Here is a 144,179-nt window from a genome sequence, read left to right as displayed (position 1 = left end):
ATTTTATTCAAATATCCATTTTGTGTTTTATATTTTATATTTTTTTGAAGATAAAAAAAACTCCAATTTTTCGTGAATTTGAGCTCCCGTTTTTGGAAAAATATATTGTTGGAGATAAAAAATTAACAATTGGGCATTTTCAATTCATGATAAAAATTCAACAACAAAAAAAGCGATGACTAATTGTTTTAAAATCATTTAAGTAAATATTATGTTTAGAGTTTAAGTACGAATGAGATACTTTTCTTGTTTATCCATTGATGTCGCAGAGAACACAAACCACATTTTGAAATAATAATTTGTTGGGTTTGAACGGAACAAAACAAAAGAAGTATCCTTGGTATTTTACGTGGAATATCCAATATCTCTTTTTCTCTAACTTGGTTTGCAAAATTCTAAACGTCTTCTCAGCTCTATTATCCATAACCAAAATAGTGGTCAAATGTCTCAAATTAGGAAATTGAAGTGAATTGTCACGAAAATATCAACAAAAAAACGTTTTGACCTTATCCTCCAAAAACACCACCAATTAATGTGAACCATATCTTGGTGCAAATTCAAGTTTACAAAATAACAATTTCTTTTTCTTTTTTTCAGGAATTTGTATCTTCTGGAACTGATGCACAACCTCCCATGTTGAATTATTGTTTCAACATCTTTTCAAACCTTCTTATCCCCACATTTCTCTAGGCTATAATAAAGGTGTGAGATATTTATTGATTTTTCTTTATTATATAAATTGGAAAAAAAATGTTGAAAAGAATAGCGTTTACTTTTAGAGTTTTTTCATTAGTCTCCAATTATTGGTTAAGGTTATATATACATATAATTAATCACATATTACAATTTTGTTAGCATCTTGGTGCGACATACGACATGCAACAAGAACACAAACACAAATAAAGAGTAATTAATTGGGAAAATATGATGTGTAGTGTGATTGAGATTCGACATATTGTGATTAACTAAGTAATTGCTTCGTTTTCACTAATAAAGTTATTGATACAATACTGAACCAATGTAATCCACACAAGTGTCAATTATTTAAGCGTAAAAGTTCATTAATGACATAAGACCAAATGTGATGAAATTGAAGTTGAAGTTGAAGTTCAACCACACAATATTACTAATGGCTTATCTATCTCATAATTTTATAATAAACATGAATAGAGTTATATTGTAATGTTCAAAGTCATTGTCCAAAGAAAGGGAAAACTCTAATCTAATCGAAGTTCTTACAATGTTTTTGTGTCGATGTGAGTGGTTTTGCACACGCAACTGCATCGTGTCGCCGCACGCTAGTGGAATTATTGACCCATGTGAGAGAGATCGTTTTGGAGTTTGTCAAACCAACCAATTTCTTTTTTTTAATTTTAGTTTTATTGAAAGTGGATTTGTGTAAAGACACCCCTTGTGATGATCACACTAAAAAAGACAAAATAAAATAATAGATGTGACAAAAGAGGGAAAATATTAAAGGTGAAAAAGAAAAAAAAAAGATTTCGTTTTCAATGACTTAATTTTTTTTAATTTGAAAATTGATGTAATTGTCAATGGTGAAGGAATGCAACTTCTTACGCAACATATGGTTTATATGTTTGGTTTTATATGATCTAACCTATTATTAGAATTCCCAAATTATTTCACCCACTACCCGAAATGCATTAGTAAACAAATTCACTCATTTAATTGCGTCAAGACGAAACTGCGTCACAAAAAAAACTTGTAGAATTTTCTTTTTGGAATTAAAAGGAGATATTTAAAGTATTCGTTGTTCGGTCTCTTCAAGCAATGTACGTGGTGAGATAGTTGTTTTATGTTATTTTTGACATTCAAACAAAATTTTACAGTTATTTTATATTTATTAATGTTTTTTATTTTATGAAAATATAAAGAGTAATAAATTCTACATATAAATATACATCCTAATATCTTAAATAATTAAAAGCGGGAGCGTATTTGAAAATAATATATAAATTTAAATTTCTGGTCTTTTTTCTGATAGAAAATAAAGAAAAGAATAGAATAATAGATAATGTGCTCTAAGATGAGACCATAACCCCTTATGTAACCTCTGACGATTACTTTTCTTAAAAATAATATTTTCTAATTTGTCTCCGTCATCAAATTAAAATACCATGAATATTTACACAATTAATATTTTCATAATATAATTATAAGCTCTTAATCATATATATATATATAATTAATCAGACCACTTTATTAAATTAACTAATAAAATATAACGATCCTAGCAAATTTAATTATATATAATTTTTTTAGATAACTATTTTACCTTTGAAAATGAATTGTCAAGTGACTATTATGATATTAAAAATATATTTAAAAATGAATAAACAAATTTTAGTTATACATCTATATGACGTGGATGATAAACTATTTTAAAATGTTATAATCGCTTAAAGAACTTTCATTTTTTTTTCTAAAAAACAAAACTTCATATATATATATATATATATATATATATATATTTAATTGGTATCAGTGTTAGTCGTGTAATTTCCATAAAAAAAACTCGAGTTAGCATGATTAAACATTATACTTTTGTCACATCACGTAAGAATAGGATTTTCATAGTTTTTAGAAAAATAGCTTGAATGGTGAATCTTAAACTTTTAAATTTATAAGTTTTAAGTTGGCAAATTACACAAATAATTATTTTATTCTTTGTCTTATAAACTTATTACCATTTTAGGATTAATTTCTCAAAGTGTTTTTTTTTCTTTTTCTAAATTTATGAGAACAAAGTACGCGATCTTTGTGGAGTTTAAAAGTATGCACTATATGTGGATATTAAATATATGCATTTGATGCTTCATATATTCTTTAATCCTTATGAAAATAGATATACATTTATATTGAATCTTAATTTCATTAAAAATATATTGAATATAATTATATGATTATTTAAATTAACTTGTTTTGCGTTAACTATTGTGATTTATATAAAAGATAAACAAGGTTGTAAACAATTAACTGTCCAAGACCAACTTAAAACCGATGAACATCTTATTTTATTTTATTTTTAAAAACTCTTAATATTATATATATATATATATATATATATATATATATATATATATATATATATATATATATATATATATATATATATCACCTTGAAAATGGGGAGAGTCTCTTGTTGTGATAAACAGTTTAAAGTAAAGAGAAGTTGATGTGCTCCATTATTGGGGGTTTGGCATAGAATCTTTGATTCCAATGAGAAAGTTGGAAAGTTAAAACTTTATCGTGTTCATACAAATCACTTTCTTCTTTACTATTTGTTTATATTAACTAGTTTCATCATTGACACAATCCTATTAGGAGGTATATAAAGAAGAGAATAGAAAATGTCAAGATTGACAAGTTCTTCTTGGCATAATACAAAAAATTCCACACATTGTTTTCAATTAAACTTTGCAAGTTGGGTTCCCCCATTTTCTACCATCTCATTAATTTCCACTAATCAAATACCGTCTTTCATGGCTTTATTCTAAGAACAATGCCACACTTGATGCTTCAAAAATTACACCTTTAATTTGTCAACATTAACATGCAAAACATATCCTCGTAGGTGAAGGATGTTAGATTATGTACCCAAGCAGATCAGTAACAATGAACAATAAATCCTGAGTAATTGTCAATATCCTATAAAGCTATATTCAGTTTTTCTTTTTCTGTTTTGACGGAAATGAAGATAAAGAAAAAAAGAAATAATTAATAAACCCTTCTAGTTATAGTGTCAGTTATCTTGAACCTCAAGAAATATGGATTATACAGATGAGAAATTTGACACCAGTTTAACCCAAAATTTTAAAGGCAGATAATTTATAAGTATTTCATCTTATATAGTGTTTAATTTTGTAAATTCTACTAATATGAGACTTTGACTTATACTTAAATTATTTCTAACACTTAGTTATAAATATAATTAATTAGATCATTTTAAAATTTTAGCTAATAATATAATGATTCTAAGATATTTAATTTTATATATATATATATATATATATATATATATATATATATATATATATATTATGAAATTGTCTTATCTCAATTCATTTGGAATTTTCAACACATCTCCTCACCTTGATGTATATACATCTTGTGCGTGAGACTATATATTAATGGATGGTCCGATAGCGGCTCGATAAAGGATGAAACTATATGTTTAACAAACACAATTCTTGCTAGAATATACTTTAAACAATGACTCAAATAGCATATTAAATAATAAATTTTAAGTCTAGTCCAACCTCACAAAACTGACTTGTAAGATAAGATTTACATCTATTTATATATTATGAAATTATCTTATCTTAGTTGATGTGAGACTTCCAACAATTTTCACTTGAAGTAAAATTTTTCATTTCACAATTTTCTTACACGTGCTTTTTACATTACACCTTCATTCATGATTCATGACTTACAAATTCAATAATTCTTCTAGAATGGCAAAAAGTTGCAAAGACATGAAGGATAATAAGTTAAAAAAATAATTGAGGTATAAGCATATGTAGTTGTGGGTTATTGGGATATGATTGTTTATTTATCTTGCCATGCTTTGGCTGTTCTTGCAAAAGCAATTATGTATATGCATGTGTTATTCATTAATTGCTCAACCATGCTACTTTTCACTCCCTTCAGACACACACGTTGTTTCAAGCTTTGTTCTAAGAAAGCAACAAAATATGTCCCCTCCACAAACCACTTCATGTCATTGTTAGCTGTCAAATGGCTCCACGTGATATCATTTTAACTTATCATCTAATAATTTCTCTTCCTTTACATTTTAAATAAGTTTAACTCCTTCTTTTCACTCAATTAAATAAATAAATATTAAATAAAAATCTTACAAACAATTAAATATAATTATATATATATATATATATATATATATATATATATATATATATATATATATATATATATATATATATATAATTACAGCATCTAAATGTGGTGTCCCATCGCCCTATCTAAATGTACTGCATGTCCTTCTTGAGGACAACAAATTGATAAGATCAGGTAGATAAAGAAATTTCCTCACTATTGTAGGGCGCATAAGTTAAACACATAAATATTAGATTATAATTATTGTGTTTTTTTTTTTCATTTAGAAAATGTTTGAGTGATATTGATTGAAACCTTTTTTCACTCCTATTTGATAACAACTAATTTTAATATTTTTTTTCATTAAATTATTTAATTTATATTTTAACTAAATATTTTATTATTAAAAACAGTTCTAATGTGAGTATTGCTTTCAATGAGGAATTCAAAATACTTTTTTTTTTCAAAAGAATTTAGATGAGTTGGCCGTGGGAATTAAGGTTGAGAAAAAAAACATTAAACAGTGTTCATATATTTTATTTATTCATTAACAACGTTGTCATTAGTCCTAATCGAATTTTCCTTAAATGATTTTTTTAGTGACTAAATTTTTATTGATAATTTTTTAAATAAAATAAAAGGGATAAATTGAATAATTATTCAATATTATTAAAAGACCATACGATATTATCGAATTGTAAGTCCATTTTTCTGTTTTAAAGAGGGTTGGACTAGTTTGGTAAAATATCCAAAAGCAGCCCACTTTTACTTCTTGACTCCCTTTCCAGTCACTAACTCTCATTTTTGTGTCCTTTTACAAAAGTAGTTCTCTCTTTTCTCCCCCTACTAAAGCAAAAACTCTGGTAGGACTTGAGTCATATTCTTCTCTGAGCTAGTTGAGCTCATTTTCTTTCACGTAAGTTGAACCCCAACTTCTACTTTCTCTTTTCCAAGCTCTTTTGCTCTGGTTCAATCTTGGGTTCTTCCTAGAACCTCACTTTCGTCTAGTATTTGTGTTTTTCAGCTCTGGTTTGTCCTTGGTGCTGTTATGCTCGTTCGTGGGAGCGTGTTTTGTTCGACTAGTATCTGTCCAAGTAAGGGAAGCTAGAGTTCTCACGTTTCTTGAAGTATCTTGTATGTTTTGGTTCTATTTTATGTTCAAGATGCATGTTTGATGTTTGTGATTGTATAAGAATGAGCCTGGATGTGATTTGTGTTGGTTTTCTAGTTTGCATGCATGAGCAGGAGAGAATCCTACTGTTTTCGTCCAAGCAAGTCACCATCACCTGAGCGAATATAGCAGAAACACACCCCTGGTTCTGTTGGAGTTGTTGCTCAGGCGACGAGCTTCTGTATTGAGCGACAAGTAATTTCATTTAGGCGAGAAGATCTCGCTTAAGCGAGAACTCGTAAAAACTTGCAGTGCTCCTTGTTTGCAATCTCACCTAGGTAAGAGCTTTTAGCTTGAGTGACAGATTTTTGTCGCTTGAGCGAGAGCTCTTTAGCTTAAGTGAGATTGACAGTAGAATTATTGAATGTTTGTGTGTTTTCATGATTGATTGGTTTACTTTTATTTAAAGCATGGAGTATGTGAATATGCTTAATTATGGATTTTATGAACTGAAATTAGTGTGCTTGGCATGAGATGAATCACAAATTGGCTGGTTGGTTGAGTATTGGTATGGGATTATGATGTTTCAAGACAACATGTAGTTTTGGTGTGAGAAACATGAATGTGGTATGAGTTAGATGTAATTCCATCAGACTCTCAGTGAGATCTCATGGTGGTGTTGTAGTGTATATAATCAGGTAAGGATTCAAGCAAGGTTGCATCCCGAAACTCTAAAAAATCAATTAGTCTCACATAAAATAGACTGATTCAAATGGTTTTAGATGATCATGGACTAACCTTGTGTGTGGTAGGATGAAACTCATTGGCAATGACTCTGCAGAGCAGTAGAGGCCACCACAAGTATAAACATCAAGTGAATCTGATCTCATTATATGTATCTATATAATTGAGTCATAGAGCCATGTTGTTTGCTATCACATGTTTTGGGTGCTTACTGTTTTTGTTGTCTATTTTGCTTGTTTATATATATGTATGATGAAAATTTTCTTTTATCTCTAACTTACCCTTTCCGTTTGGTTGACTGTTTTCTTGTTTAGCTTTCCTTTTTGCAATGATCACCAAATTTTTTGGTGTGACAGGTGTGAAAATCCTTGGCAATCGCAATGAAGATGGAAATGCTGCAGTCTAGTTGCCCACGTTGGTTTAGGCTCATTGTTGAGCCCTTTTGAAGTATTGTTTTTATTGTAATTCTTTGCTCTCTGTAAGCAAGTCTTTTGGACAACTACCAAATGTTTTGATTCTATTATGTTATTGACATAGTTTTGTGCCTTAACTTTCCTACCGGTATTTATGGATGATTGTAATGGTTGATACCTATAAACTTCTTTTCGTGTGCTCTATTTGTATTATAAATGTGATGCTTCATTTATTAGAAATATTCTATTAAAAATGATTATATTTATACTAAATAATTTGTGAGCATTTATTTAGTGATAAGTAATATTTGAGGGTGTGGAGTTCATTTTTATTGAAAAATTCAAGCGTAAGTCTAAGTCTCATATCAAATAAAAATGAGAAAATTAAGTATTATATAAGAATGAAAATTCATAAACTCCTCGATTTAAGATTTTGGGTTATAGGTGATATCAATCCTTTTATATATGGATTAAGCTCATATTAGTGTTGAATTTCTCCGGTAATCCCTTCGAAAAAGACCAGACAATTTCTAAATTATATTTTAGGTTAAATTACCCTTTTGGTCCCTCTATTTGTCATGAAATTTCATTTTGGTCCTCGTGTTTTTCGTTGTCTCAATTTGGTCCTCATTTTCTTAAAAATGACTCAATTTGGTCCTCACCGTTAACTTTGACCAGACAGTGTTAAAGTCAATGCCACGTGTCAATTTCTGGTTTTTTTGAATTTTTTTAATATTTTTTGAATTTTTTTTTTTGAATTTTATTTTATTTTTGACACATGTCATTTCACCGTTGTGCCACGTGTCAACGTGACTCAATTTGGTCCCTATATTTGTTTTTAGTTTCAATTTAGTCCCAATTTTTGTAAAAATGAAGCAATATTGTCCCTCCTTAGATTGAGACTCAATTTAATCTTTGTATACAACTTATGATGATATTCTTAATAAAATTGACATTTTTATTAAATATTTATAGAAATATTTTTAAATAATTTTTTTTTTAGTTTTATTATTAAACAAAGTTAAACCCCAAACTTAATTTCAAAAATTAACAATTTTGTCATCATATATAAAGGCATCAAGTGTATCATATTATACAAACTTGGTAAAGATTAAAAATCAAATAACTTGTCACACATAAATTTAGGAACTAAATTTCAAGTTCAAAACAAAATCAAAGTCTAATGTTTTGTGTAGAATTTAAAGTTAATTTAAAATATTTATAGAAATATTTAATAAAAACGTTAATTTTAATAAGAATATCACCATAAGATTTATAAAAAAGTAAATTTAGTGTCAATTTGAGAAAGGACAATATTGCTTCATTTTTACAAAAATTGGGACTAAATTGAAACTAAAAATAAATATAAGGACCAAATTGAGTCACTTTGACACGTGGCACGACTGTGAAGTGACACGTGTCAAAAAGAAAAAAAATTAAAAAAAAATAAAAAAAATTAAAAAATTAAAAAATTAAAAAAAAAATATTAAAAAAATCAAAAAGACCAGAAATTGACATGTGGCGTTGACTTTAACACTGTCTGGTCAAAGTTAACGGTGGGGACCAAATTGAGTCATTTTTAAGAAAATGAGGACCAAATTGAGACAACAAAAAAAACACGATGACCAAAATAAAATTTCATGACAAATAGAGAGACCAAAAGGATAATTTAACCTATATTTTACTTTTCCAATTTAAAGTTGTATTGTGGCACCTGATAGATGATTATTTTTCTTTCAAGTGTACAACAATTTAAACGTAGGTAACTGACTTGAGAGAGTAAGACAAGGGTGGGTGGCAGGAAGCATTATTGAAGAGTGAGTAAGGGATTTGTATGGAATAAATGCAAAGCAAAAGTACATGTTTTTGTCATTTGTGTGGAAAATGGTGTGAGGGAGAGTTCATGACTTGAGTATATCCATTGGCAAGGATCAGGATAAAATGTTTTCCCTTCTCAGCTAAATACACCTGTCAAATCTTAAATATCTTCCACTTCATCTCATCTACTGTTTTAATAACTTAGGTAACACACAACATTCAATTTTTTAGTTCAATGGTTCATCAATGGAATTAAAGAAAAACTTAACTATCTATTTTGGGATGAAAGAAAGTAAAAATAAAAAATTTCAAATATTTATATCTATATATATACAATTTGTATTATTATATAAAAAATCATTTGTATTCATAATAAAATTATAAAAAATATTTATATATATTTTTATAAGTATAATTTTATTATTTTCTATTATCAAGAAAAATAATAACACAATACTTTTTACGAGTTATTTATATGTTTTATATATAAAGAGGATATATCTTTTTTGGTGTCCATAGTTTTTTATTTGTTTTACTTTTTAAACTAAAATCTATATATAAAGTAGATATTGTTTTTTGTGTCCATATTTTTATATTTGTTTATATTTTAAATAAAAGTTTTTAAATTTGTTTTAATAATTTTACCATTCCAATGTTTTTTTAAAATTTGATAAATTTTCTCATTTAACATTTTTTTGAACTTAATAATTTTTTAATTAAAAAATTATCTACACAAATAATTATAATTATTAATTTTATAGTTATAGTAATAAAGTACTATTATTAATTTTTATATTTTTCACTATCATAAAAAAAATAGATACACATACGTTACGTGTGTTTTAACTATTTCATAGTAAGAAAATACTTTTACTACTTATTCATAATAAAAATAGATGACGATTTTTCTTATATTTATTTTAATTATTTTTAATAAAATAAGGAAATTTTAATTCTTTTTGCATATTCGTTTGACTTTTTATTTTTAAAATGAATTACAGTTTAACCTTTTAATAAAAAAAAATATTTGTTTTTAAAGTAATTGATTGATTATTTAAATTTTATTTTTAAATGTAGTAAAATGTAAATAAAAATTGGAACAATTTTCAATATTGTTATTATTATTTACTAATATGAATTAAGTGTTAAGAATGTACCTATTATGCATCCATTGTAACCATTGCAAAATGATTTTTTAGGCTCTAATAGGAAATAGAAAATTATATCTTTTTATAGAATATTTTAATATTATTCAATAGATTTTGAAAAAAATTAATAAAAGCAATTTTCTTATGTTAAAAACTGATAAAATACTTAAAATTTAAATTCGTTTAAGATTCAATTAATATATATATATATATATATATATATATATATATTTATTTATTTATTATTAAATTATATCTTTTTATAGAATATTTCAATCTTATTAAATAGGTTTTGAAAAAATTAATAAAAGAAATTTTCTTATGTTAAAAACTGATAAATTACTTAAAATTTAAATTCGTTTAAGATTCAACTAATATATATATATATATATATATATATATATATATATATATATATATTAGGTACAATGAAATAAATAATTAAAATAAAAATTAATAATTAGTAATCAATTATTTTATTTCTTTGTACATTAAAACAATTTTACTTTTCATTTTTATTTTCTCAACCCAATTCAATGAAAACAAAAACAGGTGTTGCGATTTGTCTATTTAATTTGCTTTTTAGCATATATCTTTCCATGATAAGTTAAATTAAAATAAGAATTTGATGTCGTTTTAACTATTTATTTTTATTAATACTATATTAATTTTTAATTTAAAAATAAAGACTAATTTAGAATTAATAATAGTAAGTCATTAAAATCTTAAAAAGTAAGGTTAGAAACTAATTTAAACTTTAATTTACAAATAAATTATAATTTTTATACAGTTTTAAATATCAGTAATTTTTAATTTATAAAATAATGTCTAATTTAGTTAATATAATAATTAATATTTTTTATATTTATATGTAATTGTCATCTAATGGTTTTTTTAGTGATTATTTTGCATGTCCATTTATTTTTCATGCAGATTTTTTAGAAGCCAAGGATCATTTATCTGAAAAACAAAAAGTTGTTATAACTTCATAGGAATAATAAAAATGTTTTATATCAACTACTAAAATATTATCGTTGACATGACTTTTAACAAATATATGATATAAGATAAATTGTGATTAAAAGGACAATGAGTTTTAAATCTCTTTTCTGACACACACTCTTGACTTCTTTTATACAATTAATTGAAGTATATAATGAGATTGATCTAGGAGATAAATATATGATTACAATCTTAATTTCATTTGCAGAATTCAAATTTAAATGAATGTAACTACAATATTGTCTTAATATTTTAAATATTTTTTTAATATATTTTAAAATATTAAAATTAGTGATAATAAATATATTATAAAAATATAATAGAGGAACAATATAAAAAAATTCAGCAAAAAATCTAAATTCTTTCTGTATCTATTTATTATATTCTGCTCTAAGATATTAATTTTACAAATTAATATTGATAAAAAAATAAATAAAAGAAAGGGAAAAAAATCACCTAGTGAGGAACATACATGTTTCCCATGATGTGTGCTGATTCTTTGAGCTTCTATTGTTGGAGGTTTGGCCAACAAAGCCGTCGTTGGTATCTTTTGCTTCTGCTTCTGTTTCTGTGCTTACATAATTAGTTTTAATTATAAATTATATAACATTAAACAAAAAATATTATACTAATTATCTATGAGTATTCAAAAAGTAGTTGTTAACTATGAACTCATTATATGTTGTGCTAGCTTCTTTTATTGACCATATCGCGATTATGTAGTACTTTATTTAGGCGAAGATTACGCGATTCGTTTAAAATAATTAATTCCTCTTAATTGGCAAACATTGCCTTGTCTCATTAGCTTCAATAATTAGTAGGACCCTCCCATATTAAATAATTTACGTGTCCTACCATAAGTTTCTCAGATATATATTATCCATTTATCGTTAGAATCTAATCGTATATTCAATAATATAGTCACGTACGTTTAGAAGTAACAATAATTGTAACATTATATCTTCTATGAGTCTTATATTAGGGTTATAGTTTACTTCTTTTTGAGTTTGAGATAAAAGAATTGTGTAGTATTGTAGTAATTATATCAATCTATGTGTAGTTTAATAAAAATTACAGTGATCTTAGTTATGATTGTGTACCGAAACAAGTTTTTCAGTCGACGATATCAGACAACACAACAATATCGTTATCGTTAGTAACAACAATTATATTTTTGAGTTATTGTTTGTTTTGGAGTATGGATCTTTGTCACACTTTTGTTTTTAAAAGTTATCTTAGAAAAGAATGGAGAAAGAAAGAAATATTTAAATTTTGTATAATCTCAATTTCTAAACTACGTGAGACGGAGACTTGTTATTGGTATACGAGAACGGTTATAAAATTTAATGCAGTAATATTATATTAAAAAGTGAGGATGAATGAAATTTGTAAAGTTACGTGGATTAGGAAGCAGCGAAAAACAAAAACAAAAATGGAAGCACGTCCTAACGGAGATACCAAAAGTCCTAAAGCACTTATTGTGACTAAGAACAAAAAAAGAACTCTTTGTAACCTCTAAAAGTCAGTAAGATTTGGATGCAAAATAACGACCTCGATTGTTTCCACTCTTCGTAGATGACTTCTATGGACAATGACATGAGCTTTAGTTTTTCATTTTTTTTTCTTCAATAAGTACTTTTTTTCTATCTTATTGAATTTGATGTGATATGAGAGCACTGAAATTGAAAAAAGAAGAAGAGCAATTTATGTGCTTTTTTAAAATTTTTATAACTTAGTTTTTTGTAAAAACTTTTAAGAAAAAATAGTGAAAAAATAATCTCTCCGTTATTTAAAATTAATTTGTGTATAGAAATGATTTTGCATCCTTTTTTCTAAAATTATATTATTAACGCGTATATAGATTAATTTTAATTTATGTAAAATTTAGTTTCATTTTTCTCATTTTCTTTTCTTTTATAAGCTTTTATGGAGAAAATTTTCATTATTAACTTTTGTGTTTGTATGATTATTTACTGTCACTACAAGAAAATTTATAATAGTGATTAATAATTATTAGCATCTATAATAACAAATTTAAATATTAATTTATGAAACTAAAAGTTATTGGTTACTAAAATAGTCACTATTATGAATAAAAAATTATAATTAGTCAACAAATTTGGTCTTTAAAATGAGTTACCATAGTTTTAGCTACCAAATTGGTTATTAAAAATTAGCTACCTAGGTTTTGATTACCAAAATAAATTAGTTTTTAAATTAATATCTAATTAATTAATGATGAATTATAATTTTTTTATTTATAATAGTGACTATATTAGTAACCAATAATTTTTAATTTTGTAGATTGATATCTAAATTGGTTAATATAAAACTAACTATTTTTTGTTTCTAAATTTAGTTTCTAATTGAGAATTTTTTTATATCGTGTTATTTTAGTTCTTTAACTTAATCTCTTATTTAATTTCGAGTAACCAAAATATTAATAGGTGTTAATTACAGAAAAAAAAAATCATACTTTAACTTCAATGTTATGGTTGGTTGAATTTTCTTTAATTAGATAATAATTTATATTTGTGGATAATTTAAATACTTTATAATGAAACATGGCCTTGAGACAGAAAGTTTTTAAAAAGTACAAATATATTAAAAAAATGCAAATATTTTAATTATTTAGAATTTCATAAATTAGTAGGAATTTAAATTTATTTACACTCTCTTATTATTCACATATCTCTCTCTACACACAGAGAACATAAAAAAAATAATAATAATACTTCCTGACTAAGTTATAAACATTTTCAAAGACTTTTAACTAGACCAGCCATTTTCAAAGATTTTGAGCTAGAGCAGCCATGGAAACAAAATACCAAGTTATATGTGAATCAATCATGGCCCCTAAATTAATCAAGAGTCACCTTAAACAAGTATCACATATATTTAGAGTAACCATGCATGAACCCTAATAGAGGTCTAAAAGCCACCGTCTAAAATTAAATTAAATTGGTCTTAATTAAAGTTTTTTTTTTCTTCATTTTATTATTATTATTACTGATGCATGTAAACGTATCTTTATCTTCCTTCTTTTGGTTTTTAGTGTGACATGTGTGTTTGTTTCTTTTGTGATACTGACTGAAAGAAAAAGATACATTAATTTCTTGATAAGTAGAACTACTTCAGCTTATACATAATAGCATGAAATAACTTTGGTTTGTATATAGATAATATAATATAACGTGTTTAAAGAAATAAATTTATAACAAGTTCTGCATTTAAAATTCAAATACAAGGCCTGAAATCTTAATCCCTGGTTAAATGACGAGTGCAAAGTTGATTTTTCTTCAAAATTTTGTCACGAAACTATAGATGGAAAGTTTCCATACATAATATAACTCTTGCTTGATTATATACTTCATCTCATTCTATCATTAAAATAAGAAAAATAAAACAAAAATGGGTTTTCTATGAAATAAGTCAAATCAAAATTTTCGATAAGTTAAATCATTCTACTTTATCTAAAAATATAATATTTCAACTTATGAACAATAAAATTTTAGAAATTTTCACGACCATGGAGCTATAGTATGTAAAATTCTTATAAAAAGTATTATAAATAAACCTTTAATTCATTTCAAAACACTACTAAAAAAAATTCATATTTCCTGCCAATTTTGTTTTAAATTTTTTTTTTGTAGAAAATACTTATAAATTTTGTTATGAAAAAAAAAATTGCAAGAAATTGCTGCCAATTTTTTTGTAAAATATTTTGTATAAAATACTTTTCGCAAAAAAATTTGTAAAAAATATTTGTAAATTTTATAATTTCGTAGGAAATAATTATCCACGAAAGAATTACTTGTCAATTAAAATTTTTAGAAAAAATAGTAAGAAAATTCCCATGTAATATAAGAATTTGTAGTAGAAAAAGTTGATTTACACAAATTTAAATTTATGAACCAACTTGTTAAACCAACTTCTTATATTTAAGCACTCACCTAAATATTTTGATGTAAAAGGAATGTTTTTGTGATGTTATCTACCTACTTCCACTACTCATCAAGTAGCAATAATTAATTAATATAAGATGATTAAGTGAAATCCATTAGGTTAGGCACTAACTGTGATCCCCGATTGAAATACATTTAAGTTCACAATAAAAGAAAGAAAGAAAAATAAAACACGTCCGCGTGTACGTATGCAAAATATTAAAAGAATAAATATTCTTATAGGAAAGTGAAACCGATAACAGAAAATGCATAACAAATATAAAAATTGACTAAACTTGCGAAAACCTTGATGTTACGTAGTGAATTTTAAATTTAATTTAACTTTATTAAATTGGTTTATAAAATAAATTTCGTATTTATTTATATATTATAAAATTATTTTATTTATAATCAATGTAATATTTTTAGTACATTTTTCTCATGAGATATATATATATATATATATATATATATATATATATATATATATATATATATATATATATATATATATTATACGTGTGATATAACAGCGGATCAAATTATATATTAAAAATACAAATTTCATTAGGATAAATTTTAATTATGACTCTAGTATCATGTTATGAAGTGGACTTTAAATTTAATTTAATTTTAAATTTAAAAAATTGACTTATAAAATTAAGTTTATATCCAATTATATATTAAGAACCGTAAAATATTAAAGTAATAAATATTCTGATAGAAAAGTGAAACCGAGAAGGAAAAATGCATAACAAATATAAAAATTGACTAACTTCGATAGCGGAAAACTTGATATCAGCATGCGATTCTATAAGCAATTTCTATCTTTTAGAATGTTATTTATTAACTTCAAGGATAACAAATACTTATTTCTGAATTTAAAGGAACGAAAATCAATAATTGTAAAGGTATCTCAATAATTTAGTTTTTAATTATAATGTTCAAAGTTATATATATATATATATATATATATATATATATATATATATATATATATATATATATATATGAATCAGAGTGGGTTAAAAACATGTAAACAAATATAAATTGAAAGAATGAAAGCAAAGAAATGAAGGAATAAGAGATAATAAAGAAACAGAAGAGATAATAAGAAGGAGAAAGGTACATATTTTGTTGTTATAAAGATTCTGCCAATGAGTAATCGGTCTGGTTCGACTCGACCTATCACAGATTGATCACTTAGTGAGTCAATCGAATCCGGATCACTTATTAGTGAACCAAATCCGACTCAGTACAAGTTGGTGAGTTAAACGGATTGATTCATGGACTCACTTAATTAAAAAAAAAAATAATTTATTTTATTTTTTCAATCAAAACTAAATAATGATTCAAAATCTTAATAAACTTCAATACAATCTAAATACAAATCAAAATCGTAAAAGTACAAATGATTTATGTATTGGCTAAAAAAAATAATCTAATCTGACCCAAATACAAAACCTAACTTAACAAAAAACACTTGTGCGACCTTTTATTTGCGAGTTGTCTCACCATCCTAGATCAGCATGGTGTGGTGAGCTGGGTTAAAGATCAACCCATATTAAAATTTGTGAAAAATTTTCAATCCAACCCGACCCAAATATGTGATGGGTTGGGTTGACTCACGAATTTCAACATATTTTAACAGTTTTAGAACATTTTTATCATCTGATCTTTTTTAGTTATTTATTATATTTTATTCATATATTTACACTCAAGTAGTTGTTTCTAGTCTCAATTATTTATTTATTTACTTATATTTATTTTTAGTTACACAATATTATATTATATTTATTTATATTTATTTTCAGATACACACCGGTCTATTTATTTATATTTACGCATCACTTCTAATTATTTATTCATTTGTATTTATTTTTAGTTACCCACTAGTACAATTTTTGTATCTATTAATATTTATTTTCAGTTACTTATTATATTGTTCATATAATATTCATTTTTGTTGAAATAAAACAACTGGTCATATTTATTAAATATTATTATTATTATATAATAAATAATAATCAATGATAATAATAATTAATGATAATAATAAATAATAATATTACTAATTAATAATAATAATAAATAATATAATTTTATTATAAAAAAGATAATAATTTTATATTTTAATCTATTTTTCTTATTTATCATATCAATCAAATTCTCATAAACTCTCATAAATTTCATTTTCAAATTTATTTTCAGATCCATCGAGATTTATTCTTGAATCTCTCTCAAAATTCAAAATTTATCTTTACAAGTAAACATGCTTTACTGGATAAACCTTATACGGTAATAATTCAATACCAATTGGGATGTATCGTTTAATAATTCAAAATTAAATGACTTAGTAGAACATTACTTCTCCATTATAAGGAAAAATCATTAATTATTTTTATTTTATTTCTTATCTTAAAATAATTGAATTTTAAACTCAGTATTTTTTATTAATTATATTTTCGTATTTTTACTTTTACTGAACTTTTTAATTTTTCCTCCCTATTTAAAAAAAATAGAAGATTTAAAAACATAATATTTCAATGGATTTATTTAAATTACATTTTTATAAAGAAAAGTATTATTTTAAATGAAAATGAAATGTGAAACTTGTTGAAAAAGTGGATAATTAATTATTTTAGAATTTGGCATCTACATTTTCTCTTTTTTCACGGCATCTCCAACTCGAACGCCCCCACAAACCACCGAGAACGACTTTTGCGGCAAAAGTAGATAAATCATACATCTTAATTTGAAAAAAAAAAAATATACAAAATAATTTTGAAACTTAAACCATTTCACCAGAATTAGAGGTTGTACGATATTGTAAGATTAAAAAAAAAACTAATTTCATATATTATGGATTTGAGAATTAAGTTTTTAAAATTGAACTAAATTAAATCCAGCTGATTAAAAAAATTGTGTAGAGTTGACAGTGGATTGACATGTAATCCATTAACATGATTTTTTTATAATTTTATTATTTTTCATACTTTTTATTTTAATTATTTACCTTTTTTCTGAATATGTAGATAATTTGATACTTTTAGATATTATATTCTTGTTTAATAATGTTTTAATAATTTGATTATTTAATTTATTCGTCTGTTTAAATATATTGGTAAATATTATACTTTTAACTATAATTTTATAATAATATTTAATAAAATAATTATATTTTATAAGTATATAAGTCGAATTGATTCATTTCATTATACCATAATAAATACATAAGCAAACAAGACATCTTAAATAAATTAATTCTCTTAGTTTACAAATTTATGATAAATTAAATTGAGTTACAAAATCTATAGCTTATATAAAATAAGAGTTAAAATAACTCCTTTTTATCCTAACTCATAATAAATTTAAAAAGATCCAGTTTTTAGATCTCTAATTAGAGTAAATTTAGTCCTCAATAAAACGAATAATTCTTTTATATGCAATTAATAAAATAAGTAAAATTATATAAAAGTTATTCCTTTGATAGTGTTGGGTGAAGTTGTAATCCATTTGGACACGTGGAAACGCGGAAAATACACATTGAATGGACAAAAAGTTTATTAAATGAGATGTGTTGGAAAGAAGACAAAATGGAATCATCATCATATCCATCCATATAAAATTTAATATCACAACGTATCAAATTAAAGATACCATTCATAACTAACCCTCAACATAACAATCTTATAAGATATGCCATATAAACACAACACATTTACTATGTCTTTTCATATTTAATAGAATATTCTGTTTACTTTATTAAAATAAAGTTAGATATATTATTCACTGGAAAAATATTTAACTCTGTTTAATAGGTCTCGTTTAAAACAATGAAAACTTTTAAAAATGTGATGACAATTTAAAAAATATTTGTATAATTACTGCATTCTTCTTTTCTGTTGCTGCAATTTCACTTTTTCTTCCATTTTAACTTTTGTTGATGTTTTTATCTTTCTCGTTTATCATTTATCTTTTCTTATTGTTATTGTTTTTATGTTCTTTATCCTAATATTTGTATTTAGATTTTACTCTCGTTTTTAATAAGTTTTCTTTTTCTTTTTTTCTGTTCATATTTTCTACTTATCTTCCCTTTTTTTTTGATGTTTTTATTGTTCTATCTTTTTTTTTTGTCTTTTCAAAATTCTCTCGAATACTAGAATACCTTCTATTGAAGAATTATTTGTAAATATAACTATTAACAGGATAATTTACTAGTTTTAGGTGTTAATGCACAAACTTTATATTTAAAAACAAAATTAGAAAAATTCAACCTTTTTAAATGAATCATAATAGGTCATTTTTAAATAAAATTTGTTCATTTACGATAAATAGATATTCTAATTACGAGATTATGATTCTTACACCTTTGGTTATATATTATAATGATTCTTACTGTAAACTTCATTCCTTTTCAATTTTATAAGTGTTTGGGTTTGGCCTTTTCGTAGGTCCAAGACTAGTCCATCAAGCCTGACACCCTTGTCCAGTCCCTAACCCATGCATTTTGTCTCATTTGCAGAAATCAGACTTTCCCTCCCCTTTTCTTTTCTCCAGCTAGAGCTTTGCTAGGTTACCAGCTTTTGCTCCCTGAGCTAGTGAGTCATCCATGTTCGGAGCTGTCTGAGCTCATATCTCCGAGTAAGTAGACCTCAACCCTTTTTCTCATTTGTGTGGTGATGGCTTTGCCTAGGGTTCACACTTGTAACTCTTTTTTTATTCTGGTGTCGGAATTTTACAGCTCCTTAATCTGTTCCTGGAGTTGTGGTGTTCTTCCTTGAAGTTTGGTTTCGTTTAGCTAAGTCCCATTAAGGTAAGGGAAGCTAGGGTTTATGTTTTTAAGTTATTTTTTATTATTCCTGATCTAGTTTTAAGTTTCTGGTGCTTGATTAATGTTGATAGTTGTATGAATATGTATGGTGTGTGTGTGTGTGCATGGTTGAACATGGAGCTACAGCTGCGAACAGGTGGGAAACCTGCCAACCTCGCCTAAGTGGGTGACCCTCGCCTAAGGGAGAGTAGCAGGAACTCACCCCTGGTTCCAACACGGGTTGTCGCTTAGGCGACTAGTGGTGTTTTTTAGCGAGAAGCAGTCTCGCTTAGGTGAGACGCTATCGCCTGAGTGAGAACTCGCTGGAACCTTGCAGTAACTACTGTCGAGCTCTCGCTTGAGCGAAAGGGACCCTTTCGCCTGGGCGGGGACCTTTTGCTTGAGCGAAAGTTCCTGGCAGAAGTTGTTGTGTTGACTAATATGGCTCCATGCTTGTGTTAATTATTTTCCTTGCTCATATTATGTGGCCATGCTTGATATGTATGCTTGAATGGGACTGAAATGAATGTGTCATTATGTAATGAGTCATGACTTTGTTGGATTGAATATTGTTATGCATGCGAAAAGTATGAGATGGAATGAAAATTTTGTTATGTTGAGCATAAAATGGGAAACATGATCTGTTTGGTTGGTGCTGGATTTACATGAGATTTGGGTGATTGATGAGGCATGTGGAATGTGTTGGTAAAGGAGTTTCATGGGAAAATCTTGGTGATATATGTGGCTAGTGTATACCTTGATATAGGAGATGTCTAGATAAAGGAAGGTATCTTGAACTCTAAAAATTATTCATGCTCACATAAAGTAGAATAATTTATGTGGTGAGAGTGGCAGGAGGTCCTAGTATTGGGACATATTGGGCCCAAGACATTAGAGGATTAACCCTGTGTGTGGTTGGGTGATAACCCCTTGTGTCTAGACTCTACAGAGTTTAGAAGCCAGCACAGACGCATACTTCCTTTAGAATTCTATATTAAGAGTATGATCCGAATATTGAGTTGTAGCGTCCTGCATTTGCTTGTTTCGCATGATTTGGGTGCCTACTGCTCTAATTGTTGATAGCCTGCTTTATCTTTTGCTTGCCCAATAACATGTTAAAAACGGTTTTTCTCTAGCATACCCTTTCTTTTGGTGTACGTTCCTTTGCTTGGTTTTTCCCTTTTGCAATGATCACCAATGCTATTGGTGTGAGCAGATGTGGAAACCCTGAAGATTCTCAAGGTGGTGACGATGCTACGGTGTAGGGTGGTTTCCATGATCTGGGTTGTGACCCACTATCTAGTCCCTTTTGAAGAACTAAGCGTTTAGTTTTAAATTTCTTGCTTTAGGAGCATTTCTTTTGTACTACAATAGTACTCTTAATTTATGGTTCTATGACATTATTGGCGTGCATAAGCTTTTATTCCCAAGTGTACTCGGGATATCTTTAATAGTTAGAATTTGTATGCTTCATGTCATGCGTTCTTTTATATTATAACTGTGTGATGTTTAATTTTAGTAGATTTATTATATTTAAAATAGGATGTCACAGTTACACCTTTTGTTATATATTATAATTTGATACAAACATTGAAAATGAATCATTAAGTATCATTTAATTTTTGTGGTGTGTATGGGCGTGTATGATATTCATGAAATGTAACAAGTTACACCACTATATTTTAACACAATATTCATAAAAATTTGCACTACTAAATTTTTTTATATTTCATGATTTTTAATTTTACAAATTTATTATAAAACTTTGTAAGAAAATAATGTTTTTTTTGTCATTTCCTCTGATAATTTTAATTGAAAAATAATTTTTTCCATAAATAAATAATTTATAAAATTATAAAATCAATGAATATTTTTTACAAAATATTTTTGTAAAATAATTAATAGTAACTTTTTAAAATATTTTTTATAACAAAATTTGTAAGTATTTTAAAAAATTTAAAAATAAAATTAACTAAAATTATTTTAATTATATTAAATTAAGTATATATAATTAAATGTGTATTTAAAGGTTATAATAAAAAAAAATTGTAAACTCAAATCATTTTTTTTTATTATGAAGATTTGGATTACTAACTTACCTTATTGTTTTTTATGTATATAATTTATGTTATGATATGAGATCCATTGGATTGGATGATAAATAATTTTTAATTTATTTAATTTAAAAGTTGTCGTTAGTAGTGATAGAAAGGTTGAAGTGACATTTAGTTTAGGTTATGACGGCTTTATACTCTTAGGAATGTAATCAGGTAAATATTATAAAGTTATTTTTTATGCATGTCTATAAATATATTTAGTTATTTTTCTACAGTTAACCAAACAAATTTCAAAATTTATAAAATGAAAGCTATAATAGAATCTAAAAATATTTCTTTCTATCAAAGTATAGCTTACCCACCTCTTAGTACAAGAATAAAATCAGTATAATTAACAATATGTAAAATATAAAATACTCTTTTTTTTTATAATTATTTAATAAATATATGAATAAATTAATATATTTTATATTTTCAAGAAGTATACAAAATTATGCAAATTAAATTTTTTTTAGTTAAATTATTCTTTTGATCCCTCTATTTGTCATGAAATTTCAAGTTTTTCGTTGTCTCGATTTGGTCCTCATTTTTTTTAAAAATGACTCAATTTGTTCCTCACCGTTAACTTTGACCAGACAATGTTAAAGTCAATGTCACGTGTCAATTTATGGTTTTTTAAAATTTTTGATTTTTTTTTTGAATTCTTTATTTATTTTTATTTTTTACACGTGTCACTTCATAGTTGTGCCACGTGGCGTTAACTTTAACATTGTCTGGTCAAAGTTAACAGTGAGGACCAAATTGAGTCATTTTTAAAAAAAATGAGGACCAAATTGAGACAACGAAAAATTTAAGGACCAAACTGAAATTTCATGATAAATAGAGAGACCAAAAGAGTAATTTAACCAATTTTCTTTAATTATTATTATTTAAAAATTGAAAACATGACTGGTAATATACTCTTATATCTAGGGATGTCAACGGGATGGATAGGGTACGGGTAGTAGCTCCCCCGTACCCTACCTGCTGGAAAAATATTCACCCCATACCCGTACTCATATCCGTCGGGTATCTGTTATGCGAGTACCCGTCTATTTTTTCATATCCGTGGGTATCCACGGATACCCGCGGATATTTACAAAATTATTTAAAAAATAAATATTTAATCATAAATTCAAATAAAATAAAATAAAATACATCACTGTCATAAATTTTAAATAAAGTTCAAACAAACTCAAGTCCATACAAGTCCAAATAATTATAAAAATAAATATAAAATGACATTCAACACAATGGAAATTCTTTAATTAGTGTTTTGATCAATAAATCCACTTTCTCCGATTGATTCCTAAAAAATAATCAAATAATAATCTCCAACTGCCACGTGCCAAGTATTCTTATTTTGATTCCATCATTTGACAACAAGCATACTATAAACGTCAGTGTCTATATAGGGTTTGATGTATATGCCCAATTTCAAAGAAGGAAAAGAGAAGAATGTTAAGGAGTGTACTTGGAAGAAGACAATGTACCAATACTTAAAGTTGGAAGAATGAAGACAGAAGAAGATAAGATGTGCAACTTAGAAAATATTAGATCAAAATGTTTTTTACTAATATATATATATATATATATATATATATATATATATATAAGGGTATTTTGAGAATTAAAGTTTAGCGGGTACGGATATCCATGAGTACGGATACTATGATATCTGTACCCGTCCCGTTAACATGCGGGTATCAAAAATATCCGTACCTACAGATAGCGGGTATCCATTTTTAATATTCATTTCCTATCCATTGTGAGTATTTTGTAGATATAAATATTTTTGACATCCCTACTTATATTCTTTGTGTCTGAAAGATGCATATTTGACCACTAATTTTCACAAAGTCAAAAAGTAAGTGCAGTTAATTTTTCATGTAAAGTTTGTTGACATAAATTAAATTTATTTTTGTTGCATGCTACTTGTCATATTATACTGATTTGGTTATAAAATTATTAAAAATATAATTAACTTTGGTAATTAAATATCACTTTTGATGTGATAGACAATTTTTTATCAGTAGTCGACATACAAATAAAGTTTAACTAATGTGAAAAAATATATTACCAATCAAATCATTATGAATTTTAAAGATAACATAATGTATAGTTCATAGATAACATATAAAGAAATTGCATGATGTGTGCATAGGCTTGTTAGACAATATAAAATAATTTACACTATTTATATATATTTTTATTATATATATGATTTTTTTCCTTATAAGAGTTGATGTTCTTATTGTTCTTATAAAATTTCTTCATAAGAGTTGATGTTCTTATAAAATTTCTTCCACTGCTACACCATTTGGTTGAGATGTTGGATTTCTATAATATATTTTTCCGTCTTCTTTATATTGAGATGTGAGAGTAAAATAACTACAAAGTACTTTGACGCAAGTTACTAAAAGGTATGAAACACAATAAATATAATATAAAAATTAATGAACAATTTGTATCTCGTAAATAATATTTTAATATGTTAGATATAGGTAAGGTCTAAGTTAATTGAGTGTAGAGTGTTCTAATATTTAATTAGGCATAATTTATGTTACCTTAAGTCGATTATTTTTATAGATTGTCCTCTCTTATATAATATTGACACAACCTCCTATAAATATATATATATATATATATATATATATATATATATATATATATATATATATATATATAATGTTGACATTTATGTATTTTTCAATTAACAAAACCAACATCAAATCTACACCACCTTCATTTATAATGATGGAACCAAGTATACAATTACAACTTAGTCTATCAGTTTCATTCAAAATCATTAGGAATTTTGAAGAATTGTAATTTAACCCTGATTAAACTAATGTTGGAAGACATTTTTTCATGTATCCAACAAGTATGTATGCAAAAGCTTACACAAACTTTTAACGAATATTTAGAAATTAATAAATTTGAAGATTGACTTTGATACTTATTACTTGTTATATATAAATTAAATCAATCTCCTTTGAATTGGACTAGTTTGACGAATTTTAAATCAGGGATTTCTTTGAATCATGGATTTCTCTGAATTAGGACTCGTTGGGCAAAAATCATTGTTGGGCAATTTATTGATGGATTTTTTTTCTGGACTCTTAGTGAATTACTCATTGGACAAAATCACCTAGTTGCTAGTCGAAAATGTCTTTTCGCCTAGCGAAATGATGAGTTCGTTGGGCGAATGGATAATTTTCTTAACAGATATCAATTAATTGAATTTAGAGTTTATATTCCTGATTTGTAATGATAATTTAATTGCACATATATCATATGTGAGCATAGAATGTGATGTAATGATAAGAATTTCAAGGAGAAATTCTATGTGAGGTTTTAGTTCGACATAAGAATTCATTATTTGATTGATATCTTTTCTCTAATAACTACTAACGCTCAAGTAGAGCATAGTAGATTATGTGGTGAAGATATGAAAGAAATCCTGGCCATATGACTCAATTAAGTCCTAGGCGTGAAGGGAATTTACCTTGTTGATGGTTGTGTGATAATCCCTTAAAGTCAAACTCTGCAGAGTTTGGAAACCATCCGTAGGTGTAGGCTACTAGGAAATTCGATGTCAGATGCATATATTTGGATAATTGAGTTTAATGTCAATTGTCTGTGCAATTATAGATCAAAGATATATTTTATAACATTTTTGTAAGTATTTGGCCTGATTTAAATATATATATATATATATATATATATATATATATATATATATATATATTGTGTACATTAGCTTACCCTTCTTCAGTGTTTCTATCTTATGTTGTTTGTCTTTCTTTTACGATGATCACTTATTTGATAGAAATACATGTGTTGCAGTTCAGATACACCTCTAAATAAAAGTTGTTATAAATAGTTAATCTATGTTTATAGCTCGAATTGTTAGTTTTTAGTTAACTTACTGAGAAGTTGCATTTTATATGCAAATTTGGATTTGCTATTTTAACCATAGTTAATTAATAAATGAATTGTAAATATGAAAAATTTCTCATCATCTTATCAGGTATTTTAATTTTTTTAATATAATTTTCTTTAAATAATTTATGTAAACCCTTGTTATGCATGAAACGTAATAAAAGTTAGTAACATATACTTCAATTAAAACGGGTGTTACAATTTACAACTTGAATTTTGTTGTCTTGAATCCAAATTGAAATACTATCAACAATTTATTTAATTAATTAAAATGTAAAAAGTTAAATAAATGAAAACAAATACAAAATTCAGGATTAACGAAAATTTCGAATTTCTTTTATAATCCGGAGACTAAAATCACAAAATAACGTGGATCAAAATCACAACTTAAAACTAAAACGGAATCCATAATTATAATTTTGGTTTTTTATACAAAATTTGCCCTGCATAAGGAATTTTTAGTGGAATAAAATTGTGATTCTTCAATTTGTGGAACTGATTTTTAAAGCATTCATACCATATTAGTGTTTATGGTATTGACTAAGACAAGCTTGCATAACTCTGATATTATTGATCAACACACCGTGAAAAAACAAAGAAGAGTCTTTTATAAGACAAAAAGAGTATGCTTAACGGAATAACAAACGAGTATAACAGAAAACAGTAAATGTAACTGTAATACCCCCCCTCAAGTTGGGTGATATATGTTGAGTAAGCCCAACTTGGAAATGTTCTCATTAAAAGGTGTTGGATAGAGGGATTTAGTGAAGGCATCTGCTAGCTGATGTCTGGAAGGAATGTGGGAAAGGATTATAAGGCCATCAGTGATTTTTGAACGAATGAAATGACAATCCACCTCAATGTGTTTAGTTCGTTCATGAAATGAGGGATTTTTTGCTAGCTGGATGGTGGACTGATTATCACAGAAGGTAGAAATGGGCAAAGGAAGGCTGAGGGAGAGATCATCAACTATGTATTTCAGCCATTGGAGTTCACAAGCAACCGTGGCTAGAGCCCTGTACTCAGCTTCAGTAGAACTTCGGGAGACAGTATTTTGCTTTTTGGACTTCCATGAGATTAAACAATCACCATAGAAAATGCAGTAACCAGTGATAGAACGACGGGTAGTGCTGCAAGTTGCCCAATCAGAATCAGAAAAGGCTTGTAGACGATTGCGATTGTGAACTGGGTAAAAAAGGCCAGTACCAGGTGCATTTTTCAGATAGCGTAGAATGCGAAATGCAGCATGTAAATGGGAGACGCGAGGAGATGCCATAAACTGACTAATTTGTTGTACAGCAAAGCTTATATCAGGACGGGTATGAGTAAGGTATAACAGCTTGCCAACCAAACGTCTGTAATGAGTGGGATCAGGTAGAAGGTTTCCTTCGGTTTCATTAATTTTTCCAGAAGAATTAGTTGGAGTGGGAGCTGGTTTGCATCCTGTTAAGCCAAACTCAGAGAGGATGTCAAGACAATATTTACGCTGATGCAGAACCAATCCGCGACGTGAACGGGCAACCTCAAACCCCAAAAAATATTTCAGGTTGCCTAAGTCTTTAATGTGAAACTGAGAATGAAGATATGCCTTTATGTGATTGATGGTGGTGAGATTATTACCAGTGAGAACAATGTCGTCTACATAGACAAGGAGAACGGTAAACGAATCGTCGGTCTTTTGCACAAATAGAGAATAATCAGCCATGCTTTGAGTAAAGCCGTAGTTGATTAAGGCAGCAGTGAGCTTGGCATTCCATTGACGGCTAGACTGGCGCAACCCGTAGAGGGATTTATGAAGTTTGCAGACCAGTTTGGGAGAAGGAAGGCGCATACCAGGAGGAGGCTTCATAAAAACTTCTTCATCAAGCTCACCATGTAGGAAGGCGTTATCAACGTCTAGCTGATATAGAAACCATCCAGACGAGACAGCAAGAGATAGAATAAACCGAACTGTAGTAAGCTTGACCACTGGTGAAAAGGTTTCGAAGAAGTCAACGCCCTCTGTTTGGGTAAAACCTTTGGCTACAAGACGTGCCTTGTGTCGTTGAATGGTACCATCTGCATTGAATTTGGTTCTGTAGACCCATCTACAACCCACTGCTTTCTTGTCTGGTGGAAGAGGTACAAGCGACCAAGTCTTGTTTTTGTCAAGAGCTTCTAACTCAGCAAGCATAGCGTTCTGCCAACATTCAAGTTGATTGGCTTCCTTAAAAGATGTGGGATCAATTGTACCAGATATAGACAAAGAAAAAGCAGTATGAGGGTTAGAGCAGTTGGCATATGACATATATGAAATCAAAGGGTAAGGGGTTGTATGAGTAGTATTAGATAAAGCTATAGTCGGACAATGGTAGTCAGCAAGATATGCAGGTGGCTTTTTAGACCTTGTAGATTGGCGATGAAAACAATCAGTGGCTTGTTGTGAATCCTGTGAAACATTTTCAACATTTTGTGTAGGCAAGGCATGTTGTGGAAAAGAATTATTCTCAGTGCCATAATCGTCAGAGTTTTCAAAAGGAATGAGAGAGGAAAAACGATCCATATCAGAAATGGTGCTGATAGGAAAGTTATTTATATGAGCATGTTGTGTATCAGTGTTTTTGTGGTTATAAGGGAAAGAGTTTTCATAAAAAATGACATTGCGTGATATGAAAGTAGATTTGGTGACAATGTCATATAGGATAAAGCCTTTAGTGCCAGGTTTGACACCTAGAAAAACAGTTTTGACTGCTCTTTTATCAAATTTAGTTCTGCCAGCAAAAAGAGTAGTAGCAAAAGCCAAACACCCAAAAACCCGTAAGTGAGTTAAGTCAGGGAGGTTTCCATGAATTAATTCATAAGGAGATTTAAAATGTAAAAGAGGGCTTGGGAGTCTATTAATGAGATGAGTGGCATGTTTTACTGCAAAAGACCAAAAAGGAGTTGGAAGATGGGCTTGAAATAATAGGGCACGACTGACATTTAGCAAATGTTGATGTTTTCTTTCAACAATACTATTTTGTTGGGGTGTTTCAACACACGATGTTTCATGAAAAATTCCTTTATTGTTGAAAAAATCAGTTAAGTAAAATTCTTTGCCATTGTCAGATCGTATGCGTTTTAATTTTACAGTGAATTGAGTTTCTATTAATTGAATGAAGGATGGCAAAATGGTTTTAACATCAGATTTGTATTTTAAAAGATGGATCCATGTAAATCTTCTAAAATCATCTACCACCGTTAAGAAATATTTAAAACCATCGATAGAAGAAATAGCAACGGGCCCCCAAACATCCATATGAATTAATTCAAAGAAAGAAGAGCTTTTTCTATTACTATGAGGGAAAGGCGGCTTTTTTTGCTTTGCAAAATGACATGTGTCACAAGGTTGAGAACAATGAAAATCAATGTCACTATACTTGGTAGACAAGTGTTTGAGAATACGATCAGAAGTATGGCCTAAGCGGTGATGCCATAATGTTGGCAGAGCACTAGAACCTACAATATTATGTGAAAAAGAATGACAGGACTGGACACCACTAGGGGGTTGAAGGTAAAAAAGGCCATTGCAATACCTAGCTGCACCAATCATCTGAAATTGACATTTCTGCAGAATCAAGCATTTAGTATCAAAAAACACAACCATGCAATTAGAATGTGATAAAAGTTTAGGAATGGAAATGAGATAGGTAACAAAATCTGGTACATAAAGAACATTAAGAAGAGTTAAGTTGCCAAGAATTATATTGCCAGAAAATTTGGCAGTAACAGTAGTGTTATTAGGCAACTTAATATGTATAGGAAAAATGGGTTTTAAGGATTGAAAAAGGGTTTTAGAGGGACACATGTGGTCAGTGGCACCACTGTCCAGAATCCAGGGAGTAAAGGGAGGAAGATCACCTGCGGAATTGGCAGAATGATTTGGTGGAGAATGAGTGGAAGCCGTATTAACTTGAGACTGTTGGAGAAGAGCTAGGAGAGCTGTGTATTGTTCTTTTGAAAAACTGAATTGGTCAGGAGTAGCCTCTTCAACCAGTTGGGATTGCGGTGGAGAAGTATCAGTTTCTGCTTCTACCAAGCTCGCAGAGGAAGCACCAGAGGATTGACGAGACGTTTTTCTATATCCAGTAGGGAATCCAATGCGCCAATAACAAGTTTCAATTGTGTGATTCGTCTTTTTACATTTCTCACAAAACTTGTTATTTCTATTTGATTTACCAAGATTGGCATTCTTGACAGATCCAGTGGGAGGGTTATTGTTAGGCTTGTGGGGTTCTTTAGATTGGACAGAAAAAGCAACTAATTCTTGAGTCGAGGAAGATGTGCTTACAAATTCTCGTTCATGTTGTAAGATCATAGAGAAGGTTTTGATAATGGAAGGCATTGGGTCCATCATCATGACCTGAGAACGAACCTGCGAGTAATCATCATTCAAGCCGCGTAAGAATCTGATAACGCAATCATCTTCCCTTTCTTTCTGTAATCTTGGAAGAAGACCACACGAACATGACGTGGAGCAAGTACAAACCAGAACGCACCGGTACAATTCTATCTCTTTCCACAAGATCTTTAATCTTGTATAATACTCAGATACACTGGATTCACCTTGTTTACAATGTGTAATTTGATCTTGAAGATCAGCCACCCGAAATTTATCTGAATGCGAAAACCGTTCTTTGAGGTCGTTCCAAATCTCAACCGCAGTATCCATCCACATCACAGACTGCTTGATGGAAGGTGTCATCGAACGTATCATCCAAGACATAACCATTCGGTTGGAGCGTCGCCAAGCATCATGAAGGGGATCGTTGATAGGAGGGCAATGAAGACTTCCATTGACGAATCTTTCCTTGTTCTTGGTTTCTAGGGCTACCAACATTTCGCGTTGCCATTGATGGAAATTGGTCTCTGTTAGAGGAGGTGAGACAAGAACAACGGCTGGATTTTCACCGGGATGAAGATAGAAGGGGTTGGCTGGATTTACGAGATGATCGGGTGGTGTGGTGTTTTGGCTGGGTTGGGCCATGGTTGATCAGAAGTAGCAAAAGAATGCGGAAGCAAGGAGAGAAATGCCTAATCTGATACCATATTAGTGTTTATGGTATTGACTAAGACAAGCTTGCATAACTCTGATATTATTGATCAACACACCGTGAAAAAACAAAGAAGAGTCTTTTATAAGACAAAAAGAATATGCTTAACGGAATAACAAACGAGTATAACAGAAAACAGTAAATGTAACTGTAATATACCAAAATTTAACATTCTAAAAAATTAATATTTTTAGAAAAATAATAAAAAAAATATAAAACAACCTCAAAATGTAACTTTTAAATCTAAATTAAACTGGATCATCCTCTGACTTTTGTATTTGCTAAAATTGATAATTTAAAATTGATAAGATGCACATGAATTCTCAAACTTTGATGACATGAAATGGAAGTTGAATCGGTGGAATTTAATATAAAGTTAGAAATACGAAAGTAAATAATTATATAGCCACGTCGATAATACGTGTACGGGTTTCTACAATTAATTACTTCAACAAGTAATGTAATCCTTTTGAGCTTTTTAAATTGAAAAGTATTATATATGCATAACATACAATAATTTATATATAATAATAATTTTTATCCTTTTTCATACTGTTTATCATAAAGACATATATTTAGAAAGAAAATAGTTATTTACATAATCAAGTTTTTTTTTTTTTATGATTCATGGTCAATTTGCATTTTCTCAATCATAATTGAAGTCATAAATCATATTTTAGGTGAAAACTTCACCCCCAATTTACGAAAAACAAAGAAAACTCTGTTCGTTAGTTATTCATTTTAAGTAACTTGCACAGTTAGATATAATTTGTCACACTTCTATTTGGTACATTATTTTTGTTCATCATTTTTTAATTCCTCGAAGTTATTTTGAGCAACTATTTCTGACCAATGCATTTACAAGTCCACACGTTATTAGGCAAATGCTAATTTCTTTTAACGAGTTTCTTAATACAGAAATATCCATTCTCTCTCGAATATTTTATTTTTTCTCTCATAATTAATAGAAATATTACGAGAAAAATAATAAATAAAATATGAAATAACGTAAACATCTATCATGGTAATTGCTTAAATAGTTTTATTTTAAATTTGGAGTCTTATATGGATGTAAGATCCCACATAAAAACGATTTTAATATTAAAATTTATAAAATAAGTATTTGACTTAAGTATAATATTTTATTTTGTAAAAAGTATTTTTTTTTATTGGTAGGATTCAATTAATCAACCTCGTTTATTTGTGAAAGATACTCATGCAATATACTCTTACGTCTCTTTTTTTAATGATTTTTTTTATTAAATAACTCATGTAATGTAAGTATGTGTGTTGGATATGTTCCCCTAATAAATGATTATTTATATTCCCACTTAAAATAATCCAAAATCAAATGTAACATAATAAAGTTATCTTTTTGAAAAATAATAACACTCGTACAATATAGGTAATAAACTCTATGCTCTAACAAATTATTATTTTTTTAAAGTAAAGTAACTAGTATTTTTATTTTGATTTACTTTATATTATAAATTAAACTTATAACTTAGTGTTATTTCCCCATTAAATATCTGCTTTCAAATATAATAATTGAAAATTTGTCCTCAATAGTACCTTTTTGTTCTTCGCAACACAAAGTATAGATCAGAAGGTGATTAAGAAAATATTTCATATTTAACTAACTAAGCCATCTCAAATTACAATAGTTTACATTGAACAGTGCTGTTTAACAAGTTTATTAACTAAAATAAATGATATGACATTATTTATATAAATATATATCGTTTATGTAGATAATATCGTTCAAAAATCATATATTTACAATTAAAGTAATTAATGATGAGATTTTTTTCTTAAAAGTAACATTTCTTTAATAACAAAGCAACGCAATATATATATATATATATATATATATATATATATATATATATATATATATATATATATATACTGTTAATTACTATAACTAAGTTTCATTCATAGTGATAATTTTTTCCACTAATCCATAAACTCGTATATTTAGGAGTCTTTTTTGTGAAAAACATTGTCGAGTTAATAAAGTAATATTTGTTTCCTCTATTAAATAGGACCAACTTTTACTCTTGTGTTAGTTTCTAAATAATATAAAAACATATTTTTGTGTCAACATAAATTTCATTATTTTCTCTAAACGAATTCATTTTTTTATTAATATAATATTTATTGGTAATTCATTTTTGTAAGAAAAAAAAAGAAGAATTGGTTATTTTGATATCGTTGCTCAAAGAAATAGCAAAACAATGCATATAATCCCATAAAGAGAAAAAAAAAGGGCTTATATGTTTTTTTCATCATAATACACTGTTAATAAACTTGATAGAGCTATATGTATATATATAAAAGTCACCAGACTTAAAAATTCAGATCTGTAATTTATATTCATTTCATATAATAAAACGTTTATTATTGACAACAAAATTATCTATTGAGTAAAAGTCTTTTATGTCAATTTGAAACTTCCATAATTATTCTTTGATTAACTAATAAATAAAATACTAGTTACATACATAAGAATCTTAACACTTGGCCTAATAACTAGAATAATTTAAACATATATAAGAATAGTATTTTCCACTTTCCAACAATTTAATATCTGAAAAACGGAACCCAAGCTGACGTAACACTTAATTGATTCTCATAAACTCTCGAAGAATTTAACCAAAGAAAAAAATTATTAAATTTGAGGATAAAGTGATAAGCATCTCTCTCTTCAATCTGAGACGAGACAAAACGGGAAGCAGCGAATCGCTAATCACAAAAGAGAAAAGGAATCAAATAATAAAATAAAACAAAATAAAAAAAAACTATGTAATACAACAACAATAATTAAAAAAGTGACAAAAATATCCCATAGCAAACCACGTCATACCACGTGGCGATACACAAGAGGAAATTGGCGGTGGTCCCTGTGTGAGTGACCGGGACACCCCGTAGCCGGTTAAATTTCCCACGGCATTGTGAAAGCGACATCAGACGAAACGACACCGTTTGGGCTTCATTTTTTGCATATAAATACGTGTACGTTGTTATGTGGATCACTTAACTCTTTCAACTAAGAACCGTTCTACGTGTTGTCCATTCCCTCTCTCACTGCTTCATCTTCGTCTCTCAAATAATTTCCTTCTTTCTCTTTTTCTCATTGCACTCTCTTTCTTTTCTTCTTTTTCCCTCTCAAGATTTTCTCTCTTCGTCATAGCAATTATATCATAACGCAATGTGTGGCATACTTGCTGTGCTTGGTTGCTCTGATTCATCACAAGCCAAGAGGGTCCGCGTCCTTGAACTTTCTCGCAGGCAATGATTCTCTCTTTGTCTTCTTCTTATTCACACAAAATCAAACAAACATAATTAATCTTTATGTTTCTTTTCAAAGTTTATTGTTTTGTGCATTTTTGTCCCAGCCCAGAAAAGTAATTCTTCCCTAACTGAACTTTTCTGTGCTAATATTTACTTGAAAGTGGAAAACTCAGCGTGATGGTATAACAATATTTTTAGCACCTAATATACTGAAACGTAATCTACTACCTGTAAAAAATGACTATGACACTTAGGAAGAGATAAAAGATGGAAAAGTGAAGTGTCCTTAAATTATCATTATTATACTCTGTACACTGACAGGAGAGCAGAAGAACCATAAAAAAGGTAGTGCTTGTAATTTGTTTCATTGTTTTAACTTTCATGGTGGTATCTTCTAGGGAGAAAAATTGTTGGACACTAATCTTTAGTTAATACCAAGAGAGAAGTGTTTGCAAAAAGTTGTATGATATGATAAAGTAAACCACTATGCTTGTTATTTTCTACTGTCAAGTTCATTCAATAACTAAGACATATGTAACTGTTGAAATCATAGTTATTACTTAATATTATGATGCCAACCTTTTAGATGTCACAAGTATTTAAGGATAAACATGTTTGGACTTTGACAAGCTAAGTGGATTCTAGAATAAACAAGTGTTCTGGTTAGATCACTAACTTATTTGGATAAACAAGTGGAATGTGGGGTCCACCTTGGTGTGAAATTATTGGTAACTTTTGTGGTGGGAAAGTACAACAGAAGAACAAAAGTTGGATAGTAATGGAAAGGAGCTAATTTGTCTGATAGTGGTAAAGGAAATTTCCAAAGTGCAGTTTGAACAAGTAGTTAATAATTTACCATTCGATGATGTCACAGATTGAAGCACCGTGGTCCTGACTGGAGTGGGCTCCACCAATATGGAGATTGCTATTTGGCTCATCAACGGTTAGCCATAGTTGATCCAGCTTCTGGTGATCAACCTCTCTTCAATGAAGACAAAACTATTGCTGTTACGGTAAGCCTCTGTTCAATGATTTGAACTCACACTGTCATGGTATGGAAAATTGGTAATAATAATACACTTTGACTATAAACTCATAATAGATAAGATTTAATACAAAAAACTGGAATGTATAGCATAGTAACATATAGCTTTTGTTACATTTATTTATTAGTCTTACGAATTTAACAGTGATGAATTATGACTCACGTTAAATGTCATCCTCTGAAAACCAGGTGAATGGAGAGATCTACAATCATGAAGAACTCAGGAAACAATTGCCTAATCACACGTTCCGTACAGGAAGTGACTGTGATGTTATTGCTCACCTGGTTAGTCATCTTTTATGTATAATTTTGCAACAATTCTGACCTGATCATGTATGCATAAAAACCAACAGAAACTTTTTTGTTTTATTCATCAATTCTTATTAAGACTCCTTGAAGTTTTCATTTCTGTGGTTTCTCATGATTCGACTTCTTGTTCTTATCACCTGTATGTTGTTGGTGTTGTTTTAGTACGAGGAGCACGGAGAAAACTTTGTGGACATGCTTGATGGTATATTTTCGTTTGTTCTGTTGGATACCCGTGACAACAGTTTTATAGTGGCACGAGATGCAATTGGAGTCACTTCCTTATACATTGGTTGGGGTCTAGATGGTAATGATAACATATGTGCCCTGCTTTTGAATTGAATTTATGTGTTCTATTTGAGCTCAAACAACAGAGTTGAATCGAATAAATAGTGACTAGGTTGCGTACTTCTGTTCAGGCTCTGTCTGGATTTCATCAGAATTGAAGGGGCTAAATGATGATTGTGAGCATTTCGAGTCTTTTCCACCTGGTCACTTGTACTCTAGCAAAGAGAGAGAGTTTCGTAGATGGTACAATCCTCCATGGTTCTCTGAGGCTATTCCTTCAGCCCCTTATGACCCTTTAGCTTTGAGGCATGCCTTTGAGAAGGTAAGATACACAGAAGACTCAAGACATCATTGTAATTTAAAGTTTATCCAAAAGCCACCTACTTTTAGTCTACTTCATCTAGAAGCTTATCAAATATGCTTTTAGGTGATAAGCTTTTATTTAAACATGTAGTTGATTAAGTTGTTTATCCAAACACACCCTTTTCATAGAAACATTGAATGTTATTTGCAGGCTGTGATCAAAAGGTTGATGACTGATGTGCCTTTTGGTGTTTTACTCTCTGGAGGTTTGGACTCTTCATTGGTTGCAGCTGTCACGGCTCGCTACCTAGAAGGCACAAATGCTGCCAAGCAATGGGGAACAAAATTACACTCTTTCTGTGTAGGACTTGAGGTGTGTGTGTAACTATTCTTGCAAGTGTTGCAGATTTCTTCAGTAAAAGAAGGAAACCATGATGTTTGTCTTAATCTTTGATTATATTATACTGAGTAGGGTGCACCAGACCTAAAGGCTGCAAAAGAAGTAGCAGATTACATAGGAACTGTCCATCATGAATTTCACTACACTGTTCAGGTATATCTACATAGTTTACTGCTCAAAACTTTGGGAGCATTTTGATATACAAAATCATAACTAGTGAATGTTTTATATATGGTAAATGCAGGATGGCATAGATGCCATTGAAGATGTGATTTACCACATTGAAACATATGATGTAACGACAATTAGAGCAAGCATTCCCATGTTTCTTATGTCTCGTAAGATTAAGTCACTAGGAGTCAAGTGGGTTATCTCTGGAGAAGGATCTGATGAGATCTTTGGAGGGTATCTATATTTCCACAAGGCACCCAACAAAGAAGAGTTTCACCAAGAAACATGCCGCAAGGTTACAGAGTTATCATACTTATTGCCTGATCAATATAAGTGGCTGGACTAAAAGGGTTAATAGATGATAATTTTTTTTCTCTTTAATGCAGATTAAAGCACTCCACCAATATGATTGCTTGCGAGCCAATAAATCGACCTTTGCCTGGGGTTTAGAAGCCAGAGTACCATTTTTGGACAAAGAGTTTATCAAAGTTGCAATGAACATTGATCCTGAGTACAAAATGGTAAGTGCAGAGAAATTTGCATACACCATCACTTAAAAAATGTTACATTTTATTAAGTGGTTTACTACTTAATCTGTTCAGATAAAAAAAGAAGAAGGAAGAATTGAGAAATGGGTATTGAGGAGGGCATTTGATGATGAAGAGCATCCTTATCTGCCAAAGGTACTCTGATTTGCAGCAAAGTTTCGCAACATTACAAAATTAATTTGTTAAACTAACATGTTGGAGTTTCAACTTATGCAGCACATTTTATATAGGCAGAAAGAACAATTCAGTGATGGAGTTGGATATGGTTGGATTGATGGCCTTAAAGCTCATGCTGAGAAACATGTAAAAAACTTGAATGAAACCTGTTTTCTCTTACTGTCATAATAACATTTCACATTGCTAAATAATTATTGGTTCTTCAAAATTTCTTTCCTAAAGGTGACTGATAGAATGATGCTGAATGCTGCTAACATTTTCCCCTTCAACACTCCAACCACCAAAGAAGCATACTACTATAGAATGATATTTGAGAGGTTCTTCCCTCAGGTAAATTGAATCAACCATACCAAGACATTGAAAAATCCATGCTGATTTAGCAAGGGCTGATCCTAATCCATGATTTGATTTTGCAGAACTCAGCTAGACTCACTGTTCCTGGAGGACCAAGTGTTGCATGTAGCACAGCAAAAGCTGTTGAGTGGGATGCTGCATGGTCCAACAACCTTGACCCATCTGGTAGAGCAGCACTTGGAGTGCATTCATCAGCTTATGGAAACCAAGTGAAAGCTGTAGAACCAGAGAAGATCATACCCAAGATGGAGGTTTCTCCCTTAGGAGTTGTCATCTAGAACAACCATGAGCCATAGCAGAGGACTATTACAAATACTAGTAGTCATCATTAATGAAAATTTTGCCTGTTGTGTATTTTATCCAGGCAATGTTATGTTATAGATAAGGCTCATTATCTAGCGGTGTTAAGTGTTGTTATCCACTTTCTTGTCTTTATTTTCATTCTGTCACCTCACACTATCATCATAATGTACTTGGTTTCCATGAAAATGTTGTATCAGTTAAATTTGAATGCAAGCCCCACTGTTTCGACACCATCTGTCACCAAAATTGAATTGACTTGTCTAGTAATGAAAAGATTGAAATTTTACTGCTTCTTAGCACGGACATGGAGAAAGAGAGAGAGAGAGAGATTAAGTTGGGAAAGTTTGGAGAATAGTTGAGATAAAATGGAGAGAGTAGATTTTGTAATGTTTGTGTATCAAAGGATATTTTTAGAAGAAACAGAAAAGGAGAAAAAAATTGAAAATTTAGCTTAAAATTGTTATCAAATTTTACATATTCTTTTTACTTTCGTTTTCAAGAAAAACTAGTCCAAAAATATGAAATATAATAAATGTTACCATATAGATGAAATTAAACATTATGAATTGTAAATTACATAGATAAAAAATAGCTGAACACAAATCATGAATGAGAAATATCTTTAAGAAATATAGTAGTTTTAGTACGACTTTCTCCGGATTTATCACAATCACAGAGTGAGGAGTTAAAACCAAAGAGACCCACGACTCTATTATTTCAATTCCATAAAAATCAGAACAAAGACCATCTTCTCATATCTATCCTTCTTGTTAAGAGACATTAATAATTATCACATACAAACAAAAGCCAACAAGATGTGCTGGATACTGAATTCCTTGATTTATTGAAATTAATTTCTCTAAAAAAAACTCAAACTTACCTATAGATTAATATTGATTTATAGAAAATTGCACTTACGTTTAAAAAAAATATTTATAGAAAAATTTATTAATGACGAGATTTGAGCTATTATAATGACAAGAGCTTTTATAACGAATTCTTGGAATCAAGATCTTGATAAGTGATAGGTTTACATTTGTTGGGTTTATATATTTTTACATATAAAATTATAATCATTGTGTTTATATATATATATATATATATATATATATATATAAATATAAATCATTTGACACCACTTTTAATTTAAAAACTTAAAGTAATGATGTTACAGATCTTTATTCTCGTATGGTTTTAACTTTGTCTATTCCAATTTCTATATAATATGAGACTTTTGACTCACACTTAGAATATTCCCAACAATATTTGATACACTAAACTTTGAACATAAATAAATAATTCTTTGATTTCATTAGCATATCTTTACACATGACAGAGTTGAATTGCTGCTATTATGTAAGTAACTGACTAACCCTCTAAACAAATGTATTATGAGCTACTGATACTGATAACAAGAGTGAAGTGGAAGAAATGTGTTAATTAGTTAGCAAAGAAGAAAAGTCAGTAGAACAAAGCAGTGTAGAAAAGTTCATTCCAAGTATCTGGCAGTCCAGGAAGACACCAGTGGCTACAATCTGCAGAATAATCAGGTTTGGCTCTCTGTTGAGGGTTCAAATCACCACTGTAAATGGAGGGATGTGCATCTTTTCTGAATGCTGAAAGCATTGTAATGTCAAGAAGATATGCAGGGTTCTTCATTTCTCTGATAACCATGTCTACAACCCTCATCTGTTCAGGGTATACACCAGGATATGCAGTGCCACTGCTCATTATTGGAGCAGTTTCTCCATAGCAGTTCTTTGTGGTTAGTCCTGCTGTCACTCCAGAATTCCATTCATTTGGGCTGCATTGCAATTACACAGTGAACCAATTTGTATAGTCAAATTAGTACAAAAAATAAACACTTGGTTAACCAAATTCATGGTTCATTAAGAAGAGATTACATATATATATATATATATATATATATATATATATATATATATATATATATATATATGACATCAGCATAATCCACACGAGAAATTAACATCACTTTTAATAAAAAAACTTCGAGACATTGGATTTATGAGTTTTTTTTTTTTTTTGTTATATGATGTTTAACTTTATCATTTCTACTATTCACTTGAATTTCGCGGCACAAAAGATTTTACAATATGTTAAATGCATTATCTGTGAAGCACAAATCACTTTTTTTTCTTTTTTTATCACAAATTAATGCCACTTGCATGGATGCATATCATCCATGGTATAATGGGAAGGCTTGTGTTTAGAAACTTTGCGTGTTTAGAAACTTTGCAGACTCTTTTTCGTTCAAGGATTGGTTAAGTATAACTCATTAGTTATGATTTGGTTCTTTTATGTTTTTAGCTACAAAATTAATCATCAAAGTTTTACGATGAACTAGTTTACAACTCTTCATGCATAGTATTTGAATACATGTAAGAAAACTTTATAATGTCAGTGAAAATACTATTGCCTTCATAATTGTTAATTGTAATTAATATAATTATTAATAACTATTAAAATATTATAACAGTAACTCATAAAATTAAGAATTAAAAATGATTATTTTGTGGACTATAAATTAAGTTAAAAGCAATATAAATAAATGCAAATATTTGTTATAAAGTTTAGTATTTGACAAGTTAAATTAACAATAAAAAATAATTATCAAAACTTAAAAAGGATGACTTTTTTTAGAACCTTAAATGCTCAGGGCATTCCGAAATTGATTAAAGCCTCTCCTAGGAAAAAAATACGAGAATGGCCATATTGGTCAATTGTGATTTTATTTTTTTGGGTCTTAAAAGGTTGTGTGATTGTTAAGGCCCAAAAACACAAAAATCAGTATTGGGCTCCCGATCTAGACCAATGGACTAAATCTGGCCGTGGCATGTTAAAATATGATAAAGTCTCTATATTCTCACTTTTTACATCACTTTACTTTTAATGGCACTATGCCACTCTCTGTTTTCTAACTTTAGTTTCAAAATATTTGAAAGAGAATTTATAGACAGAACTTTTGGAATAAATTTTTTGATAAAAATTAATACATTTAAAATTAAAAAATTTGAAATTAAAACTTAAAAAATGACAAGTCCATGTCACATCATCATATGACATTTAAACAAGTGTTGAATGAGAAGCTCAAAGATAAAAACATATGAAAGGGGCCCACACATAAATAGTAGTTTTATTTTATGTACAAAATGTGTAGTAGACATGAATTTGATTTCACCGACACATTTAAAAAAAAAAAAAAACTGAAATTTTCTCATAGATGCATCAACATTATTATGCATGAGGGGAACAACTTTTCTTCAAATTGAACTCGGATTGTTTAAGGCTAATAAAAGTGCCAACTACACTTCATGTGAGCATCAATAATCACAAAAAGGTGACTTTGCACAAAATGCAGAAGTATAATCCAATTTTTAATTTTATCTATTTAAAATACTCAATACATATAATATAGAAACTAAAGTAAAGTTCAACAATACTAATCAAAATATCAATGAACAGAAACAAACAACAAAAGGTTTTCTTATGTGTATCTCTTGTAAAGTGAAGTTTACATTTATTTATATACTATAAACTTTTTTTATATTTAATCTACATGGAATTTTCAAAACATTAATATTTGAGTTTCTCATCACCACTAAGATTACTTATTTGATGTTCACCCATTTAGAGAGGTAAAAATCCATAATCAACAGTACTAAATGCATTATTGAAAACATTGGGGAAATTATTGGCTAGTCACCACCAGCCAAAGGCAAAAGTGTCTGCCAGACTGATAGAGATAGGACAAAGAGATAACACAAGCACGTGAATTTCAGCTCTAAGATAGGTAACTCTAATGGGTCAAACGAGGAGGCTCTTAATCTCTGCCCTTAACTCATCACATAGAGGCAGATTTATACGCGTTGGACAATGCTATTCCAATTGAACAAACACAATCATGAAGCCTAGAAATGCCATACTATGTTACAGTACAATAATGTAAGAGAGAGAAATGCAGGATCAGAGTTCATACTTGGTATGTGAAGGAGAAATTCCCAGGAAGAACACCTTGGTTCTGCTTCTGTCAACATTGCTGTCCACCCAATTAGCCCATGTTCTCATTCCCCTTTCCAAAGCTGCTAAACGATCCATGTCTTGGTAGTATTTGCTTCCTAATTCAATGTAATCCCACCTGCACTTAGTATCCAAAACATAAAATTACTTCAAAGTTCACTTCATGATTTAAGAAGACAAAAAAGTGCAGACTCAATCAATCAGAAATCATTCTCAGAATCACACATACCTAAGGTAATGACAGTAAAAGTTTACAAAATTATTGTATACATAAATTTATGATTAGGTGAGTAGTATATGAATTTCGATTTCCTGATGGACACTAATTTTGATGTTTTCAAATATATTAAAAAAGATTTTTAAAATATCAACTGCATTTTTAATACTCAGCTGAGAATAATACCAACAAATCCAGCAGAGAATCTGAACTGGTAGTACATACATCATTTAGTTGTAAAAGAAAAGAGATATTTGCATACCCTTGAAGAGAACCTTGATGCTCCCACCAATGTCCAGTGTTGAAAGAAAGCACATCAGCATTTCTCCATAGGTCACCATTCCCATCAACCTCCTCCAGCCTCAAAATTCTCTTCCCTTGGACCACATCAATCTCTACCAGATAAGGAGCTCTGTAAAATGAAATGGTAACACCGTAGTCCTGCACATAGCATACCAAAACCCAGTCATGACTAGGTTGGGACCATCTTTTGCAGCTGTAACATGCTGCTTTTATAGAAGTCTACTTTATACAAAACCAAAAAGCTTGAACATAATTTAGTGTTCCAGTTTGCATCAACTAGTCCAAATATAATGGCTTAATAGTACATCTGGGCCCCTCTCTCAGCACCTTTTACAACAGATACTTTGTCTTGTTGAAAATATCAGAACCTACTCCTCTCTGATTTTGAATGAAAACTAATAAAGAGGGACACTGCACAAACTGTTCTGATGCAGGAAAACCACTGTGCTTACTTTCCTTTTCCCTAAACCAAAAATTGGAAAACTTTGTCCAGGAAATAATGGGGGTGATTAACTGACAACATCATGGCCTAAATCTAAAATCTCAATTAATGGAAAACAAAAATAGAGAGAAAATGTCCAGTGGGTAAACAAACATTATGATTGCTCGGAAGAAACAAAGTGTTCTCACTCACCAAGAATCTGAAGGTTGAGAGTGGTTCCCCTCTGACCAATTGTGTCTGTGTCTGAGGAACTGCAGTGTATATCATGCAAATCAATGACTGCCATTGATTGCGCCCCAGTGAGTCACCCACAAACATCACGGTTTTGCCCTTCATTTGCAGCAGAAACTCCTCCCCATTGAACCTACCAAGAACATGCTACAAAACAATTTAGAGGCATACATAGGATAAATGGCTCTTTTTTTACTCGCTTCCAGTTTTAAGTCTTTAAAAATTCCACTCTACTCACAATCAATGTCATTCAAAATTTATCAAGTTTAAAAGAAAACCCAAAATAACTGGAAAACATTTTCTCAGCTATTTGAACAACCTTGCTTTTTTCTTTTTTCTTTTTGTTTTCCCACAGGTATGTTCCTTAAAAGAAAATCCCATTCTAAATATAAAATATTCCACTAAACCCAACCCCAACTGGTGAACAATCTTGTTTACTGAAACTAGAAACGAAACACATCCAAATACACCATTATCTGAAGACCAATGAAGTTGCAAAAAGCTAAAAATGGCATCTTTATGCACAAGTCTTTGTTTTGAACTTGGGGGATACCTTGGGAGGTCACAGTTGAGGGGTCTCCATCTGTATCTGAGGTATTCAGAATCTGGGCGGCCAAACATTTTGCAGTTGAACTGTGGATCTATGATGGGGCAGTTGGGGGATTGGTAGAGAGGGTAGGAGTCATCTTGGATCCATGTTCCAACAAAGAGTGCACAGTTAGTTTGGTTGGCATGGATCATGGGTCTCTGCTGGCGGAGAGTGTTGTGGTGGTGTCTCAAGCTTAGAAGGAGGGCACACGAGCCTGTGTGGTGGTGAAGGGAAAGAAGGAAGATAAGAGAAAACAAGTGTTGGAAACGGAGAAGTGCCATTGGAGAATCTGTGGAGAGAAAGAGAGAGAAAAAAAAAAAAAGGTTGAAGACAAAAAGGACAGGGAAAGGGGAGAGGGAAGAAGGATGTTTGGACTGTTTTGAAAAAATGTGAATATATAAAGGATTGAGCTTTTTTGTTGTCTGTGAATAAATCATGGTGCAATTTTTGTTTGGTTGTGTATAGGGGAAGAAGGTAGATCAAATTCTTCAATGTGTAAGCATAAGTAATTTTAAATGGAAGTTCAGTTTATCATCTTAAGGACACTAATCTCATACACATAATCAATTAAGTATAACTATTGAATAAAAATACTGCACTGTGAGATTTTAAAACAAACTTTTAAAATTTGTACTGCGATTTCATCCAGTGGCACTTGTTCATTGAAAAAGTATTGAATTTGGACATCAAGTGTGAAACCAACATTGTGGGTAAGCATGGGAAAAAGAGAAAGAGGTTGTGTTTTGCATCTGTCTACATAGCATGAACACATTTTTTCAGTAGTTTCTGTTTTTACTTTTTTTTTTTTTTCAAAAAGGCACAAACTTCTTTATGTTAGGAAAATAAAATATATAGAGTATGTGAAAATAAAATATAATCTTGATATACATTTTCTTTTCAAATAAAGATTTCAAGAAGTTTATTCCGAGCATCTTCCAAACATTTTTCTATGGTGGAATTTTACAAACCCATACTTGCATGTGCATGTGCCTCCCATGGTTATTTCCACTTTTCTACTATCATATACATGATTTTTATTTGATTTTTTTCATCATTTTTGGACACTACATCAGCTTTTACAGCATAAATTTCATATCCTTAATTGCTTTGAAATTTTATTAATAAACAAAAGTAAGCCGGTTTGTATAGTTATAGACTGTTGTGATTGCACTTTACAACTCCACATTTTCCTTCTGCACTCCCCCAAATACAAAACTTCCCTTTTGTCCTTAAAAAAATAGTTTTCGAATGTGTAATTCAAAAAAAGTTTAACATAAGTTTCCTTTTAGATTGTATGATCTGTTTTTTGTTTAAATTGTATAATTTGAAAGTTAGTTTTTGTATGAAAATAAAAGGATTAAATATGTTTTTTTTTCTCAACTTTGTGAAAATTAAAATTAGTCTCTCTTCGAAACTTTGGTCTAATTTAATTTCTTCAGAATTATGTAATTTAGTCCTTTCAAACAAATTTTGTTAAGTTTATTTAACGTTTCAATCGCATTTCATGATAGTATTTGAGTTGTTTACACCGTTTGACACATTTTTGCTTCAATGTTAACTTAAAAATTATCATAAAATGCATTTGAAATGTCAAATAACCTTAACAAAATTCTATTAAAATGACTAAATCCACGTATTTTTAAAATTAAAGACTAAATTGAATCAAAATTTCAAAAAAAGACTAATATCAATTTTTACTGAAAGTTGAGGGACAAAAAATATATTTAATCCAAAATAAAATTATGAGTCGCATAATTCAAAAGTCATTTGACTTCTAAATTGTGCAATACAAAGGCAATGTTAAAGTAAAACTTCTGAATTGTGTAATTAGTAATATCTTTCAAATTGAGCAATGCAAAAATCATTTTTTTATTATTTTTGAATTGTGTAATATCTGAAAGTTCTTTTTTTTTCATGGGAAAGTGATTTTTAGACTATGCAAACAAGGACATTTCTTTTTGGAATCCATCCATAACACAATATATATAAGGATAGTGGTAAGAAACTTGTGACGAAGACATGGGAGAACGACGACGTTGGCAAGGGACGAAGACAACAAAGAGACAATTTAATCTTTTAACCATTGTATATACGAAAAGTGTAGAATTAATTAAGACCCGGGAAAGGTGTTACAATTAACAATGACACGTATATATATATATATATATATATATAATATTTGAATTTAATAAAATAAATTAAAATCAAATGAATCGATCAAGACTTCGTATGCAGATTTATGATGTAATACATAAATATGATTTTCTTTTAATTAAATGTATATAAAAAGAAACTTTTAAATGATATACAATACTTTCTAAAAAATATTAAAGAAAAATATTATTTTGACACTACTTGCCCGGTTCACAACCTTGTATTTTGATTATTAAAAAAGAAAAGTTAACTTTTGTATTTATAAATAATAAAAAAATTGAAAAGTAAAACAATAGATATAAAATGTGTAAAAATTTATTGGGTGTCAAAAAATAAAAATACCGAACATTAAAATAGAATGCAGGTATTTGATATTCAAATTCAAATCATATTAAAAGTAGGACTTTAATAGAAATAATTTAAATGATATATTATACACAATAACATTAGATTACAAGTATGACTAATAAATTAAAATAAAAATACATTGACAATCTAAACATTTTCTTTAGATTTTATCTAATCACGAACTATTATATAATTAAGGATGATTAATTTTTTGAATCATTATTTTAAAAGTCCAAAAGAACATGAATTTTCATCAGTTGACATTATGATCAATGGTATATTAATATTGAATTCTTGAAATAATTATTACAAAACCTAAAAAAAACTAATTATATAACATTAATTAAATGAGTTTGAAAAAGAGAGAGAGGAATCATTTACAATGTGCATTAATTCTAATGCATCATGACACTTGAGTTCCAAGCAAAACCATGCATGTTTAAAAAATTGTAGGTGGATGCTTCTCTTCCGAATTAGCATTTGGTAGCATTGTGTTGGTGGGTTACTATAGTATCTCTCAAGTGTAAGAATCCTAACTTGTATATTTCACCCCATCAGAGTATAGTATAGATACATGGCCCAAAGGGGTTGTTTTACCCCTTTGTAGGAAAGAACCTTTTGCCCCTGTCATCAAAAGAATCCAATTCTCATAGAAGCACATGTTCCTTGCTTTTCATACCACATTGCATTTTCACAATAGCAAAATAGTAAAACAGCTAATCCAATGTGCAACTATATTCAATGTGCATACACTAACCTCACTCAAATTTACCGTTTTTCTATTTTCACAAACTCAGATGACAGCAAAAGTACAGTGATGTAAGGTTGTAACACCATGAATGCTGAGAAAAAGTGCAGTTGTACAAGAAAAATTACATCTTGTAACAGTAGAGTTTTGTACAAGGCTATTTCTACTCTGTACAAAAATCTACTACTTGTGACATTATGTGGACAGATATGGAGAATTTATCATGCTAAATCCCTTAGTATGATTTTCTCATTTTCTTTCGAGTGTAGACAAACTTATACAGACCATCATTCTTGTCAGCTAGTTCATCCAACGAGCACACACTACTGGTTGTTCCTTTCAGACACTGTTGATCCGGTTCCTCCACCTACGAACCAATGACATTAACAGTCCTAACAGAAACAGAAAACAACCTTAAAAAACACGAAGTAACAAAGGGGACGAAAATACCATTCTAAATGGGTCAATAGCTGGTATAACATGGTGATCATTATTGCCAGCACAAGCACTAAAAGAATATCATATATGTTAGTATAACAATGATTATATTACATCCCAAATAGATTACACAATTAATACAGGATATATTATAAAACATACAAAGCAATCTTATAAAGGAACAATTTTGAGAGCATCTTAAGTTCCTAATTTAAGTAATATTATAAAAATATACTAGCGGGTGAAAGTATAGGGGTTAGACACTTCGTGTCAATTAGTGTTGTCCTATAACCATCATGGTAGTTGAATCGTGAATCGTATCGTGTATCGGAGAGCTTAAATTTTGAATCGTGAATCGTACGATTCATAAACATTTTATAAACATTAAAAGAATGCAGTTTATACTTAAATATATAAGATAGATAAATATGTAAAGAGAAAATTAATAACAAAACAATCTCATAATCAAAAATAAAGTAGTTGTATCTATGTGTATCTACCATAGAGTTTCACAATTTCAGCAACATGGCCTTCAAAAAACAATGTGGTTGCTGCATAAGATTCTTTCAACTATAGTTATATGCTACTAAACAAATTATGCATTATAGCCATCCAAAAAATAAGTGTTTTCGAGCACACTAACCTTAATAAATAACATTAATAAGTTTCAATGTGCGGAAAATAAAGGGGGAAAAAATTAGGGTTTCAATTTGGGGGTATATCTGTAGAGGGAAAAACTAGGTTTTCAAATTGGGGTAAATTCGTATCGTGAATCGAATCATGATTCACACGATTCGGACTCGTATCGTACGATACAAGTACGATACGGGAGTAAAAACGATACAACTCACGATTCGTATCGCCAGGGACCTGAATCGTATCGTACGATTCGTATCGTGAATCGTACGATACTTACTACAATGATAACCATATATACCATACACACATAGCAATCATTTAATGTTGTTCTCTCATGATTAGGATCAACGGAGAGAGGTGTGTGACTTACTCTTCGTCAATAGCTTCTACTTGCTGCACTTCACATATGGGATCAGACTTACTGTTGTTAACACAGCAACGTTCAGACTCTGCAAAAGGAAACACCAATGCTGTGTAATTCAAACTGGTTTACTTCTCTACTTTATGAAAACAAGAAATATAGAAGATTAGATACCTATTAACGGAACTGAATCTGAAGATGCAATATTCATCAACAACTTTTGACACATAATGGTACCCTCAAAATCTAGAAAAGTATAGTCCAGAAACTGAGATCTCTCGTAATTAGTCATCTTTGCAAAGCCAAAAGAGCCGGTCCATGTCTCTAGCACACTAGGAACAGCCGGCAAAACCAGCCTCTCCACATCCAATTTCATGAGCTTCTGAAGAAAGTAAAGTGCGAGTTTAAGAAACTGTAAGAGGACTATATCTCAAGAATAAAAAAAATCATGATATTATAATTATCGCCAGTATTTTTTATGTAGTCTCACCGCACACAAACTCTTCTTTAGAAATGAATAAACACCATTTCAAAAACTCTGATCAATCACTATAAACAGATCATAAGCATTGTATCCAGGGGTGTGCAAACTAAACCGTTTTGAAACTGAATTGAACCAAACATGATATGAAAAAATTAACTAGACCGTATTTTAAAAGCAGCAAATTGGACAGAACAATGTTATTTTTTTTAAACAGGTTTGGTACTCTTATCATCTAACCTTCTTCATATACAACAGAATACCGTTCTCCCAAATTCTATTTCTTCACTTTTCAGTGGCAAATTTGAAACGCAAGGCTCAGTGATTCCTAATCTGACACTGTTTTTACTATTTTTTGTGCTAGAACCCATGCTATGTTGTGTGTAGATATGCAAAGATTAGGAAACCTTTCTGTAACCGTTAACTTTGAACTAATTGACTATTATTTTATCCTCTCTTTGATGATGTCTAAGTGCAACACTTGTCATAAGCAAAAAATATCTTGTCATAGGTCTTCTCTCATTAACCATATACTTGGCATTGAAGATGGTGCAAACAAGTAGAAAACATGTGGAAGACAATTTTTCTACTATGCAAAAGGTAGAAAACATGTTGTTGGAGATCCTAGATCCACAAGAGTAATTGCCAAATCATAATTTATAAGTGCAAACCTCACCTTAATAAAAAAGTTTTGTAAGGTTAAGTTAGATTTAAAAGTTTATTTGCAGAATCTTTCCTAACAATATTTAGTACAGTCACTTTTGGACCACTTAGAGATATCTAGTCCTGCACTCAGGTTCAATCCTTAGCAAAGGGATGTGCTAAAAGTTTCATATCGATTAGAGATATTTGTCAAATTATAGTATACAAGTAGGTGTAAAATTCATCATATAAATAGTTTTATAAGGTCAAATTTGGTTTAATGTCCACCTTCAAAGTCCATTCCAATAAGGGTTGTTGGAGTTATTGTGTCAGTCTACAACATGTGCTCAAGATTTTACATCGATTAGCGATATGCCAAACTATAGAGACCAAGTGTGATGCAAATCTCTTATTGTAAGTTGATTTTGTAAAATTAAGTTAGATTTAAAGCACTTTCTAAGAATTACTAATACTTTTATTGTGTCCTCATATTTATTCTTGCTTATTTGCTTTTTTCAAAAATGGGTGGAGTTTAATGTTGCTCTCTTTTCAATGGTAAATGAATATCTACTATTCTCATATTGTTAGTTGTTAGTATTATGTTAGTGGGAGGAGTTAAAACCACAAGTTTTCTCGTCGTCCTTTCCAAACCTACCAAGTCAACCTTATAACTCCTAAGTGTCCTAAGGATAAGAGACATAGGGCTAAAGAGAGAGCCAAATTTTCGTCTATAATCCTGCATAATCTCGAATGTTATCGGTTCCGATACGTTGATCAAATTAAATGCTTGTTTGGGTAATAACAATCAGATTCCCCAATATCATGCTAAGAATAGTGGAAGTTGAACTCACAACCTCTCCCACTCTCCTTTCCAACTTTACCATCAAACCAACCTTACAAGATAGAAAGATTGTGGTGGTTTAGAAGAAAAAAAAATTCTCCTCTCTCATTTATAATCATGAATCTGGTTGGGTTCTCAAGAGATTAAGTGTCTGGAAGACCAAAATTCTCTCCTCTCTCTTTTATAATCATTCTTCTCTCTTTTATAATCATGAATTCAGGGATATGTACCAGCGGCAGTGAAGATGAAAAAACCACAACAAACATCTGAGGCGGACAAGGTTAAGCATTGAATGCGGGAGTAGACCAGCACACTCTAGAACAATACTTCAACAAATTTAGGAGGAAATTTAGGAGGGTATATATAGGAACTCTGCCACCTTAAAAAATTACAATAATTACTAATAACTTTTCCTATGCTACTACGATGTCGAATTGTGGTAATTATAATAATTAATAATTTGTTCTTCTAAATCAAGAAGTTGATAATATTTTCTAGTAACTCAATGCATTATTTATTTTTATTCATTATACCATCTGCAATATTGTTTCATTATTACATTAAATTTGAAGATATTAGTATATGATATTTCTTTTATCTTACAGTTTATATTGATTAACATAATGAAGGTAGGTATGTACTTAATGTTATGGCATTTTTACTTTAATTTAAATTAGAATTAAATGAGAATATATTTCAATATGCATATTACAATACATAATATAAAAACTATAACAATTTAAAAATCATAATAAGAAAAACGACTTGCATGTATGTATAATTTGTTAGTGTATATTTATTTATTATCAATTAGTTTTTCGGCTTCTAGCTAGTTTTCAGGTTTCAATTATATTTGCGGTTAGTGTTGTGAAACATAGCTTAAATGTGTTGCATATTATTAAAGTGGACAATATAAATGAAAAACGATACTTCATGTTCTCCATTTTTTAGAAGGGACGATAGAAAACCAATGTGAAACAAATTTATTAATCCATTTCCATTTCAGGCATAAAGTTTGATAAAATTTTACATTAAATGAAATGTAGCTTTGGTATGAGCTAAATTCATCTACTGGAAATACATTTGACAGTGAAATAAGATAGTGCAAAAACAATAACTAGTCACCACATTACAGTATATTTTTAATGGTTTTCCAACATACACCAAAACTTAAAAAGCGATGATTTACTTTAAAAAGAAAATTAGTGCTATTCACTGCTCGATATAGCTACAAAAACTAACCTTTACGTGGATTGGTTTCAAGTGAATGGCTATAACACTTAATAATTTGAACAACTTCAGAAGATGATACTGTGCAGTTATACTATACCACTTATACCACTTATTCCCGACAAAAAGAGCTTCCATTTAAGGTAAAAGACGATAAAAAAAAGGACATGTGTGTTTTGTGGATTACCTTTTCAAGCTCATTTACTAAAATGCGACACATTCCATGTCGACGATATTGTAATCTGGTGCCAACAAGAGGTATTTCAGCTACCTTCTTCCCATGGACCCTAAAAAATTGACATAACAAATGAAATATGAAAAGCCTAAAAAAACAACTCAAATAGGACATGCACTTATGCAATCAAACAAAAATAGTAAGAACTATACTTACCTAATAGTTGCCACACTAACCAGTTCTTCATTTCTCTCAAGTAGCACAGTGTAGAAACCCTGGAAATTTATTCGGTTAAGCTCTGACCTGTTAAGTTCCAAATTATAGATGTCAGGTATAGACCAAGAGATGAAACAATAATGTAGTACATTTCTTTAGAGGCAGACAACATTATCATTGACAAAGTAAATAAAGTAGATGCAAACACATCCATTAGTAAATGTCATCGATGTATATAACACAAATGCAACAAGCAAGATAGAAAAATAACGATCATGTCTTGAAGGATAACAATTTCTGACCTTCTGCTGAACAGAGCATCTTCCACGAGATCTCTGGAAGTCAAGGATTCTTTTAGGGGCTCAAAACATTCACGCATCAACAAAAGAGCAAGATTGAGTTTGCAGTAACTTTCTGCCACTAAGTCACTTTCAATATTACCAAGATCACAACTGTCAGGGTTGATAAACTTCATCAAAGTCCAAGTTAGATTGTTAGCCACTGGAATTGGCTCTCCTAATAATTTATGAAGGCCCTCATATATCTGCAAAAAAATAGATACCATATTGTTTAGTAGAGCCAAACTAGTGCCCTAAAAAGACTCTCAATGAAAACACACAAACTAACGGTCATGAAGGTTCCCATTTTTGATCAAATTGCAACAAACAAAAAGCTTGATGGTAAACCACAAATAGTAATAAGCAATTTTTGAAGCACATTATAGCTAATTTTTTCTAAAATGGGGGAGAAATAAAGAACGAGTTGGAGTGGATTTAATCTACCTTTTCACAATCTTTTCCACAGAACCAGTTTCCATTATATCTTGATGTATTTGCAGCTCCATTTTTCAGGCACCTAACATGATCTACACATGTTTGACAAAAGCTAAGACCACATTTACGTACGCAGACAAATACACTTCAAAGATATTCAAGCATGGTAATAAAATGAAACTAAAAATAGGGTGTAGCTGGCATACATTTATGTTCACATTGTATGCAAGAAAGGAAGTGTTCAACCTCATCTCCATCAATTTTCCTTTGGCCACAAATCCCGCAACGACATGATGGACAAAACCAGTCACCTTCAGGGACATCCTATACAGAAAAATATAATACAAGCCAAAGTAAAAAACTAGATCTAATGTCAAAGCACCAAATTGATGTCCTGTGCTGTGATAAGTAAAAACAGGATAGCACTAAATATAGCATGATTCAGAAGGAAAATAGTTAATGTACCTCCAAACCAAGACACGTCTTATGGAATGAGGATGGACATTTATCACATAAAATAAGTTCACCACCATAGCGACAAACTGAACAAATGTAGTCATTATCAGCCAGAGACAGATCAGTTAATGCTTTTCCACTAGCCACACTTGTCTTTTGACCTTGCATCATTTGTATCTGGCAGTCCAAGAGTGACTTTCCATCATCCAAAAAGATATTAGCAGAGGGTCTGCATGTACTACTGCCAGTAGCATGTTTTTCAAATCCAGCAAAACTGTATATTGTAAGGCAACAGTTACACTTGATTCCATCATGAGTTATTTTCCCCTCAGCAAAAGTTCGGACTGCACGGTTCCTGCCTTTTGCCTTATAATAAACCTTAGACCTTGGTAAGATGATGTTGCTGTCTATCAAATAAGACGGAATATTTAGAGGCTTATGATGTAAATGAGTAGAGACAGACACCTTTTGCACCCTCTTATTTGATCTTAGCACCTGTCGAGGTCCATTGCTTTGGCCCTTGGGTGTGTTGGCCTTCAAATCCCTCTTGTTTTTCTTCTTTTGATTTGTAGTTGGTTTAATACTAGAAGCACCTTCATCCATCTCCTCCTGCCATATAAGGTTCCAATTAGGAATAGTTTCGTTAATGCAAAATTTGCATGCTGCATGGAGTGTTGGGAATTTCCGATTTTGTGGAGACATGTATATTATTCCCCTTTTCTTATTAAATGGAGGTGGATGGTCAAAAACCCATCCCTCTGCTAACAGATGCTTCTTTGCCTTTAGTATCCACTTTTTTTTATCAGCTCGGCTCTTGTTGTGTATATACATGCGATAATACTGCACCACAGCCCGAGGACAATACTCAGGTACTTCTTCAACTTCATCTTCAACTGGAGAAGATGGCTCAGCAGGAGGAAAGATATCTAGATTCTGAATATTTTTAGCTGGAGAAAAGATATCTAGATTCTGAATATTGTCAACTGTAGGAATGATATCTAGATTCTGAATATTTCCAGCAGGAGGAAAGATATCTAGATTCTGAATATTTTCAGCAGGAGGAAAGATATCTAGATTCTGAATATTTTCAGCTGGAGGAATGATATCTAGATTCTGGATATTTTTAGCAGGAGGAAAGATATCTAGATTCAGAATATTTTCAGCAGGAGGAAAGATATCTAGATTCTGAATATTTTCAGCTGGAGGAATGATATCCAGATTCTGAATATTTTCAGCTAGAGGAATATCTGGATTCTGAATATTTTCAGCTAGAGGAATATCTGGATTCTGAATATTTTCAGCTAGAGGAATATCTGGATTCTGAATATGTTCAGCTAGAGGAATATCTGGATTCTGAATATTTTCAGCCAGAGGAATATCTGGATTCTGAATATGTTCAGCTGGATTAGAAGGCACATCAGAAAGATGACAATCAACTGTAGGATGCATTATAGTGTGATCATTTTGGAGATGCGTTATAGATCGAATATTTTCAGCTGGGATAGAAGGCACATCTGAAAGATGACAACCAACTGTAGGATGCATTATAGTGTGATCATTTTGGAGATGCAAGGAGTTCATGTTGGGGTCGTGTTTTATAGCTTTACAAACTTCAATGAGTGAAAGGTAACACCTTTGGCCCTGCGTATAAGGGGCAATATACTTGTAACGTTTGACATTTAATCTATTTGACCACTCAATTTTCCATCCAAGACATACAAGATGCTTTTGTAATTTGTCCATCCAAAATGCCCTGACATCACGTTTGGAAGCAAGTAGATATTCCCTAACAGCATCAGGGCATAATTCAACCCCAGACAACTTCACAGGATTCCAAAAAGAGGACACTAAATGACTTGAGGATCTATCTTCTCTACTTTCATTAAAAGGACTATCACCACAGGGTCTAATTTCATTTTGAACGTCAGACAAGGTCCCTTTAATAGGAGGGACAGTTCCTTTCTGCACAACAATTTGGTTATTTTGCCCGATCATGCTTAAGTCAACATTAGGCACGGCTTCAGCAGATGCATGCTCTGGTGTTTCACTTAAAAGACTCCCAGGAAGGTCTAGGACAGAGATAATTTCCTTTAACGTTAGAGAAAAGTAGTGATTAACTACCTCCTTTATCAACTTGGTCCACAAGTACTTCAAATTACATGTCCACTCTCTAATCGTCTCAAATTCCTTTTTAATGCGTACATCATACCAAATCTGCTTGGCCGAAACTGTGACAAACAAGTTCCTCTTCTGCTCCTCCACCAGATCAAGAAACACCCAGTTCCCTCGTCGTGTCCACTCCTCAGTAATTTCATCCCAGTCCTGAGTAACCCGCAACTGATGAATTTCAACCGGCATTTCATCACCCAAATCAGGGAAAAGCACATTCCTCTTGTCCATTCCATCACAGTGGTCAAATATAACTCCTTCCCACCAAGCTTCCTTATAGTTCACATCAACACATAAACCAAATACAAGGTCCCCCCTATCAAACTCAACCAAAGGAGGCAGTGGCCTAATGAACCCGCGTGCATAGCAGTCTGCACATTCAATATCACCATCCAAAGCTTTTGAAACATTCACCACCTCCTCAAGATTATACGCCCCGTTGTTATCCAAAATATTGTTATATCTGACACGCCGTTGCAAATCCTCACACATGATAACTGTTCCAGGGTGCCACGATCCTTGAAACCCATTGTCCATACTCCTCACCTGCAAAATTTCTAAACTCAATTTTAAAAAAATAGAAAATGAAAATCGCAGATGAAAATAGTCTCACACTCGAGTTTAGTAAACCAAAATATCAACATTTAAAAAAAAATGGCACTGTTATTCAATACTTATTATTACACTAAATCTTGATCAAAGTTCCCATTCTTGAGGGTATATATTCAATTGTTCTGCTGGATACCCCTGACAACAGTTTTATAGTGTAACGGGATGCATTTAGAGGGTCACTTCCTTATGCATTGGTTGCTGTGGTGTTTGTTGGTGTCTGCCGAGGAAGCTAGAGAAGATTGAACTGAAAACAGAGCAAAACTATTGCAAATCATCATCCTATTTACTTCATAATAATGCCTACTTTCATCATTAATGGTCCTATCATACCTCTCTTCTAAACCGTTCTACTTCCTCACTCTCACTCTCACTCACTCACTCACTCACCATAAATCCACATCACCCTCCTTCCTTTCTCTCACAATCACCTCAAACCATTACCTTTCAACACATCCTCTTCAGGGTCATTCGCATTCCCAAGGCTTCCAGACACCGTGGGAGTTCCACTTCTTCCGGGACGACCCAGGCATCCTTCAACCGGGTCTCCGAAACTCTAAATTGCTGCGCGTTTACAACATTGAAAACTCAAAATTTGATTGGAGAAGAGAACCTAAATCACCATAGTAATGTTTGTAAGTTTTGTCCAAAAAAATTGAAACTTCGCAAGCAGCGTGTGAAGAAGAGAGTTGAATAACAAAAACGACAATTCCGAGTGTACAAAACGTCTAAACAATCAAGTATCCGATCATGAAAAGAGACCAAAAGGCAAGAATGATCAAAACCAAACATAGAAAGAGATGCAAACAGAGAAAGCCAATAACACCAAACACGAGGATGCAACAATTCGTAATTGTACTTTTTATCTCAAGGAAACCTCAGAAATCCCAATAGCGAAAACGAATTACCTCCACTTTTGCATCCACTTCAAGCTTTCTTGAAGTCTGTCGTTTGCGCTTTCTGCTCCCAACATTATCAAGACCTTTCGTTGCCATTGGAGCAAGAGTTCAACCACAAAACTTTCTATTTTTTGTGAGAGCGCAAAGTTTTGCCTCTCTCACAATCTGCCACTATACACAGAGTGAAATATAACAAGAAGAATATGAAAGAGGTTTTTGAAAAAACAATGAGAGCGGCACAAAACACAACATTTAAACCTACGAGATTTTACAAAATTCTGCAACCTTTGCGGAAAACCCACAGACAACGTTCAGACTTGGGGTCCAAGTAATCCACACTGAAACACCACACTTTTAATGTTCGGTATTTTATTATTCATCCTTTTTTTTTAACAAAATTAACATAAACTGCGAAAAAGATTTTTTTTTTCTTTGCATATGTATGAAATTATAAGCTCTTATGATTGATGAATACAACCTAAAATCAAAGACCCTCAACTGATTAATGTTTTATTTATTTTTAATCTATATTATTACATAATAAATTACACACTATTCATTAATATGAAATCAGCTCCTTAATACATTATAAGTAATTGATGTTAAAAATTTATAAAATAAAATCTATATAAGACACTAATTAACAATTAATATATATACTAGATAACTTTAATTTATAAAAAAAAATATTAATTTATTTTTAAAAGAAGTCTCTTTTAATCGGGATTATTTTCAATTTAAAGTTTATTAATTTTTTTTATTATCTTTTAATTAGATTATTTTATCTTTAGTAAATAAAAACGATTTAGTCTACTTTTAATGCCTTAGTAACCACCTAAATGAATCTAAAGACGAGTTGAAGATTTTCAACTGCTTTTGTAAATATTTCTTATAATTTATTAATTTTGTTTATTCTGTGTGTATATTAAAATAAACATAATTATGCAAATATTCGTAATATATTATATTATTAAACCATCATTAATAATTAAAAATTGGTTAATAACTTTTAAACTTTAAATTGTATTATTTATTATATATTTTTATTTTATATTTTCTTAATTTTGTAACCATATTTCATTATGCTAAATAAAAAAAAAGAATTAGACTAACTGTTACCATTTTATTTAAATTTAATTATTTACTATTAATTTTCATTGTTATTATTGGTTTACAAATTAAATAATAATCATGTCATAGTAGAAAATATAGTATCAACTTAGTGGAAGCATAGGTCCGCTCAAACATATAAAAAATGTTTTAGTTTTGAAAGGAAAATGATTTCCAAATAAAAGAAGACGAAAATGATTTTTTTCTGTTTTATGTTAAATTATTCATAAAGGCAGGGTATGTTCAAATTCTCCCTAGTGAGTGAAGAAAGAGAGAAATTTTATAATTTTGCTGTCTTTTTTTTTCTTTTATAACTGACACTTAAATTTCATTTATAACTGATCAAAAGAAGAAATGTGTAAATGAGCCATAATTGATTATGCATGAATGGATGATTAATGTGGGAGGAAGGATTAATATATAACATAAATAAGATTAAATATGTTTATAGTTTTATTTCTTATTATTAGAGGTAAAAATAATAATTTTTGCTTCTCTTATACTTTAATATATTTCGATCTCAAAATTTAAAAAATAAATGAATTAAAGTAACTTTTTTTTTTAAAAAAGTATTTTAAATTAACAAAAGAATTGGAACATTAATAAATTTTTTTAAAATTAACAGTATTTTAAATTAGTAATCACTCACACATAATCTTAATGAAAAGATCAATCGGTGATTTAACCGTACTACTATTAACATATAAGTTGAGAGAGAAAGAGAAGGAAAAAGAGAGAAATCATCGTTAGAATTTATGAAGTGAGTTGGAAACGAAAAAAAGTTTGAAAGAAGAAAAATAAATTATTGATTTAGTTTTTTAGTTAGTTAGATTAGTTATTTTTGTCCCTTATTTATTTATTTTATTTTATTTAGTTTTTTATTTATTTTTTAAATGTTCAGTTTAATTCTTTAGTTATTTTAAAAATTTTAATTTTTTTTAAAGTTTAACTTAATTCTCTATTTAAAATTTTTATTTAATTTAGTGTCATATCTCTTAAAACAATATAATTTTATCTTTTCTTATGTAAAAGACTAAATTAATAATTAAGTTTAATGATAACTTATATATATACATATTAATTTTTTTTTAGAATATATATATCAAATTCATTTCACCTTATTATAAAAAAAATCGAATATTTAGGTAGAATAATTTAATATATAAACTATAAAAAATATTTAAATATATATATATATATATATATATATAATTAATTTGTAATTAAATTTAATTATTAATGTAATCTTAAATTGGAGATGAAGAAATTATATTGTTTTAAAAGTTACAAAGACTAAATTGAATTAAAAATAAAAAAAAGAAATTGATTTTTTTTGAAAATTGAAACACCACACCCTTAATAACAAATTACATACATAATATAAATAATGTTCAGTATTTTGTTATTATTTTTTTGTATAAAATTAACATAATTCTTTTTTGTATATTTTAAGTTGTAAGATCTTATAATTGATGAATACAACATAAAATCAAAGACCATATGCTGATTAATGTTTTATTTATTTTTAATCTATATTATTACATGATAAATTGTATATTATTCATTAATATGAGATCAATTCCTTATTAGGAAAGATAATGGGACGAGACGGAGACATATTTTCCTATTCTATATCTATCTCTATATAAAAAATTCTTTAACATTTTCATATCTAAATCCAACGGTTATTAAATTTTTGTCTCATCCTTCCCCACCGGATAACATGTATATTTTTCTACTCATACCCGTACCCATTTTCTTACTATTTCAATATTAATTAATTAATTCTTTTTTATAAAATAATAAAAAATTATGGTGAAAGAAACATAATATTATCAAATATTTAGAAAGAAATTATAATTATATACATTTGAAATTATAATACCAATCATGATAACCAAAACATTTATTAGATATGCAAACATTAATGAAATCTAGCTGATAAAATTTAAAAATATATATTTTAAAATATTTAAGGAAAATAAATATTCAAATTATAATATATTTTAAATGCTTCTTTATTTCAATTTTTGTAATTATAATGAATGTTTTACACTAATAAAGTTATAATACATCACTTGATCAAAATTACACAAAGAACAAATATTAAACCAATAAACATATATTTTGTATATTTTGAACTTCAATATATGTTGGATGGTGATAAAAAAATCATGGTAATTACATTGAATTTTTATATCATAGTAAATCAAACAATTATAGTGACAAAATTACAATATGATTGATAATTAGTTAGAAAATAAAAAATAATTATCTAAAATATATCAAAGTAATATTTTACATGATAAAAATAAACAATAAATAAAAATATTAAAAAGTTATGAAATGTGTCATAGGAACAACTTGAGAAACACTCGAATGAAACAACACAAAGGAAAAAAATTTATATAATTAATGATATGATAAGATTGAAAAATACCTTATCTAAGAAAACTTTTCAAATACTAACATAGTCAATGGTTGAGAAATAACAAAATTTGATAATAGTAGAGTAAAGAATATACATTTTTTATATTACCTAATGAGTGAAAGGTTTTTGCTATTAGTCACTTATATTGGGAGTGTTAAACATTCTCATGTGAAAGGAGAATATACAATGACTAAAAATATTAAAAAAGAATAGAAATATTTAAATGTGAGACATATAAAATATTTAATTGACATACATCATTTGAATATAATTACATAAAGGTTATGATAAAATGAAAAATATGTTAGAGATGCAAATGAATTTTACGACAAACTAAACAATTACAAGAAATAAAAAATAGAAAGTGTATAATATATATATATATATATATATATATATATATATATATATATATATATATATATATATATATACACACTAGCGTACACAGGCGCGCTATCGCGCTTGTGTGAGCATTTTTTAAATATGAATGATAATATGTTAGTAGGTGATAATACTGTAATATTATTAAGTTAATATATAAAATAAATTTATATTTATTAAAAAAAAAGTGGAATGAATAGAGAAATTAATTGTTGATGATTTAAATAATTATATTGTAAAGGGTATAATTGACATTATGAAATGTGAACACAAAAGATAGAATCATCTTTATATATATATATATATATATATATATATATATATATAAAGTTACTTATTTAACCGTGAATATTTTAATAATTTAAACTGAGACAGAAATATGACGGGAACAGGTATTATGACGGATATGGAGACGAGAACGGGACGGATATGTACACCACCATACCCAAGTGAAAAAGTCAAAGATTTCTCATACCTATATCCATGCTCAATCAATGTGAAAATTTCCGGTCAAAATAGAAATAGATTCGGATTAAATTATAATTAACTAATGTTAAAAATTTATAAAATAAAATATATATAATAGACCAAATAAGATATACACCACATCACTCTAATTTATAAAAAAATATTAAAAGAAGTAGTTTTAAATCGTGTTTATTTTCAATTCAAAATTTATTAATTATTTTTACCATCCTTTAATTAGATTATTTTATCTTATCTTTAGTAAATAAAAACGATTTAGTCTACTCTTAATGCCTTAGTAACAGTTCAACTAAATGACTCTACAGACGAGTTCAAGATTTTTAACTGCTATTGTAAATTTTTCTTATAATTTATTAATTTGGTTTATTCTATGTACATATTAAAATAAACATGATTATGCAAATATTTGTAATATATTATATTATTAAATGTTCATTAATAATTAAATTTTGATTTATAACTTTTTAAACTTTAAACTGTATTATTTATTATATAGTTTTAATTAATATTTCTTTATTTTTTAACACTATTTCATTATGCTAAATAAAAAAATAAATAGACTAAGAATTATTATTTTATTTAAATATGATTATTTACTTTTAATTTCCATTGTTATTACTGGTTTACAAATTAAATAATAATTATGTCATAGTAGAAAATATAATTTTAAATTAGTGGAAACATAGGTCGGTTCAAACCTATAAAATAAGTTTTAGTTTTAAAATATAACTATTATTATACTGTAATAATTATTTAAATGTAGATTTGTCACCAAATTTTACAATTATAATATAATTATAATTGATCTTAAAAGATTTTAACTATAAAATAGTAACGTAACAGAGAAATTTTATTCTCTGGAACCTTATGCTCTTATTTGTTGTGAATTTACTATCTCCAAATAAAAGAAGACGAAAATGATGTCTTTATGTTGAAATTGTTCATAACTGACACCATTAAATCCATGGTGAGCAAATTTATGAAGAAGGAGAGAAATTTTATACATATATATTTTTTTATAACTGACACCATTAAATCCCATTTATAACTGATCATAGAAGAAACTAGTTTGAGACCGTGCGTATGCACGGATTGTTCTTTTATATTAGTTTTAATGAAAAATAATATAATTATTATTATTTTTGAATGATTAATTTATTTAAATAATTATAATTAAATGTTGTAATTATATATAATTAAAATAATAATATTTAAATAAAGAATTTGATAATATAAAAAATTAAATAATTGATCATGAATATTTTTTATAAGTAAATTAATTAAAAATAAATAATATTATTTTAATATTAAATTTTTTAAGATCATAATAATAATAATAATAATAAATTATACTAAAAATACTACTAATAATAGTAATAATAATATAAATAAAAAATAACAATAATAATAATATATTTATCCATAATATGTACACATAAAAATAAAAAAAAGATCAAAACACAAATAAAAAATAAAAAATCATAATCATGCAAATAAATGAAATAAAAATTAATAATGATGCAAGTAAATGAAATATGATCCGTTCAAAATATAAAATATATGTACAAAAATAAAATAAAAAGTAAATATATTATGAAATATTATTCTGTACAAAATAAAATGAAATTGATATTAAAATTTATAAATATTAGTGTTTTTCCCGTACAATGCACAGAACTATTTAAAAATATAATGTTTTATGTTATTATAAATAATTATAATATTTAAAGTTAGAAAAAATTATGCAATAAATTAGGATGTCTATATGTTTTGATTTATAATTTTAATAAAAAAACTTGTATAATTTAAATTGTATAAAAATGATGACTTTTTTTTCAAATATTTAAAGTTATTAATAAACACTATAAATGAGATATTAATGTAAATATTTATACCCAAAAATTAAATTAAATTAATATTTATTTATATTATATTTAAAACCAATATTCTTTAATTGATATTAATATTTATTTATATTATATTTAAAACCAATATTCTTTAATTGATATTAATATTTATATTTTATAGATAATTAAAATATATTAGTTGCATAAAAATTAGTTTAACATTTATTCACAACAATGTTTAACAATTATGAAAATAATTTGATATTTGTGCAAAAGTAATGTATTTAATTAAAAGAAAATTATTTTTTAACCATCTATTTTTTACAACTTCATTTATAATTTTGTTTAAGTGATCTTCCATTTATAATTTTCTTATTTCTTTTATCTTTTTAAATTAATTAGAATATGTGACAGAAAATTGTCAAAATATGAATTGTGAACGTATCATTATCCTTAATTAAAAGTTCTTAGGAAAATAATTTCGATATTTGTGTGGAAATAGTGTATTTTTTTTGTAAACTAAATCAAAATTTACTTTTGCTTCTATAAATTTATTTATTCATTTAAAATGATATTCTAAAAGTATATAAGTTCATTAATATAAACTAAAACTATAATAATAATAAAACACATTTTATTTTATATATAGTTTTATAAAAAAAATTAACTATACAATAAGTAATAAAAATATATTCACACCTAATTAATTAGATGTATTTTAAAAAATATATAAAATGAGAGAAAGAATTTATATTATATAACTTAATCTATTGTAAAAACAATATATTTAAAATATAGTATTCAATAATCTTGTAGAAAAAAAATATTTATAATATGATTTGTTTTAGGAAATATAATATCTCTACAAATATTTAATTCAAATTCATTTACAATATTTACTATATGGAGGCATTTGTTTTTTATTGAAATGGCAGATTCACGTGACAATAAAATTGAATATAACAAAAAAAATAAAACATGAATACAAATAAACATAACTGATAAAATATTAAAAAATAAAAAAACCAATAGCTTGAATTGAATTCTAATAAGATTTTTAAACCAATAATTTACTTAAAGATTTTATTTATGCAAAAAAAACATATTTAAATATTTGTTTTTAAGAATCCTGGTATATCAAAAATTAAGTTTTTCAGGATAGAAACAGAAATAAAATAGAAATTTTAAATTCTTTAAAAATTTATTTTATGTCCAAAATATATATGTAGTTATAAGTATTTTTCAAATTCTAAAACTTAATATAAATTTAACCTTTTGCACAAAATTTTCTAGGTTAGATATTATGTTGATAACAAATAAAAAACAAAAAATGATGAGATGTTTATTGTTAGGTTTTATCACACAGAAATTTTCCATCAAACTATAGTTTGTAGTCATACTCTTGACATTTTTATCATCATTTAAAATGAGTATCTTAATCATTTTTTTGTTTTTATTTTTGAAACGGGTACATGTGATTATACATATATAAATATTGGACGAAAAAGATGAAATTTAATTATATTTTATTAAAAAATTTAATAATTTTATTAGAGGTAGATTTTCATTGTATCAGAATAAATAAAAAAAAATTGCATACAAAGTTTGTATCATTCTACATTTTTAATTAACATTGAAAAAATGATATATGTTAGTTAATAGCAATCAAAAATACTACTATAAATATAGAAAATAGATAATATTGTGATTTTAATTCAATTGAAAATTGTATTAACTAAATTTTAAACATTTTGAATATATTATTTATATAGATATTGTATTCATATACAATTTTATTAAAAAATAATAATTTTAATTATGTAATAAATGTTAATAAAACTATCGTATTTATGAATTATATCAAATCTAGTTTTAGTTTTATATATTTTTATCCAATATTTTTGTGTGAAAAAAATAAGTGAGAATTCATTTCTGTATAGTATAAGGCAAAAGAAAAAGAGAAAAATAAATACATTAAAACTATTGTAAGATAATATTTTTAATTCATAAAATTAAATCAAATATAAATCTTCATATATATTTTTTACATTCTTGGACATATTATTATATTAAAACAATACATTTGATAGTAATGATAAATTGTTATTTTTACATATAACAAAATATAATTACTCTCCCACAATTTACTTTTATTGCTTTCTCAATTTTATTACAAAAATAATCATAAATTATACTCTCTAAATTTTTTATAAATACCTATAATTATAAGAATGTCTTATTTTAAAAAATGAAAATCTAAAATGTAACAATAAAAAACATTAAATTAAATTAACAAAAATCAATTGACAAAATATGATTTCTCAGATCTACCAAGTACACTTTTATTTAGTTTCTTGAGAACATATAGTCTCGAAAACATGTGAAAGAGAAGTTGTCAAAAGCATTTAATTACTAAAGAATTAAAACAATTACAATTTAAAAAAAAAAAAACAAAGTAATGCTACATTTCCATATGATGCAGTATGCCAAATTCAGTTTGAATATTCAAAAGTAGAGGAAAAAGTCACACCCACGCCTGCATGCTGTGAAACCAGTAGATTTATTCACCTAGTTTTCCTTTAGTATGTTTTCATTTGTGAATTTAATAATGGTATTTACTTTCACCCATTAGATTGATTCACATTATTTGAAACTTTCATAGATATAGCTTGGTTAGATAAGTAATAGAAGATATTTCAAATTGTTAAAAATTGAAAATTTGAAGTAGAATGCATAGTAAGGGCTTTCTGCCCCGGTTGTTTTTCACATTTTGCCTCGGGTCTGGAACCGAGGCATATTGGAACGAGGCCAAAATGTACCCCTTTTGGCCTCGGTTATCACCCGAAGCCATATACCCAGTTTTATGCTTCGGTTGTTTCAAAACCGGTGCCATATACCCAGTTTCACGATCGCAAAAAACCACCTTCCAGATGCCCTGCAAGGGTCTCTCCGGCGTGGGCGAGCCTCTCCTTCTCCCTGCAACCTCCATTCACACCTAATCGGAACCCCCCATTCCATTCTAGCATCAAACACTCAAGCCTCTTCCCCAAACACACACATCTAATCAGAAGCGGAGAAACCACAGGAGGAAAAGAAAATATCGCCGGCGAGTCAGATCTGGTGTGGGTCTCGCGAGCAGCAGCGACTTCAATCACCGTTGGGAGCGCGACAACAGGGCTCATGGCATGGCTTCCAGACCTGGTGTGGGTCTCGCGAGAAGAAAGGTCGGAGCAGCGAGGGAGGCAAGGCCACGGTGGGCGCGACCACATTGCGAGCACCGAGCGCGACCATGGAGAGGGGCCTGAATTGGAAGGCGAGCTTGGAGGGTGTGGTGGCAGTGGGTGCAGCAGAGAGATTGAGAGAGAGAGAGAGAGAGAGCGAGAGAGAGCAAGGGGAAGGAGTTGCGGAGGCGCGGGCGCGGGGAAGAAGAAGGGTTCGCGAAATTCGAACCCTAAATAAACCCTATGGCTTCGGTTGTTAGGGGAACCGAAGCCATAAATCCCCTTTTGGCACCGGGTCTCCTTAGACCGAGGCCAAACAACCACTTTTTGGCTTCGGGTCTTACTAGACCGAGGCCTATACCACTATTTGGCACCGGTTTTGGGGGAACCGGGGCCTATACCCCTCTTTGGCTTCGGGTATTTGGAGAACCGAGGCCTAAAACTTGGCTCTAATTGCAAAAATGCCACCGCGTCATTATATGCTTCGGTTCCTGACCAACCGAGGCATATAAGACGAGGTAAAATGGGAATTCTGCACTAGTGGAAACCAGTAGATTTATTCACCTAGTTTTCCTTTAGTATGTTTTCATTTGTGAATTTAATAATGGTATTTACTTTCACCCATTAGATTGATTCACATTATTTGAAACTTTCATAGATATAGCTTGGTTAGATAAGTAATAGAAGATATTTCAAATTGTTAAAAATTGAAAATTTGAAGTAGAATGCATAGTAAAATAATTCAATCATCCACCAACCACTTCAAAACATATTTATACAGTCAAAAATATATGAAAGATTACACTTGGGAATGAAATCAAACAATTGGAGGACTTCTTTAAATAGTCGTTATCACAAAACATGTTAAGCTGATAGATTTTTCTTTATTGTTTATATTTTTTTTTTCAAATTAACAGAGTAAAAAGTTATGAAAAATTGAATTGTGGGATCAATGTTATAAAATCTATAGCAAGTCATACCATTTGTTGGGTCAAAAATGTTAAGAAACAAATATAATTGGAGTATAAGAGTAGAGATGAATTCAATAATGATTAATGTAAGACTAACTATGATAAATTGTTGGTTGAATTATTTGAAATGTCCTTCTACATTCATCTCATAGTCTAAATTTGAGGAATCATAATATTTGGGTTGATAATTGTTACTCTGTTATGAGAAGTAAATAACATATTTAATAAATGTCAAAATTAATTCAATAGGACGTCAAAACTTTTGTAAATAATTGTAAACATAAAATTATTTATTGCTAACCAAATTTTCAAACAAACATAATATATTTGAATAAATAAAACAATATAAAATATGTAATCCAACACAATACATACATAATTATATACAGTAAATATCATCATAATTGTTTCAGATCAAATTGTCAAACATAATCTTCCCACAATTCTAAAATATTTTAATATTGTCTCACCTAGTATGACCACAATCGGTAAATATTTCACATATAAGGTAAACATATTGTTGCTTCTTTTGTCATTGTCTAGTTCAAAGAAAACGGGTCACTTTCGGCCAATTTGTTCTTAGAAACAAACTCCTTCCACCCTCTACCAATATGTATTGACTTCTTGGAAATATTTATAATCAACAATTTACAATTTAAATCATGCAAGTTTTTGTGCAGGACAACATAATTGAAATTAGGCTGACGAACATAAGTTCAAAAGTCTAATGGTAAGACAATGAGAAGAGAGTGAGGACTGTCAGGTTTTACAGAGGGGGTTTCACCGGGGAGAACAACACCAATGAGACCTGAGCCCAACCACATAAGACACTGACACCACTCTCAACCCAAAACCTTAAGGCAATGGGTTTATGGGCCTTGATCTTTATATGGTGCTCTACTTTCTTAATTCTGGTCAATGTGGGACTTAGACTCACACTTGGATTCCTAACAAGGACCAATAATAAAAAATAGGGTTTCCTATGAAGAGATGGTGAGAAGCAAGACAACAAAGACATTGAGACATTTAGAGTGAAGAAAAAGAAATAGGATTTTGGTCATAGAGAAAAAGAGACGGGAGAGGATGATTGAAAAGTTATGACTCAAAAATTAGGATTTTAGAAATGTGCATACTTCTCTACGTGTCAAACAAATAGAGTTGATAAAATTTCCACTTTTAGTTAATTTTTTGTGTGGTTTTTATGTTTGATAAGAAATTTTTATATTTTGTGATGATTTCATTTGTATATTTGTATATTGTATTGACTAACATAGATGAAATGGGGAAGAAAAACAAGTCATGCACTTTGATCCTTAAACCAAAATAAAAAAAAAAAAAGTAGTGTGGTTTCTAAACATGTTTTCTATTTCTTTTCTTTTTACTCAAACAAAAATTACGACACTCAACTCAAGATATTTTGATTTATTCTTTTTATCAAATCTTATTATAGAAAAACCACTGTCTTTTTCAGTTTAAAATTTGGATTTAAAACTAATCATGATATTTATACAGAATTTTGGTCGTACGACGACGACAAAATAATATAAGAAATGTGTACATTTTTCTAGAAAAAGTTATTTATTAGATTGGTCAAAACTTTCGTCTTTCACTTCTTTGATTTAAAAAAATGTTTTTTATACTTTTTAATTAGAAAAACGTAACTTCAATTTTATATTTGGGTAGAAAAATAGGTTTTTTACTATTTCAAATTAGTGTTACTGATACAATATATATATATATATATATATATATATATATATATATATATATATATATATATATATATATATATATATATATATATATATATATATATATATATATATATATATATATATATATATATATATATATACCACTGTTAGCTTCATGCCCTTACCCTATAAGAATTAACCAATTGTTAATACGTCTTCCCCCAAATTCTATATGACATAACCACCATTGCCTAGTCATGTTTACCTCATTCTTACCACTAGTCAAATCCAATTACCCTTACAATCCCATATTTACTCTAGCAACGTCTCGTTAAAGTGTTCAATTTGGTATTTCAAGTATTTTAAAAGGTTTAATATATTATAAAAAATTATTTGATTATATATATATATATATATATATATATTATAATGATTTCTTATTTTATTTTAATTTTAATTTTTTATCTATTTAACATTAAGATAAATTAATTAAATATTAATGATTTTAGTTTTGTTCATTAACAAAATAAATTTAATTTGTAAGAGTATAAAATATTAAAAGTTTTTTTTGTAAGTTCATGTGATTTTTGTGAAATGTAATTAACAAAATAATTTAAATACTATTTTAATTTTATAAATCAATAATTTTTCAAATTTAATTCATACTTATTATTATATATATATATATATATATATATATATATATATATTTTATTGAGTATTGAGAATTATGAAACAAGAATAAGTTAACAACAATCTCAATACATTTCGTTACTTATCTGTATAAGACAACAAATGATGAGAGACTAATAACTTTATGTTGAAAATGGAACTCCCAAGTTATTTGAATAATATTTTGAAAAAAAATAATTTTTATCAAAATAAAAAACTAAAAATAAATAGTACATTATTATATTATTTTTTATTTCTACCAAATCAAATGGAGAATCTAATATTAGAAATAAAATATATGTTGTTAGTCTTTAATCGAAACAAATTAGAATATACTCTATTCTTAAATACATAACAACATACTTGTTAATAGTTAATAAATCATAATAAAATTTATAATGTTATTCACCATTTTATATTAATAATAAGTCAATAAACAAACTTAAAATATATTATATTTTTCATGTATATATACAATAACATCATTTCTTATTTTCTTTAAGTGAATTTCTCAACGAAAATGTTGTAAACAAACTCATTTTAATAATTGTAAAGTTTATGATGGAATGTTGGTAGCAAAATCTATATTTTTGAACATAGCATGAAGCATGAATAAAGGGAAGAACACCAGAATAGGGAACTGAAACTGATGAGTCAAAGCAATGAAACTTGAGAATTTTGGTTGTGGTGAAATCTTGAAAGTCCAACTTTGTGGCCTAAGGCTTTGATATCTTCTTGCACTTGTGCTCTGAACTCATTGTAAGTAAAGGGCTTGTACTTTGAGCTTTCAATCACAACTTCTTCACCAGGGAACGCGAAATAGCACAGTGAAATCCTCTCTTTATGCTTGTTCATGCTCACTCTGTGTGTCACACTTTTGTATCTGTCGTTGCTAATTGCCTAAACCAAACCAGAACACAACATTACGAACCTATGTTGATAATAACCATAAAAGCACGAACATAGGAAAAGAACACGGACCTGCATCATGTCTCCGAGGTTGACAATCAAAGTGTCGGGAATGGGTTTTACATTGAGCCATTGATGATGTTTGAGAAGCTGAAGGCCACCAACTTCATCACCTTGGTTCAATATGGACATGACTGAGCTATCAGTATGAGCCTCCATGCCCCAACCACCATTTGTGTCAGGGCAATTCGGGTACCGATACACACGCATCATTCCAACTGCTAAGTATTCCTTTGAGTTTTTAATATTCAACTCAAGGTTCTTCGCCATAGCTTCCAATAATCTTCTGCCAATTCTCGACAAATGCTTTTCATACTCCATTACCAGAACTCTACCAAACCAAACACATTTAAACTCAATATCGTACAATCCTTATAACAATGATAAAGAGGCTATCTTTGATGATGTTGAAATAATTAGTTTTTGAGCTGTTGCCTATATCGGATGCCCAAGTAATTAATTTATATGAATTATGTGAAGAAATATAATATATATAAAACAAGATTCAACCTTATCCTATACCTAATAAAAAAATAAAAAAAGTGAAGCACCTAATCGATTTGTCTCCCTTATCTAATTGTTTGCCTCTCATAATTTATTACCCGTGGACCAATTAGATTAGCTGAATGAACTTTAGGCGCTAAACTATTAAATATCTTGTGTTGTTTTTAATTAAAATTAAAATTTTGCTATGGTCATACGTTTGTTTTCATCTTATAATTTTATTTACATAAATAGCTGAAAAAAGCTTCATAGTTCTAATAAAAAAAAAAACACGTAGGTAACTAGGTTCAATTGCAAAATTGGTAGAAATATATGTCTCTTCAATTTGTTCGTTTTTTCCTTAATTTTGTTGGTGAAGGAAATTATAATAGTTAAACATTACCATCAAATCTGATAAGCGTCCTCCATGAAAATACACAATCTAATTGGTCGAAGCACCCGTTCACGTGGTCCATCAGGTGTCATAATCTGGAAAAGGTGACGGGTACCCCACAACCAAAACCATGATCCCTATGTGTTTTCAACACTAATAATATTTCCGTATTATAGCAATAAATTTAGAATATTTAATATAAAAAATTTCATAACCTCATTGAATAAGATTGTATCCGGTTTGTGATTAAACTATATTATAATAATAATAAAAATTATATATATGTTCTTTAAATTTAATAATAATAATGATAAGAAAATTGAAGATTATATATTTTATGTAAAAGATTTAAAATGAATTTTTTGAAGGCACATGCATGTAGACAACAGAGCACAGAACACAAGACAGAAAGTCCAAAAGATAGACCCGAGGGCCTGCCAGAAAGAAACAAAAACCAATAAACTATAAGGGAAACAAAAGGCATAGAAAAACATGGAAGAAGACAAATGAAAATAATGCAAGTTGTTGGTGATGTTGTTCTAACCTTACGGACTCGAGTGTGGGAAGTTGAGGGTTGAAGTGGGAGAGTTGACTCAACGGCACATCAAACCCTTCAACCCAGTTCATGTTTTGGGGGCTTCTCGTTAGGGCTGTCCCCGATGGTGTTAGGGCAGGGGTGCCCCAAAAGTATGTCACAGGGCTGCCACTGCATGCACTTTCTTTTGCCTCAAACGACACAGAGAAAAGTTCCTTCGCCGCCTCTTGAAGCTCTTTCAAAAGGGTCAACGGAACACCATGGTTGACCAGACGAAACAAACCCCAGTTCTTGCACGCTTCTTCCAACTTCTCATGGTGCAAGCACTCGAGATCTATGATGGGCACAGGATCCGGCTCCTGAAACTCTTCATCCGGGTCGGAGTTAGGTGGTGGTGGTGGTGGTGGTGGTGGATGTCGCTGCTGCTCCAGGTGGCGGAGAACGGGAGGGTAGGACTCTATGTTGTTCATGCTGTTGTTGTTATTGTTGACAAGCTTGGACCTATAGAAATCTATCGTATGTGGTTTGGTTTCTTTAATAGTAAGGTTGAGAAAATGAAAACAGGTTGTGAATGCATGCTGTGATTCAAACAGTGGCTGAATGAGATTGGTGACTATATATATATATAGAACTGGCGAAACGGTTCTGTTGGATCAATTATTTATATTATTTTAAGTTTTGAAAAAGTAAAATGACTCTTTCATAAACAAACGGACGAAAAACTGTTGAAGAGGTAAGAAAATTGGTCTATAGGAACTATTGAGTCAATGAAATATTTGATGATGGGATAATATGAAGAAAAAGAAAAGTGATGGTTGGAAATTGAGAATGATGAAGAGTGTTTTGTTTGGAGTGGAAAAACTTATGTGATTCTAGAGGATTCTGCAAGGGTTGGTTAGGGGACCAAAACTACATAGAAATTGACAAGTGTCCATGAGCCCCCTCTGTGCAAAGGTCCAAACAAAAGGAGAGTTGTCCAGTGTTGGGACCATACGGTGCATGGATTGGTCCCCCTGCACTCACTACCCTATTCCAAAGGGATGGTGAACAGATTAACCAAATCAGATGCTATACATCATGTGTGTGTGTGTATCACCACCGACCCATGTTCTTAGTTAAGATGCATATATATCACTTTCTCAAAACAATGTTCTGTAAATTGTTTATGGAAAGAAAATGGAAAGAGTTTCTGTGTTTTTTCCTTATTAGAATCGGAATTTCAAAACATGTCACTGGGTTGTTCAAGATGATAAAGTCATATCTGGATCTGTTTTTAATCAACTCATCACATCAAAATTAACTTCTATGCAGTAACTGTCTATCTAATCCAAAGATGTAACGTGGCGAAGAAATAAACAAATAAGATGCTATATATCATATCAAGTGTTTGGACATGCATGCACCTTCTTAGTTAAGAAGTAGATGGATATTTTGGAGAAAAAGTTAGTGGTATATTAATTAATTACCTCTTGAAACAATAAGTGGGGTGAGTTCATTTTTGAGGACCACCCAAGTTACATTACAGCCAAAAATGCATGGCAGTGTACTGCGTGCGTGCCATTAATATTGTTTGTCTGTTTAATTCAGTGCTTTTTCTGCTTTTGACTTTTATCTCCGTAAAAAAGTACAGATGCTTTTTCTTTTTTGTGCCAGAAATAATGTTCAAAGTTGATAAAACAATAACCTGAGGGAGAATCTGCAGATTTGTTAGGGCTTTCGTCGCAATCTAGTTGAGATCAAAGACTCGATTGTGATGTTTCATGCACTTTTGGGACTCATGCATACCTATGTATATATGAAGCCAAGTGGGTTTGCTCTCTAAAATTTGAGTAACTATATTATTAATGGATGTATGACAGTTTTTAATGTTGTTCTGAAATATGAATTTTTCCTTAATTCTTTTGTTTAGATTTTTTTGGATGATCTTTGGTGTTTGACTCTTGAGTGGTTGCACTGTTGGTGCACTTTTGGTCTGATCCTTATTGGTATAGATGGGTTCTGTTTGGTGTTCCATTGATTCATTGTTCCTGTGGAAGCTAGAGTTGGGTATGTTTTATTTAGAATTATTATAACCAATAATCCAGTTTGATCCGACTCGTTTACGAGTGAATCAAAAAAATTTGAACTAGATCTGACCCATCTCAGATCGGTGAATTAAACGGATTAGATTATTTAATTAATAAAAATACTTTTTTTTTTCAGACAAAACTAAATTATAATTTTAATTAAAATCTAAATAAACTTTAATACAATCATAAAAATACAAATTATTTATGTATTGGTTAAAAAAATAATTTAACATGACTCAAATGCAAAGTCTAACTTAACAAAAAAATATTTGTGTGACCCTTCATTTGTGAGTTGGTGAACGAACGGATTCAACCCGGATAAGTCAGGTCAAAATTTAACCCGTATTAAAATTTGTAAAAAATTTCTACCCAACTCAACCCGAATCCATGATGAGCGGGATTCACTCGAATTCTAACTGTGACAATTCTATTTTTATTTATTTTACGTACTTGTTTTGGTTAAGTGGAGAATGAAAAAGGTGTTTACAGCTGACTTATTTTAGTTTGGTTATTAGATATAAGTTCAATAGTTTTATATAAATAATTGTGTTAAATATTTGATAAAATATTAAAATGTATACTTTTTTTAAATTACTGAAATAGAAAAATTTAAAAAAAATAATAATAAATTGTGTAAGTTTGATACGACTTTACTGTAAAGCTATACTAAGATTATTTCATAATATACTAAAATCGTGTCAACTAACGAGCCTTCACTGAAAAAAAAAAATTTTGATTAATGATTAATTTTATTAAAAAATAATTAATTATTAATTATTAATCATTATAATAACTAATTTAAATACTAATTTATAAAATAAAAATTATTGGTAACTAAAATAATTTCAAAAAATTATAATTAATTTATAAATTAATAATTAAAATATTTTATATTATGAATTGATTTTTAAATTCGTCACTAATATTAACTACCTAAATTTTAACTAAAAAAATAATTTCTAAATTAGTCTTTAAGTAAAAATTTGATTTTTAAATTAGCCTCCAAATATTTTTATTTTCATAAAATTGATCACTACTATTTGAAAGTTTTTTTATAATGCTTGTTATTTTTATAATTTTAGAAACAAATTGTCCTATTTTTTCTTTTATCTACATATTCTTATGAATAATTGAACTGATGCTATATTTGACTAATGTATGCCTTAAAGAACATTTAATCTATTAATAAAAGTCGGTGGCATTAATGCACATTTATTCTAGCTGGGACTTGGGAGATGAAAATTTAAAAATAAGAAATTTTGCATAGTAGAAATTTATTTTGATGTGGTTCATGTATTGGTCACAAAGTGACTGTAAATTCTTATAATTATTACCAATGATGAGATGAGTGATGATCTATCTATTTCAACTTTTGGGATGACTTTTTTCTCAAGTGGCAAGAAAGGAATCAAGCGAACAAAGTTCTTTGGGAAAGAATAATTTTCTATCATATCTTTGTACTTAATTTTATTCTGGTCTTACATAAGAATTTTAGTTAAATGTATGAGTATATTATATTATTCACCAATATCTAAAATAAAATTTTATAACACGCTTTTTATGATATTAACAATAGAAGTCAGCGAACATTCTTACTAATATACAAAAAAATAAATTTTCGGTCCATGTCAATATTTTAATTGAGTTTTTATTAAAAAATATTTTTTATTTAATATTAATTTTTTTCTTATAAATTATAAGTGAGTGTGAAAGTGATGTTAATTTGCATGATTACTTAGTATGTGTTTTTTATGAAAAATAAAATAATATTTAATTAATTTTTTAAATCTTCATAAATTTAATTATTTTGAATTAAATTATTTTTGAATTAACCGATATTTCATTCTAAACTCCTTCAAACTCCTCTTATTTCTTCAAATTATTAATATGAATCGAACTCACGATCTTCTTCCTTCTTCATTCTTCTTTTTTTTCTACCTTATCACTCCTATTTTGAATTAAATTGTTAAAAAATTCTGTTTTATCGAATGTTGAAAATCTGTATGTTATCATCAATTACAATTTTCATAAGATGATTTGATTTTTGTTTTAATATTTAATTTATTAAATGATATAATACAATTTTTTAAAATTTCATTTTTTTATTATCAAAGTTTAAATTGCCAGCTATATATGAGAGATTCTGTGGTAAGAAAGCGAATTAGAAGTGATTTTGCACCCTTTGTTGTGCAGCCATATGAGCGATGTAATGAGTTGTTGAATATATTCTTTCTACTTTAAGTTATTGCAGAAAATAGAATAAATTGAAAGCAGCTTGAAGTTGAGACAAGATGAAGTAAGATACAACCTTATTCTGATGAGACAATACGAGGATAGCTATGTTCACTGTTCCATAGCCAGAAAGGATGATACTATATATGGATGTCAAAGGCATAACATGTGTTGGAAAGATGTACCACAAATTTTGGAATATGTTCCACCGGCTGTGCCTTTGCCTTTCCTCTCACATCATATAATATTCATACACATTGATTTAGGTTTTGCATTATCATTTCAAACCACATGCCACTGCTTATTCAACTTCACACTTCTTTCTTCAAACCTTTTAGTTTTTATTATTTTTATTTTTTCAAATTTTCCATTTTTCTTTATTTTCTATTTTAAATATTTTACATTTTTTTCCTTTTTTTTTAATTTAACGGTTTTGATTATTTTTCTTATTTTTTTATTTTTCAGTTTTAATTATTTATTTTTCAGTTTTCGTTATTTGTCCTTATTTTTTAAAATTTATCAATTATCATATTTTTTTGAATTTATCATTATTTTTTTACTAATTTTGTTAGTTATAAAAATTATATTAATTGTTGTATTTTAATTATTAATCAATGTTAAAATATATTAATTTAATGTTTACTTTTATTTCATTAATGTTTTTTTTACTGTTTATACTTCTAATAAATTTAAACTAAAAAATAATCAAAATGAAAAAAAAATGAAGTTGTTTATGAAGACGATTTCATTTTTTTCAAATGAACAAAATGTCTTAACAGAGGACGACATTATTTTTTTACAAAAAAAAAAATAAAGAAATAGGATGGGAATGATGATTTCACTTTCAATGTCGTTCTACTTTTTGACAACTTGATTCATTGTTACACAAAAAAAATAACGAATTTATTTATACAAATTTAACTTGTAATGGAAAAAAAAAAAAACTACACATGGAAAGCACGGGAAGTTCAGGTTATTGGGCGTGAAATTAATGGGATTTCAAGAACAAATATGACAAACCATGTAAGCATAGTTCATAACTGCTGCTCAACAAATTGGAATTCATTATAATCAACTAATTTTCTGCCTTTCATTTAAATTCTTTCAATAATTCTTTCCAATAATTTTCAATAATTCTTGCAAATAAATATAAATAGTAAGTTTGGGTTGATTGTTTGGATTTTGTGCTATTATAACAAGTTAATTCGGTTTAAAACAAATCTAGCAAAATCTAGTATTTCCTCCTTAAAATAACATAATAAAGTGTTTCTATTTTTACTCCTGATAATGAGATAAAAAAAAAACCTAAAAGAGAAAATACAAAAGAACGAACTAAATATAATACGAACCATGTGAGATATTAATACATTACATATATAACAAAAAGATTAATTCATATATAATTTATTAATGGATCAATAATAATTTAATAATGGGGAAAATGAACAGGGATTGCTTTAAGAAATGAATATACCGAATACAAAATATATATGTTATGAGTCTCTGAATAAGTGAAAGGTAAAGGTTCATTGGAATTCATTGTAACAGTAAAGTTGTAAAATTTAATTTTATAAATTATTACTTGTTATTTTCTTAAATGTTAAATACAATTTTTAATCTTTAAATTTTGAAATGAATTTCTTTCTATCACAAACTTTGATTAATTTGATGATGGCATTTCAGACTCACATTAATATGTGGTTTAATACGTACAAAATTTGACATAATTGTATTAAAAGGACAATTATAAATTATTACTTGTTATTTTCTTAAATGTTAAATACAATTTTTAATCTTTAAATTTTGAAATGAAATTGATTAATTTGATGATCAAATAACGTGTCAATGGCATTTCAGACTCACATTGATATGTGGTTTAATACGTACAACATTTAACATAATTGTATTAAAAAGGACAATATCATTTAACATTTGAAAATAAAAATATATAAAAGTTTGAAACATGACAAATTATGATTCCTAGTAGGGTAGGGATATTAATGGGGTGGGTAAGATATGGATAATAGTTCTCTCGTACCCTACCCGCTACATAAATATTTGTCCTGTACCCATAAATTATTTACAAAATTTGTTCTACTCGCGGATATTTACAAAATTATTTAAAAAACAAATAATTAATCATAAATTCAAATAAATTAAAATAAAATACATCACTGTTATAAATTTTCAATAAAGTTCAAATAAACTCAAGTTCATACACGTCTAAATAATTATAAAAGTAAATATAAAATTACGTTTAACACAATAGAAATTCTTTAATTAGTGTTTGAATCAACAAACTCACTTCCACCGACCGGTTACTTCCTGAAAAATAAACAAATAAAAAATCACTAACAATTTATATTGTATTTTAATTTTGAATAAAATATTAAAGAAATTACTAACTTCATCACCTTCATTCACACACACATTATTTGATTCCCAACATTTGATACACCAACGTTAGAGGCATTTTTCACTCTCGTCACCTTCACTGGTTCATTGGGAGTATAAATTCTTTCCGTGGATATGCTAAACAACAAACCAATACATATTTAGATAATTTATATAAATTCGTAGACATCGTAAATTTAGAATATTACAAATGCGAAAAACCAAGTGACTTTTTAATGTTTCTACTAGTTTGTCTAATATAATTAATGATGTTTTCAAAATGAGTGTCCTTACCCAATGGATAATACTATATTAACTTGCCATACCTTCCTCATTAGTAAGAATATTGCCATATAACAATTCACATCACAACAATCAAACAACACATCTCATTTATTTATTTTGGAATCACCTCATTGAAACAATTTTCTCATTCTCATACTTAATTTCCACATAATTTTCTTTACACATAAAGTTTCTATACAAACTCGCTGAACGAGATCACATGAGATTAAGCTTCCCCACTAAGACAAATCTCTTTTTCACTCTCACCGACAGACCTTAGATGTGACATAGAGGAGTCACGACTCCCCAATTTATTTTTATTTAATTTTTCATATGTATTTTAAAATTATTTTTATATTATCATATTATTTATATTAACTTAAAAAAAATAAACTTCATTCATAGTGTTTCCTCACTTTGTCCTTTTGTTTCGTTTTTCTCTTTTATATGTCCACCTCTTTCTTATCTTTTCTTTTATTTTAATTTTCATCTTCAACCTCTCATTCTTTTCAAAATAAATTTGCACGATGAAATTGAGAAGTTAAGAAACATTTTGAATAGATTCATTTTCTATTTTTTATAAATAATTTGTTTTCTTTTTGTATGTGATAAATTTGTCTGATGTGTATCACTCAACTCAAAGGTAATAAATTTATCTTTTTTCTAAATAGGTAAGAAATAATAAATTTATATTAAAAGAATTATAATAAAGAATAAAAAAATCGATTTTTTTTTCTAGAGAAAAACTTGTGATAAAGATAAAAGAATGTATATACGTTAATTAAATCTTATAAATTTCATGTGAATTCACTAATTGAAGAAAATGAAAAACAACTTTCTAAAATTTTTATAATTACATGTACTGAATTAAAAAATCTAATTTGACATTTCTGTCGAAGTTCCGTTTCTATGTTATTTCTTACAGCTCTTTACAACACCGAGACACAAAATTTGATATTTTTTTAATAATTATTATAAAATTCTATTTTTTTAATCATGTTTTTATTATAATAAAGACATTAATATATGTTAACAATAGTAAAATAATATTATAAAAAGTAAATTTATAGAACATTCAAATGTTGTCGATTGTAAAAGTAATATTCAGATTATCTACTATAAATATAAGAACCCAAACTGGTAGGGATAATACCATTATACCCATCATTAATTTCTCGACACCTGTCCATTAGGTTGGTTTTTTTGTCATTCTTTGATTTTTCGGGTTCTGCTTAGAAGTCCAAATCTTTCCCTCCTGTTACTGCAGCTGAGTTGAAAGATTTCATTTCAAGTCAGACTGTATTCTTCGGTAGCTTCCATTATACTCTTTCGTTTATTCATTTTTAAATTTCCTTTCATTGTCTCTCACTGTTTATCATTTCTCTCTTCTATCTTCCTCACAGTTTATCATTTCTCTCCGAAGTTGGTGCTTGGTTTGTGTTTATCTTCGTCAAACTGTAGGATTCAACTTTTTCATAATCATCTATACCTTTGTGTTTTCTGTGCTTCATGAATTTTTTTTGTTTTATTGTTCTTTACCCTAGGTTTTCGTTTAGTTTATTTGAAGTTGAACTTCAGTTGTTGTCATTTTTTGTGTTGTTTCTAAATCTGTCTTCTTTGTTCATCTTTCTTAAAGTTTACGTATGGTTTTTATATTATGGTTACTTGATGCTAAAATTTTCTTATTTCCGTTCTCCGTAACGATGGTCTGTTTTGTTATATTTGCACTATAGTTATGATATTTTTTTTTGTTCACCATTATGCTCTGTTTTCCGTTAAAGTTATTGTTTTTATGATTATGCTTTACTTTATTATTGAAGTATAGGTTTTTATTGTGTGATAGTTCAATGTATTTCTATTGATGATATGTTTTTTTTTTCGTAGGTCGTAATGGCAAAGAAGTTGGATATGATTAAAGATATTGATGGCAGGAGGGAGACCCTGAAACTTGGTGTGAGAGTGCTTGATTTGTGGTATATTCATAACCGCGAATCCAATGTGCACCTTGAAATGATTTTGATTGACCAAATGGTAATAATAATGTATTCTTTCTTTTTTGTTTGATTGTGTTTGAGAATGTTGTATTTATTGGTTGTTGGTTTTGCATATCGTTTGTTAGGGGGACAAGATACATTGCATAGTTAAGAAGGACGAATTTGATATCTGGGATGGTAAGTTGAAGGAAGGCGATACATATATCATGCACAATTTCAAAATTGTGAAAAATGATGGTCAGTATAGAGTGTGTGACCATCCTTTTAAATTGTTGTTTATCGGAGCCACCTCTGTTCGTCCCCAACCCATTGCAAATATACCCAATAGTGTTTACCAGTTTCGGAGCATAAAAGAGGTAGTGGCCAGTAATTTCTCTCCAGATTTGTTGATTGGTATGTACTATGAGAATGATCTTATTTCCTTTATTTAGGCAAGTCTGATGTTGTAATTATTCTTGCTTATAATTTGTAATCTTTATGATTTCAGATTTGATCGGTTGGGTAGATAACGTCAAAGCTAAGGCACAATCTAAAAACGTTGTTTTTAGTTTGATGGATCTGAGGTAATCACGTTATGATGATTATTTTGCGAGGACATCTTATTTCTTTTAATACCCGTTCGTTTAACCCAATTCTTCATATACAGTGGTGGAGTAGTTTCTTGTACGTTATGGGATGAATATTGCAAAAAATTTTTAGAAAGGTATAATGACAATCCAAATTCTAACAAGTTGGTTCTCATTCTTACTCAAGCCAAAGTTAAAGCAGCTACAGGTACTTATGCCGTTATTTTATTATGGTATGTTAAAAAGATATTTGTTTTGTTCCTGAATAATTTTGGTTTCAATAGGGGAATGGCCAGTGTCTGTGTCCAATACATGGAATGGGACAAAATTACTTATGGATGATGCTATTCCCGAAATTACACAATTCAAACAACGGTTAAATGAGTAATCATCGTGTCTTTGTTTCAAATTTATGTAATATATCTACATGATTAGGTATAAGTAATGTAATAATTCAATTGCAAATAATTGTTTTATGATTACTTATATTTCAGAATGTCTGCTGATGACTTAACAATTATGAGTCAATCTGGAAGTCAATTGACTCAGTCCTCCCAATACAGTGATGCTGAAAGGTTTGTTTATAAATGTTTGGTGAAGAGCGTATCTGAAATTCCATTGATTAAAAAGGTATGTTTATAAACAAACTTATGCATTGTTTTGATTATATAGTAGTTTTTTTCGATGTTTGACATTTCATGGTCATTTTTTCGATATTTGACTATATTGGACCCTCTGCAGGAAATGATATGTGTAACTGTGGCCACAACCACTAAGTTTAGTCTTGATAACGATGGGTGGTACTACTTGGTTTGTAATCATTGCAACAAAAGAACTAATGAAACTGGTCCTTTCAAATGCACCTATTGTGATCAAGACAACAACATGCCGACGTTGAAGTTTGTATTTAATTTTATATTCAGTCAACTTTATATGCTCATGTTTTTGTATTTTATTTGTTATAATGTTCGAAATGTTTATAGGTATAAACTTCAGTTGCAAGTTTGTGATGATGCGTTTAATTATGCCAACTTCGTGGTGTGGGATCAAAAATGTAGAAACATTATTGGTATTTCCGCTGAAGAATTGCAAAAGAAAATGATCAAGGTTAATATTATCATCATCAGTCTCATTAGTTGCTTTGTCATTGATATGAAATTGTTTTTGTTTTCATTTTTTAATTAGGTGGGCGAAGATGATCCTAAGTGCTTTCCCGATGAGTTGGATGTAATGTTAGGTTGTACTCTCGCTTTCAAACTTCGAACCCAACCAAGGAACAAATTTGCGTCTGTCATTAAAGTGTCTGACTTACCTGAAATAATCAATTACATTAAGAAGCTTATACAACCCGTAAGTGTAAGTATTTCCAATAATGTTTCTTTGCAATACTTCATATTTGGCTTTAAATTATACTCTTTATTCAATATGATATTATTGTAATTATTTTGTATTTGATAGCTTGGTGAGTGCAGTCATAAGAACATAATTGATCTAGGAGGTGATACTTCCACTGGAATGGTAAGTCCTTTTATAGTAGTTTATTTTTTCTTCTATATATTGATTCGTTTTGTAAAGATCCAAGTTCATAAAGTTCATTTAATATTATTGTTTGTCAATGTTATTTGGTTAGATTGTTGATTTTCGTTCAAAAGGAGTTTGTAATTTAGCAGCAAACAGTGATCATGACTTGGTAATTATTTTTTTATTTATTAAATTGTTTCTTTTGAATTTTTTTGAACGTATAATAATGTACTTGTAATTTAAAAATTCATGCAGATGAGTTTGAGTGGAACAGCTGACAATGATCCTGATAATTCATCTTTGGGTACTCCATCAAAGAGAATCGTTCCAAATAGTGGTGTATCTGTACAATCGTCTGAAGACATAGAGTCTGGTGAACTATCAGCTACCAAGCCCATGAAGACTATCAAGCAAGAGATCGACTGATTGGACTGTGTTTTGGTTTTTTGTAATTTGATGAATTAATAATTTCATCACTTTTGATAAATTATGTTAATTATCGTTACGACTGATAAAGTACTTTATTATTAATCAATCGTAGAACGGTAAAAGAACTTTTGTTGTATCTGCTTTCCTATCCTATTACACATAACGTTATTATCATTTAAGTGACATTATTAATTGAGTTTTGTCGTTCTTTTTTTAGTCAAATTGAACAGAAACTTTTTGGAACAAATTAAGGATAACTTTGGCTTAAAAGGCTTTTGATGTAATCATCTTTTACATGATATAATTTACGTCACAAAGAGTTAGTTTAATTGGTTTAATGATGATACTTGGAAGCTACTATAACCAATAACACTAATGTACTATAAACAATAACACTGATTGGAAACAAATAAGTAAACTACTATAAACAATAACTAACTGGAATCAAAATATATAATCTACTATAAAATATAACACTAATGTACTACAAACAATAACACTCATTTGGAACAAAATTAGTAAAGTACTATAAACAATTATGTAACTAGAATCAAAACATATAATCTACTATAAACAATAAGCTTCATTGGTTACAAAATAAGTTATAAGTTTGTCATTACTTTTAAATTCCATAAGCATCCATTAAATGTATTCCAAAACATATATAGGAAACTAAGATACTGTTACATAACAGTTTAAACTTAATCCTTCCTAACATTAATAATATTTGATCGATTTATATCGACCCCAAAAGTTATAACATCTCCGGCTTGGAATCCATTTGCAGCACAGAATTTCTTCCATCCACAACTTAAAAAGCATTCGTGTGTCCTTTTCTTGGCCCATCTTACGGTGCATGACCAAGAACCGCCATTCCTATTGCGAAGTTCATGATTTTTCCTGTTCTTTACCAACGCTTTTGAAGCAAACTCGGAATCCAAGTACTGAAAAATTACATTACAATGTATTAAAAATCTAATAAACGACTTAAAGGAAAGTATAGAATCTTCAAAAATCATACCAGTGAAGAAGAATTAACATCATAGTCGGTTAAATTCTTGGTCGTTTTGTAGTAAAAATCTCTTTCTAAACCATCTTCCTCATTTATGGTAGGTTCATCTTTGATCAAATCCAAGGAATAAATGACTTCATTTCCCGTCAAAGAGAATATCCTAAACAAGAATTTGCGATCCCCTATAAAATTCAGACGCATAACGTGATCCTCACGTAGATCATAATTGGTTACCATTTTTTCTAATCCGTGTCTAGCAAATATCCTTCCCGTGTAAGATCCCTCAATGAAAACTTCATAATTCTTGCCCACGGGATCTACCATCTCAACTTTCTGGTACATATCTGGATTTGAGGAGTCAAATATTGGTCCCCAGAAATGGGAAAAGGCATCATCGAAAATGATAGATCCCTGATTCACAATTGGAATATGAATTATGATGAAATTAATGTAAGTACAAAATTTTGTCAACTTAAAATTAGTAAAAATCAGTAATTTAAAAATATTTACCTGTTCCAGTGGAAAATCTACGCAGAAACAGGTGAAGAACTTTACTGATCTCAGAGGTTTAGGAAACCGAGTTTGTTGATTAGGAATAGGGTAATTAATTTCAGTCCAATCCTAGTCGAAAACCCTAAAATGAAACAAGTTTCCTCCTGCATAACGAACAGTTATAAAATATAGAAGCCTTAAGTTATACATTTTTGCTAACAGAAAACCTGCAGGGAACTTTCTTTCAGCCAATAATGGTTCATTCAGTTGTATCTCGAATGCATTTCCTTCTGGATCTATAAATGTGCAGCATTGCAAACCAATTTCTTTCTCCCAATAAACAAAGAAGGGCTTTTCAAAGGCAACATAGTCCTGCCAAGTATCAATTACAGTATTATAAGTCTTTGAACATTACCCCTGACAACCATATTCCAAAGACAAATTGTCAACCTAATTCAGACCACATTGGAAGAATATTAACTTTCCGACTAACAATTTTTTGGGGAATTTGTAAAAAACCGACCAACAATAACACATGAATGAAAAAGGACATTAATTTATAATCTAACAAAAAAAATGGACGACTAAACTTCAAAACCATATAAACTGACCGCAAAAATGATGTTAAAAAAAAAATAACGAAAAATACTGGAAATGACTTACCTTGATGGGATTAAGAACCGATAGCCAACACGGATGGAAGTTGCTAAGGCTTGCAGAAGAAGACGAACCCATTGCAAACCGAAACTTGCAGAAGTTTTAGAGACTGATTTTCGAAGATTTGCTTGAAATCTAAACGGCATACTTATATATAATATATAATAAAAAAAACCGACATCTTAATTACATTGTCATTATTATTGTATATGAACTCGGAATGTGAACGGCCAGTATATATTTTCTATCCATACACTATTGCGTATAACTATATATATATTTCATTATATTGTCTATATATATAAATATTAGCTTTTTTAATTGACGGCAATCAATAGTGTTGCATTAAATTAAGACGACTGTACTCATTGCACTACAATGTACTTTAACTCTGTAATGACCCTACTATACTCATTGCATGAACAACTTTTCATTAATTGGACAAGACATATTATTGAAATCCAGATGTAAGGGAAATTAATGGACTTTCATTTCGCGCCATTATTGTTGCATACACAATGAAGATAATTAACCATCAAAAACAGATTCAACTAGCTTCAAACATAAGATTACTCCCAATGTATCGGACAGAAGCTATTCAATACAACATCTCCAAACTTCCAATGAATCAAGATCTCATTTACAACATGCATACAGGTATCACTTTTTTAAGTTCTGATTTTTTCCAAAATGAATAATATATCATTGCTTCATTAATAAAGACTTTGATTTTCAGTACATTGTAATATTTGTAATATTGTTTTGAAATGCAGTTACTTGATATCAATTATCTTAATAATGGAGGACGAAAACTCTTCCTACATTTGTTCTGCAAATGCACGATCAAAAAGAAAAACCATACTCAAAGAGAAGAGGATTAACAAGGAAAATAATCAGCAATGCACACCGTCATTCAACTATCAAGCCAAAAGAAGAATGTTTACCCCATTCTGTGATGTGACAACTAATATTCTCAATCAAGAAAGTACACAAAATTGTTATGAGGAATCAAATGAAGGAAATAGTCATACATATGCAGATCATACCATTTCACTGCGACAAAATTTGTTGCAAAAGTTTCATATAGTTGGTTCAAGGGAAACAATTCAGAGTCATTCCTATTTGTATAGAGGAACGTCTTCTCAGCAAAATGCAATACCTCAGACTGAGTCTTCTATCGGTGAACCTGTTGAAGAAAATGCTAATACATTATCTGATGATGTTACTGAAGGTACCATTGTCATATTATAACAAAAAGAACTCAAATATTTGGTTAACTTAATTAATCATCATATATGTTTGGAATAATATATGCAACTTCAATCATCAAATTTGGTCTATGAATGCAGATGAAATTATTGCTACTGTTATGGCAACTGATTATCCCAGTAGTTCAGCAGAGAGATATGATATCTAATCCTATATGAATGTGTTATTACATTCCATGATTAAATTAAATTGCTGATGACTTTCGTATTATTTCACTATTTATGCAGATATAGGAGATCCAGTTTTCATATGTAGACATTGTAAAGCCCAAATGTGGTACCAAGAAAGAATAGACAAACATGCACACTCTGCTAATCCAAAGTTTCAATTGTGTTGTGGTAATGGAAAAATTCAGTTGCCCCTTTTGAATGATCCCCCAATTGTAATGCAAAAACTGCTATTTGAATCCAATTCAATACAGTCTAGAAATTTTCAACAGCATATTAGAACATATAATATGATGTTTGCATTTACATCACCTGGAGCCAAAATTGATAACACATACAGCAATGGTCATGGTCCTCCTAATTTACGAATACAAGGCCAAGTTTGTCATAGAATTGGAAGTCTTTTACCACCTGTTGGAGAAGTACCAAGATTTGCCCAACTCTACATCTACGACACTGAAAATGAAATTCACAACAGAATACAATCATTAAGGTAATTCTACTTAACCAATATACTTCAATCGAAAACTTGTACAACTTAAGGCAATTTCAAATTATTGTTTTGTTTTAGGAACGATAACAAGGTTGATATCGAAATTGTAAAGAAGCTAACGGACATGTTAGATGAACACAATGTTCATGCAAAATCTTTTAGAATGGCAAGAGATCGCTATCGGGAGAAAGAATTTACGAATCTGAAACTAAGACTTATTGCTGATAGAACTAAGGATGGAAGGATATACAATACTCCTAATGTTTCAGAAGTAGCAGTCTTAATTGTTGGTGACGTTGACAGTGCTTCTCCAAGGGATATTATAATGGAAAACAGAAGTGGAAAGCTGCAAAGAATTAATGAGTTGCACACCAGTTACCTAGGATTTCAATATCCTTTACTATTTCCATATGGTGAAGATGGATATAGACATGATGTTACGCATCGCGATATCAGTAGTGGGAACAATTCAAAGAGGAACCGCCTAACAATCAGAGAATGGTTTTGTTTCAGAATTCAGACAAGACAGAATGAAGCCCAAACAGTACTTAGATCAAAGAGATTGTTTCAACAATTCGTGGTTGACGGTTATACTATGATAGAATCTGAACGGTTGTCCTTTATTAGGAATAACCAATCAAAGCTTAGAGTGGATAAGTACAATAATCTTTCTCAAACAAGTTCAAATATCCATGAAGAAGGATCAAGCAAGGGAAAAAGAGTTGTTCTACCATCCACTTTCGTTGGAGGCACAAGATTTATGAATCAATTGTATTTTGATGGAATGGCCATTTGTAGTTATGTTGGTTTTCCAGATTTGTTTCTAACTTTCACATGCAATCCCAAATGGCCTGAGATTCGCAGGATACTGTCTAACCTAAATTTGACACCATCTGATAGGCCAGACTTGATCTCAAGGGTATTCCGAATTAAATTCGATCAACTTCTTACAGACTTAACCAAAAATCATTTACTTGGAAAGGTTATTGCATGTGAGGATTACACTAAAACTACAAAGCTGTTATATGTTAATAATTCTAATTACAGGTTATAACTTGATATGTTTTCAATGCAGATATGTACACTATTGAATTCCAAAAACGTGGTCTGCCACATGCACATCTACTTCTCTTCTTGCATTCCAGTTGCAAATATCCAACTACGCAAGATATTGATAGGGTTATTTCAGCTGAAATACCATGTCCTAAACAAGAACCAAAACTATATGAATGTGTGAAAGATCACATGATTCATGGGCCATGTGGATTACCAAACAAATCTCTGCCTTGCATGAAAAATGGAAAGTGCTCTAGGTTTTATCCAAAGATGTTTCAAGAGACAACTGCTATTTCTGAAGATGGATTCCCACACTACCGCAGACGCAATAATTCAATATGTATTGTCAAGAATGACATTTGCTTAGACAACCGTTCAGTGGTTCCATACAACTCCAAGTTGTTGCTTAAGTATGAAGCTCATATCAATGTTGAATGGTGTAATAGAAGTACCTCCATAAAGTACTTATTCAAATACATTAACAAGGGTTATGACAGAATTACAGCAGCTATAGTGGATAACAACAACCAATCTTCAGGTTCGGCCAAAGATGTAGATGAAATCAAGCAGTATGTTGATTGTAGATATATATCACCCAGTGAAGCATGTTGGAGAATATTTTCATTTCCTATTCACGGAAGAAATCCAGCTGTAGAAAGACTATTTTTTCATCTTCCTGGTGAGCAGTCAGTCTACTTCAAGGATGACGACTATATTGACGATATACTAGGAAAACCTACAGTTGCAGAATCTATGTTTACAAGCTGGATGGAGTGCAATAAAACGCATGAAGATGCAAAGACTTTAACATACCCACTTTTTGTTTCAAAGTTTGTATATGTCAAAAAGGATAGATGTTGGAAACCAAGGAAAAAGGGCAACACAATTGGAAGACTCATTTGGGTGCCACCAACAGCAGGTGAACTTTTCTATCTTAGGAGAATGCTTACAGTAATCAAAGGGCCATCATGTTACAAAGACATTAGGACAGTCAACAACATAGTGTATCCAACTTTTAGAGATGCCTGCCAAGCGTCTGGATTCTTAGCAGATGATAATGAATACATAGAAGCTATAACAAAAGCAAAAGATTGGGGATCTGGTCACTTCCTAAGAAAACTATTTGTAACTATGTTAGTTTGTGATAGTCTTAATAGACCGGATCAAGTATGGGAAAAGACGTGGCATTGGTTGTCTGATGGAATACTACACAGAGAAAGAATAATAGCTGCAAATCCAGGTATATTTAAAATAGTACCCAACTTATTTTTTCATTGATCGCCAAAATACATCTTAGTAATTGTCATATTATTTATGCAGAATTGCAACTTAGCAATGACACCTTGAAAAATTTAACTTTATCTGAAATTGAAGACCTTCTTCTCAAAAATAGGAGAAGTTTGAAACAGTTTCCTTCAATGCCTTATCCTGATGCTTTTGCAACAACTAATTGTGGTAATAGATTGATATACTCTGAACTAGATTATAACATCGCTGAACAACATAACCTATTTGAAAGGAACTTCAATTCGATGACAGGTTAGTAGTTCAAATATAATTTTATCGTACATGATTAACGAAATAATTACAATGACTTGTGTTACAATTATTATATCCACCATTACCTTATTTCATGTTACAGTTGAACAAAAGAACATATTCAAAATGGTAAATGAGGCCGTTATGAAGAACAATGGTGGAATGTTTTTCTTGTATGGATATGGGGGCACAGGAAAAACTTTTATGTGGTCAACATTATCATCAGCACTGCGGTCACAGGGAAAAATAGTCCTCACAGTGGCATCAAGCGGAATAGCATCACTTTTGTTACCCGGTGGACGAACAACACATTCTAAATTTAGAATTTCGATTCCTATACTTGAAAATTCCATCTGTAACATTGAACAAGGTTCTGATGTTGCCCACCTATTAAGAGTAGCTCATCTTATAATATGGGATGAAACACCAATGGCACACAAATTTTGTTTTGAAGCGCTGGATAGAACATTAAAAGACATTATGAAAGATGATCCAACATGTAATTCAGTTTTTGGAGGAAAAGTAATTGTATTTGGAGGTGACTTTAGACAGATTCTACCTGTCATTCCTAGAGGAAGTCGATCAGATATAGTGCATGCTACAATTAATGCGTCATACCTATGGAATCACTGTCAGGTATTGACATTGTCCAAGAACATGAGACTTATGCAATCAGGACTGCACAAATCTACAGCAAAAGAAATTGAAGAATTCTCTGATTGGATTGTTAAACTCGGAGATGGAAAGTTGTCTGAACCAAATGATGGAGTGGTTGAAATCGAAATACCACATCAATTTCTGATAACAGAATTCACTGATCCTCTTCAAGCAATTGTGGATTCCACTTATCCACAACTAATTCAAAATTACAGTGATAAAAACTATCTAAAGAGCAGAGCAATATTGTCCAGTAGAATCGAGACTGTCGATGAAATCAATGACTATATTTTGTCATTGATACCAGGTAAAGCATTTTCTATTCGGCAAATGCATTATATACTATAACACATGCAACAACAAGAAAAATAACAATAATACTGTTTTGCAGGGGACCACAAAGAATATCTTAGTGCAGATTCAATTGATAAATTTGATAATTTCACAAATGATGACATGGATATCATTACACCAGAATTTCTAAACTCATTGACTGTTTCAGGATTGCCAAGTCATAACATCAAACTCAAAATTGGATCACCCATAATGTTATTGAGAAATTTGGATCAGTCTGAGGGTCTGTGCAACGGAACCAGATTAATTATTACAAGACTGGCAAATCATGTCATTGGTGCAAGACCTATTACAGACAACAACAATGGAAATGAAGTATATATACCTAGAATGTCTATGTCCCCATCCTAGTCCCCATGACCATTCAAGCTAATTAGAAGGCAATTTCCAATCATGTTATCCTACGCCATGACAATAAACAAATCTCAGGGACAATCATTAGGTTCGGTAGGATTATACCTACCGACACCAGTATTTAGCCATGGTCAGTTATATGTTGCAGTTTCTAGGGTTCAGTCTAAATCAGGATTAAAGATATTAATCCATGATAAAGAAAAAAGACCTTTGTCTCATACAACAAATGTTGTTTTCAAGGAAGTCTTCCAGAATGTGTAAATGGAAGCAACCTATATCTTTATTACTGTAATATGTCTCAACATTATATAGTACATGCACCTCTCTATATCTATTCCAGATCTACAATACGAAAAAAAAAAACATAACAAGAAATATAACAAAATCAAAAAAATACACAATTTTTATAAAACATTATTCGTCTTGCATTTTTTAAAACAAAAAAAGACATATCGATAGTTATTAAAAATGAAAATGTCGAACGAAATGAAAACCAAAAGTTACCTGTTCTTGCGTCTTCCACTTCACTTGCTTCCCCCTCTTCGTTCTCCCCATCTTCATGTATTAATGATATAATAGTATGGATACCCAAAAACGATTCCCTATCATTTAAAACAACACCAACCAACAACGCAACAATCAAAATTACTAATTTGACCCTATTGACACCTAATTAATTTCTATATACACCACCACTATTTCAATACCCGTATTAAAACTATAATACGCATGTCAAAATACGCTACACTTTTATATTGCAACCATATCCCCCACAAAACACCTTCCTCTTAAAAATGGTCGTTTACGAATGCCAGAATCGAAATACATTATGACATTATAAATTGTTATATTCAACTCATATTGTTAAGATGAGTTTAAGTTAACCATTACACATTCATTTGTCAAAATACATTCCGTTTGTTGTTATAATCAATCGGTTCATCTATCTATTCATCATTTCATCACTTCATCTATATATTCATTCTAACAGTGTAATCAATTATCGTAAAACCTCATTATTATAATAAAAAAATTTTACTCTTTCATTTTTAAAAAACCAATACTTTTCTTACAACAGCTGACAAACAAAAATCCAACCATTAAGTACGACAAAACGAAATTATTATCCATTACTATACATCAAAAATTCTAAGTTTCAGAAACCATTTACTTAATCCACCAAAATAAAGATATCCATACATACCAAACCAAAAATGTGAACATAATTAAAGTACTTGCGCCACACTTCCACACAAATGTTATCACATAACTTTATATTTAGCGTTACCAATCTAAAGTCAAAAAACAACCTAAACTTTAGTAATTATTATTGTTTTGTCGTCATCTTTCTGAACTTCCACCTTGATAGAGTCTCCAACGCATAAATTATTTTCACTGACAAATCTCTTCCATCCCAAACCCAGATAACATTCAGATTTTGATCTTGCAACCCATCTAATTGAACATTCCCAGCTGTTTCGATTGCCATTTGATAGAATATACTTCTCCTTAGACCTCGACAATGCAGATCCACCAAACGAAGCGTTGAGATACTGAAAACAACAATTCAAATTGTTAACAAATTAACTCAACAATAAAATCAATACTAAAAAACAATACTGCCATTAAAGATATAAATAACAGTACCAGCGACGATGAACGAACATCGTAATCAGTCAAACACTTGACCAACGAATAATCTGCACCACAGTCAGCAAGATCTGAACCAACATTGGCACTACGAGAACAGGACCCACCATTTATGTTATAATCAATCTCCATTCCTTCTATAGAAAACAACTTATACAGGAAAACATTCTTCGAAACATAATTCAGATGCAAGTACACTTCATCTTTCAAATTGTAGTACTTAAACATCTTTCCAATACCACCACGAAAAATAGTTGTACCATTTGGTTTCACATCAAACTTAAACTTAAAACTTTTATAACACGGATCTATGAACTGCATCTCTTCACCATATATTAATTTCTTCTCCCAGAATAAATGAAAATATGCATCCAAGCAAATCATAGACTGCATTCCGAAAAAAATTAAATATTAGATTGGAATAAAGATATACAACAAGAAAAAAGAAATTAATGAGCTTGGAAAGTTAACCTCTGTGGGACCTAACTTCACCCGAAATGAAGACAAGAACCTGGACCACACTAAATCTTCCTCTGCAATGTAACTATTACCTAAACCAGGATATTCGATCTCAGTCCAGTTTGTGTCAAAAATTCTGATTCGGAAATATCGATCACCACAGAACAAGGTACATATATAATGCAAGTCTTCCAGTTCGTAGAAATCTTCAAAAACATATGGAACTCGAAAAATCCCCTTACTAATCAAATCGTTCTCGAACTCAAAGTTCATAACATTTCCCATTGGATCGGTGAAATAGTTCGTTCCAATAACCAACTGCTTACCCCATTCAACCATAAAACCTTCTTCAAAATCCCCAAAGCCCTGCAATGCCCAAACATGCAACAACAAACCCATATACAACATGCATGTCAGAAAAATTAACCAAACTAAGCATTAATGTCATTATCAAAACCATTAAAAAGACAACGAAAGAATACATCAAAACAAGAAAAGGTACGCAAAAACATATATATAAACAATATTCATAACGCATATCAATCGCAAAACTCACTGATTACTTACGTCACCAGGAGTTAGCAAGCAGATGGAGTTCTGGAACAAATTCTTGAAGCTGTATCTACAGCAAGACGACATCTTCAACCACCAAAGAACCAGCCGACCAAAGAACGAAAAAAATCTTACGAAACCTATGCCTTTTTCAATAATATCTGACCATCGCAAAATATAAAACTACACCTCAAAATCTTACGAAACCTATCGCAAAATATAAAACTGCACCTCAAAATATCTAACCATGTAATTATTACTGATTAAAATATATATTAAAATATATCTGACAAAGTATTAATTACTGACTAAAATATATATTAAAATATTTCGCAAAGCAGAAAAAAAATCCCGTGCGTATGCACGGGTCTGGTGCTAGTTTGTTAGAAAAATATTTATATGTTGGTAACAGTAAACTAACATTTAATAAATATTTAGAATATCATGAATATTAAAACTAATAAATTTATATCATCATCCTACTGATCGAATTTTATGTTCTTCACTTAATTATGAAATTATAAGCTCTTCCTACCTTTTAAAAAATGTTCAATATACATTTACCGTTTATTTAATTTTTTTTTCCAAACAATAGTAAATTCAAGGTTGAAAAGGCTTAAATTATAAATTGCTGAAGTTATAAATATACCGGGGCACGGCCCATTACAAGGTAGATGCACAAGAAAAGGCTGTTTCGTTTTACAACTTCGTTTTTTCTTCTTGGACTATAAAATTAAGAAATCCTTAATTTGTCTTCATAAAAATTATTCCTACACCTCATTATTTTAATATGTTTCGAATTATATAATTTAAAAGTAAATTTTAAACCTGAAAATATATATTTCAATTCATAATACAAAATCTTTCAAAAGAATAAATTCTGAAATATATATTTTAAAGCATATTTTTTAATAAAATATTTAAAAGAAATTATATTTGAAATATGTATTCTAAAAAAATGTTTTCAAATTTAAAAATATATTTTTAAATATATTTCCATGTTAAAAAGGTATAAATATATTTTATACTGATTATTACAGAGTTAGTAGGAGGATCAACCCACAACTTTTCCCTTCTCCCATTTGTTTTTAATCTTATCAAAATAAGCCAGCTTATTAATCCTTGTTAGTTTAGTAAGTATTCTTATCTTCCATTTGTTTTTTTATAATATATTTTGATCTACTTTTTTTATTTACTTTTAACTTACTATTTTAATCATTCTTAAATTATTATATCATATCATTATAAAATTAAAATAAATAATTAATAAATAAAAAATTGTTAAAATATCATTATTTCTAAAACATCCGACAGTAGTGGAGTAAAGAAAAAAAATGATATTTCAACCCAGTATTGTAATCACTGTTAGATCATCTATTTTGATTATTTTTAGTGATGTGATGTGATGATCTAATAATAATTGAAGCAGTGGATTAAAAATGGATAAAAAAAAGTCGATTAAAGTATCATTGTACAAGAAAAAAACGCGGAGTAGAGATCCCCTACCTCTTTCTTCGTCAGATTCCGCAACGGAGGTGTAGGTGAAGAGGCGAAACGGCGCCGCTGGAAGAGGTGCAGGTACTTGTACGTGGCTGAGCGTAGGAAAGAAGAGAATACAATTGTAATTTCATTAAATTTATGGGGTGTAGTAAGAAACATTGGAGGTGCAGGAAGAAACGGCCCAAATACATTTTCTTCCGTTGTTGGGCTTGGTCTTTTTGGGCTCTAGATTATTCTGGAAAGTTTTGTTCGTTTATCTCCTTTTATTCTTAATTCACCTCTACCTCTGATTTCTTTTGCATACATTGTAACAGAAGACTGCCTGTTCTGTGTTCAAGCAAAATTACACTCACTTCCTCTCGCTCAGAAACCCTAATAGCCTGTTCTGGTGATTTATCGTCGATCGTAAGTTTACCGATTCTGGTTCTCAGTATTGTATTCTTATTGTTTATGTTGCGATTTTGGTTCCCTTCTAATCCCCCTTCCCTCCAATTTTTATACCTAATAATAATATTCTCCATTTGCATTTATATTTTACTGTGTGAAGATGCTGTTGTTCTTTGAAATGATACTTATTGCTCTTATTATTTTGGTTTGATGCTCACTGCACCAAGTGTTCAAGGAATAAACGCAAACAATTAATCGTCTAAAGCTCAAATAGATTTAGGGCTCGCACTCTAATTTGTATTACCTTAATATTACTTGAACTGGGTTGGGAAACGGGTGTGAGGTTTAGCTTTACGACTTTTTGGGTGCCTGTGCTTATTTCAAGTAATGTTTCCTGCATTTTGTCTATCATTTCTCAATCTTTGTATCTGTCTGGTGTTAATTTTAGTGTTTTTATGTGGGGCTTACTTAGCTTAATCTTCTTATGTTGTGTATGATCGTGGAAAAAGTTTGTCTTCACCCGTTTTGTAATAAAAGTGGATCAAGCTAGGCTCTGTGGTTGCCTGCTTAAAGAGTACACTTTTTATTTTCTTCGTTGTGGACTAGAGACAAAGTGCACTGGGGTTTTGAAACAATGGTTTATGTTCCATGTCTATAAAACCTCGTGGATGTAGTTGCCCTTTCCCGTTTCGTAACGAAGAAAGCAAAGATTCATATGTAGTTATTCAGCCCTACAGTAGAAAAATTCATACTAATAAAGAATTGGTAAATGCTTTTTAGGATTTTCCCTCTGCCTTTGTGTGTGAGATATATGGTGTAACTGGTTAAGGTAAACTATTTATTGTTGAGGCAAAGCACAGCTAACCAGTTCATGGTTTCCAAGTATGCTAGGACTGAAACATTAGTCATTACTAGTCATTCCCCTTCTCATTTCCTATGGTAGTATGATATTTGACCAAGGAGGATAGTGCAAATCAAGGTGCTGATCCTGTAATGAAGATGATACACACGCTGATATTGATTGGCCTTGTACGGGCATTTTGATAAGAAATAACGTCATTCAATACTTGTAGTGCCACTTTATTAAGCAGCGTGACATCAACTGGGAAATTGAAGGTTCTGCAATTCTATATGTTTTGCGTACTGCCAAGTTGTATCTGTCGTTAATGTATATCATATGCTTATTTACTACGGAGTATTAGTTATTAAGCCTAAATCCCAGTATTTTGTTGTGAACTTCTGTGTTAGAACTTGTTTCTGCTAGAATTGGCATTTTACTTATATAGGATCTGGAATTCGCCATAGGAATTGTTGAAAGAATTCAGATAGCACAGCGCAGGAATTGTGTTGAAAAGGAAATAAAATGTTCGATAAGGCTTCTCTGCCCCCAAAACTACCCAGATGATTGCCAATCCCCTATTTTTCTCTCCTTTCTATCCTCGTTAGTCTTTGCCACTTAAGCAAGATTGTTATAACCAAAATCCCTTTACGGTCTAGCATATGTGTGCCTTAGCATACTGATTTGCTTCATATTTTGTTCAACTTTAAGATGTAGACTGTAGACAGTACTTACTGGTTATATACATGTGTTCAGTGTCTAGCAGGTTGTTGAAAACATGGCGAAGCATCATCCTGATTTGATTATGTGTCGAAAGCAGCCAGGGATTGCCATTGGACGACTGTGTGAGAAATGTGATGGCAAGTGTGTGATCTGTGATTCTTACGTGCGTCCTTGTACACTAGTCCGCGTTTGTGATGAATGCAACTATGGGTCGTTTCAGGGTCGATGTGTCATATGCGGAGGAGTAGGAATATCTGATGCCTACTACTGCAAGGAATGCACGCAACAGGAGAAAGATAGAGATGGTTGCCCCAAAATTGTTAATTTAGGGAGTGCCAAAACTGATTTATTTTATGAACGCAAAAAGTATGGTTTTAAGAAGAGATGATAATGGTAGTTTACTTAGATGCTTGTATCTCTTAAAACTTTTTGTACGTGTCTTGTTCGGATATAAGAATTAGAGGATGTGACCTTGAGTTTGTAAACTTTTATATCTTAAGATGCTTGTTTAGATTGCTGCTGATAAAAGAATTATGATCATCCACTTGAACTACCACAAGATCATTGTTTGTATTTTACTTCAAACAAATGGTCTGATGAAGTGTTTACATTGATATCCGGTTAGAATTCGTGCTTGTTGGGGGTGCAATTGGCATTGTTACTGGTGCAGGATGAATGTTTCTGTTCCTGAATGCTGGCATGTATGGTTATCTCCTCATAGTTCTGCTCTCGAGTTTCATTTCCTTGCAGGTTTTTTTTTGGTGTTTTTCTTTTGGTTTGGCACATGGCTTGGGACATTGTGATTAATGCAAGGGTGTTTTTATGTTTTGTTTTAAAAATATTGTTTGGAAATTGAAACGGAAATTACGTTTTTTTTTTTGTTTCTAAGAGTTTCTTAAAATTTGATTTTCATTTTTTATTCTTTATTTTGGGTAATATGCCATTTTAAATAATATTAGAAAAATGAATGATATTTTATTAAACATAAAAAATGAATCTAAAAGAAATATAAATGTTTTATTAAAAACAGAAGTAAAATAAATATCTAATTTGAAATTATTAATAACTTCAGAAGAAGATAAGTGTCCTTTTTTCTACGAAGACATGTAAGGAGTTAGTTATTTTAATTAAATTATAAAAATAACAAAGAAAGGTACACTACATATTACGTAGATTGTATATGACTAGTGTTACGATTTGAGCCATGTACTTATTCAATTCGAATAATATACTCAGTGATTAAAAATATAAAACTAGAAAGTAACTAATTATAAAAATCTTTGAATTGAACCCAACAATTGGTATTCACAACATTTATATTGATGAATTTATAATTTTTTATTACAAAATTTCAACTTGTTTATTTTTAATTAACGTGAGAGTCAAAATTGACAAGATTTATATCATATTTTTTTCTTATATATATAATTCAATGAAAGCCTCTAGAAGATTATTTTAATTGTATTTATCACTTTTTTATTTTTCTTACAAACATATCTTCAAAATATATTTTTAATCTAAACACAACTTTTTACTACCTGAGTTAACCTTAAAAAAATAATTTCCAAAGAGGAATGCACCTTACGTGTGTTGGTATAGCCGTTGACCATAGGTAAAAATCCTATTATAATATTTCCACATTTCGTAATCGATGAAACTAACACAGCTTGCATTTATAAGAGTCAACTTAGTCATCCAATGCGCTTCAAACACGTGTTCCAAACACTTTCATTATATTCTATATATAGATAAATAAAACCTTGGACTGGTCTATCCTTAGTTGACCTAAAAAAAAGCTACAGAAAATGGCATTTAGAATTCGCTCTGCTGCTGTATTCTTCTTCTTCTTCTTCTCAACTTTCTTCATTCTGTGTTCTGCCACATCCAGAAACCCTACTTTCTTCTCAAGTGAGTTTCCCTTTCATTTCATCTTATTTATATGAATCTCCCTTCATTTTTTTTAATCAAAAAACCAACCTTATAATTTTTAAGGGTCAGAGACAATACGTTGATTAGAAGGAGATTTTGATATGTTGTTCATCATCATATTTTGTTTTGGTTGCTGATTTTTTGGAGAACTAAAAGTTGTTGGGACAAAATATAGATTTAAGCAAAGAACATAAGTTGTACTTCTCTTATTATGGCTGTTCCATTTTCTTTCTCTTCCACCATTTTAATTAGTTTTTTTTTTTTTTTTTGTCTTTCTTTTCCCCTGATAAGCAATTCATACAATACAACAATATTTAGAATATATAGAGATTGTTTGCATGAAATATAGTTATTTGGAATAAAAGTTCCAAAACCACTTTGCTATCCATATAACTGTTAATTTGCATTTTCTTTAGTAAAGGTTTAAATGTTTTTTTATACTCAAAACAAACAACTTTATGTCGAAATAAGAACTACTTTGAAACTTCTTACAACTTATTAAGTCCAATCAACTCTAAAAGAGTTACTCTCTCTTTTATATGGTTATATATATATATATATATATATATATATATATATATATATATATATATATATATATATATATATATATATATATATATTGTTTAATAGATGAAATAAATAATAATAATAATAATAATAATAATAATAATAATAATAATAATAATAATTATTATTATTATTATTATTATTGTATAAAAGAGCATCAATATATTGTCAAGGAGAGTGCGAGATTACCCTCATAATTAATAATTTCTTAGTGAATAATTGACATCACACTTTTTATACGGTTATATTTTATTCCAAAAAAACTAATATTATTTGTATGGATCAATTTAGTTCCTTTTGATTTTTTTTAATTCTCTGTTGTGTATACTTTTGCTGGCAAAAAACCATCTTAACTGTGATAGTTAAAAGGGTTAAATATGTTTTGGTCCCTCAAGTTTCAATGAATTTTGGAATTAACCCCTCTTCGAAATTTTATATCACTTTAGTCTCATCTTTAAAAATACGTGAATTTAGTTTTTTTTATCAAATTTTTTTAAGTTTATTTGACATTTTAAACGTGTTTTATGATAATATTTAAGTTAACATTAAAGCGAGAATGTGTAAAACGGTGTAAATAATTCAAATACTATCATGAAATGTACTTGAAACGTTAGATAAACTTAACAAAATTTCGTTAAAAGGACTAAATTAACGTATTTTTAAAGATGAATGACTAAATTGGTCAAAAATTAATTTTGAAAAGAGACTAATTCTAAATTTACTCAAACTTAAAGGACCAAAAACATATTTAATCCTATTTAAAATAATTGTTATAGGCTGTAAAAAATTTGTTATAAAAGTACACCTTACATGATAATTTACAACAGTATAAAGTTCTTTTATATTATGAAAGTTATATAATTAAAATATTTAAATTAAATTTATGTGCTAGCCTCATTGTAATATTACAATTAATTTCAATGTTGTTTTTCTTTATAAAGATAAGTACACATTGCAAGTAAGTAGAGTTTATATCTGTTTTTACATATGTTTTTAAGTAAAAAAGTGTTTGTGGTTGGGATTATTAGATGATGATGAAGGTTGGAGAATGGTGGGAAGGTCATTGAAGACAGTAAACCTTGAAGATTACAGTGAAGTAACAGCAAATCCAAGGCACGATCCATGGAAGGCTTGTAATTGGGGAAATCATGTAGCCTCCAAAAGAACTGGGTGCAATTAATTTATACCTTTTTACTCAATGTAGTAAATGAAATATTTGTTTTTTCTTCATAAACGCAGTCAATCAATATTTATATCCCTTTATATTATAAATATATTATAAAGGAGGAGTAAAATTACTCTAAAAATGGGAGAAAAAAAAATAAAGTTTTTTAGAATTCATGAGAGTTCGTGTTTCATATTCTGTTCATATAGGAAAGTTTAGTACTTTAGAAGAAAAAAAAATCCGGAAATTCATGTCTAAATCTAAAAGTTTAGATTAAATTTGTTGAATTTCACTTAAATTTATTATGTTTCTAATACGAAAAATAATATTATTTTAACTTACTTTTCTTTTATTAATTTTTAATTATTATATTATACCATTTCAAAAAATTAAAATAAATAATTAAAAAATGACTGAAATAATGAATTAAAAGTGAATGAATATCTCTCGTAAGAATTACCCATCACATCTAATAACAACCTGATTTATTATAAAATTTAACCCCAAAAAACAATCTATTTATTCTTAAAGAAATACACAGTAATACAATAATTGACTTTCTCATCATCTTGTTCACCATTTTAAAAAAGACAGTATTATGTTGGCACTTAACAAATTTTTACATACATTTTATATTCATTATTTTATCTTTCAATATTTATTTCTTTACAAATAAAAAAAATTTATTTTTTTAATGACCAAAATATTTTTAGAAGTGGAAAATGGATTAAGTAACTTTTTTACAGGAAAAGTAATATAACTTTAATAAACTTTGCTCAATTTTTAATTATTTCTATATATATATAATTTTTTTTAAAAAAATTGAAATTGTTAATACATAACAATTAACTAAAGTTAGATTACTTTTCTAAAAAAAAAAATATTCACTGAATCTTTCATCCTAGTGAGTTGTCAAGTAGTACATGAAGTAAAAAAAAAAAAACATTTTTATTTCAAAAAAAAAAAAATGGTAGAATTAAAGTCCTACTGTGTATGCATAAAATTTTTCATGCAGATAATCCTTATTATCCTCCATGAGAAATGAAGTGAAGACATTTGTCAATAACAAGAGGTGGCAATGGCACCTTATGTTATAACAAAATCCAAACTTTCAACTGAAAACAAAACCAACATGGCCACATGTATGGAACTTTCTTAGACCTTTTTCATTTTCTGCCCAAATCTAAATTCTGTGATGCACATCTACCAACCTTATATATCTATACATTCTTATATATCTATACATTCTCACACAAATCCATTGAAACCCATTTCAGGTTCAGACCAAACAAACATACATACAAACTATGGCTTGGTTAAGAAACCTCTCCACCAAGTTTTCCACCATGATGAAAGCATCATCATCATCATCATCAATAACAAGAACTCAAACACCCAAAAACACATACCCATTTTCCTTCACTTTCCTCTCTCACTTCAGCACCAACCAAGTTGAGGAAAAGCCTTCTGTTAAGCCCGTAGTTGAGTATTCGGGTCTGGAACCAACAAGGGACCATGAGAAACCACGTGTGGTGGTGCTGGGCTCAGGGTGGGCCGGGTGCAGGCTCCTCAAGGGCTTGGACACGAGTGTGTATGACATAGTTTGTGTCTCACCTCGTAACCACATGGTCTTCACCCCCCTGTTGGCCTCCACTTGTGTTGGAACTCTTGAATTTAGATCTGTTGCTGAACCCATTGGAAGGATCCAACCAGCTATTTCCAGAGAGCCTGGTTCTTATTTTTTCCTAGCCAATTGTACTCACATTGATGCAAATAACCATATGGTGTGTATGTTTGTGTCAACTATTTTTTTCATCTTTGCTGACAAAAAAAAATAAGTCTTTTTTTTCTTCTTGTTATCAGTATTGTTGGATTCATGATGTTAAAAAGGCTTGTGATTGGTTTGACTTGAAAGATTGGTATCATAGCAGTGTGGCTTAGTTATGGAGACTTTGGTGCTTGATTTTGAAGGTTCACTGTGAGACTGTAACTGAAGGAGTAGAGACAATAGCTCCCTGGAAATTCACAATCTCATATGATAAGTTAGTCATTGCATTGGGATCACAGCCTTCCACTTTTGGAATTCAAGGAGTCAAAGAACATGCCTTTTTCCTCAGAGAAGTTCACCATGCACAGGAAATTCGTAGAAAGCTCCTCCTGAACTTGATGCTCTCTGATGTTCCAGGTTAATATTGAGTCGTAATAGTTTATTTATTATTGTTACTTTTTTCCTTGTCCACTTAAAAAATTTACATTGTCAATTAATCAGAAACTCTATATTATTGACATTTGTAGTATGAATTTTTAGATAATTAGTGTAAACATCAATAAACCTGAGATACATGACAGTGTGACAAAATATCATCGGATAACAGTGTAAAAGTATTTTTCATACATGATTTGCTCTTTAATGTTTGGTTGTGCATTACTTTTGTGCTTTGTTTGTAAGCAGGGATTTCTGAAGAGGAAAAACAAAGGCTTTTGCACTGTGTGGTTGTGGGGGGTGGTCCTACTGGAGTTGAGTTCAGTGGTGAGCTTAGTGATTTTATCACGAGAGATGTTCGTCAAAGATATGTCCATGTGAAGGATTACATTCGTGTCACCTTAATTGAGGTATGCCAACCATCATCAGATATGTGATTTGTGAACTTGTTGAAGCCAAAATCGTCTGATAAGGTAGTTTATGTTGTTAATCACTTCATGCATGCTTTGTTAGGCAAATGAGATATTGTCTTCATTCGATGACCGGCTTAGGCGATATGCTACCAAGCAATTGACGAAGGTGAAATACAATTTTGATGAAAAATCATTTCATTTTAAGTGTTATTTATTTGAATCTTCATTGTACTAGATGTCATTCTTGATCACTGTAGCCCTGTCTGAAACTGGTTTACAAGCTAGCATGTTATACTTTTCTGTATTAGTTTCATTATGTTTTGCCAATATTGTAGTCTTTCTCAGTCAGGAGTTCGTCTTGTTCGTGGCATTGTGAAAGATGTTAAAGCTCATAAGATTGTTCTTAGTGATGGTTCTGAGGTGCCATATGGGTTGTTGGTATGGTCCACTGGTGTTGGTCCATTGCCTATAATTCAATCTTTGGATCTCCCAAAAGCTCCTGGAGGAAGGTTAGTCCTGTGACAACCTAGGCAAAGTTACAAACTAGAAGCTTATTTGAGGATAGATGTTGTTTTTTATGCAATATATAAAGAAAGCTTCTGAATGATTTTGTTTCATAGGATTGGTGTTGATGAGTGGCTTCGTGTTCCTTCGGTACATGATGTGTTCTCAATAGGTGACTGCAGTGGATTTGTTGAAAGTACTGGAAGACAAACACTTCCTGCATTAGCCCAAGTAAGTGATCTTGGGTTCATTGGCTTCTGCTGCACACTCCTTCATTCCTTAGATTCTTTCAATTTGTTGCTTCTGTTTTAGGCTAATGTCTGATATGATACATTTCTTAGGGACTATGTTTTTTTTATTCTCATTTGTAATGATTGTTCATCGGTGTAGTGTTTGTAGTTTCATCTCTGAAAAAAAAGCATGTTGTTGGCTAATGTCTGATATGATACATTTCCCTTTGAATACCACAGGTGGCAGAGAGGCAAGGTAAATATTTATCAGCTCTGTTAAACAAAATTGGTAAAGCAGGTGCAGGCCATGCAAACAGTGCAGAAGAAATAGAATTTGGGGATCCATTTGTTTACAAGCACCTTGGAAGCATGGCAACTATTGGTAGATACAAGGCCCTTGTTGACCTTAGACAGGGCAAGGTAATGTTTATCATCCCCTTGATACTGTTGTTGGTGCTTCAGAAACTTGGTGTGTCTCACTTACTATGGCTCTTGCAGGAGGCAAAAGGGTTGGCTCTGGCAGGGGTTCTTAGTTTTTTTATTTGGCGTTCTGCATACATCACCCGTGTTGTCAGCTGGAGGAACAGATTCTATGTATTTGTCAACTGGATTACAACTGTTGTATTTGGCCGTGATATAAGCAGACTATGAAGATCTTGTGGTAATCACTTTGACCATGATCAAGAGTTGTTCCTCAAGGTTTTATGTAATTAAGTAGTAGGAACTGGCTTGAAGGACAAGGCAATGAAACTTTGATCATGATTAAGAGTTTTTCTCTCTTGTAGCTTCTCATCAATCAGAAATGTAGCCATCCTAAGTCCTTTTGTACATACACAAAACCAAGAAATCAATTTTCATGTTCATGAAATGTACATTAATATCAGTTCAGTTACCTTTGGGAGTTTTGGTATTATAAATGTAGGAAAAGGTTAACAGAAGTTCGTTTTAATTTTGTATCCAAATATTTGAAAGAGTCAAACAGAGACGAACTAGCATTATATTCATTCACATTGTATAACAAATCTTACAGTTGGTTAGAACATTCACCAAACATTATTTATATAGTATACAAGTAATCATGCTATTTAAGTTCATCGCTCTTCATGTTCATTATTGTTCTTCACAAATCAAAATAGCTTGAAGAAGGATAACTTTGAAGTTTTCTGACTTCCTAGCCAATGTTGCATATGGACTCCAATGGCATCCAAATACATGCTACTCCTCCCATGCAAACCAACGACCTTACCCTCTGTTTTGGTTGAAGTGAAATATTTCCCTACTTCATCACCAAATGGACCATACTGTCCTCGACTAGTATGGAATGTGAGTGACTTTATGATTGTAGGTTGTTCATTAGCAGTGATTGAACCATAATAGCCAGATATGCAAGTCACAACCTCATTTGGGTACTCCAGTTTGATCTGAAACCAGAATAATCATGAGTTAGACTAAGAATGCATAGTTTAGTTAATTTTACTCTTGAACGAAGTGGGAAAATAAACATGAATTCAGAATCATACTCGATGCATGGTATTTCCTCCATTACCACCATGTTTTACAGACCACACAGATTGCTTATATCTATCATACTCAATTTGAATTGAGCAAATTCCTTCAGGTGCTCTTGTCAAATAAATCTGCTTAATCCCAGAAAAGACTCCATCATCCCAAGGTCTACCTCCATCCCCACCCCATGGACCTGGTCCACATGGAGCTGGTTCTTTAATCACACAACGAGAAACCTGTGATGTCAAATACAGAACAAAAGTGAATAGAATATCTTCTCCCCTTCAATATACAGGCTAAAATATTCACTTGGTCACTACCATAGCTGTTTTCATTTTAAAGTTTAGTAACTGTACAAAAATTAGTAGCATTAGTCCTGTGTATAAAAGTTAAGTTTGGTCCATGCCATTAACATAGAGACTATTTTTACTGCTAAATCTTAACATGGGGACAAGTATAGGAATCAAATGAATAGTTAAACCTTAAATAGAAATGGTGTTCAACGAATACCTGTTCAATTGGTGCTGATTTGGCAACAATTGCCAGTTGAGGGTTGTCTATTTCAGTAACAGTTGGTTCTCTTGAGATGATTTCCATGGAAGGAGGTGCTGCCACTGGCACTATTACTTTTCCTTCTATTGCATGCACACCAAGAGAATCTAGAAATAAGCCACTTCTACCATGAAAACCAACAACCTTCCCCTCTCTAAGTTTTGTTGTGAAATAAGTTCCGTGTTCATCTCCAAGTGGACCATAGGACTTTTTGGTGGTGTGAAAAGTCAGTGACCTTATAACAGCAGGCCCCATGTACATCAGAGATCCATAGTAGCCAGTTACATGTGTTAGGACTTCATATGGAAAATCAAAGACTATCTGCAACATGATGATGCACAACAAATGGTATAAAAGTAAGAATATGAATTCCACTGCCTAAGTTCCTTAGGTAAAAATAGACTACAAAGGTTTTCTAACTCTTAGTTTACCTTTTCATGTTTGAATCCTCCAGTCCCTCCATGTTTGTATCCCCATACAGCATCCCCATCAAGATCATACAAAACTCTAATCCATACAATTCCAACATTTCTGGACACGTCAATTTGTCTAACTCCTGTGTAGGGTCCATCATCAAATGCATATCCACCAGTACCACCCCATGGCCCGTATGTCACTACTCCTTCAACCATTGATGGTGCCCTCTCGACAAAGACTACCTGAAGTGAATATAGATTCTTAGTTTCATTTGATGTAATGCAAATGATGGGTATATTTGAATCAATTGAAGGTGTAAAAACTATAGTGGAATGGTACTAGTTTCAGTGTTTGCATTGTTTAAAATAGGAATGAAGCAACACTTGATGGAATGCATTTCATTATGCATGGCTGAGTTGAGAAGAAAATTAAGCAACATTTCAAAGAGAGAATACTCATGAAGACTCTTTATCTGTATTACCTTTTCTTTTGGTTCAATGTTGTCTGGTTCTCTGAAGCTAGAAAACTTCACGGTTGGAGTTTTTCCAAAATCATCTTTCTGTTTTACAGCAAGAACTATATCAAAGCCTTGGCCAACACTTCCTTGCATTACACTATAGTTACCATTCTCAGGAGTGTTAGTCATGTAGCTCTGTGAATAAGACAAAGCTTTGGAAGGGCTTGGTTGCTGAGAGGACTTGAGATTGACTCCAATGGCATCAACGTGCCAACCATACCTGCCATGGAACCCTACAATCTTGCCACCTGTCATTGGCAACGAAAAATATGTCCCTTGTTCAACTCCAAACGGTCCATAGCTTTTCTTGTTACTCTCAAAACTCAGTGACCGAATGAAGATTGGTCCCCATTGACTTAAGCTACCGAAGTATCCATCAATTGATGTTAGGAACTCATCTGGGTAATCAAGCTTGATCTGGAACACAATCACAGTATTTAATCACTACTTCATGATTGTAAACACCATGTTTTGTAAATGTTAGACTTATATATACACTTCGAATAATCTTATAAAACACTTATACTAATACATGGAGCAAAATTCAATTAATCAGAAAAACTGTAACATAGTATTTAGTTTACAATAACTTCTATTTGTTTGGAAAACATGAAAAACTTTCTTTTTATTTAAGATTTGTGTCTTAAGTTAATTTGATAAGTCCATGTCCATGTTATACCAATTCTATGTCAAGTTTTCGGACTCTCTGACTTCAATTACAGTCACATCAGTAGTATTTGTTCATAGCATACCATAATCAAGATTGCAATGATATTGCAATTGTAACATCGATTTAAAACCTTAGTTTCTAGGATACAAGTAGCATACTTCTAGTTTCAACATGAACAACTTAAGTCACAGAAGATTTACCTTGTCAATTTTATGGCCTCCACTTCCTCCATACTTGAGTGACCAGATAGATTTCCCATTTTTGTCATATTCAATCTGGATGGAGTCAATTCCTTCTCCATGACTTATCACCAATTGCCTAACTGTTGAATAAACACCATCATCCCAACGGTATCCTCCACTGCCTCCCCATGGTCCAACTGATACAGGTTTCTCCTCAAAACTCTGCACTCAAAAACATCATTCAATTCTAAGGTGTTAGAAAAGTGAAGCAAAAAAAGAGGTTGAAGAACACAAAATGAGTTGATTCATGAATAACAAAAACTGCTTTAACCATGCAGTACCATCTTCTTGTGCTTGTGAGAAGAGAGACAAATAGAGAAGTTGGATTGTATTAAAGCAAGCAAAAGGGTGTATTTAGGGAGTGCTAAAGACAAGTTTATGGGAAGAAAAAGTTGAATTTAGGGAGTGATTGAGAGAAGCTTATGGAGAGAAAAAAAGGTGCATTTATTCTTGACAGGTGACTATGTAGAAGCAGCTAATTGGAATCCACCATGGAGGGGAAGAGTTGAAAGGCAAGAGAATCAGGTTCTCCATAGAAACGAGTCTTGTGTTTCCAGACATTGACAGTTTCATTTCATGTGTGACAGTCACATTCACATAACAGTGTTTTCCCACAATCTTATTCTCCATTTTCACAACAAAATTCTATGTGAAATTCATGGAACTTTCCATGTTACATTAACGTTCATACTTGGAATATTTATGCAGGTGCCGTCCATCTATGATGCAATGTTTGCTGCCTACCTAATTTTCACTGATCAATGCATTCATTGCGTTAATATAAGATCCCACATTGCATAAAAATAAAACCAAATTATACTTAAACATCTAGGAGTGGTAAAGTGACTTAATAATTAGAAAAAAGAAGAGAGGTTGAGAGTTTGATTTTCTGCTAATAATTTGGAAAAATAAAATTACTTTTGTGGATTTGAAAAAAAGGATGAGAGAAGTTTTTGTGAGTTCAACTTTTCCAACAAAAAACTGACCACTACAAAATAACAAAAAAGTTTAATCACAATTATTACTAGTATTAATCATAATCCGTTAAATATTACAAGATTTATGTTCATATTTAAAACAAGGTAAAGTAAACGTGCTTTAAACCAAAAATAGAAATTTCAAAATAATACAAAATTAGTTAAGATACACCCTTTACTGTGAAAAATATTTAGGAATAAAAAAATAAGACAAATTTACCATATATTAATATATCAAACTATAATTATCAAATGATAAAATGAATATTGTAAATAATATAATAGTTAAAATAAAATATATGAATTATATAATCTAAATAACAACAATAAATTTACTTTCTATCACCATCGATATTTTGTTTATAAGAGATTAAAAAAAAATCTTATATAAAAAAATATAAAATAATAATGTCATACTTTAAGGTTGGATAAAAAAATAAAACAAAATCATAGCTTATATAATAAATAATAAACATTTTTTAAGTACCAATGACAGCAAGTCTAGTTTCTTTTTTTATAGCTTCTGTTGTTGGGTATACTTTGTAAGATTTATATTTCAATAATAAAGGAGACACTTTTAAAATAAAAAATATTTTTTATTATTTCCATAATTTAAGTCTTTAAATTGTTTTAATAAATATTTTTATGAAAATTAAACATTAAATTTAAGGTTAAATATGTTTTGATGTTTGAACTTGATATAAAATTAAAATTTATCTATATATCAAACTTTGATATATTTTAATTCTTAAACTTTGAAAATATATATTTTTAACTCACTTGTATGAGAATTTTTTGATAGAGTTAAATAGTATTATAGAATTGACATATTCTAACTCAAATATAATTTAAAAATATTATTTAACATATAAAAAATAGTTAATGATATTAAATTAAAATGATTATATTTATTCAGTTTTAAAATTTAGAGAACAAAATATATTAAAATTTATGATAGATACGAATTCTAAGATATAAACTACAATTATTATAAATATGCATATTAGTATTAAACCCCTTTTGATTGAGTTTATGTTGATAATTATTTAATCCGTTGTAGGTCCAACAACTTAATATAATTTTTTTTATCGAAATTAGTAATTAATTTTATTAATAACCAATTTTCGTAGAAAAAACCTTAATTAATTTTTCATCTTTTATATAGTTTTATTCTAATCATGTTCTTTTTATTTGTATCAACCCTCTTGCTTTTTAATTTCCTTTATTTTTTTTCTTTATTTCTAACTTTCTGTAACTTTTAAATCATTTCTCAATTATTTTTCAAATGAATTCAATTACATGTTTTATCCAACCAATCCAAATTTAAGTTTGAGGACGTTTATTTTATTTTTGAATTTTACTCTTAATTTTTTTATTCCATTGTGAATATCTCACAAATTTATCGACTTTATTAGTTTATATACCGTTCCCTCAACTAGTTTGTTTTTTTAATTTGTGTTTTGGTTTATGTGGTAATGTTTTTTTTATGTAGAGTTAAATATGTTTTTGGTCCCTCAAATTTTAGTGAATTTTAGAATTAGTTCCTCTTCGAAACTTTATATCAATTTAGTCATTCATCTTTAGACATGTGTGAATTTAGTCATTTCTTACCAAATTTTATTAAATTTATTTGACATTTTAAATGTATTTTATGATAACATTTGAGTTAACATTGAAACTAAAATGTGTCAAACAGTGTAAGCAATTCAAATACTATTATGAGATGTGCTTGAAACGTCAAATAAACTTAACAAAATCTGGTCAAAAGGACTCAATTCACGCTTTTTTAGAGATGGAGGACTAAATTTGTCAAAAGTTTTGAAGATGAACTAATTCCAAAATTCACTAAAACTTGAGGACCAAAAAATATTTAACCCTTTTATATATGTCTTAGATGTCTTGGTGTATTTTTAAGTATTTTTTGTTTATTGTTTGGGACATACACAAATGTAAAGTAAGATAAAATATTTTGGAGTATAAATGAATGAGTTTGAGTTATAGAAGAATGTTGAATTTTTGCTTTGAAGTGTTGAATTAAAGTGATTGTGATTGTATTTCTTTATTGGTTTTGAACACAATTTAAAGATGGAATAATCAATATATAAATTTGTTATAAATTTGTGTCAAATGAGTTTAATGTTGCATTTTAAATTTGTTGGAGTAGATAAAATGATTAAATATGAGATGAGAATTTATTTAGAGATATGCACAAATAGTTGTGTTTTGTAATTTTTTGTGTGTGTTGAGTTGTTGGTGAAGCGAGAACAATAAATTTTAATACAAAGTAGTATTATTGTTTAAGGCATCAAACTAACACTTAAGTGATGATATCTCTTACTCAAGTTATAATGTATATTTTGAGCAAGAGGGTAGTGGTTGATCTTCAAAAAAAAAATTGCATTGTAGCTTAAAACCATAAAATTTTATGGTTTTAATTTCCCAAGCTCAAATTAGTAGAGGTATTTTTTACATTATTTTGTTTCACTATCTTTTATTAACACTAGACCGTTAAATAATTGAGCTTAATCTTTTATATGTTCTTGGATGTTCGGGATAATTTTATAGGGATAAATGTTAGTTTGAAAATAACTTTGATTTGTTTGATCTATTTTGAAGAATATTTTTAAGATTTGAAATTGTTTAGGTAAAAATTTATTAAGATGAATGATGTTATTCATTACCATTTATTGTGTATAAAAGCCAAATATACATACAAACTATTTTTTTTCTTTTAATTAGTTAATATACAAAGATGAATCATGTCTTTATACAAAAAATATTTATTTTAAATTTGTTTATGTCAAGTACTAATTTGATAATTTATTTTTAGGTATTAATAATAAATAAAATAAAAAAATTATCTATAACTTATTTTGTCATTAAAAATAATATACAAAAAAAATTATATATTTTTTAATATATATATATATATATATATTACGGAATTTCCTACAAAAATATTATTAGAAAAAATTCACTTACAATTTTAAATTTCGCAAGAAAAGTTAGCTGCGAAACTTTTTTTTTTCAGAAATTTCCTACAAATTTAAAACAAGTAAATTTTTTTCAGAAATTACCTGCAAATTTAAAACAAGTAAGAAAATTACTTCCGAAATATAAAATTTAAAAAAAATAAATACTTATTTCTTTTTCAATTTTTTTTTGCATGAAAAATTGCTGCATTTTTTTCACAGGAAAAAATAATGTGAGTGCGAAGAAAATTTGCTGTGATTGTTTTACAGAAAAATTTTGCAAAATATCTTCTATAAATTTTTAAATTCTACGATAATTAATTACTTACCAATCAAATCTTGCAGAAAAAATGATAGGAAATATCTTTCCTTCAATTTTCTTTAAGAAATTTGTAAGAAATACTCCACAAAATACCAAAAATTCTAGTAATGAATAGTTGATCTTCGATGAATGTTTTGTAAAGACCAAAATTGATACGCAAAAATTTTGGAATACAAAATATATAAAATACTCTAAAATTAAATAAATTATTTTTATTTATATATTAATGTATATTTAAATTAAAAAATTTGGGAGGGTCAAACCCCTCAAGATACATCACTACTAGAAAAATGCTCTATACCTGCATATTCTTTTATAAATTTTTTTTGGTAAGAAATTGATGTATATTTTGTTTAGAAAATTTTTTGGCAGGAAATTCATTTAACTTTTCATACAAAATATAATTTGCAGAAAAATATTTGCAGATTTTGTGACACAAACTTTTTTCACATAAAATAGATGCAAATTTTCTTATAAAAATTATCCACAAGTAATTACTTGCCAATTTACTTATGTGTATGCTTATGATATAATTTTTCTTACCAAAAAAATTTTGCAGCAACATTATTGTTAGAAAACTTTGTATTTCCTGCCACTTTTTTTAGGATTTTTTTTTTTAAAATACTTCCTGCCACTTTTTTTAAGATTTAAAAAAAAATTACTTGCAAATTTATTTGTAATAAATTTTTGTCAACTTTTTTACCAATTTTTTTAAGCATAAAATTCTTGCTAAATTTACCACAATTTTATTGATTATTTGTAAATTTATTTGTGAATCATAATTTGTAAAAAAAATTTGTCAATATTTTTACCAATTGTTTTGGCATGAAGTTATATATACTTTAAAATTTGGCAGGAAACTGTTATAAAAAAATACAAACTTCTTGCGAATATTTATTTAATTTTTTTTCGTAGGAACCTAATACAAAACTTATTAAAAATTTATTTTATAAATTTTTTCATACAAAATTTAAATCAGCAGCAAACTTATCATTTAAAATGTTGTCGTAGGAAACTTTTGTCCAATTCTTTTATACTAAGAGGAAACGTGGCGTAAATTCTGCTTTTGCTTTTGTGTAAATACTCAGAGTATAACAGGAACTTAACATTTACACAGGAAACTCCTCTCAACATCTTTCTTTTGCTTTTGTACACCACTCTCTCGCACTCCACTTTCGATTTCTCTCTCGCGCTCCACTTTTGTGTTCCTCTTTCGTTCTCTATTCTCGTGATCCGTTCTTGTGCTTTCGTGCTTTTTGCTCTAGACGTTGTTCTCGCAAAATCACGTTGCTTTCGTACTCTCGTGGACTCTCTTACTCTCATTAATAGTAAGATTCTCAATTGTTCAATCGCATATTATTTCATTCTCGCAATCTCATCACCTCTATTTCTTCTTTTGCAGAAAATTGCTTTCAGATCATAGTGTGTTACACACAAACCCTAGAAATTATTCATGTAATGTTTATTTGGCTTTGGACCTAGAAATTATCCTTGTGCACGGTTTCCATTCTTTTATTTTTAATTTAATTTTTGTTTTAGTTGACTAATCTACATATTATCAATTTAATATAATTTAAAACTTATAGAATAAGAACTTAATAAAATTTCAATTTGACATTGTGACTTTTGCTTGTATATGTTGATTTTCAGGGTTTATAGTAGGATTTGGGCTCAAGCAATGGTAGCATATATATAAACATTGGTAGTTACTACTCGGCTGGAAACCTCTTGGGATTCTTATAGGCTGGTTGTTGTCTTCGAATATTATTGTAAGTCTACCATGTCCTACCATGTCTCACTCTACTGCACCGTAGACACTTGAATGTTCCAATTCACTATTACATAAATTAAAATAATGGTTCTAATGATTTAAGTAGTGATGCTAATTAAGCAGTTTGTTGATGCAAATAACAACAAAGCGTTTTTCTTTAGTTATACGAGTTTTTCTTTATTAAAATTCACCAGCTACCTTTTTTTATTCTACTATTGTGTATACTCACCCTTTATAGCTTTTGTTTGTTGATGTATGGAGGCCTTCCCCTGTTCATTCTACTAGTGGAGCATGTTATTACATTGCTTTTGTTGATGTTATTTTTAAGTTTATTTGGTTTTATCTTCTTCATTCATCTCCATTTCTTACTAATAATGGTATTTTGCATTGCCTAATATGCTCTCACACTCATTTGTTGAGAGAAAACACTGTCACATCATTGATACTGGTTTTTCTCTACTTGCTGCTTCTAGTCTTCCTCTTAAATTTTCTTAATGAAGAATTGGCTAAAATTGCTTACATGCAACAGTCCCCTGGTTTTGTCTCCACTAATCCAAACTTTTGTTTTCCAACTTGAGCACTAGACAGAGGGTATGTGTTTCTCTGAATTGCATGTCTAGTTTATAGTAACTATGGTTTACATTGAAAGTTGTCAAAATTTCTCATAAACTATGCAAATGGTTCGGTCAATTATTATTGGCGGTGGAATACCTGAAACACATGTTTCCTTGTTTTTTATATGTTAAGGGTTGAGGCTTAGATAGGGTGGTGATTAATAATGTTAATGGATTTTATTCATCTAGCATTTAACCATTGAATCCATACAAAATCAAAAATGCTTCGAGTGGAATTTGATTTTGCTTTTCTGCTAGGCAATGTCAGTTGTTATTGTGGTTCTATAATTAGTTTCTCTACTTAAACTTTTAGTGGTTCCTGCGGCAATGCCTACTTTAGAAAACTAGACTTGGAAGCTAGACTAGACTTAAGCTTGTGATCCTCTTCTTTAGAAAAATAGACTTGAAATAGTACTTGGAGCTGATTTTAGAATATTTGTACATAACTACTTTGGATACGCATCTGACTTTTACTTGTACATTTATTGTTTCGTATCTAGAAGGTGTATTTAGCTGTTTTTTTTCTTTAGTCATGCTTGGGCTCTGTAGACCATTTAGAGAACCTTACAATTTAGCTTTTGATTTAATTTAATTATACTCTTGTCTAACTATTGTTGTGAATGAAACTAATTATGTACGTTGTAGATTTTAAAATATATATTATACACCTACTAAGCTCACTCGCAAGTTTTAAATTTCATTATGAGAATTGAAAGAAACAGTTTTGTTTTCAACTTTGGCAATAAGTTTTGCTTAGATTGTTAACAACTATCGAGAATAAGTTTTCATATTTTTGCTTTAGACATGTTTGGGCTTTATACACTACTAAAAAATCACTCATCACATAGTTTGTCGAATCATGTTATATAGGCTTTTGTCAAGCTAAGCAGGGAAATGTCTACACATCGAGAATGGATGTATAATAGGCTTCTTCCTGGTCGAGAGGCATACACAAATGAGTTTTTAAGTGGCCTTGAAGAGTTTATGGCTTTTGCTTGTCGACAACCAAATTTGAGTGAAGGAAAAATACGATGTCCATGCAAGGAATGTAAAAATGAGAATGGTGCATCTCTTCACACTGGTGGATCAATTCCTCATCGTTTGCATTGGAAGAGAATGGTAATATTATTTTATTATCATTTTTATAATTTAGATTCCAAAATTAATTATATTAAAGAAATTTCTTTATCAATTATAGAAGGAGGAGAAAGGAGCAAATCCATCATTAACTGAGTTTTATTTTCGTACGCATCGAAGAAAAAAGGACCAAAGTTGGGTTGGTCTTCATGCAAAATTGGCCTTTGTAAGTTTTCAATTGTTTACTTTGTTTTTATTGAGTTATTAATGTCTTTGTTTTCATTAAGTACTTTTCATTTGCAGGACAAATTTGAACAAAGAAAACGTGAGTTAACATCTCAAGGCAATATGGAGAATGCTAGTGATGGTGAACAATCCATTCACGAAAATCCATCTGATTGGGATATATGGATTGACTCAGTTGGTAAGAAAAAGGGAAGGGTATTTGGTCTTGGATCTGTGGGTAGAATGTTTATTTCAACCTCAAGTCAACAGTTACATTTTGAGGAAGTTGATACTTTAAGAAGTCAGATTCAAGCATTAAATGAATCATTACAAAGACAAGAAGAAGAAAAGGTAGAAATGAAAAGAGAGTTGCAAAAACAAAGAAAAGATAAAATAGAAATGAGAAAAGAGTTGACTGAGACAAAAAATCAAGTAATAGCTTTAATGCAACATTTAGGATATGTGGCATCCTCTTCTCATCAATCTTTATCATCTCCACATACCAATGAGGATGAGGATGACAACGATAGTGACCATACAGAAGATGGTGATAATTATTATTTTATTTTGTACTTAGTATATTAAGTTAATTTTGTTATTTATTGTATTACTTATTATATTTTATTTGAATTTGCAGAGAATACAAGGTTTTGATTATAGGTACAAATTTGATGCAATTGGTAGTACAAGAAAGTTTTAAAAGTCATTTGATGGATGTGTTCATTTAATTATTATTATTATTATTATTATGCAAATTATTAAATTTTATGACATTTGAATTTGTTTATGACTATTGCAGGTTATTGAAATATTGGAGGCAAATTTGGAGTATTGATATTATTGCAGGTTACTCAAATGGTAGTTTCAATTTACTTGGATATTCATTTCAACTTTGAAAATTCTTGGTTTGAAGACTCACAGAGTCAGTCAAGCATGAAGAGTATTCTTATCAAAAAAGCAATATGCTGAAAATTTTCTTGAGAGTAAATATTTCTACACTTTTTCTTGCACATTATTAGCTTCAGACCTTTCCTACAAAGGATGGGAGTGAAGAAGTGTGAATCATATTCCTTATACTAGAGTAGTCGACAACCTTAAGTATGTTATGGAATGTACTAAACCTAATTTAGCTTCTGTTGCATGGAGTAAAGATATATAAGATTAAAGATAGAGCTAAGAAGGTTGGTGTGCACTGATTTAGATTATGGTATTCATCTTGATTAAAGATCTCTTTCTTGGATATCTTTATTCTTTGTAGTTGTGCTATTAGTTAGAAAGTTATACATCAATCAAATGTTGTTGTATTATCTACAGTTATTCACCGGATCTTTCTCTGCCCAAATCTGAATATCTTTCTTTTGACAGGGAACTTTATAGTAATAATATAACTGGGAAAATCCCAATTGAGCTTGGGAGTTTGACAAACTTGGTGAGCTTGGATCTTTACTCGAACAAAATTACTGGTCTCATTCCAGAAGAATTAGGCAACCTTAAAAAACTATGTTTCCTGTATGAAATGCTTTCCTTGATTACTGGTCTTGATTACTAGTCTTGATTTATTTGATTTTGATTATTACATGTATGATTTGTTCTTTTGACTATTTTTTGTGTTTCTGGGCGTGTATTAGACACAATGATTGAGAGAAGGAAACTGTTCTTTTGATTATTATTTTTTGTATCTAGAAGGTGCATTTAGCTATTTTTTTTTTCTTTAGACATGCTTGGGCTTTGTAGACCATTTAGAGAACCTTACAATTTAGCTTTTGATTTAATTTAATTATACTCTTGTCTAACTATTGTTGTGAATGAAACTAATTTGTCAGAATGATAGGCATGGATTCTTCTCTCCAAGATTTGCACAGTCTGATGCAGATGGCAAGGACCAATTTGTTGCTTCTTGGAAAAGATTAAAGTATTATATGTTGCTTCTTGGAAAAGTTCCTTTAAACAAAGATATTATGACCTTTTGAGAGCCTTACTTTTATCTTATGTTTTTAATTTCTAAAGCTCAAATTAATAAAATTGTTTTCTGCATTATTTTGTCTACATTGTTGATCATTTGAGCTTAATCTTTTATATATTCATGATGCTCGTAGGTAATTTTGCAGGAATAAAGTTATAATGTCATTTTTAAAATTATTGTAATTTGTTTGATATATTTTGAAGAATATTTTAAAGATTTGAAATAGCTTATGTAAAAATTTATTAACTTTTCATGAATTATGTTATTCAGGATCATTTATTTGGTCAAAAAGCTAAATAGACGTAGAAAGTATTTTATTTTTTTATTTAATTAATATATGGTATTGATAATAATAAAATAAATAATTTTTTTACAAATTATTTTGTCAATTAAAATAATATGAAAACAAAAATTATATATTTTTTAAAATTTATAAAAAATTTCTTGCGAATTTTCTTACAAAATTATTGGTAGAAAAATATTCATACAAATTCATTTTCGCAAAAAAATTACCTGCAATTTTTTTAGTAATAAATTACCTGCGAATTTAAAATACGCAAAAAAATTACTTGCGAAATGTAAATTTGCAAGAAAAAGTACTTGCGATTTTTTAGATTGATTTTTTTGCAGGAAAAATTATTGTGAATATTTTTCACAAAAAAATTTGCAAGAAATTTCCTGCGAATTTTGAAATTCCCCAATAACTAATTACCCACGAAGGTATTACCTACCGATCAAAATTTATAAGAAAATTGGCAGGAAACACTTTTCCTGCAAATTTTTGTAAAAAATCTGCAAGAAATTTTTCATGAAATAGAGAAAATTCTAGTAGTGCATATTCTTCGCTACCACATAGAGGTCCACAATGTTTTTATAAAAATCTAATTGCTCAAGTGTTATTTGGTCACTTAAATAATAAATACTAACAAGTTGAGTGAAGTTTTGAAAACAATTTTAATGTAACAAATAGAATACCATTCATTAAAGTATTAAGTACCATAAAGTGATTTAGTATATTATTTTGATTAGAGATTACAAAAATAATTGTAGCTGAGCACATATGTAGATAACAATTATTATAGATAATTGTACTTTCGGATAGCGAGTTATAAATGAATTGGGTACGAATATCATATTATCTGTATCCATTATTAAAATTAAAATTAAATTTATATTTTATTAGTTAAATTTAATTAAAATTAAATTTTAGTTTATATTTTATTAGATTAAATTAAATTAAAATTTAAATTTAAATTAAATTTATATTTAATTTAATTAATATTTTATTTTACATTTTGTTTGTAATTTAATTTTAAAATTTTATAAAATATATTTTTTTAAATATTTACAGGTATCCGTAAGTATTTTTTAAACGGATATCCGCACGAGTAATGGAATAGATAACAGGTAAATTTTTTTATTACAAATTGGATTGCAGGTAGACATTATCCATATCCACACCGATCCATTATCATCCCTAACTTCAACAAATAAGTCATATAAATTCAGTAAAATAAAATCAACAAACTTTACTTTATCTTACTTAAGTATTTCAGTTCAAATAATTTACATAATATATAATAAGAAAATGCATTGATGTGAGCATGTTATGTTGATTTGAATAAATTTTAAGTAAGATACTTGAAATGATACGTTCAATTATTTTGCTTTTTGTTTTACTTGCTATCTAAATCACATAAATCAAGACATATTATTAAAACAAATTAAGAGTTTTTTTTATAGCATAGTTCCATATACTTAGTTATATAATATTAATACAATAAATTTACCGTATCTTATGAATCCGAAATCCATATAGACCAAAAGTAAAAGTAGCAAGAATTAATTATTAGTTTGCAATAAGACATACTTAACATACACTCTTAGAAGGCATTTGTTTATTTTTGGGTTAAATATGTTTTTGTCCCTCAAGTTTCAGCGAATTTTGGAATTAGTCTCTCATCAAAACTTTTGACCAATTTAGTTATTCATCTTTCAAAATGCATGAATTTATTCCTTTTAACCAAATTTTGTTAAGTTTATCTAACGTTTTAAGCGCATTTCATGATAATATTTAAATTATTTACACTATTTGACACATTTTTGCTTCAATGTTAACTTAAATACTATCATGAAATGTGTTTGAAATGTTAGATAAACTTAACAAAAATTGGTTAAAAGGACTAAATTCACACATTTTGAAAGATGAAGGACTAAATTGGTATAAAGTTTTGATGAGGGACTAATTCCAAAATTCACTGAAATTTGAGGGATCAAAAACATATTTAACCATTTATTCTTTTTGTGTCCATTTTGAATGGATTGCTTTAACTAATCTTGTGGAAAGATAATAAGTATTAAATAGAGATATTTTGGTATGAAAATGTAATCTTTTGAACAGAAAAAATGACATGAATTGCTGAAGAAGCAGTTCTACTTTCTACTTTTCTTGGGAGGCTACTCTAATTGCCTTGTGAAGATTAGAAAAATGAAAATTGTACCTTTTAAGGGCAACATAGAAAACTAATGCAACGAAATCAACACATTGCACGTTGTGGAAATATTTTGGAATTGGCAACTTGTCATTAACACTTTGCCATATTTAGTTGGTTTCAATTTGACTGATCCTAAAAGTTCGGAGAACACTCCAAATGTTGTCCACTTCTCATTGGACACTCTTGTCCCCATGAGCGTGGCAGCAGCTAGTCCTTTGAATTTTCTCATAATTACTGTCTTTCTTTCTTTTTTTTAACAAGTGGAGTTTATTTAAGGTTTTTTATCCCTTCAAAATTACTTACAATTACTTTCTTTGTTCTTTTTTTCTTCTTCTAAAATGTAGTTTAAGCTTCCTTTCAACAAGTTAAGAAATTTCATAAATTTTTAATTTAAGTAAATTACTCATTCTTATCGAATATAAATATAAATAAATTGTAGTTTTCATGCGATAATAATTCATTATGTAATAATAATTCATTATAGAAAATTATTTTAGGATCTTAAGATTCATGAGTTTCATTCATTACATAAATCATAAGAGAATATTAACCTTGATTCATGAGATATCTAATAAAAATGAATTCTTCAATCTTTATTCTTCAACTTCCTTTTTCAAATTAAATCCTTCAAACTTATTTTTTCAGTCTATCTCTTTGTCTTTTTTTCTCCTCTCACACTCTCTTTCTTGATGACTTATGGTGAAAGAACCTCATGGTTAGAAATAAAACCTTAATCAACGTTCATCAAGTTGGACGAGACTTTATTTTATCTTATAAGTTATTTTAGTATAACTTTCCACAATAATCAGTTCGTCCTTATATTTTATTAAAACACACCTACCCATCATAATATTTCAAATAAGTCACATGATAGAATTAATTCATCAATTATTTTTCACAATAAAATTTCTATCATATTCCTATCCTGTTGGGAATTGGTATACATATAACTGCACCTGTATTTATTCATTTATTGTTATGAATATTAATTAAATATTTTTATTATGAAAGATAAAAATCACAATATATATATATATATATATATATATATATATATATATATATATTATCAAGTATTTGATATCAAAATGATGCACATTTTGTTTTATTTAAAATTAAATATAAAGAAAGATATTAGAATTGTATAAATGTCAAATAAGAACATCACTTAATAATGGAATAAAGGTCAAATAGTTATAAAAAAATTAAAAATATCAAATGTGTCACTTAAAAATAAGTTAGGAGGCTAAGGACCTAACAAAAAATTAATAAAAGTTTTTAATATTTTTTAATAAATTAAAAATGTTTTAGTAAATGGTAACGATACAAATATGTGCATATTCATAATATTCATCGTACTCAATTTAAAAAATTAGTATTATCTAAAACTCATACACCTCTTACCCAATCAATAGAGAATTATATGTTAATGAGTTTTGACAATACTCATAATTAGAAATATTCATTTTTCATCCCTAATAAAAAATGAAAGTCACGAATAAAAATTAGATTCATTTCTTATTTTATTATAAAATGTTTATTTATCATTTCTTATTTATGAAAAATAAATTGACTATATATGAATTAACAAGAGAAGCTAATATTATAATTGAAAATATAAGTTAGTTTTGTAGTTTTAGAAAGATATAAAATTAGAATTCTCTTTTAAAGTAAGAAGTTAAAAGAAAAGGAATAATAAAAAAGGAAGAAGTGGCATAAGATTTTCCCACATAATTCAATCAAAGAAGGCTTTCTCAATTCTCATCAATGGTTCACTGACCCTAATATTTCCTAATTTTGGCAAAAGAAGGTCACATAATCCAAATGAGAAAATGCCGCAGGATTATAAACGGGCCAACAAATTTTGTTAAATTTGTAGAATCAAAGCCACTATAGGATAGACACGCAAATAAATTTGAACGTGTCAAAGATATGCAACTCTAATTAGACCCTTAACACTTTCTTCCAAAGTCGTGCATTAAGGGCACGAGTTTTAATTTTATACATTCAATTGAAAATGTCGTTGAGGGGGCAGCACAACTTTTTATATAAACATAGTTTAACCGAAATAAAATGATTTTTTAACGAATAAATTTTAATAAAATATTATTATCCTTAATCGAATTCGTGTTTTTTTTTTTCACAACTTTTATATAAACATAATTTAACTTAAGTAAAATTATTGTTTAACAATTAAATATTAACAAAATATCATTGTCCTTAATCAAATTTGTGTTTTTTTCACAACTTTTACTTACAAAAAATAGAAATGGAAATAGTTCATCCTTTATGTTAAGAAGAAGGCTTGTAACCTGGTTTAGTTTCACAAAATTAATTTATAAGGTGAGGTTTGCATCCATTCATATACTATAAACTCGTCTTATCTCTAGTCGATGTGAGCTCTTCAAGAGAGTCTCTTATACCGAGATATATACATTTCAAAAATAAGACTAGACATTAATGAATGATTTGATAGCAATGAGATAGAAGATGACACAATAAATCAAATAAACAACAAATTTTGTTAAAATAATATCAAACTAATAATTTTGATACCTATATTAAGAAATGATTTAAAACTAACTTAATTTTAAAAAATAACTTATATACTAAAATTTATTCTTTTATATACTATAAACTCAACCCTACACGGCTTCGATTCAACTCCGAAAGGTCTCAAAAAAATTGTGTGCTTGGAACACTTCTTTAACTAAAACTATTCCCAAAATCTATAATAATTTTAAAATATGTTCATTTTGGTAATTTTATATTTTTTAAGTCCACCCATCTTATAAAAAAACTGAGTTTTTATCAATATTATAAGAATAAAGAATAACTTTTAATTTTTCACTAAATATTTTCTATAAATACAAAACTTTTATATATATATATATATATATATATATATATATATAAATCAACTTCATATTTTACTTATTTTAATATTTGGGTGAAAAAATTTAAGACATAAGTTATGTGAATAAAATTAATTTACTACAAGTTATCTTTTTAAAGTAAAACAAGAAGAATACGTAGAAAACTTTACTCTATAAAGATTTTTTTTCTTCTGATCATTAAACATCTTCAACAAAAATAGTCACAAAAATTTATTAAACAAAAAAGATAAAAAAATTAAATGTCACGTCTTCAATTCAACCATATCGGCAAGTTGACGTGAATGCAGTCAATGATCACGCTTAATAATGCAAGTTCCCCGTTAGCTACGTTACTATCCCGCACTAATACACTCGCTACACAGCAAAACTATATTATATATTTTATTAAATAAAAAATAAGTATATTTTATATCTTGAAAATATAAAATACATTTTTTTATTATTATAGTTTTTGCAAATGTAATGTTTCTAAAATGTTCTGATTATTAGTAATTGGTTATGTCACACTTTGCAGTGCTCCCAGTTGATTTATGTTTTATTATATTTATGTCATCTCTGTAGATTCTTTCCATAATTTTTTGTTTAGAAAAAGAAAAAAACTTCATCTGAATTAAAACTCACACATAAATTAATTTATAAAATTCTATCATACATCTTCAAATATTTAACCTATATCTGTTTTTAATTTACCATATTCCTGTTGTTAGTTAATCATCGTTATTCTAGGAAGTTTTACGATTAATAAGTAAAATTATACTATAATTTTTATTTTTATTCTTTATTTTTTGACGTAAGATATTAATTTTTTTTTTAAAATAGTATACATTAATTAGTTCACATTAAGCAAATAAAAGATTGTTTATTTTTAATGTGGTTTAGGATAGGTTATTAATTTTTAAAACATAAATAATAATATATTAATTAATAATCCACATTAATCATATCAAAATCAAAAAATCGAAGACAGAGAGTTACAACATTGGAGACTCAATATAATATAATAAAGATTTAAATATCTTTTTGTCCTCATCTTCGTAATGTTTGTTGCGGATGATCCTCATTTGACAGAATGTTTAAAATAGTTCTCATTTTTACCGAATGTTTAAAATGATCCTTATTTTCGTAATTTGTGTTTTATTTGGTCATTTCTTGTAACGTCGTTAAATCATTAACGGAGCATTGTACAGGTGACACGATTTGTATGTACCAGTACAATGCTTCGTTAATTATTTAAATGACATTACAAAAAAGACCAAATAAAACACGAATTGTGAAAATGATGATCATTTTAAACATTCGGTACAAATGACAATCATTTTAAACATTTTATCAAAATGAGGACCATCCGCAACAAACACTACAAAAATGAGGACAAAAAGGTATTTAAACCTATAATAAATTGTAATTTAGAAAAGTCAACGGTAAGACTGAGATTAGTCAAAGTCTTGACCTTCGTTCTTCTTCTTTGTTCTTCACATTCTTCTCAAATTCTGTGTATCATTTCGATTTCATTCCATTCTCACACACAACCCAACCATGACACTATGTCCATCCACCATTCTCCGCCCTCGCCGCCCACCCTTCAATCCATCCGCCGCTCTCTCTCCGATATCTCTTCCCCGCCGTCAGACCACCGCCCCTTCGACACCCCCCGCCGCTTCGCCGCCTTTGCCAACCGCCTTTCCCAACTCCTCCTCCCCCCACTTCCTCAATCTCCCCCTGTCCACACCGCTCTCAAGGGACTCGCCACCGAGCTCTCCAAGGCCGCCGAAACCCTGTCCGTCTACAACAACGGCAGCAAGATTCTCGTCCTCGTCGGCTGTAAATCCCTATGCTCCTCCCTTCAAGAACGCGCCGTAGCCATTGCCGCCTGGCTCGCACTCCTCGCTTCCGCGCTCCCATCCGGCGACGGTGATGATGACCTCCGCAAGAAGGTCTCCGACCTCGCCAGAGACATGAAGCTCGCACAGTTCAGAGTACCTTCTCTTTCTCTACGTCTTTTTCTTTTAAAACTCAAATAGTTAATTCACTTACGAATTTAGAACTTGAACTTATTTAATATAATTCTTAAAATTACACTATAATTACTTTTGTTTTGTCATATAACTCTGCTATTAACACAAAATTAATGCAATATTCCAAGTCACTAAAATATAAACGATTTTAGTGTCATTACTATTAAAATTGAATTTTAACATGCATGTCTTATGAAGGTAAAAAAAATAAATTATATTATTAAACAACTAAAAATCTTTTCTCATATTCTCATATGATTTTTGAAGGAGTTATTTAAGTTTATTTATCAACGACGATTTATGGATGAATGATAGTATTCAAAATAATGCATTGATCACAGTCAATATAGTATGGTATGGATACTAGATAACCACCTCCTTTTACCATACTGTCGTGGATTCAATATTTAAGTCTGACTGTACAGAAAAACAGGGATGTCTACGCCGCAAGGATTAGTGTCTGATTCTTGGGCATACCTTTAATTTTGATTTTTGTCTAAGTTAGGCTTAGAATTTTAAGGATTAATGTTGTGTATTATTCGGGTTTATAATGTATTTTAGTGACTAATATGGTGTTTGATGATAGGTCTCAGAGAACGAAGAGAGGGTTTGGTGTACGCTGGAAAAAGAAGGAGATGGAAGAGACAGCAGTAAAGCGGTGCAAAGTGGTATTGTCATGGATTTGGCTCGTGCTTTGGGGTTTGACCCTGGTGATCGTGCTGAGTTTTGTAACCAGGTGAAGCTCTTCAAAGGTGATCCTTTTAGATCCCATTCTGTACCTGAGAGAAGGGTGTTGGTGTCCTTGGAGAGAATTCTTAGTAACTGGTCTGTGGACCCTGTCACTGTGACCCCCAATTGGGACTTTGAAATTGCTGAAGATGCTGCTGCTCCTGTTTTTCCATTTAAGAGTTTTCTCTGCCCCTTGACCAAGGAAGTCATGAGGGACCCTGTGGTTGTTCTGGAGTCTTCTCAGGCCTATGAGAGGGCTGCTATTGAGTACTGGTTTGAACGGTGCATTCAAGATGGCCGCGATCCCACTTGTCCGGTTACTGGCACGGTTCTTAAGTCCTTGGAGCTGAAACCTAATATTGGGTTGGCTGGGGCAATTGAAGAGTGGGTTGGCAGGGTTATCGATTATCAAATCAAATCTTCAGTGCAGTATCTGAGTGAGGAATCCTTGTCTGTTGATCATGTTGAGCTTGCTCTGGATCATGTTTATAAGGTTTCTGAAGAGCACCCCTCTAGCAGATACATAATCAGAAATGCTGGTGTTGTGCAGTTGATAGTAACCCTGCTCAGTAATAACTCCAAAACTATTGGATCACGTTTGAGAACCAAAGCTCTAACGACTTTACTTAGCATGGCCAAGGATGAAGAAAGCAGGGTCAGTTTAAGTTATCTTTCTGTGCTTATTTTTGAATCTTTTGTTTCTTTAATTTTCTCAACAAATTAACAAAATAAGATTATGCTAGTGTCACCAACCAATATTTCAAAGTGCCATGACGAGTTATGGAAAAGTAAAACAGGACTATGTTCAAATCATATAAATAGTTTTGCTTGCTGCATTTCTTTCCTTTACAGGATACTGATAATTATTCCGTGTTACACAAGTTTCTTAAATTTGGACGATTATTTTTCCTTAGGTTCTCATACTTCATGTTGTTGTTCTGTATTCACCGTCTACAACTCTTCTAAACCAGGCATCTATAATTTATCGTCAGCAAGAATAGTCACATAGTAAATTAAAAACTAAATTATTCATTTGATCCCTTCAGTTTAGACTTATAGCAGTGTTGGCCTTTTAAATTTATTTTTTTAGCTAATTATGTTTTTATATTTTTTTAATTAGGAAAATTTGGTTATGTTGTCATTTTTCTCCACCTTGAAATCCATATTATATGCAAAACATGCAATCACACAATATGTACTACTTTCTTGAAACCCTATCAAGTAAACTACAAAACCATTTACAAACCATTCGGAAGAGAAACATCTTGGAGAGTTCTTGAAAGCTAGAAGGAATGATTATAATTGTTTAAGACTTGATAATTCTGCAATATGCAGAAAAACTTTTATATAAACTGATTGAAGTGATCTAGCCGATTATAAAGATAATGAATTATATTGTTCAGAGTGAATATGGAAACTTAATATGAACATTCTAATCTGTTATACCTAGACATAATTGATTATCTACAAAGCTTGTATTTGACCCAAATTCTAAATAATCGATTACTACATATTGATAATCAATTATCTACCTTATGATAATGAACTGTTTATGAAAGCACGACAATGTGCAAACACAAGATACTAATTATATTTTAAAGTAATCGATTAATATATTCAAATCGCTATTCAGAAGATTTTGGAAAAGATTTAACTTTTTCTCAAAGGCGTGGAATGAATATGAATTGCATAAACTAAAGAATATTAATTGCATAAACTGATGCAGACTGAGAGTAATGCATCAATAATTCACATTAACACATGAAAGCAACTCACAATAGCTTATTGGTACATCATCAAAAACCAACCATCATTCTAAAAAATTTTCAAACCTTCAAGGGCTTTGATAAACAAAACCAAGCTAATTTAATTTATCGAATTTGTGATGATTTTGAGTGAAAAAATAAAATTTGAGGGATTTCAGTAGAAGAAAATTGACAAGAAAGAAGATCAAGTTTATTTATTTTAAAAATAGAGTCCTAATTGACTTTAAAACAACTTGAGTTGAGAGACTAACATGTAAAAGTACAATTAAGCCCAAATTAAGTCTAACTAGTATCAGTCCTATATGATGGATGACTGCATGCGGAAGTGAGTAAAAAACATCATTACATAGTTGTTCTTGTGGCTTCAATTTCAAATGTTCTCCGATATATATATCTTTGAAAATCGTATTTTTCTTTTTTTTCTCTTCCTAGTGGAAAACTGAGTACTGATTTTGCATTATCAATGACAGACAAATTACCCAAAAACAAAGCAAGCTTTAAGAAATTATTTACATTGACGTTGATGCCAGCCGTTGCTTTTTGGGCTTTACACTTTTCCGTTGGTTTCTTGGAACGCCTGCCTTTTTCGGTACATATGAAATACTGTTCCTAATGCAATTTCTTACTCTCTGCTAGAAAATAATGCTGGAACGGGGTATCACTAGGTTGGCCGTACATAGTCTTATTGGGAGCTCTACGAAGGAGAGAGAATATGCTACCAAGTTATTACTAGAATTCTGCAATGATGAAGATTGTTGTGCAAGAATTGCATCAGAGAAAGGTGCTTTAGTTCTTCTCTCAAGTATAGCAGGAAATATGGAGTATCCGTCTTTGTCAAAATTAGCTGAGGAAGTCTTGAGGCTGATGGAGAGGGTAGAGGATAATGTTCAATGTTTGGCAGCAGCTGGAAGATTTGGACCATTGATCTCACGATTACATGATGGTATGTATGTATGACTTCTGCTGTCCCTTATGGAGTAGATGCTAATGATTATTTGTTAAAAATATATCAGTTGAAGGATTTTTTGTAGATATTTATCCTTTTGTATTGGTTAAATATAGGGCCATAAAATAAACTTTTGGTGATGTTTGAACATGGGTTTTGGTAAACATTTAAGGTTGAGTATATAAATTATAATTTATAATTTTGCCACATTCGGGAGCAGGTTCTGTTGGTGTGAAGATAGATATGGCTTCTCTGGTGGGAAGGATGACCTTGACAAATAGCTGTAAAGAACAAATTGCAAGGCAAGGCGCTCGAGTATTTGTGGAACTTCTGTCTAATCAAGAAGGAAGGGGACCGAGTCTGCAAGCATTGTATAATTTGTCAGGATTGGATGGTAATGCAAGCATCCTTATTGAGTCTTCAGTCCTTCCATCTCTTATAGAAGTTTTATTTGATAAGGAGGATCCATCTCATGAGCTGAAGTCATTAGCTGCTTCAACAATTGCTAATATTGTATCTAAGCCAGGGCATTGGGAATTAGCATCTGCTGACAAGGATGGAAACCCAATGCATTCAGAAATTATTGTTTTAAGACTTTTGGGGCTTTTAAACTGTTTGCCTTCTCAGTGTCAAGTGATAGTTCTTCGCATTCTTTGTGGTATTACATTATCTCCTCAAGCATCAGGTAATTTATATCAGCTAGCATTAAGTTAATAGGATGATTGTGCTCTCTGGCACTTCTTCATGAAGGCATTAAAATTTTTCTTGAGTTTACAACCTCAACCTCTCATCTGTTTAATTTGGTATTCGGTTTTAATTTCCTCATTAGAATTGAGATGTACAAAAGAGTTTAATGATCTGGCCTTGTAATTAGGTGAGAACTGCACCATTTGATATTTACACTAAACTTTTTTTTATGGTTCTACAATCAATGAATATTCAAGCTGTTTTGTGGCACCTCCCTGGAAGTTAGTATTCGGAGATTATACCACTGGAAAGAAACCAGTTACTTCTTTTGAAAAAGTGCACTTGTCTTTTGGTGTGTCTTGATGTTCAATTAAATGACTTCCCCTCAATTCCTATTTTTGGTTACGTTTTTATTCCTTTGAATTTGTTAATGTTGAGAACAACTGTTTTAATCATTAGGTCTTTGTTGCAGAGAAAAATTGCATTTACAAGTAACTTTTAATTGCATTACAGCGAACGTCAAAGTTTCTCAAATCCAAATATCTAAAGTTTATGTTCTAATCCAGAGTTTGTGTGCGTGGCTGCGTTCAAATATATTTAGTTACATTTTATTCGTTTTGATTTTCTGAAGTCAAAACTCAAAATAACTGTAGCAACTATCAGATTTTTATGCCAGAAAACTTTTGCAGAAATTGCACATTTCTTGAAGTAATAGTTTCAACTTTCAACAAGCCCAAATATTTGAAGTTATATAGGCTCCATAGTTCTAGTTTCATGTAATTATTGATGTTTTCTTTTCTGTTATTTTCGTTTCTAGATGATGATTTAATAATTTTTCTCCATGATTTTCTTTCTTAAATAGTTTTAGATGAGATTGGTTTAACAAATGGTATATGTGATAGTCATCCTGCTTCCGTGGTGGGGGATCTCGCATGTATTGTTTTGCTATGTGGAGTAGAAGGATCCATCTTCACACTGACATAATAGTTAATGATATTTTTTACATTTTGTTTCTCTTATGTAGAGTTAGTAGCAACTCATATCACGTCTAAGGGTGGCTTTGGAACGGTTATACCATTTCTGGAACATCCAGAAGTTGAACATAGAGTGTTTGCTTTTAAGCTCACAAGACTGCTATCTGAATGGTATAGTCAATACATTGGAAATGAGTTGAGACTTTCAAACAAGCTTACTATACTCAAAGAAAAACTGTTAAATAACCATTCTACAAGTGATGAGAGATCAGATGCAGCACAGATACTTGCCAATATTTCCCTCTCAGAAGGTGAAATACGGACACTTTTAGGAGGTAATTTTGTGGAATGGACTGCTGTTACTCTCAAGAACCAGCTGCGTGTTTCCAATGCAAGGTCTTCTCAGACTGCAGCAGGCATGCAGGAAGGTCTTATAGGTCTCTTGCTTCACTTCACAAGGAACCTTGATCAAGAAACTCTTAATATAATTAGAGAAAATCACCTTATGGCCATTTTCTGCGAGCAGCTGGATTATAGTTCAAAACCAAAGGTAAAACGACTAGCTGCTATTGGAATGAAAAACCTGTCTGAATTTGGAAGGTCAGATACTGCTAAGGACTCTAAATTACCATCTTCCAGTGGATTCTGTTCCTCCCTTGTGCTTGTGTGCGGGAGAGCCTCTAGTCAACCTTCCACATGTCCAATTCACAACCGTCCGTGCCATGAAGATAGTCAATTGTGCCTGCTTAAGAGCAATTGTATCAAACCCCTGGTTAGTATCCTCAATGACAGTGACACCGATGTTCAGCTAGCTGCAGTGGATGCACTTTCTACTCTAGTACTACTAGATCATACATCTCGCAGTTTCAAAAGAGTTGTTGATGAGCTTGAACATTTGGGTGCAGTTGATGCTCTTACTACTCTTTTTACTGAAGTTAGATCCGAAGAGCTTCGGGAGAAGACAATCTGGATGATCGAGAAGATATTGAGAGTGGAAAATATCAGCAATCGGTATGCACTCAATCATTCTCTTGTGAGAGCTTTGGTTGAAGCCTTTAAGCATGGCAATACCAACACAAGGAAACATGCTCAGGATGCTCTTACCCTCCTAAAGCAGTTATCAGGAGTTAGTGGAAAGACATCAAGTCAAACTCGAGTTAGGAGATAGCAAAAGTTGCATTTATTCAGTCGTTCAAATGTTGTATAAACAAACAACAATGTTTGCCCATTGTTTGTATAGAAGTCATAAGAGTTAAAGGACAGAAATGATTGTACATATCAACCATGTAATAATGACATTATAGGACTATGACGCACCTATGTGTAAACATTCATTTTGCAGGAGTTACTGTGTAATATATATGCACAAAAATTCCTATAATTCATATTCTCTTAACATAATTATATATGCATTAATCTTTGATTTCTAGCCATCATAATATTTAACTGTCTAATTAATTAAATAGAATATTTGAGTCATCTTAACACCATTACTCAAGTTAGACTATAATATCATATATTTCCAACTTGAATAAAGACTTGTTAAATGTCGTGCTTGTCACTCCTCCTTTAAGAAGGACATGATCTAATTACAATTCAGACTTTACAAAAGGAAAAGAAATTATTCCAGCTTCAAATTTTGCTTTAATAAAATGTCTATCAATCTTAACATGTTTTGTTCTATCATATTGGACAAGATTATGTGTAATTGTTATAGTTGATTTATTGTCACAATACAAATTCATAGATTGATTTGATTTAAAACCCAAATTTGATAGAACATTTCGTGCCCAAAAAAGTTACTTATCTCAAGTGTTATGCCTCTAAACTTTGTTTTAGCACTTGATCTTGTTACTACTGATTGTTTTTTACTCCTCTAAGTTACAAGGTTCACCTAACAAATGTAAAGTATCCATAGGTAGATCTTCTATCATTTTTTGAATCTGCCCAATCAACACCAATATACACTTCTACCTTTAGGTTTTCATGATTCGAGAATAAAATTCCTTTTTCCTAGAATAGACTTCAAATACCTCAACATCCTCTCAACGACATTCATACGAGGTTTGCGTGGGTCATGCATAAATTAAGTAATAACATTCACTGCATAGGTAATATTTGGACGTGTATGAGACAAGTAAATTAGTTTTCCCACTAGCCTTTGATATTTCCCTCTATCTATGCTAGCCAAATTTGATGAGAAAGCATATAATTATTCTTAATTGGAGTGTCAACTGGCTTACATCCAAGCAACATAATTTTGGATAGTAAATCAAGAATATACTTTCTTTGGTATAGAAAATTACCATGTTTTGATCTAACAACTTCAATACCCAAAAAATATTTGAGGTTTCAAAGTTGTTTCATCTCAAATTCAAATGCAAGCTATTTTTGAAAATTAGAAATCTCATCATGGTCATCTCCCGTAACTATCATATCATCTATGTTAGATGATATAATATTGTGTTTAATAGTTGGGCTCAACCCATTATGTATTTCTGGGATTTGGCCCATTATCAATATAAATAAATTGTGCTTTGTGTAGGGTTTACACAAGGGAGATTAATCCCAAAAATCCTATTTCATCTTATTTTACATGGTATCTAGAGCTTAGGTTAGTTTACTACAGCCACCGTCCCGCCGCCGCTTCTGCCGTCATCACTGTCGCCTCCGTCGCCACCGCCGCCTCCGCCGCCGCCGGAGCTGCAGTTTCGACCGACGACCAGACGGTTTTGTTCGTCTCGGCCAGGCGACTCCAACGCTGTAGAGATTGCCGCCATCGGAGTTCTCACGCGCCGCCGCAAGCTCCGGCAGCCGCCCCCTCTCCGCCGCGCGTGACGGCGCGTCGCCGATCGTTTTTTGCGCCGATCAACTTCGCCTGAATCGCCTTCTTGAGCTCTTTCTGAATCTGTGGTTGTTGTTTCAATCAGAGCACCTTGAATTTTTAGGGTTTCTCCCTTTATGGCTTCTTCCGCTGCCAATTCGGGTGTGTCATCTTCAAGCACTCCGCTGTCTGAACCCTCTGTTTATACCAACTACGTCAATGTGCATTTATCCATTGACAAGTTGGATGGCACAAATTACGCGACATGGGCATCCGATATCAAACTTTGGCTCAAGAGTCAAGGATATGAAGATCATCTCACCCAGAGTGTAACTACAGTTGTTGCAGAGGAAGTTTCCTGCTGGACGAAAATTGATGCCCAATTATGCATCGTCATTAAGTCCACCATTAACTCTTCGCTGAAACAAATGTTTCGTTCATATGAAACATGTTCAGACGTTTGGGCACAGGCCAAGTTGTTATACACCAATGACACTCAGCGTCTTTATAGTGTTTGTCAGGATCTTTTCACGGTTGTTGCTCCACAGAGTCCTGGACCCATGGCTGAATATTTGGGCAAAATTCATGCCCTTCTGCATGAGTTTAATGAGTTATTGCCTCCGGCCTCCACTCCAGCTGAAGAACTTGAGCAACGGTCAAAGTTCTTTATGTTGTTGGAATTACATGGTCTTTCTGATGAATATTCCCATGTTCGTGACCAGATTTTGGGGTCTCCTGTTGTGCCCAACTTCACTGCTACTAGTTCTGCCCTTTTACGTGTGTCAAGAAAACAAATCATTGATACATCTACTTGTGCTGATGATTCCTCAGTCTTGGTCTCTCAGCGGGATGATCACAATCGTTCTCGCAAGCCGGGAAAGGGACAACCCAAGTGTGACCATTGTGGCAAATTAGGCCACAAGATTGACAAATGTTATGCTCTACATGGACGTCCTCCTCGGTCTGCTGCAGTAGTTCATTCTGATCCTCCTCCCCGATCAGCGACTGTGGATTCTGCTTCATCTGATACCGTAGGGCACCCTGCCATTTTCAATGACTTTCTCAAATGGTATGAGGAACGTCAGAGTTCTAGTTCCACTACATCTGCCTCTGTTGCACGCAGAGGTACATCATTCATTGGCCTGACTCACTCTGATTCTCTTAGTCCTTGGGTTCTTGACTCAGGCGCCACAAACCATATTACTGGTAACAAATCTTTGTTTTCTTCTTTGTCTTGTCCGGATCATTTACCCTCAGTTACAATGGCTGATGGGTCTAGAGTCTCATCTCATGGTGTTGGTACTGTTAATATTTTTCCATCCATATCCATTGATCATGTTCTTTATGTTCCTGGGTCTCCATTCAATTTATTATCTGTCAGTCGGCTAACTCGTTCTCTTGATTGTATTATTTCCTTTACCAAAGATTTTGTTTGTTTACAGGACCGGAGTTCGAGACACATGATTGGCACCGGATGTGAGTCTCATGGTCTGTATCATCTTCGTCCTCCTTCACATGTTGGCGCAGCTATGGAATCACCATCCCTTCTTCATGCACAATTTGGTCATCCCAGCCTTGCCAAACTACAACAACTTGTCCCCAGCTTGTCCAAGTTATCTAGTTTGTCGTGTGAGTCTTGTCAATTAGGAAAGCATAGTCGTAGTTCGTTTCCTTGTAGTGTCTCACAATGGGCTTTGTCTCCTTTTGCATTAGTTCATTCGGACATTTGGGGACCTAGTCGTGTTAAGTCTACTTTAGGTTTTCAGTATTTTGTTACTTTTATTGATGATTATTCAAGATGTACTTGGTTATATTTAATGAAAAATTGTTCTGAGTTGTTCTCTATTTTTCAATCATTCTTTCATGAAATTAAAACACAGTTTGGGGTTTCTATTCGAAATTTGCGGAGTGATAATGGTCGTGAATATCTCTCTCAATCCTTCAAACATTTTATGGCTTCTCAGGACATTCTTCATCAAACATCATGCGCTTATACACCCCAACAAAATGGAGTGGCTGAGCGCAAGAATAGGCACCTTATTGAAACAACTCGCACTCTTTTAATTCATGGTGCAGTTCCTTCACATTTTTGGGGTGATGCGGTTCTTACTGCTTGTTATCTTATTAATCGCATGCCTTCTTCAATCTTGCATAACCAAGTTCCTCATTCTATTTTATTTCCTCACGACCCTCTTCACCCTTTACCTCTTAAAGTCTTTGGGTCCACATGTTTTGTTCATGATTTTAGTCCTGACTTGGATAAGTTATCTCCGAGAGCCCACAAATGTGTCTTCTTAGGATTCCCCCGCTCACAAAAAGGGTATAAGTGTTTCTCTCCTTCCCTCAACCGTCATTTTATCTCCGCTGATGTCACCTTTGACGAGTCTTCTTTTTACTTCACACACCCCTTTTCTCGTTGTGAGCCACCATCTACTACTACTATAAATATTCCTGTTATGTGTGATCCTACTAGTGTGCCCACTTCCAATGCCACCTCGGATTCTCCTCAGCCACCTCCGAGTGTACCTATTACGGATAGACCACCTCTTCAGGTTTATAGCAGAAGACATCATTGCCAACCACCAACACATGACTCACATCAAGTGTCGAGTTATTTGTCTCCTCCGGTTCCAATAATCGAGTTTGATCTTCCCATTGCCCTTCGTAAAGGTATGCGTTTTACCCGTAATCATTCCCCTCATTATGCTGCTTTGAGTTATCATAGAATCTCTCCATCTTTCTATACATGCCTTTCGTCTATTTCCTCTTTGTCAATTCTAAAATCTTTAGGTGATGCATTAGCCCACCCTGGTTGGCGTCAGGTCATGCTTGATAAATTGAGTGCTCTCAAGCATAGTGAAACATGGGATCTTGTCCAATTACCATCCGGGAAATCTGTTGTTGGTTGCAGGTGGGTCTATGCTATCAAAGTTGGCCCTGATGGTACTGTTGACCGTCTCAAAGCTCGCCTTGTTGCCAAAGGTTACACACAGATCTTTGGTTTGGATTATGGTGATACTTTTTCTCTAGTGGCCAAGATGGCATCTGTTCGCTTATTCATTGCCATGGCTGCTCTTCGCCAATGGCCTCTTCACCAACTTGATGTCAAAAATGCATTCCTCAATGGCGATTTGAATGAAGAAATTTATATGGAGTAACCTCCGAGTTTTGTTGCTCAGGGGGAGTCTTCTAGATTGGTTTGTTGTCTTCACAAATCTTTATATGGCCTAAAGCAGTCTCCTCGGGCCTAGTTTGGAAAATTCAGTAGTGTTGTTCAACAATTTGGCATGTCTCGCAGTGAAGTGGATCATTTAGTTTTTTATCGTCACTCCAGTGCTGGATGTATCTACTTAATAGTGTATGTTGATGACATTGTTCTCACAGGAAGCGACAACCTTGGCATCTCCCTCTTAAAGCAACATCTTTGTCGTCATTTTCAGACCAAAGATCTTGGAAAACTCAGGTATTTCTTGGGTATTGAAGTAGCACAATCCAATAGTGGTATTGTCATATCTCAGAGGAAATATGCATTGGATATTCTGGAGGAAACTGGGTTAATGAATTCTAAAGCGGTAGAAACACCCATGGATCCTAATATTAAACTTCTACCTAAACAGGGGGAGCCTTTCTCAAATCCTGAACAGTACAGACGGTTAGTTGGAAAGTTGAATTATCTTACTGTTACTTGTCCTGATATTTCCTTTGCTGTTAGCGTGGTGAGTCAATTCCTTAATTCCCCATGTGAAGAACATTGGAATGCAGTCATTCGCATATTAAAGTATATCAAAAGCTCTCCTGGAAAAGGTTTACTATATGATTCCAACTCTGATACAAAAGTTGTATGTTATTCAGATGCTGACTGGGCAGGATCTCCTTCCGACAGAAGATCTACTTCCGGATATTGTGTCTCAATTGGTGGTAATTTGATCTCTTGGAAGAGCAAGAAACAAAGTGTTGTGGCAAGATCTAGTGCAGAAGCGGAATATAGAGTTATGGCTTTAGCCACATGTGAACTTGTTTGGCTTAAGTAATTGCTTCAAGAATTGCAATTCGGAGATGTCACTCAAATGACACTCATATGTGACAATCAAGCTGCTCTTCATATTAGCTCTAATCTTGTCTTTCATGAGAGGACCAAACACATTGAAATTGACTGTCACTTCATTCGAGAAAAAATCCTATCCGGGGACATCAAGACCGAGTTTGTCAACTCAAGTGATCAATTAACAGATATTTTCACTAAGTCTCTTCGAGGACCTAGAATTGATTATCTTTGTAACAAGCTTGGTACATACGATTTGTATGCACCAGCTTGAGGGGGAGTGTTAGATGATATAATATTGTGTTTAATAGTTGGGCTCAGCCCATTATGTATTTTTGGGATTTGGCCCATTATCAATATAAATAAATTGTCCTTTGTGTAGGGTTTACACAAGGGAGATTAATCCCAAAAACCCTATTTCATCTTATTTTACAATCTACATAAATAATCAAAACTGTAATTTTACCTTTTCTTTTCTTAAAAAATAAGTATGATCAAGGTTACTTGCTCTATTTCCAAAAGCCTTCAAAGTTTTAGTGAACCTTCCAAACCATACTCTTGGGGATTGTTTTTATTAGGAGTGTCAAAGTGAGTCAACCCGCCTCACATGAGTTAGCTCACCACGGTTGAGCTAAAGAAAATAGCAACTCAACCCAACTCACTTTTTGGTGTGATAGAAATTTTGCAACCTGGCCAGACCAATCATGAGTTGGTGGGTTAGTGGGATCGTTCACTTACGATTTTTTTTTGTAATTTATTTTATATATTTATTACATTACAATGAAAGTAAATTGACTCAATTTATCTTTTATAATAGTGGAATCAAAATGTTTACCTAATTCTCAAAATATTATTATAAAGATTCTAGTTAAAGATTAAAGTATCAACGTATATAACTTGACAAACAAATAAATCAAACATTATTGAACAATATTCTAGTATTTAAAATCAAATTGTGAACCTATATAATTAATTAGAACTAGTAAATGATTGTAATAAAAAAATTTAAAAGAAATTGTAAAAAAAATTAATAGTGTTGTTGGTTGTGGGTTGTGGGCTCAAATCGTTTAACCCGTGAGTTAAATGAATTGTTCAAGTCAACCCACTTTTGAAAAAAAAAATGAAATTTTCTTAACCTGAACCCATGGTGAGCCAAATTGGCTCACAGGTTGGAACCCATTTTGACATATCTAATTTTAATCCATATAGAGCCTTTTTTCTTTTACAAATCTTCATTCCATTTGAGTCCAACATACCTGGTGGGGAATGCATATAAATTTCTTCTAAAATTTCTGTGTAGGAAAACATTGCTCATATCAAACTATAGAAGAGGCCAATCTTGGTTTGCTGCAGGTGACAAAAGTATTCTCGAAATGTTGAGCTTGGCTACTAGTGCAAACGTCTCTTGATAATATACACCATAAAACAAAGTGTATCCTTTAGCTACTAGTTGTCCATTAGACATTTCAATAGTTTCATCAACCTTGTGTTTAATTGTAAAAACTCACGTGCATCCCACTATTTTCTTCCCTTTTAGTGTAGTCACAAGATCCTAAGTGTTGTTGTTTTTTCTAAAGCTACCATTTTCTCAACCATTGGTTCGGTCCTTCTAGGATCTTCCAAAGCTTCCTGCACATTACTAGGAATAAATGTTGAGGATATTTAATATACAAAAGATGCATATAAGTGAGATAACTCGTGAGATGACACATAATTACTTATGTGATATTTGACTTTGGATTGAAGTTCTGGTTCATATCTGACAGGAGGTTGACCATGATTAGATCGGGACAGAAGATTATATTGGATAGTAGTTGCATTAGAGTTATTTGTACTAGTGGTTTCAAAGTAAAAAATAGGATCAATGGTTGACTATGTGTAATGTGTAATGGTAGTTTCAAATTTAGGAACAGGATCAACTTTATCAAAATTTATATCATAAAAGTTAGGATCAAGAGGTACCTCTGAAGAGTTAAGTTGAACTATGGAAAGTCATGTTGAACCTGAGGAGAAGATTGAGCTAGTTGGTTATGGTCTGAAGACAATGTATTATCTAAAGGTGAATTGATATTTAGGATTGACTACTCACTTTCTATAGAGTGATCATTACAAGATAATTTTTCTACACAATATAAATTCATATATTAGATGTCAAACATGTTGGCTTCATGATGTTGCACTTCACATTCATTTCCCCCTTGAAGTGGAGTATCAATATAAAAATATTTATCTTCATGAAATGTAACATCCATAGAAATGTACAATTTTTTGATGTTGGGTGGTAAGTATGATAACATTTTTTAGTTAAGCCATACCCAACAAAGACACATTTAACAACTCGTTTTTCAAGTTTTGTATGTTGATGTTGGTGTAAGTGAACACATATAACACATCCAAAAATATCAGGTAATAAATGAACAATGGGAGAAAGAACACAATGATCAAACAACATATCTAATGGTCTTCTAAAGGTAAGCACACTTGATGGGGTTCCATTAATCAAATAGATAATAATGCCCATAATCTTGCCCCATAAATGAGATGAAACATTGCCCTCAACTAGGAGTGATCTTGTTACTTATAATATATGTCTATTTTTCCTCTCAGCCACCCTATTTTGTTAGAGTGAATAAGAACATGTAATTTGATTTAAAATGCCTTTAAACTTAATAAACTCTACTAATTTTGTCTCAAAATATTCTCTTTCATTATTTGATCAAATGACTTCTATATATGTTAAACTAAGTAACTATCATTTGATGAAAAGAACAAAAGACATCATACACATCACTTTTTTTCTTTAGAAAATATATCTAAGTTACTCAAGTACAATCATCAATAAAACTCATAAACAATTTTTTTCCATTACACGTAGATTGTGGGACTAGACCTAAAACATATGTATGTATTAATGAAAAAGGAAAAACTACACTGTGACTTTTTACTAGCACACAAGTTTCAGAACTAAAATCTGAAATATTACATTGATGAAAATAATTTCTTTAAATAACTAAAGGATGAATGTTCTGTCGTCTATGCCATAGTCATATTTTCCTTTTGTTTTTATCTTATATATTTTCACTTGCAAGATGAGCCAACAATGCCCCTTAATGAGAAAATAATTATTTGTTTTCAAAGATTCTTTGAAAATTAGTAAAAACAAGTGATAAATTTTTTGTAACAAATTAAATTAAACAACACACTATACTTTTTATTTTTGAATCAAATATTAATATTCTTCTTTTTTTGAAGGAAAGTTTTATATTTCCGTAATAAGTATAATAACATCATCCTATTATTTTTCTTTAATCTTTCATTACAAAAATAAAGTTTACATATAACAATGCAAACAACATTGAGGACCCCTTGAAAGCAATTTCTATTGGTGACATAAACCTAATAAATCCTGTGTACAATTATTACAAACTAGTGAATCTTAAAATCATATACATTGGTTGCACTCTTCTCTCTTATATTATAGATGGTAAAAGGTAAAAATAAAAGGTGAAAGAGCAAAATGCGGATTGTTTAATTTCTATGAGTTATAATATCATTAAAAAAATGGGAAATATTACACATTGAATTAATCAATGCAATATTCTTTCTACTTTGGTTTTTCAAATTCAGTCTTTGAGTTGAGTTGTTTAGTAGTAAAATTGTTTTTAATTTGGAAGAACAAATTATATTGAATTGAACTAAGTTATAAAATAGTCATAAAAAACATTTAAGTACAAAACTTGTTAATTTTATTCTTAATCAAATTTTATTTACCTCCTCCCATGAAATCATATTATAGTATGAAACGAAGTCTTAAAACTATGTGCATGAATAAGAAAAACATTTTTAATAGTGAATTATGTTGACAAGTATAGTTAACTATTTCTATTCTAAAATACTAAGCTAAACTAGTATAATTATTAAATTATTTTTTACTGAACAGAAACTAAATACAAAATATTATTTCAACAAATATATACTTTTTTCTTAACAAAATAAATGTTAAAAGAAATACAAGAATAAGTAAAAAGTGATGAAAGTAACTAATTTACAACCATCCTGCAAACTAATAAGTTGAATTAAATTAAACTATAAAAACTAAAACTAAAAATAGTTGGTCAAACTAAACTTAAAAAAAATAGTTCAATATTTAAACTGAACTAATTTAACTATTTATTTACTTTAATTGAATTACTTTTTACAAAGTTAATTTATTATTGTATTTCTTTCCGCTCTCATAATGAATATTTAACGTCAACGTATACAATTTTATGTAATATATGTTTATACTAATATCACTGTTATATTTGTCATAAAACTAAATATTAACTTGCATTATTTTAATTAGTAAACCTTCAACTAATGACTCATCAGATAAAATAAAATAAAAAAATTGAATTTTTAATAGAATAAACTATTTATATGAATGAAGAAATAAACTGTTTATTTAGATCAAGAATATAATCGTCTTATTTTGATTTTCACATTTGTTAAGATTGCCAACACAAGAGTAGTCTAGTTATCTTTCTCTTCTTGGGAGAGTTCAAAGATTTTTTTTTTTTTTTTAAGATGAAATCCGTAATAAAATAAAGAATATAAAGACCCATAACCTATTTATAAAATTTTTTATTCTTTATCTATGTAAAAGTTATCACTAGTAAAAGTTCAGTTATCACAAACAAAATATTTTTATCTAACAAATTTTAAGACATAAAACTTTCACAATAGTTTAAGTAGATCACTAAGTTATTCTTTTAGTAGTTTAGTTTGATTTTTAATAAAAATAGTTTTTTTTTAATTTAATTCAATTAATTATTATTTTCAATTTAGTTTAGTTTTTTCTTAATTTACTTCATATTAAAAAAATTGTAGTTCAAGATAATTGTATCGAGGGGGACAATAATTGTTTAAAATAAAATAAAAAATAGTGTAAGGTAATGGGAAAAAAATATGAAAAGGAAAAGGCATAGATATATTCAGCCCCCATAGTCAGAAAGTGAAAAGCAAAAAGAAGTTTGTGTGCTAATTCTCCCACAAAGTTTGGCATTAGGGCAAAAACATTGTTTCACTTTGTATATGCAAACATAGCAATAAAAAGAAAGAAAACACGGACATTGCTCTTGTTTTTAGGACATCTTACTAACACATACTTATTGCTTTCTCCTCCACCCATTTAATAAAGTAACACGACAAGTTTAGGGTTCCTGTCAAATTAACCAAACACTTTATTTTTTCAAATATTAATTAAACATGTATACTTATGAATAGTAAAATAATAGATTTTTTTAAAAGTGATAAAACACAAGTTCAACTTTTTCTTCTACTTTGAAATATGATACTAATGATCTATTTAAAATATGATGTTAATTATCCAATTATTTATTTGTTATATTAATGATAATGATTAAATATATAAAAATTTTAATGTTTTATTTTGAGTTTATCAAAATTATTGGTCAAAATTTATGAAAAGAAAAAATAATGTTAACATACAATAATCTTGAAGGAACAATTTAGGATTTTAAATTTACGAAACAAATACTACTTCTTTGGTCCTCGTTTTCGTAGTGTTTGTTGCGGATGATTCTCATTTTGACAGAATGTTTAAAATGGTTCTCACTTTGATCGAATGTTTAAAATGATCCTCATTTTTGTAATTCGTGTTTTATTTGGTCTTTTTCTGTAACGTCGTTTAAATCATTAACGGAGCATTGTACAGGTGGCACAGTTTGTATTAGGGTGTGTTACGTGTACTGTGTACTGTACAGGTGTGGTAATTAGATATTTGGGGATAAATAAGTGAGCTAGGGTTTTGGTAAGGAATGTTTGGGCAGTTGGTGAGTTTTGGCAATCTTGTTCCTCCATTCCCAATTGGTGTTGTTGCAATCTTCTTCTTCCTGCAATCCCATTATATAGGTATGTTATGGTCCCAATCTTCTTCCTTTACCTCTGGTTGTAATCGTTGGAG

General features: G+C 30.0%; 12 protein-coding genes and 2 long non-coding RNA genes across 31 annotated transcripts; 10 read left to right on the top strand and 4 right to left on the bottom strand.

Moving 5' to 3' along the window:
• The first annotated feature begins 5,653 nt into the window (after positions 1-5,653).
• Positions 5,654-7,321, top strand: LOC114187040 (uncharacterized). Its single transcript, XR_003605185.2, has 3 exons — positions 5,654-5,773; positions 5,882-5,951; positions 7,069-7,321. It is a non-coding gene; the product is annotated as an uncharacterized LOC114187040 (long non-coding RNA).
• Positions 7,322-34,004: 26,683 nt separating this feature from the next.
• Positions 34,005-38,382, top strand: LOC114188166 (asparagine synthetase [glutamine-hydrolyzing] 2). Its single transcript, XM_028076716.2, has 13 exons — positions 34,005-34,254; positions 35,132-35,270; positions 35,492-35,587; positions 35,774-35,915; positions 36,028-36,218; positions 36,411-36,572; positions 36,672-36,752; positions 36,844-37,065; positions 37,157-37,291; positions 37,373-37,453; positions 37,535-37,621; positions 37,718-37,825; positions 37,912-38,382. The coding sequence occupies exons 1-13, from the start codon at positions 34,175-34,177 to the stop codon at positions 38,125-38,127; spliced, it is 1,740 nt and encodes a 579-aa protein (XP_027932517.1). The 5' UTR covers positions 34,005-34,174; the 3' UTR covers positions 38,128-38,382.
• A 1,050-nt stretch (positions 38,383-39,432) lies between these two features.
• On the bottom strand, positions 39,433-44,309 carry LOC114186737 (protein PMR5). The gene is made up of 5 exons (XM_028074725.2): positions 43,940-44,309; positions 43,348-43,519; positions 42,673-42,851; positions 42,153-42,311; positions 39,433-39,956 (listed from the first exon to the last, which is right to left on the bottom strand). Exons 1-5 carry the CDS (start codon positions 44,254-44,256, stop codon positions 39,614-39,616), a joined length of 1,170 nt encoding a protein of 389 aa, XP_027930526.1. The 5' UTR covers positions 44,257-44,309; the 3' UTR covers positions 39,433-39,613.
• A 2,615-nt stretch (positions 44,310-46,924) lies between these two features.
• On the bottom strand, positions 46,925-56,186 carry LOC114188510 (uncharacterized). 2 transcript variants are annotated; one of them, XM_028077083.2, is made up of 10 exons: positions 53,487-56,186; positions 53,228-53,345; positions 53,031-53,113; positions 52,551-52,792; positions 52,249-52,335; positions 52,045-52,144; positions 48,838-49,045; positions 48,673-48,751; positions 47,676-47,733; positions 46,925-47,592 (listed from the first exon to the last, which is right to left on the bottom strand). In XM_028077083.2, the coding sequence occupies exons 1-10, from the start codon at positions 56,181-56,183 to the stop codon at positions 47,461-47,463; spliced, it is 3,804 nt and encodes a 1,267-aa protein (XP_027932884.2). In that variant the 5' UTR covers positions 56,184-56,186; the 3' UTR covers positions 46,925-47,460. The 2 variants fall into 2 exon arrangements, with proteins under 2 accessions (XP_027932884.2, XP_085530738.1); XM_085674612.1 differs by lacking the exon at positions 47,676-47,733 and having other exon boundaries at positions 47,458-47,617.
• A 14,305-nt stretch (positions 56,187-70,491) lies between these two features.
• LOC114188509 (gibberellin 2-beta-dioxygenase 8-like) lies at positions 70,492-73,075 on the bottom strand. The gene is made up of 3 exons (XM_028077082.2): positions 72,361-73,075; positions 70,952-71,270; positions 70,492-70,870 (listed from the first exon to the last, which is right to left on the bottom strand). The coding sequence occupies exons 1-3, from the start codon at positions 72,819-72,821 to the stop codon at positions 70,625-70,627; spliced, it is 1,026 nt and encodes a 341-aa protein (XP_027932883.2). The 5' UTR covers positions 72,822-73,075; the 3' UTR covers positions 70,492-70,624.
• An 8,146-nt stretch (positions 73,076-81,221) lies between these two features.
• On the top strand, positions 81,222-83,838 carry LOC114188508 (replication protein A 70 kDa DNA-binding subunit C-like). Its single transcript, XM_028077081.1, has 12 exons — positions 81,222-81,362; positions 81,451-81,718; positions 81,813-81,888; positions 81,972-82,099; positions 82,176-82,266; positions 82,386-82,521; positions 82,633-82,790; positions 82,875-82,998; positions 83,077-83,241; positions 83,350-83,409; positions 83,522-83,581; positions 83,668-83,838. The coding sequence occupies exons 1-12, from the start codon at positions 81,222-81,224 to the stop codon at positions 83,836-83,838; spliced, it is 1,578 nt and encodes a 525-aa protein (XP_027932882.1).
• A 3,653-nt stretch (positions 83,839-87,491) lies between these two features.
• Positions 87,492-92,152, top strand: LOC114188506 (uncharacterized; the record flags this gene model as incomplete). Its single annotated transcript, XM_028077079.2, is given in 6 exon segments — positions 87,492-87,931; positions 88,010-88,923; positions 89,007-90,227; positions 90,308-90,526; positions 90,630-91,490; positions 91,575-92,152. Coding segments are annotated over 6 exon segments (4,233 nt in total), but the record flags the coding sequence as incomplete, so codon positions are not given.
• A 4,168-nt stretch (positions 92,153-96,320) lies between these two features.
• On the top strand, positions 96,321-98,559 carry LOC114187143 (PHD finger-like domain-containing protein 5A). The gene is made up of 2 exons (XM_028075286.2): positions 96,321-96,457; positions 98,034-98,559. Exon 2 carries the CDS (start codon positions 98,056-98,058, stop codon positions 98,386-98,388), a length of 333 nt encoding a protein of 110 aa, XP_027931087.1. The 5' UTR covers positions 96,321-96,457; positions 98,034-98,055; the 3' UTR covers positions 98,389-98,559.
• A 1,221-nt stretch (positions 98,560-99,780) lies between these two features.
• On the top strand, positions 99,781-101,733 carry LOC146885839 (uncharacterized). The gene is made up of 2 exons (XR_014995513.1): positions 99,781-99,908; positions 101,528-101,733. It is a non-coding gene; the product is annotated as an uncharacterized LOC146885839 (long non-coding RNA).
• Positions 101,734-102,834: 1,101 nt separating this feature from the next.
• LOC114189132 (internal alternative NAD(P)H-ubiquinone oxidoreductase A1, mitochondrial-like) lies at positions 102,835-105,791 on the top strand. Its single transcript, XM_028077841.2, has 8 exons — positions 102,835-103,448; positions 103,636-103,849; positions 104,117-104,277; positions 104,381-104,446; positions 104,626-104,789; positions 104,901-105,015; positions 105,255-105,434; positions 105,513-105,791. The coding sequence occupies exons 1-8, from the start codon at positions 102,972-102,974 to the stop codon at positions 105,663-105,665; spliced, it is 1,530 nt and encodes a 509-aa protein (XP_027933642.1). The 5' UTR covers positions 102,835-102,971; the 3' UTR covers positions 105,666-105,791.
• A 204-nt stretch (positions 105,792-105,995) lies between these two features.
• On the bottom strand, positions 105,996-109,385 carry LOC114189131 (jacalin-related lectin 3-like). The gene is made up of 7 exons (XM_028077840.2): positions 109,200-109,385; positions 108,877-109,080; positions 107,971-108,423; positions 107,504-107,731; positions 107,031-107,393; positions 106,535-106,756; positions 105,996-106,435 (listed from the first exon to the last, which is right to left on the bottom strand). Exons 1-7 carry the CDS (start codon positions 109,200-109,202, stop codon positions 106,142-106,144), a joined length of 1,767 nt encoding a protein of 588 aa, XP_027933641.1. The 5' UTR covers positions 109,203-109,385; the 3' UTR covers positions 105,996-106,141.
• A 4,896-nt stretch (positions 109,386-114,281) lies between these two features.
• LOC114188505 (uncharacterized) lies at positions 114,282-118,841 on the top strand. Of its 16 annotated transcripts, none has more exons than XM_085674598.1 (10): positions 114,283-114,517; positions 114,592-114,644; positions 114,840-114,958; positions 116,445-116,693; positions 116,773-116,877; positions 116,955-117,075; positions 117,514-117,536; positions 117,676-117,722; positions 118,242-118,385; positions 118,700-118,841. In XM_085674598.1, exons 4-7 carry the CDS (start codon positions 116,469-116,471, stop codon positions 117,528-117,530), a joined length of 468 nt encoding a protein of 155 aa, XP_085530724.1. In that variant the 5' UTR covers positions 114,283-114,517; positions 114,592-114,644; positions 114,840-114,958; positions 116,445-116,468; the 3' UTR covers positions 117,531-117,536; positions 117,676-117,722; positions 118,242-118,385; positions 118,700-118,841. The 16 variants fall into 16 exon arrangements, with proteins under 16 accessions (XP_085530723.1, XP_085530724.1, XP_085530720.1 ...); XM_085674594.1 differs by having other exon boundaries at positions 116,955-117,423; positions 117,514-117,556; XM_085674592.1 differs by having other exon boundaries at positions 116,955-117,423; positions 117,514-117,556; positions 117,676-117,734.
• Positions 118,842-125,705: 6,864 nt separating this feature from the next.
• On the top strand, positions 125,706-132,764 carry LOC114188168 (U-box domain-containing protein 44-like). Of its 2 annotated transcripts, none has more exons than XM_028076718.2 (5): positions 125,706-126,207; positions 126,833-127,630; positions 129,378-129,684; positions 129,908-130,372; positions 131,399-132,764. In XM_028076718.2, exons 1-5 carry the CDS (start codon positions 125,776-125,778, stop codon positions 132,514-132,516), a joined length of 3,120 nt encoding a protein of 1,039 aa, XP_027932519.1. In that variant the 5' UTR covers positions 125,706-125,775; the 3' UTR covers positions 132,517-132,764. The 2 variants fall into 2 exon arrangements, with proteins under 2 accessions (XP_027932519.1, XP_027932520.1); XM_028076719.2 differs by lacking the exon at positions 125,706-126,207 and adding an exon at positions 126,487-126,600.
• Positions 132,765-134,297: 1,533 nt separating this feature from the next.
• On the top strand, positions 134,298-138,156 carry LOC146885838 (uncharacterized). The gene is made up of 2 exons (XM_085674673.1): positions 134,298-135,241; positions 137,310-138,156. The coding sequence occupies exons 1-2, from the start codon at positions 134,310-134,312 to the stop codon at positions 137,401-137,403; spliced, it is 1,026 nt and encodes a 341-aa protein (XP_085530799.1). The 5' UTR covers positions 134,298-134,309; the 3' UTR covers positions 137,404-138,156.
• Positions 138,157-144,179: the final 6,023 nt, after the last annotated feature.

Source organism: Vigna unguiculata, chromosome 6, assembly GCF_037176805.1.
Source record: "Vigna unguiculata cultivar grain cowpea cultivar isolate G323 ecotype 2 chromosome 6, ASM3717680v1, whole genome shotgun sequence".
Lineage (NCBI taxonomy): Eukaryota > Viridiplantae > Streptophyta > Magnoliopsida > Fabales > Fabaceae > Vigna > Vigna unguiculata.
The sequence above is the reverse complement of the archived record's forward strand: the minus strand, read 5'-3'. Positions and strand labels throughout refer to the sequence as shown.

Bases quoted from the DNA above. Each gene is read 5' to 3' on its own strand.
- LOC114188166 (XM_028076716.2), top strand. From the start codon at position 34,175: ATGTGTGGCATACTTGCTGTGCTTGGTTGCTCTGATTCATCACAAGCC. The intron at 34,255-35,131 runs GCAATGATTCTC...ATGATGTCACAG, and splicing joins GTCCTTGAACTTTCTCGCAG to ATTGAAGCACCGTGGTCCTG. The intron at 37,826-37,911 runs GTAAATTGAATC...TTGATTTTGCAG, and splicing joins TTGAGAGGTTCTTCCCTCAG to AACTCAGCTAGACTCACTGT.
- LOC114187143 (XM_028075286.2), top strand. From the start codon at position 98,056: ATGGCGAAGCATCATCCTGATTTGATTATGTGTCGAAAGCAGCCAGGG.
- LOC114188168 (XM_028076718.2), top strand. From the start codon at position 125,776: ATGTCCATCCACCATTCTCCGCCCTCGCCGCCCACCCTTCAATCCATC. The intron at 127,631-129,377 runs GTCAGTTTAAGT...ACTCTCTGCTAG, and splicing joins CCAAGGATGAAGAAAGCAGG to AAAATAATGCTGGAACGGGG. The intron at 129,685-129,907 runs GTATGTATGTAT...ATTCGGGAGCAG, and splicing joins GATCTCACGATTACATGATG to GTTCTGTTGGTGTGAAGATA.
- LOC114188505 (XM_085674594.1), top strand. From the start codon at position 116,469: ATGTCTACACATCGAGAATGGATGTATAATAGGCTTCTTCCTGGTCGA. The intron at 116,694-116,772 runs GTAATATTATTT...TATCAATTATAG, and splicing joins GTTTGCATTGGAAGAGAATG to AAGGAGGAGAAAGGAGCAAA. The intron at 116,878-116,954 runs GTAAGTTTTCAA...TTTCATTTGCAG, and splicing joins TTCATGCAAAATTGGCCTTT to GACAAATTTGAACAAAGAAA.
- LOC114188509 (XM_028077082.2), bottom strand. From the start codon at position 72,821: ATGAACAACATAGAGTCCTACCCTCCCGTTCTCCGCCACCTGGAGCAG. The intron at 71,271-72,360 runs GTTAGAACAACA...TTGGTTTGGTAG, and splicing joins CCCACACTCGAGTCCGTAAG to AGTTCTGGTAATGGAGTATG. The intron at 70,871-70,951 runs GTCCGTGTTCTT...GGTTTGGTTTAG, and splicing joins ACCTCGGAGACATGATGCAG to GCAATTAGCAACGACAGATA.
- LOC114188508 (XM_028077081.1), top strand. From the start codon at position 81,222: ATGGCAAAGAAGTTGGATATGATTAAAGATATTGATGGCAGGAGGGAG. The intron at 82,522-82,632 runs GTATGTTTATAA...GACCCTCTGCAG, and splicing joins AAATTCCATTGATTAAAAAG to GAAATGATATGTGTAACTGT. The intron at 83,410-83,521 runs GTAAGTCCTTTT...TTATTTGGTTAG, and splicing joins GTGATACTTCCACTGGAATG to ATTGTTGATTTTCGTTCAAA.
- LOC146885838 (XM_085674673.1), top strand. From the start codon at position 134,310: ATGGCTTCTTCCGCTGCCAATTCGGGTGTGTCATCTTCAAGCACTCCG. The intron at 135,242-137,309 runs GTATGAGGAACG...GGCGATTTGAAT, and splicing joins TTCAATGACTTTCTCAAATG to GAAGAAATTTATATGGAGTA.
- LOC114188510 (XM_028077083.2), bottom strand. From the start codon at position 56,183: ATGGACAATGGGTTTCAAGGATCGTGGCACCCTGGAACAGTTATCATG. The intron at 52,793-53,030 runs GTAGATTAAATC...ATTTTTTTGCAG, and splicing joins GTGGAAAAGATTGTGAAAAG to ATATATGAGGGCCTTCATAA. The intron at 49,046-52,044 runs GTAATCCACAAA...TACTTTCTTCAG, and splicing joins TAGTAAATGAGCTTGAAAAG to AAGCTCATGAAATTGGATGT.
- LOC114189131 (XM_028077840.2), bottom strand. The intron at 108,424-108,876 runs GTAAATCTTCTG...ATTGTGTTCCAG, and splicing joins GAGGCCATAAAATTGACAAG to ATCAAGCTTGATTACCCAGA. The intron at 107,394-107,503 runs GTAAACTAAGAG...ATCATGTTGCAG, and splicing joins GAGGATTCAAACATGAAAAG to ATAGTCTTTGATTTTCCATA.
- LOC114186737 (XM_028074725.2), bottom strand. From the start codon at position 44,256: ATGGCACTTCTCCGTTTCCAACACTTGTTTTCTCTTATCTTCCTTCTT. The intron at 42,852-43,347 runs GTGAGTGAGAAC...TGCTATGTGCAG, and splicing joins TCTCAACCTTCAGATTCTTG to GACTACGGTGTTACCATTTC. The intron at 42,312-42,672 runs GTATGCAAATAT...TACTAAGTGCAG, and splicing joins CATCAAGGTTCTCTTCAAGG to GTGGGATTACATTGAATTAG.
- LOC114189132 (XM_028077841.2), top strand. From the start codon at position 102,972: ATGGCTTGGTTAAGAAACCTCTCCACCAAGTTTTCCACCATGATGAAA. The intron at 104,278-104,380 runs GTATGCCAACCA...ATGCTTTGTTAG, and splicing joins TTCGTGTCACCTTAATTGAG to GCAAATGAGATATTGTCTTC. The intron at 104,447-104,625 runs GTGAAATACAAT...AGTCTTTCTCAG, and splicing joins CTACCAAGCAATTGACGAAG to TCAGGAGTTCGTCTTGTTCG.